The sequence below is a fragment of the Myotis yumanensis genome, unplaced genomic scaffold, assembly GCF_028538775.1.
Source record: "Myotis yumanensis isolate MYYU_CA2020_CCGP unplaced genomic scaffold, mMyoYum1.0.hap1 SCAF_13, whole genome shotgun sequence".
NCBI lineage: Eukaryota > Metazoa > Chordata > Mammalia > Chiroptera > Vespertilionidae > Myotis > Myotis yumanensis.
Window position 1 is genome coordinate 35,797,593 of NW_027223764.1, and position 144,179 is coordinate 35,941,771.

The following is a 144,179-nucleotide window of genomic DNA, read 5'->3' on the forward strand; positions in this document are numbered from 1 at the left end:
ATGCCACACTAAATTTATTCATTCCTCTGTTGATGGACATTTGGTGGTTTCTAGGTTTGGGCTATGATGAATGAAGGTAATGTAAACATTCTTGTATATAAATTGTTGAAGTTTTTGGTTAATTTTTGTCTTTTTTATATTTATTTGTAGGAGTTCTTTATATATTTTGGATTCAAATCCTTGCCTATTTGCTTTCCTGATGAAGTTATTGATAAACAAAAGTTCTTCATTTTAATCTATTCCAATATATTCCAATTTATTAACTTTTAACGACCAGTGCTTATTGTGCCCTGTTTAAAAAAATCTTTACCTATCCCAAGGTCATTAACAGGACAGAAATCACACATACTTTTTCTTCTAGAAAATTTCAGCTTTAAGTCTATATCTACACTTATTAATTTTTGTGCATAGTGTGAATAATGACTAAATTCAGATATATGCGCCAATATCATTATTGAGAAGGCTAACTTCTCTCCACTGAATTAAAAAAGGACCTTTTCCATAAATCAAATGACTGTATATGAGTGAGTCAATTTATAGCCTCTCTATTCTGTTTCTTCACTTCACTTTTATATACTTATGCCTCTCTATCACATTATCTTAATGATTGTAACTTTATAGTAATATTCCAGGAAGCGAGGGGGGGAGGAGGGAGTTTGAGATTGAGTTCAGTCATGTGACTAATGATTCAATCCTTCATGGCTATATGATGAAACTCTGATAAAAACTCTGGACACTGAGGCTTGGATGAACTGCCCTGATTGGCAATCATACATCAACTAGAGGCCCGATATATGAAATTCATGCAAGGAGCTCAGCCCTTGCAGCCCAGGCTGCCTCGAAGTCCTGGGGCCCCATGGCCCCGCCCACTGGTTGTTCCAGAAGGTCATTCCGCCATCTGGTCTAATTAGCATATTAGGTCTTTATTATACAGGACTAGAGGTGCACGACATTCGTGCGGGGGGGGGGGGGGGGGGGGGGGGACTCAGCCCAGCCTGCACCCTCTCACAGTCCAGGACCCCTCAGGGGATGTCCAATGGGGAGCATGCTTAAACCGGCAGTTGGATGTCCCCCCAGGGGTCCTTAGCACTGCCACGGAGGTGGCTTCTGACTGAGCAGTGCTCCCCCTGTGGGAACACACTGACCACCAGGGGGCAGCTCCTGTGTTGAGCATCTGCCCTCTTGTGGTTAGTGTGCATCATAGTAATCAGTTGTTCAGCCGTTTGGCCATTTAGTCGATTTGCATATTAGCCTTTTATTATATAGGATAAGCTGGGTGGGTGACATGTCCTAAGGACAAAGAAACTTCATATTTGGGACTCTCCCAGACCTCAATCTATGTCTCTTCATTTGGCTGATACTGATTTGTATCTTTTATAATAAAACTAGTAAAAAGTACAGCACTTACCTGAATGTTGTGTGTTATTCTAGGAAGTTATCAAACCTAAGGGAATAGTGGGAACCCTCGAATTTGTAGCCAGTTGATCAGAACTGTGGGTTTCCTGAGAACCTTGTAGCTTGTAGCTGCTGACTGCAGTGAGTGGAGTTTCATGGAGAACTGAGCCCTTAACCTGGGAAGTTTGCACTAACTCTGAGGAGTCAACATCAGAACTCCATGCAGGCAGATGTACATTGAGGATTGCTATGTCTTTTAAAGAATTGGCCCCTTTATCATTATGCAATGCTCCTCTTTATCCCTGATAATTTTCCTTGTTCTGGAGTTGGCTTTATCTGAAATTAATATAGCTACTCTGGATTTCTTTTGATTAGTGTTAACATGCTCTATTTTTCTCTATCCCTTTACTTTTAATCTATCTGTGTCTGTGGGTTTCTTGTTGAAAACATAGAGTGTTGCTTTTCTGCTAAATCCTCTCTGAGCTTTGATTAGGGTGCTCAGTGGTTAGAGCAGGGGTGGGCAAACTTTTTGACTCGAGGGCCACAATGGGTTCTTAAACTGGAGCGGAGGGCCAGAACAAAAGCATGGATGGAGTGTTTGTGTGAACTAATATAAATTCAAAGTAAACATCATTACATAAAAGGGTACGGTCTTTTTTTTTTTTTAGTTTTATTCATTTCAGACGGGCTGGATCCGGCCCGAGGGCCGTAGGTTGCCCATGGCTGGGTTAGAGTGTCAACCTGCATATTGTAGGGTCTAGGGTGCAATTCTTGGTCAAGGGCATGTACCTGGGTTGCAGGTTCATTCAATCTGTGACCCAGGTTGAGGTGCCTGTGGAAGGCAACCAGTCAATGTATCTCTCTTATCTCTCTCTCTCTCTCTCTCTCTCTCTCTTTCATCCTCTCTCTCTCACTCTCTCCCTCCTGCCCTCCCTTCCACCACTTTCTCTAAAAAAATCAATGAAAAAATATCCTCGGGTGAGGATTATAAAAAAATTCTCTCTGAGAATCTGTCTTTTAATTGGTGTATTTAGATCACTGACATTTAAATTGATTATTGACGTAGTTAGATTAATAGCTACCATATTTGTAACTAATTTATATCCATTTACTTTATCATGTTTATTATTTTTTGTCTTCCAATCTTCTTCTACCTTCTCTGGGTTTAATTGAGCATTTTATATTATTCCATTTTCTCCCCTGTTTTAGCATATCAATTATACTTTTTAAGACTTTTGTAGTGGTTACCCTAGAGCAGTGATGGCGAACCTTTTGAGCTTGGCATGTCAGCATTTTGAAAAACCCTAATTTAACTCTGGTGCTGTGTCACATATAGAAATTTTTTGATATTTGCAACCATAGTAAAACAAAGACTTATATTTTTTATATTTATTTTATATATTTAAATGCCATTTAACAAAGAAAAAATCAACCAAAAAAATGAGTTCACGTGTCACCTCTGACACGCGTGTCATAGGTTCGCCATTACTGCCCTAGAGTTAGCAATATGCATTTTCAGTACAGACAGATAGCAATATACCACTTCACAGGTAGTATAAGTATCTTGAAATAGCATATTCCCAATTACTTCCTCCTGTCCCTTTTAATATTGCTATCATTCACTTATCCATAGCTATAATTGCCAAATATGTTTTATGCTATTATTATTCTGAAAAAACTATTATTTGTTATGTCAATTAAGAATCAAAAAATTAAAAATTTTACTTAACTTCATTTATTTCTTTTCTAATATTCTTTCCTTGATGTAGTTCTGTGGTTTGTTTGTTTGTTTGTTTTACATATATTATTTGCTTCTGTCCGAAGGACTTCTTTTAACATCTCTTGCAACACAGATCTACTGGAAATTTTTGTTTGTCTGAGAAAGTCTTTATTTCTCCTTCACTTTTGAATGATAATTTCACTGGATACAGAATTCTAGGTTGGTGGTTCTGTTTTTTTAACACTTTAAATACAGGGTTTTCCCCAAAAAATGTATACATATTTTGAATAATTATTAATTCCAAAGGGTTAAATATGAAAAGAAAGAAACGTAAATTGAGCTATTAGCTATTAAAGTATGTATACATTTTTACTTTTATGGTTTCTGAATTATTATCCTTAGTCTTCTGTTCACAAGTTGTTTATCTTCTCTGGCTTCTTTCAAGATTTTCTCTTTGTTTTTTTATTTTCTGCAGTTTGAATAGAATATGCTTAGGTGTTGGGTTTTTGGTATTTATCCTACTTGGTATTCTCTGAGATTTCTGAATTTGTGGTTTGCTATCTGTCATTATATTAGAAAATTCTCAGCCATTATTACTTTAAATAGTTCTGTCCTTTTCCCTCTTTTTTTCTCCTAGTGTTCTCTTACATGTATGCTATACTTTTTTCAAAGTTCTATAGTTCTTAGATTCTGTTTTTTTTTATATCCTTTTTTATTCGTGCATTGCAGTTTTTGAATTTTTATGGACAAATATTCAAGTTCACTGATTCTTTTCTTGGCTGTGTCCAGTCTGCTGATAAGCCCATCAAAGGCATTCTTCATTTATTTTACAGCATTTGATTCCCAGCACTTTCTTTTGCTTGTCCTTGAATGCTGTCCACTTTTCCACTAAAACTCTTAGCATATTAATCATAGTTATTTTAATTCCAAAGTCTTTGCCATGTCTATGTCTAGTTCTGATGCTTGCTTTATCTTCATATTGTGAGTTGTGTTTTTTTTCTTTTGCCTTTAGCTTGTTATATAATTTTTTTATTGAAAGCCAGACATAAAGTATTGGGTAAAAGTTACTGAGTAAGATAGGCCTTTAATGGGAAGTTTTATATTTATCTCACTAGAAGTTAGGTGGTGTCTCCTATTTGCTGTAGCTGTGGTGTCAGAGGCTAAAATGTCTTTTAGTGTCATTGTTTTTTGTCTCCCCTGTGGTTTTGTGTTTTTCTAGAAATTTCTGAAATAGGGTCTGAGGCCTGCAGTTCTTTTAGCTGTTATCCTCTATTATATAGGAACTAGATTGATGTGGTAGTAAGGTGGGGTGGGGGGAAGTTTTCTATGGTTCTATAATTAGATTTCAGTCTTTCAGTGAACAGAGTTGGGTATTTCCCTTTCCCCAGGGTTAGGCTTTAGTAAAACCTCAGTAGGTTAGATACTTGTAAATTAGTTTCCCTTGAGGGTAGGTCTCCTTACGGAGAACAGGGAACTCTGGTTGTATTTCAAAATGATTGCTTTTCCCCTCCCCCTGCTGGGGATTTTTCTTCTGTCTTCACAGTGACAAACTGATAGGACCCCTGGAAATAAAATCACAAATGTGTGAAGTCCTCCTAAAACAGGACCATTTTAACTCTCATGCTCATCCCCACTGAGCCTTTAGCCATTTGTCAGTTTAAAATGTCCTACCAACACTGGCTGCAGTGAAGGGTTTCTGCTCCAGGGTTTCTGCTCCACGTAAGTGGTGGTCCTCTGTCGCTTCTGTTTTCAGGGCAGTCGTTTTCCCTGGGACTACAATTTTCGCAAGGAGATCAAGGAAGAGTTGTTGATTTTTAGTGGTTTAGCTTTTTCTTGTCGTGAGGACAGGAGTGACAACTTTCAAGCTATTTACATGTTGGACCAGAAACCAGAAGTTCACCAGGTCTATTTTTGAAGCTTACATTAAGATTGCGAGCCGCTATATGTCCATATTAGGAAGTAGTACATCTTTATCTTAGAAGTCCGCACTGTACTGTCCATCAATCCCGGCACTTCATCTAGGTAGTTGAGTTTACAAATAGCCTACAGGTAGGAACTGCAGAATCTGACCAGTCCACTTACAGATTTCCCTTTTTAGCCCTCGTTTTTATCACTGCAATGACTATGTTAGACTATGTCACCATTGAAATAATAGGGCTCTCTAAGCCCAATGCATCCCTGCCTACCACTGCCGTAACACTACTCACAGTCTCTAGGCAACTGTTTTGTGTGTGTTTTTTAATCTCAATGTCATGTGTATGTATATGTACTTCACCCTTGGACTCCTGAGTTTATAACCGCCCCACTCACACATTCAGCCAGTGTTCTGAGCTGAGTCTACCATGCCAGGTAGATAATGTAATAGGAGCATGTACAAACCTACATATCCCTATCCTCATGGTAGCTCACCTGAGCTTCCTTTCTTGTAAGTAGAGCTCACTCAGGACCCCCTCAGTTCATCAGATCTTCAAAAGGAAAGGGTTCAAGTCTAGATCCATTTGTTTAGCCCAACTGCTATTGGGAGAATAGTTCTCAATTCCAAGGAATGTATAGAGAGGTAGCATAGTTAAGGCACCTGTAGATTCTCAGGTGCCTCTGATGCTAGAGCCAAATGGGTTGCATGTTCACAGAGTTCGATGTGAAATTTACATCCAGCCTCCCCTCCAACAGTAGCCCGTGCAGGAAACCCAATTCCCTTGCTTTAGGTTGGACAACCCAAGACACCATCCAGAGAGGTCAAGGTGGTGAATGCCTTCTTACATTTTCATAGCCAAAACGGCCCCCTTGATTTGTTTCAAAGTGATTTGCTTTCTCCAACAAGAAGTGCTGGCACCATTTAAATGGTAGCTGCTCATACAAGCAAGTTTTTCTATTCCTGCCTAACCAAATCCTTTACTATTGGCTGTTTCCAATCATCTTTTTACTTAATATTTTTCTTGTGACTGGTCCCTTAGAGGCTGAAAAGGTCAGGGCCCATAGTAGCCAAATAATTCATTTGATTGACCACTGTATTCAAGGAAGCTTGCTTGAATATTTGCTCTGAAATCGGTAAGACTTTCTGACTCCTTTTCCAGCCTCTCCTGCTCTCTCTCAGTGCCTTCATTCAGGCAAAAATGCCATCCATCTCTCTCCCCACTTGCCCCATCCAAACCTATTCATGAGAAATAATTAAACCAGTCGGTGGCTGAAGTGCAGTTTCTTTCTTTTTTTTTTTTTTTCTCTCAGTAAGGGATGGGGAGGTTTGGGTTGGGATATTTAATATATATGCTTTTTTTACATAATGAAAAGCTTTGGATAGTGTTCAGGGTATTTCAGGTCAGACAATATACCCCAGCATCTGTCCCTGGTAATTGAAAGTTGGTTTTAGGCAATTCCTTATTTACAGAGTTTGTAGGTTACTCCCAGTGCAACGGGGAGTCGCTCTGTCTGCATGGACCTCCCTCTGCCCCCATCTCTGTATCTCACCTGGTGCTAGTAAGAGCTCAGGAACAGGTAACTTCAGCTTTGGCTCAGCAATGCTGGTGGCAGGGGAAGTCTACGTGGAGTGCCCAACAAGGCATCCGGTTCAGCAGAAGACGCCTTGGTTCAAATCCCGGCTTTGCACTTGCTGGTTGTGTGACTCTCTGTGGCTCCATTTTCCTGGAAATAAAATGAAAACAACTGTACTGACCTCCAAGAGCTGTAATAAAGCATAGAAATGAGATCAGGGTGTACAATGGCTGGTGCCAGGTAAACACCTGAGGAGTATTCATCCTTTCCCTCCCCCTATACTGTAGGAAAGGACTCGGGGTTTATCTGAGACATCATTCTGCTTCCCTGGTTCAGAAACGGATCCCCAGTGAACTTCCAGAATGAAGATCATGGAGCATCAAAATTAGAAGGCATTTTTTATCATCTTGTTCAACATATCCATTTTGCAGATGATGAAACTGAGTCCTAGAGGGTATAGGAGCCTTGTTCAAGACCCTGCTGTTCCTCCTCTATTGCTCTTTGTCCCACACCTCATTAATGATCACTTTTTTGAAGTTTGTGTTTACAAATCCAGGTTAATGTTTAGCTGTTTGCATCTCCAGTATTATTTTGGGAGGAGTTGCCGCATGGGGTTATTTCAGGCATTTAGCAATGGTCTCCCAAAAGGCTAATGCTGCGGGTCCCTCACAGCTCTCCACGGGTGCCACCGACCTGGGTCCCAGGTACTTCTTTCCGGAGAGAGGAGCATTCTCTCGGGAAGCTCTGGTAGAAAACTCATTCTTCCATGGCCACGGTGCTGAGGCTGGAGGAGAGTCTCAGGCTGAAGCCAGTTCCTTTGGCTCTCTGACCTTCCACAGGCAGCTTTGCCAGACAGCTGTGCTCCGAGAAGCCAGCCTGCCCTCTGCCCCAACCCCAGGATCTGATGGAGATCCAGAGATCCAGAGGAGTCGCTTCAGGGCCAGAGACCTCAAGCAGCCAGTCAGCTTGCCCTTTTCTGCAAAGTAGCCCCACCAGGGCGCGAGAGCTCCCCAGTGCCTCCTGTGGGACTAAAATGATGAAAACAGCCCAATCAGAATACAGTTAGAAGGGCCCAGCAGCTTCTGAAAGAGTTCCTCACAGGGTGGAACGCGGTAAGTTCTACCAGCAGAACCAGAGACACATGACTGAAACACCCTTGGACCCTTGTCACACCATAGCACCCCACACTGCACAGCACCCGGCTGCAATGCCTCCCTCACTTCCCAGCTTTTGGGAGAACCTTGGGAGGAGACTTCAGATTCTGAATGTTGGCAGGCAGGTAGGTAGCCACATCAGGATCTGGCTGGGGGTGGGGACAGAGGACCAGTTAGAATAGATGATTTTGATGAGCTGCCCCTACCCCCTGGGGTTGCCAGATGCAGCAAATAGAACCACAGGACACCCAGTGACATTTGACTTTTCAGATAAACAATGAATACTTTTTAGCAAAAGTGCTAGTATGTCCTATGTGATATTGGGGCTGTGCTTATACTAAAAATAATTGTTGTTTATCTGAAATTCAAATCTAACTGGGAATCAACTATTTTTCTGGCAACTCTCCCAACCTCTCCACCCTCAAACAGGAAAGTGACATTTTCAAATACCATTCTAAAAAAAAAAACACACACTCACTGTCAAAAAATGCAGAGGAATATGAAATTAAAATTAAAAGCAGTCATAATTCTACCATCCAGAGTTGTTAACCAATGTCAACATGTTAATATTTTGGTTTATTAAAAAATACACACACACACACCACAATAGAGTCATATATTTATAAATAAAGTCTGGATTATACCAAACATCTAAATGTTCAATTTCATATTTTCCTTTTCCCTATAACATTATATGTATGTTTATATAATATATATATAATGTGTTTATATATAATGTTATATATATATATATAATGCTTTATTTCACAGTACTTGGCATAAAAAAGGTGCTCAATAAGTGTTGGAATAGATTATCTGCTTTTTTGGTATTTATACTTCATCCAATTCCAAAAAGTTCTGAAATTGTGCACAGAGCTACATATATTATTAAAACACAAATATAAATGAGGAAACCAGAGGAAGGGAATGTGAAGGTAGGGAAATAAGATAAAATCAGGGTTAAAGTGAGTGGTTAAAAATCCTTAATGAGTAGTTTTGAATGGAGGTGAATTACAAAGTCTTCTAGCAGCCAGCGAAGAGAGAGCAAAGGTCAGCTGCTAGAAGCAGAAATAAGAACAACAATAAGCAGCCAGCGGCTCAGGAGAAGCCTAGCTCTTTCTAGCACTGAGTCTAAGACATTTTTCTGGCTCTTCAAGGAGAGATTTTCTGGGAGATAGTACATAACAACATTCCTAAAACAACACAGTTGTGAGTTTCAAATGGCTACCTCTTAAAACACCCCCAGGAGCATTATTCAGGCATATCTGAGCATAACTCCATCAGGGTGACTGGGCCAAGGAGGAAGGCAGAGCGTGCAATTCCGATCCAAGCTTGCTGGGACCACCGCTTGGACCACCGTGTAGATCAGTGGTTCTCAACCTTCCTAATGCCGCAACCCTTTAATACAGTTCCTCATGTTGTGGTGACCCCCAACCATAAAATTATTTTCGTTTCTACTTCATAACTGTAATTTTGCTACTGTTATGAATCGTAATGTAAGTATCTGATATGCAGGATGTATTTTCATTGTTACAAATTGAACATAATTAAAGCATGTGATTAATCACAAAAACAATATGTAATTATATATGTGTTTTCCGATGGTCCTAGGCGACCCCTGTGAAAGGGTCGTTCAACCCCCAAATGGATCGCGACCCACAGGTTGAGAACCGCTGGTGTAGAGGAACCCAGGTGGAGGTAGGGTAGCAGTGGTGGGTGGAGTTGGCTGAGACCCCCTAGTGTTTGAGATTGGTGGGCCTGGCACGTGCATACATTTGCACACCTTTGGAAAGGAGTAACCCCCAATGCAGGAGATACTCCCTGACAGTCTGTGTGGAGCAGTCAGTTCTGCCCTCCTGGAACAAAATGACAAAATGATGGGGAGAGAGGCCTCCACAGAGGAGGGATTGGGGGAGGGGGAATCTTCAGAGAGTGCTATTGCAAACACCTCATATTTCAACTCTGAAGAAAGCATCTCCTGGCAGACAAGCTCACAAAATGTGCGCAGTTAGTGGTGGGGTCGTCCTGGCCTCCATGAGGCTCCATCATGGCCCCCCATTTCCTGGGCCATCACAACACGCTCCTGTCTGATGACTGACATACGAGGCGACAGGCAAGGATATGGTTTCCTTTGGCTGCGTGTGTGTCCCAACTTGCAGCTCCCCTGAAATTAGCCAGGGCAGATGCCTCTACCACGATCGCCTCCAGTACAGACTCCCAGGGGCTTCTGCAGGGAGGAGAAAACTTGGTTTGGAAAAGAAAACCATGATGAATCCAAAACAGAAAAGTAACATTGCTTTCCAAAATATTGTTCCTTTTGAATGATTGTAAGCACAGTCTAAATTCACTGGATTTTCTACCCAGATCAGTGTGTGCAGACATAACTTCTGCTATGCTCTGGAGAAGAGAGAGTTTTTATTTTGCCAAATGCATTGCCTTGTTGAATCCTGATGCAGCTTTTAGAGGGGGAAATGATGGCTTGGCAAAGGTGGCTCCTAAATCCCCCTTCCCCACTCCTCACTCTTTACAGGTGATGCTGATGAAGTACCTAGCCCTGTGCTTGACACCAGCAGCAGGAACCCAGGAATTATTCATTTCCCCACCTCTTATCTTTCTCTTCTTTGCCTTTCTACTAAAGGGATATTCTACTCTCTCTCTCTTTTTGTAATCCTCACCTGAAGAGTGATATTTTTTCCATTATTTTTTAGAGAGAGTGGAAGAGAGGGGGGAAGGTGAGGGGGGAAGGTGGGGAGAGAGAGAAACATCAGTGCCACAGACACATTGATTGGTTTCCTCCCACTCATGCCCCAATGAGGGGATGGGGTACGTGCAGTTAACTGGAATCAAACCCATGACCCTGTAATACACAGGCCAATGCTCTTAACCACTGAGCCAGAAGGGCCAGGGCAAGAGATACTCTCAGATTGAGGACTAAGAGCATAGATGCTTCCTGGGGTTACCTGCTGTTTCCACTTTGCCCAGATATCTGTTTTTCCTTGAGTCCCAAGTGGAAATGCTGTAAACACACGTGTTTCGTAAAATGCTTCAGAAACTAAGGAGGGTTGTGGAAGGTTGTTGAGGCTCAACTGTACAAGATTGGTGTTAGAACCCTCTCCTAGGTTTCTGACCCAGGCTCATCATTGACTCTGTGACCCCAGACCTGTCACCATGTCCCTGTTTTCCATACAGCATTACCAACACCCCAAGGGTTTTGTGAGCACTCACATCCAAACAGAGGCACTGGGAGAAATAACAGTACCACAGGTTGTACATGCTGGTGAGGAGTATGAGGCAAGAAAAACAACCATACTTCTCAGACAATAAGATCAAGAAAATACTAAAGCCTTTGGATGACAATAAAGGGTGGGGGTGGAATCTATCTATATAAAACCTTAATATGCAAATAGACCGAACAGGGGAACAACCGACACGTGGTGGGCATCGGCCGCGGCAGGATGGTGGAGCAGGTGAGCGGGGAGCCAGACCAAGGTGGGGTGCCAGTCGCTGTCATCAGGGCGAGCACTCTGATGGTTACTGAAAATTCTTTGCTCCTGCACACTGCAGTCCCTCCCAGCGCTTGCACCTGCTGCTGGCGCTGGCCCCAATTGCTCAGTGCCATCAGTGGGTGCAAGGGGCGGCTTGCGGTCCTGATCGCCTCTCAGGGCTTCTCCACCTCCCTCTGCTCCTGAGGGGCAATCAGGGCAGCAGTCACCACTCGAACCCACTGCCGACACTGGCCCCAATGGCTCTGCACCATCAGGTGCAAATGGGGCCTCCGCCATCAGTGTGTGGGATCAGTGGTGGTGGGTGCAGGGCTGCCAGCAGACAGGGGACCAACCCAGGGCCAGGGAGGGAAGGGCCAGGAGGGCATGGAGGATGGGCCAAGACCCACCCCTGTGCCCACTGCAACCTTGCACCCACAGTTTCTTTCAAGGTGCACAAATTTGTGCACTGGGACCCTAGTTTATAATAATAGCATGATATAGTGCTGGATTTTAACAGTTTTGCTTAGATTGGAAAGTCAATAACCAGCACTGTAAGGGGTACTTTCTATGTGATAAGACTCCTTTCATTAGGCATAGAATTTAATAATTATTTCAGGCTTAAGAATACATTCTGACTTCAAATTCTGTATTTGCTTTAGGTGCTATTGTAGGTGAGGAGGAGGTGGAGGAGATAGAGGATGGGGACAGGACAACAACACAGTGCCAACCAATGCTGACCCTAAAGAGATTACTCTAAGCAAATGTCTCCAGAAGGTCCATCTTTTGAGTGAACATACCTAGTGCAAGGAGGGTTGCCTTGTGCTGTAAAGGACTATAGAAGGCATATATTTATAGCCATTTTTTAATGCAGAAGAACACAAATATCTATAGGGGACATTAGGTGAGCAGGATGGGGACATAAATGCAATTTGATCAGTGCCTCGAATACAGAAAAGGAGACTAAGGGCCTTCCAAAGGATTTCAGCATCAAGGGTTGGAACAAAGGTTGCTGTCTAGTAACCAGATTGGGTCATTCCCTGACATCTGTCTGTTTGCAGACTCTGATCCCTAAGTCTCCTTCTAGCCAGAAAACTCCCCAACCAGGATTCCCTCCAATATATGAGCTCATTTCTCTGCACTTACTCCCAAATGGTCAACATCGATTTGCAACGTTAATGAAGTAAGTACCCAACTATCCTTGTTCATGAGCTATTACCTCGGTATTGATTGTAGCCTTAATTGACAATTACTTGAATGGGTCGGGCTACACCGAGCTTTTATTAATTTTCCGTTGTGATGCTCATTACTAAACTACATTGCAATCATGTAACAATGTAAACTCCCCACTGTGGCTTTCTGAGCTGGAAAATTCCACTGGCCATTTCCCAAAGCTGTTTATCCTGGAAAATAAAGAATTTGGTGTTGTTAAATTTGATATCAGGAGTCTAGGCCTCAATTCTGAGGGAAGGGAATTGTGACTTTGGCCGAGACAATAAATAGAATTTGCTGAATTATTTTTCTTTCACTGTTATTTCAGAGGATATGTGTTATCCAGAGACTTGTTCCCCCTCCCCTTGCTGCTGCGGGAAACAGTGAATTCCATGCTGCTGTAAAATTACATTCACTCTTGTAGCTCCCTTTCTTCAATTCTTTTTTTAAATAAAGGGTGGAGAAGGTGCATCGAGGTAGAGGTTTTAGAAATTTACATTTCCTTTAGCTGAGCCCTATAAATAGATTTTTTTTGCCACTCTCGCAAACAAAATACTTGATTTCAAACTTTCTTAAAATAATAAGCAAAATATATGAACTATCAAGACCCCGTTGGAAATGAAAGTCAGAGCATCGTCATGGACTTGCTTCTCAGTGCATGTAGATATCATTTCTTCCAGAGACACATTTGAATATCATTTCCCTCTCTTAGCAGGACGTCAGAAATCAGAAACTATTCTGGCCTTTGCTTCTTAGAGAGCCTCCACTAGCCTTCCTTCATGTGCTTGACCATCTCTAAACATGTTGGGATTGGAACTGTGCGTGTTAGGCTGAATTACAACCACATTTGGAAAGTGGGAACATATAATTGTAGGGGTCATCCTTTCTGGTTTGTGGCTGAAACTAGCTGAGTTTGGGGCATCTGATGAGAGAAGATGTTGGGGAGGTAAAACATGTTTCCTTCACCCTCTTATTATATTAACTATCAGTTCAGTAAGAGGGACCTGAAAATTACACTAGCAAAGCACAGGTTAACAGAAGAAAATGAAAACATATTAAATTTAATTTGAAGTACATGGAGGCCTCACAGAAAAGAAGGGATTCACCAAGCAAGCAGTTGGACTTGGAAGCTTATATGCCATTTTAACAAAGAGCAATAGATTGTGGAGAAGTGACTAGACAAAGGAAAGAGAGATTTGGGCTCCTAAGGGGAGTACATTATGGGGACATAAATATATGAAGGAATCTAGCAGTAGATAAAGATTATTTAGTCAGGTTTGTTTATGCAGACCCTTCAATGCTCTCTGTCTCTCGTAGTACGGGCTGTTCTCCTCTTCCTGGTATGAAAGAGTGAAGGGGAAAACCTTCACAAAGGGAAATTTATGCACTGCTCTTAGGCAGATCAGGGAGGGCAGAAAGTTCCTCTTGTGTCTGCCATTTCTCAACTGCCTTTAGCTCAAATAATCTTTACACCAAAGTAGCATATTTTGGGGTGGAATATTTTGATATTCTTTAATGGTGTTTCCGAAATATGACTTATGTTATTGGATTTAGCCAGAGCAATGAACATAATGTGATACAAAATTGATTAGAGTTGGAATTCACTTTGTTATGAACTAATAAATTGAAGCCACTCCTGTGGTTTTCTGGGAGAATAACTGGTACAGCATACGAGAGGGAATTTAAGGGTTTATCCATAAAGGAAATACTGAATTCTTGGGCTTGTTGCTCTAGAAATATAGCCAGTGAATATCTACACAAATTTCAGGGAAAAAATATTGACTGGCATCCAACAAATCCATCTTTCAATTATTCAGATTGGTGCAGTATTTACTTGTTTTGTTATGTTGACCATTAACCTCATAGGAAGTCAATGATAAGAAAACTGGCTCCTCTTAGAGAGGATGTTTTGAAAGAAAAAATAATAACAGAGATACGTTTACTTTGAGTACAATCATCTCTGCCTTATATGAAAAGGCTACGAAGTGTGATGGAAAATGCCCTGCAACAGGAATCAAAATTCTTATGTCTTAACATCTCTAGACCTCATTATGAAATGAGGGGTTTGGTCCATGTAACTTCTGAAAAGATTCCTGTGCTCTTAAATATTATGATTTTGGTATTGAGACATTGAGTCACATGCAGGAAACACAGTGGGACAAGTACTACACTGGGAAGCCAGAACATTCCTTTGAGGTTTTGTTCCCTTAGCCTTGTGTGACCTTGGACAAGTCACTTCACCCTTCTAGGCCTCACTTTCCTCCTCTGTACCAGGAGGTGCTATTGAGAAAGGTAATCTGTACAATCCCTTCCACTTCTCAGGTTCTTCAATTCAACGTGGAAAGTAATGGCTCCTGCTATAGTTACTTCTATTTGTAGACTTGAAGAGGTGATAGTACCCAGTTACCTAATTAGACACTAATCCAGGTGTTGCTATGAAAGTTATTTTGCAGATGATTAATATCTACAATCAGTTGACTCTGACTAAAGGAGATTGCCCTCAATAATGTGGGAAGGCTTCGCCCAACCCATTGGAAGTTCTTAAAAGCAAAACCTGAGGTTTCCTGGAAAAGAAAAAAATTCTGCCTCGAGACTGCAGCCTTAACTCCTGCCTGAGTTTCCAGTGGTTAATGGTCAACATAACAAAACAAATAAGTACTGCACCAATCTGATTCATTGAGAGATGGATTTGTTGGATGCCAGTCAATATTTTTCCCTGCCCTGTGCATTTACAACTTGCCAGCACCCACAATCTGTTTTTTTCTGGAAAACCCTGAATGAGACAGCTCTCCAGGTAAGATGGCAAAATTATGGCCCTCAAAAGAAGATGCCCTGATGTTTCTTCTACTTTTTATGGTAGGAATCAGGGTAAAAACAGAGCACAGGTTATCTCAGTATATTCAGCTCACAAACATTTCTCCCTTGACTCTATACAGTTTGTTTCAAATTAGTTGTCAACCTTAAAAACTATGGAGCTATCACTTAAAGTGTGAATTTGTCATTCTCTTGAATAATTAGAGATCCAGCTACCTGAGGCCTATATTCCCACAAGAAAATACTCCGCTTGAACTAAATCCTCAAACTGGGTTACTCGTCACCCTGGGCGTACAAAAAGACTTTCCTAGGAGCATCAATTTCCAGATACTCAACTTCCATATGTTCCATTTCTAAAGCTGACCTGCTTGGCAACCAGCTTGTCTTCTGAGCCACAGGTTCGTCCTCTTTTTCTCACTCCCCTTACGAGCATCCTTTTCAAGCTTTACAAAATGTGGGAGATGCAAAGATACACTGCCTGGCTACCCCTTCAACAGAGGACTGGCTCTTTGTAGTGGGTTGAATAGTGACCCCCAAAAGATAGATCCATCTAGAACAGTGATGGCAAACCTATGACTCGCGTGTCAGAGGTGACACGTGAACTCATTTTTTGGTTGATTTTTCTTTGTTAAATGGCATTTAAATATATAAAATAAATATCAAAACTATAAGTCTTTGTTTTACTATGGTTGCAAATATCAAAAAATTTCTATATGTGACATGGCACCAGAGTTAAGCTAGGGTTTTTCAAAATGCTGACACGCCGAACTCAAAAGGTTCGCCATCACTAATCTAGAACCTCAGAATGTTACCTGCTGGGGCATAAAGGTCTTTGAAGATATAATTAAGGTGAAGATATAATTGAGATGAGATCATCCTGGCTTACAGTGGATCCTAAATCCAATGACCAGGGTCTTTATAAGAGACTGAAAAGTAGAAAACAGCCACAGAGACAGAGAGGAAGGCCATGTGCAGACAGAGGTGGAAACACCTCTGCAAGCCAAGGCACCAGGCAGTGCCAGGAGCCAGTGCAGCTGGGAGAGAGGCAGGAAACGGACTCTCTCTCAGAGCCTGCAGAAGGACCCAACTCCGAGGACACCTTGATTTTGGAGTTCTGGCCTTCAGAACTGAGACAATAATTTTTGTTACTTTAACTCATCAATGGCGGCCTTAGAAAACAAGTTCACTGCCCCTTGTGGGGAGTTGCTTCGGGGTCTGCCTCGGCTGCAGAGAGCCAGCCTGACTGAGGTCACACCCTTCCAAGGACAGCCCCACACCCGGTGATGGAGCCTGTGGGGCATAAAGTCCTGCCATCTCAGCCTGTCACCAAGACAACCCTAATGGGCAGGATTCGCTTCAGAGCTGCCTACTGACTTGGCTAAGGCTTCACCAGCTCCCTTCTGTCCGGGCTTGCTCTCTCTTCTTTCTTTTCTAAGGGGTTGATCCCTAATAAACATCTTGCCCCCGTTTGCTTTCAGCATCTGCTTCTAGAGAACCCAGTCTGCCATGCAAACGAAATGCACACCTTTTACCCACCTCAAGTCTTACTGTGATAGACCGCCTCAGGGTGTTACAACTTTCTGGGTAACAAAAAAACTACTTGAAATATTGTTATTGCTGTTATGAAAAAGTTCCTGTTCCCATTTACTTGTTTTTATAAACCAGTTTCTCAGCCTTTATATCTATAAACATTAAACATGGGAACAGATTCGGTGCTGAAACTTATCTCATGCTAAGATCAAGAAATATTCATTCATGCATACAGGAACTAATTGGAAAAAATAAAACCCCATCTATCTTATATAGGTATGCATTTTAAATAACATTTTAATTTTGTGGTTAATTATTATTCATAAAAAATTTACAAGTATATTGAGGTTGTTTTAACCAATATTTACAGAAGAAAAAAATGTTAATACCTATGGCCTTATGGTCACAGGAAATAAACTTTTCAATTTGTATTTTTATTTATGTTATAAAGAAGAATGAAAGTGTGATAAATAAAATACTTTAAATCAAACATTATATTTGAAGAATAAAATTTTGAGGGGGAAGAGAAAATAAAACGTGAGTCCAAGGAAAGAAAAACTTTCTGTTTGCCAAATAGGAACTTGTTTGTGTATTTTTTTATGGTTGACGGTGTTCATCAAATTGCTATAGGGCTTAAAATCTATAGGAGTGATAATTTTTTATTTTAAAATGTCACTATTTACAGTACACACTAAATAATCATTTAAAATAATTATTGAGCTTATGATTAAAAATTTTAGGTGTTTATCTAAAATCTGAGTAAGGGTACATGGGTTTCCAAAAAATTTTTTTAGGAGGTTTATGAGCAAAAAGTTTTGACTACTACTGATTTGTGTTGCCTGCTGGCACCTGTTGGCATTTCAGTCTGTGACTCTTGCTTTAGTTAAACAACTGATGATCTCTATGCTAAAGCCCATGTCAATAACCAAGTGCAGTTTCTGGGAGCATTATCTCCCCAGGTCTCTGAGGAACGAACAGACCTGCCAGGGAGGAAAGGGCTGAAATAGAGCAGGGTAGCTTTGTCTAATTCCCACATAAGGTCTTTTTTAAAAATACATTTTTACTGATTTCAGAGAGGAAGGGAGAGGGAGAGAGAGATGGAAACATCAATGATGAGGGAGAATCATTGATCAGCTGCCTCCTGCACACCCCCTACTGTGTATCAATCCTGCAACCTCGGCATGTGCAAAGATTGGGAATCGAACTGTGACCTCCTGGTTCATAGGTCAAAACTCCTCCACTGAGCTATGCCGGCTGGGCCCCATATAAGCTCTTTAATAAAATCAAGGGCCACAGGACAATGCTCTGAGGGGCAGGAGAGACTGACTTACAAATTTTTCCAAAGGAATTTAAGGTAAGTTGCTCCTTCTGTGCCCCCAACCACTCAACCTTCAGCTTTCTCTCTTCCCCTTCTCAACAAGATCCCATTACCAGTTGAGGAAAATAAGATATCTGAGGAGAATATATTAACTGAGTACCATTGCTGTTTCTTCCAAAATAATAGATATGATTATAATAACGACTACCATTTATTGTTTACTATGTGCCAGGTGGGAAAATGAATGAGCTTTAGAGCGGACATCAAAATTCCTCACAGGAAAGGAATTGTCTTTTGATAATCTATTCATAAACCCTGGAAGGGACTGATTCTAAAAATCATCCAGAAGAGGTATAGGAGAGCAAAAAAATTTTGGAAAAAAATTATGACAAATAATATCAGCCAGCACCTTTATAAATGCTCACTCTGTGCTAGGCATTGCTTTAAGTACTTGATGTACAGAAATTCATGAAATCTTCACAATCACTCTGATAATGATCCTCATTTTAAAGACGGGGGAAATCTGAGGAATAGAGATTTAGCAACTTGTCTTAGTGCTAGTAAGTGGTAGAGCGTCGCCTGGCTGCAGAGTCTGTGCTCTTATCTATGTTATATCAGGACATTTTAATAAAATGATAATAATTAAACCAACATGCTGTCACTTCATCATAGAGTAAGGACATAGAATAGAGATCAAAATCAGATCCATAGATAGAAAATTAACATATGATAATTAGGCATTTCAAATCAGTAGCAAAAATGAAAATAAATTTCTATTTCGCACCTATACCAAATTATATTCCAGATGGATAAAATGTTTAGGAATGTAAATGTATCAAAAGTTTTAAGTTTTAGGCGAAGATACTGGAATATTTTTATAATGTTGGCATTTTCTTCCAGGCATATGAAACCCACTATCTATATATTTTTTTTAAAAGATTTGTATCTTTAGCTACATATACAGTAAAAACTTCTACATGGAAAAATATACTATAAGTAGGAAGAAAAAACAATACTCTGAGAAAATATTGCAAATATATAATAAACAAAGACACAGAAACCATAATATATAAAAAGCTTCTATAAATCAACAAACAAACCCAAACAATACATTAGGATAAGAAATACAAACATGAATTCACTGAAAAACAAATGCAAATGGCCAGTAAGCATAAGAAATAGGTGCATAATCATATCAGAAGCCAAACATATGCAAAATTTACAAATATGGGATATCGTCATAAGGAAAAAATATTAGCAAATATTAAGATATTTGAAAATATGGCAGCTGGAAAATTCTAAGATCCTGTTGGCATTTTGGTATAAATGGCAAGCCTTTTGGGAGAACATTGGTAGCAGCTCTTTCAATAGAAAATGCATATTCCCTTTGTTCTAGGAATTGTAAGGAGAAATTATCATGTCTCCGATGACCAAGGACATAGAATGAGACCAAACTTCTCTCCTGGATCAAGTTCCTGAATCTCAGCCTGGTTTGCAAGGCCCTGCATAATGTGGGCCCACATACCCACTCAGTGTTATTTCCCCACATCAACCTTTCACCCCAGCCTGACAGGTCCCAAATAGCATCCCCTCCCCCTATGCCTTTCCTCAGGCCTTTTCATCTTCTTGAAGGACCCTTCCTCCTTGCTTCCATCTCTCCTCACCTTTTTCAAGGCTAAGCCCAAGTCCCATCTCCTTATGAAGACAGGTTCTTCGCACAGCACCCCAGCAAGTAAGGGCTCAATAAATTCAAGCTTTTGTTACTTTACTAGTATTGACCCTTAAACATCTACTCTCTCAGGTGACTGTCCAATTTTGGGGTGTGTGTTTACTTTACAATAAGGTCAAAAGTCTCTTGAATACAAGAAATACTTTGAGCTTCCCATGTAAAGGCAGTATAGTTTATAGGGTTTTAATATCAGACCTGGGTTGGACCTAGATCTGCCATTTTTTACCTGTATTTCAAGTTATTTCACCTGTATGCGCCCACGCATAATACATGCTAAATCAATTGTTACTATAATGATTATGGTTGCTTACCTGTTCTCTGCATCATTTTGCCCATCTATCAATGTCAAAATAGAATCACACCCATGGAAAGTGGTCAGCAAACTCTTCATGCAAGCGGATTAGCTAGAGGTCCAAATGTATTCCAGATACACGTAAAGAGATGAAATTGGACCACTTCTTACACTATATACAAAAATAAACTAAAAAGTAGATTAAAGACTTAAATGTAAGACCTGAAACCATGAAATTTCTAGAAGAAAACATAGGCAGTAACTTTTTGACATCAGTCTCACAAATATCTTTTTGGACATGTCTCCTTGGGCAAGGGCAACAAAAGCAAAAACAAACAAATGGGACTACACCAAACTAAAACGTTTTTGCACAGTGGAGGAAACCATCAAGAAAACAAAAAGACAGTCTGCTGAATGGGAGAAAATATTTGCAAATGATACATCTGATGAGAGGTTAATATCCAAAATACATAAGGAACTCATATAGCATAACACCAAAAAAATAAATAATGCAATTAAAAAATGGGCAGAGGACCTGCATAGACATTCCTCCAAAGAGAACATACATATGGCCAACAGACATATAAAACAGATGCTCAATGTCACTAATCTTCAAGGAAAGGCAAACCAAAACCACCATGATACCACCTCACATCTGTCAGAATAGCTATCATCACAAAGTCAACCAATAACAAGTGCTAGTGAGGATGTAGAGAAAGGGAACCCGTGTGCATTGTTGGTGGTATTGTAAATCGGTGCATCCACTATGGAAAACTGTATGGAGATTCCTCAAAAAATTAAAAATAGAGCTGCCATACAACACAGCAAGTCCACTTCTGGGTATCTATCTGAAGAAAACAAAAACACTAATTTGAAAAGATATATGCATTCCTATGTTCATTGTAACGATATTTACAATACCTAAAATATAGAATCAACATACATGTCCATCAATAGATGAATGGGTAAAGAAACTGGCATATAGGCATATACAGTATATATGATATAATATCTATGAATATTACTCAGCAATAAAAAAGAATAAAATCTTGCCATTTGAGACAACATGAATTGACCTACAGGGTATTATGCAAAGTGAAATAAGTCAAAGACAAACACCATATGATTTCACTTAGATGTGGAATCTGAAAAAACAAGCAAAACAGAAACAGACCTATAGATACAGAGAACACGCTGATGGGTGCCAAAGGAAAGTGGCTGGGGGCATGGGTGGAAATAAAATAAAATTTAAATAGTCATGTGTTCTATGAAATGCATTCTAAGCGACACGGTGTGTGTATATATGTGTGTATTTTCTTATTCATTCATTCACTCACTCATTTATCTAAGAAGAATTCCTTTTAGTTTGCTTTTAAATAGGCTAGTCACTATTCTCAGTTTAGATTTTAGAACTGGCCGAAGAATCAATCTTGACTCGTTGCTAGGAAACTCTGTCTTTGGAGCAGAAGTTAAGAATCAATTTCCCCATGCTTTAAAGAACATATATTTAAGTAAATGACTTCCTCAGAAATATTGATTCATTCCAAAAGCATGTCAGTAATATGGAAAACAAGAGGATTTTTATGTGGAAGCTGCATCTTGACAGCGCAGCAGACATGCACATGAGAAACACATATTTACGCATGAAATCCACATCTTGTTCACAGAGAAAATTGACTTTAATGTAGCAGTAGAACTATTTATGTAATGAACTCTCACGGGCGATTGCATAAATAATGATTCCTGAACCGTAGGAATGTTTTTATGCGAAAAGTGCCTTTGTGAACTTTCATAAGAATTTGGTTTTGTGATGACATCAAAGGCTGAATTTATATTAGCAAATGAAACTTTGTGAAGACATGAAGACATTTTCTAATGGAAGCATCATAATTAGAAGCACATTTTCTCAAAAGATGTGTTTGGAAAAGGCTTGGGCCTCCGCATGGCCCCAGTGTCTTGCCAAGGATTCTCTTGGTCAGCAACTGGTTTCACAAGCGTTCTCGGACCTCAGCAAGCCCTGCTCCAGGGAGGGGTGCCAGGCAGCCTGGGAGATGTTTCTGCAAGAACTTTTGGCTGCCGCAACTGCCTAAAGCAAATGTTTGTTTGCTGCAGTATGTGAATCAAATGCTTTTGTGTGAAAACACTTGCTAGAGAAACAAATGTTTGTTTTGGTAATCGACATTTGGACTGTTGGAACATTACCACTTAAGATATTGGTTTGAAAAATATACATTTAATTTGGAAAGCACCAGTTAGGATCAAGCATGTGACACAGATCTAGGCTGTAAGGAAATGAGGTTGAAATTGGACCCAAATTTTTCACTTCCCCTTGTCAGATCTGAGTAGAAAAATGGTGCCTTGTTTTACATGTTGCTGTATGTTACTGAGCAACCGCATAAAAGAAAAAAGTGATTTAGTTCCTTCTAGAAGTGTATGACATAAATTATCTAAGATAGCAGCAAGAGTGTATTTATCTAGTATTAATATTTAAAGCCATTTTCTGATTGAATGTACCACATGCTCCATATTAATCTTTTAGACTTTGTACAAATTGATGTCTCCTAAATGGAAGATTTCTCCTTACGGGTCACTTTTGATTATCCATGCTAACTGGCAGGAGGAGAGGTACCGACACTCCCAAACAGCAGGTGATGCAGAAATCAGCTTTGCCTTCAGAGAACATTAAATTTTTTAGCAGCAGAAAGAAACTAATTACATTTTAAGGGAGAGAGATGTTCAGAAAGAAGCTTGAGGGATAAGAGGGTTTCTTTCTTTCTTTCTTTTATTTTAAAGAGAGTTTTTTTTATTCTAAATATATCACACATGGTCACAAATAGTCCAGAAATAGAAAATCAAACTACAATATACTGAGGTTGAGGCTGAAGTTTTTAAATTAAATATTTTATTTCTTTCCTGTACATTTTAAAGCATATTTTTAGTTCTGATGAAAGCCAGACGTGTATGTAAATGCATTTGATTTTTTTTTTTTTTTTACCACTATGAGTTTTTCTCTTTTGAGAAAGTAAACTGTAGTATCCAGGTTCATCTGAAAATTTATGAGCTGAAACCTATAATCAAATCACTATGTAGTTAATAATAAAATAAAGTTATAGCCCCAATTTTTTTTTCTGCTGGCCTTAGTCCTATTTGATCGTTAGCTGGAAAAAAAAGTCATATTTTGAAGTAAAAAAGGAAGCCAGTATCAGTTCAGAATAGCCAAATGGAAGGATTATTCATTAGAATGTTGAGAAATAGGACTTTGTGTCTTGAATCCACCCATGGCTGTTTCCAGTTGTAAATTTCATTCCACTGTTGAGAAAGATAAGTGATATAATTCATGTATTTTTGAAGTACTTTGAGCTCCCCAGGACTTACTAATTCAAAGTATTACAGTAAATTCCCATTTATTCTGAATCCAAACTACTAGAAAGCTGAAATAATGAGAAATTTTTGTGCAATTTATAAAATGATAATGTCCCTGGAGCATTAAAAGATTCTAAATTTTTTGAATAGTCACAGAAAGATTAAGTTTTGTTCAGCATAATTTTGTGGTAAGAATGTTTGATAGAGTTCTAATTCTCTGAAGATAGTAATTAATCCATGTGTAGCCTATGGTAATTTCTCTTTTTAACTTCAATATAGAAGTACTATCTTTGCATTTCCAGGAAACTTTGGCTTTGTATTTCTAGTCTAATCATACCCTAAAATGTACGGAACATTAGAAACTTTACAATTTAATAACGGATCACATGTGTCCTACTTTATTAGCTATAAATGATTCATGTGCTTTCAAATTAGAAACACCCACTCAAGCTGGCTAAGGAAAAAGATATTATTTATTACTATGATACTGGGCTCTTTCATAGGACACAAGCCTGTGCTTAGGCATACACTGGATCTGAGAATTGAAGGTGTGTGGGAAACCCTGGGAATTTGTTTTCTCTCTCTCACCTCTACTTCACTTTGTATATCTGCTTCATCCTCTTTCCAGTCTGCAAACCAGTATCAGCTCTTATTCCCTCCATCAGGTGGAAAGTGGGCCCTACAGGGTAACGGACATCATGTCTATGGGATCAGGCACTGGAGAAACACAAATCCTCTTCTGGTCTCACTTGAGTTGTCAGAGGAGAATTAGACAGGCCTGCTAAAGTCAGGTATCCAATCCGTCTCTTCACCTCCAACCCTCCCATCGGTGTATCTAATGCACTGATGGGGAGGAGGGGACAGATATAGCCTAGGCACATATTCAAAGCCATGGCTAGAGGAAGGGGCACTTACTACAGAGGTGGGCTCATTGTGAGCTGGAAGATCTACACCCACATTTCTCAGACTTTTTGGCCTCAGAGTCACATTGTAGTCTTAAAAATTTTTGAGAACCTCAAAGAGTGTTTATGTGCATTGTAGCTATTAATATTTACCGTGTTAGAAATTAAAACTGAGAAATTTTAAAATATTTAATGTTTCATTCATTAAATAACAAACCCATTATATGTTAACATTGATAACATTTTTATTAAAAATAACTATATTTTCCAAAATAAAAAGAAATCAGTGAGAAAAGTAGCATTATTTTACATTTTTGGAAATCTCTGTAATGTCTCTCTGGCTTGATAACAAACAGCATAACAAACAGCCTAATTCTCATTTCTGCTTTTGCATTTAAACTGTTACGTTATTTTGGCTGAAGTATGTGAAGCTGGCCTCACACAGATATGGAATTGGGAAATGGAGGAATATTTTAGTTGCCTTTTCATATATTTGTAGATATTTTTTTAAAATATATTTTATTGATTTTTTTTACAGAGAGGAAGGGAGAGAGATAGAGAGTTAGAAACATCGATGAGGGAGAAACATCGATCAGATGCCTCCTGCACACCCCCTACTGGGGATGTGCCCACAACCAAGGTACATGCCCTTGACCAGAATTGAACCAGGGACCCTTCAGTCCGCAGGCCAACGCTCTATCCACTGAGCCAAACCGGTTACGGTCGTAGATATTTTTTGATAATATACCAAAACCTGACAAGAGATAGCTGCAGTCTAGAATCTGAAATCAGAGCACTGAACATTTTGTTCTCTGTTACAAAGGTATTCATTGGCTTATTGCGCACTTTCACCCATGTGATCATGCAATGGTCATTTGGAAAATGTTGGTGGACTGAGTTATGCACATTGTCTAAACGTCGATGCATTTCATTATACAATGTACATAAAGTCACATTTTCTAATATCACTACCAACCTCATCAGAAAAGTTATTAAGTATTGGGAAGCTGTCATGTTTATGGTGTTTTCCAAAATCTAATTTTTACTTGAAAGCTTAAATTTTAGCGTTGGCAACAAATACTGTCAACTACATGACTTGTAATGACAGGCTGACTTCATTCATTCTTGAGAAAGCGTCTGCCAAATAACCAAGTCTAAATAACCATCATTTGTCTAAGTAACCAGTTGTTCTTTTAAGTAAAAATGCTTAAACAAAACACAACCACAAAAAACAAACCCAGAGGCTAGTTGAGCTCACAACTCAAGCAACCGCAAGTGCTTTTCCTGGAGACAACCATCCTACTTTGATATGCAGTGCTTTTTTTTTTTTTTTTTACTATTGTACTTATTTATTTATTTATTAAATTTATTGGGGTGACATTAGTCAACATGATAATATAGGTTTCAGGTGTGGGTTTCTATGTTACAAGATCTGTATGTTGCACCGTGTGCCCACCACCCAAAGTGCTTTATACATACTTCTTATTTTATCAGACAGAATATTAAAAACACATGTAATCAAGGGTCAATATTTAGTAAAATTAATAATTTTTAACTGATCCATCAGGACATTAAACAAAACTTGTTTTCCCTCTACATGACAGTTAAGAATACTATAGTGACTACTAGTGTAGCCTCATGTTTCTGCTAAGATGACAGCAGTTATATCTATTATTCCTTTTGTACCATTAGTGAAAATGTCAACATAGTGAAGGCAAATTACCTTTTTAGTGTTATTGCGAAAACAGTTTTACTGCATCATATTGCTGAAAGGGCCTCAGAGATATCATACCCCCCTTCCCCACCACCACTGCCAGGGATCTGTGGACCACACTTAGATAACCGCTGTTATACACCCACCTGCTAAGCATGCATTCATAGTAGCCAAAATCACTGAGCAAGCAAATTTTATTCTTTTGGTATAATTACCTCTTGGTAACAACAACAAAAAGTGTGTATCCATATTCCATAGCAAAAATATCACATTGTAAAAATGATAAAAGAACAACTTTTCAGTAATCAGTGGTGGGGAGAATTTTAAAACTCAGACTGGCACAGTTAGTAAAGAATATCCAGTGGAAGAATATTCAAAACAATGAGTGCTGTGGTTTCTGTTAGATGGGTTACTTTGCAGGAACTGAGAGGGCCACGTGCGGAGCCATGTGGTATGCAATTTTCCAAATCACATAACATTAAACATGCAAGGAAAGTCTTACTGCTTAAGCTACCACCAAAGGTTGGTGAGTTAAAATAATAGCAATAAAAATTATAACACAAAACTAAATTTCAAAGGAGGCAGTTACCACGTGCAGTATTGATTTGAGATCACCACTGTGAATTTACTAAGGCTCAGAGATTCAGGGCTAAAGGAAAAGTGATTTAACCTCGGCTCGACAATTTTCTGGCTGTGTAACCTTAAGCAGGTGTCGCTGAACCTCTTGGGCCTATTCTCTCATGTGTAAAATGCAAGCAATAGTCCATGCCCCAGTGTTTTTGTGGTAGTACCTGAGCTAATGTATTTAAAGTGCTGAACAGTACCTGGCACATGGTAGATATTAAAAAGTGTTATTTGTATAAAAATTTTAAGAGGTAGGCAGCAGTGAGATAGCAGAGAAACCCCATTGCTTATCTAACAAGATAGTATTTACTATCCACTCTAAAAGAACCATTAAAACAACAAGAGTTATCGCTAATAAGCCAACAAAGGTAATAAAATGTAATAATAATACTCAGTTAATCTGAAAGAAGGCAAAAAAAAGGAAGAGGGGACAATAAACTGATAATGGAATAAATAGAAAACAAATAGCAAGATAATAGTCTTAAACTTTATCATATTGATAAACACATTAAATGTATATAATCTGAATAAACAGCCCAATTAAAAAGCAGAGATTGTCAGGTTAGATTAAAAAGCAAGACCTTAATTATATAATGTGTACAAGAAACTTGCTTTAAATATAAAGACCAAATAGGGTTAATGTAAAATGATGTAAAAGGCTGAAAAGAGATGTACCAAGCTAACATTAATAAAAAGAAAGCTACAGCGACTATATTAATATCAGATGAAGCTGATTTCAGAGCAAAGATAGTGACAGGCAGTAAGAAGGTCATTTCACAAAGATAAAGGGATCGGTTCATCAGAAAGACATGAAAATTCTACTTTTATGAAACTAATAACAGATTTTCAAAACACATGAGTAAACACTGATAAAACTGCAAGGAGAAATAAATAAATCCACAATCACATTAGGGATTTCAATATCTCCCTCTCAAAAACTGATTAAACATGTAGATTAAAAATTGATACATATACAGAAGACTTGAACAGCACAACTAACCAACTGACCTTAATTGACATTTATAGAACAATCTACTCAATGACAGCAGAATAGACATTCTTTTCAAGTGAACACATGTGGAACACTTTTCAAGAGAGATGTTCTGAGCCATAAAACAAATCTCAACACATCTAAAAGAATTCAAGCCATACAAAGTATGTGCTCTGACACAGTGATATTGAATTAGAAATCAATACCAGAAAGATCTGTAGAAAAATCTCCAAATATTTAGAGATTAAGTAACACTTTCCTAAATAACTATGATCCAAGAAGGAATAAAAATGGAAATTTAAAAGTAGTTTGAGCTGAATGAAATGAAAACAGCAAATCAAAATTGGTGAATAGCTGCTGACACCACACTTAAAGGGGAATTCGTGCACTACATGCCTGTCATAGGAAAGAAGAGCAGTCTCAAAATAATGATGTCAGTTTCTACCTTAAGAAACTAGAATGTAGAGCAAATAAATCCAAAGTAAGCAGAAGGAAAATAATAGTGAATTTAGTGGAAATCAATGATCTTGAAAACAAAGAAGCAATAAAGAAAATCACTAAAATAAAAGCTAATTTTTTGAGATCAATAAAATTAATAAATATCGAGCCAGACTGATAGGAAAAACTAAGGAAGAAACAAATAATCAATATCAGGAATGAGAGAGGTGATACCACCACATAGTCGACAGACATTGAAAAAGATAATAAAGGAATATTACAAACAATATTTTGTCAAAAATTTAAAACCTAGGTGAAATTAATAAATTCTTTGAAAGATACGAACCAGGAAAGCTCTCTCAAGAGGAAATAGAGCACCTGAATAGACCTATATCTATTGAGGGAAATAAATGTTTCCATGCTTCCATGTCTCTGGATCAATAGACTGAGGAATCACAGAGGGAAGGGGGAAGAGGGTTGGGAAGAGATTCACCAAAGAACTTATATGCATATATGCATAACCCATGGAGACAGATAATAGTGCTGTAGGCCTGGGGTGGGGGTGAGTGCGGGATGGAGGGAGTTAAAGGGGGGGAGGGGAGAATAAAGATTTAAAAAAATACAACAAACAAACAAACAAACAAATAAATAAATATTTCAGAGAAACTGTTAAAAAAGAAAAACCCAGGCCCAGATGGCTTTATTGGTCAATTTACAAAAGAAGTAAGGAAGATATAATACAAATTTTATGCAAGTTCTTCCAGAAAGCTTAAGAGGATGAAATACTTCCAAATCATTCTTTGAAGCCCCAAATTAATCTATAGATAAAATGTAATCCCACTCAGAATACCAATGGGAATTTTATAGAAATTGACAAGTTGGTTCTAAAATTAATATAGAAATACAAAAGCTCTCAAATAGCCAAAACAAGTTTGAAAAGGAATAAAGTTGTAGGATTAACAACCTGTGTTCAAGACTTATAAAGCTGGAGTAATCATGACAGTGTAGCATTGGTGTAAAGACAGAAAAATAGATCAATGGGACAAAATATACAAACTGACTTGCTGATTCTCTACAATGTACAAAGGCAATTCAGTGAAGAGAGAGTAGTATTTCAATGAATGCTGATGAAATAATTGGACATTCATATAGAAAAAATAAATTTTGATTGATGTATCACACCATATACAAACATAAAGTATAAAATGGATCACAGACCAAATGTAAAAACTAAAACTTTTAGAACAGAACATAGAAGAAAATTCAGTGACTCTGAGTTAGGCAAAGACTTAAATATGGCACCAAAAATATGATCCATGAAGTTAAAAAAAAAATTGATAATTTAACTGCATCAACATTAAAATCACTATTCAGAGAATGAATAGACAAACCACAGACTGAGAGAAAATTCTTTCAATCTATATATCTGATGAAGAACTTGTACCCAAAATATAAAAATAACTTTCAAAACATAATAAGAAAACAAACAATTTTTAAAGGAGCCAAAGATTTGAACAGACACATGACCAAAGAAGGTATACTGATGGCACGTAAGCACATAATAAGATATTCAGCAGCTTTCATTATTAGGAAAGTGGAAACTGAAACCTCAATAAGAGACTACTACTTATCCATTTAAGTGACTAGAATTAAAAAGAGTGTCACCACTATACATGTACAATGCAACTGAACAATTAAGTCAGTGCATGGTGGTGGTGGGAATTGGGTTTTTCACTATTCAAGATAATCAAGGGAAAGTGGCTAGACTGATGTATGTAGTCATGTTTTAAAGTTGGGAAATTAGTTTAAACTCATGTTTAGCTTAATATAAATACATGCTTACAAACAGAAATATTGATGGATATGAAAACATATATGTGTTAGTATATACACATCTCTTCTGGTTCTGTCAGCAGAGAGAGCTGGAAGCAAGGATGTCTCAGTAACAGTGCGCATGGTGATCTTGGTTTCTAACACCATTCTCCAGTAAAGGGAACCAGAGCTTTGTGGAGAAATGGCTGATTCTAGGATTTGGGCAGAAAATACATAGATAAGCCTGGAGAATTTTGTGGTCCCAGAAAGTAAGAAACTGCTCAAACAAAAACTCAGTGGTTGAGGTGTGTCAAGGCACACAGGGACCAACTAATAGCTAACTGGCTGAGGTCGGGCTTGTCAGGTCTCACCATGGTCATGTTATTCTTTTTTCCCTCCTTTTCAAACTGTACCCTTTGGAAGGTATTCACTATGTGTAGCCCTAGTTTAAGGAAAGGGGAGGTGACATTATATATATATATATATACAATATATCTTTTTATATGTGATATATATCTATAATAATAAAAGCACAATATGCTAATTAGATCAGACAACCTTCCTGACGAAGCCGCGGCTGTGGGGGGCCAAGCCCGTTGCACGAATTTCGTGCATCGGGCTTCTAGTCTCATATATAAAAAGATATATGGGAATTCTTCTTCCCTGTTATTTATTTATTCAATCATTTTTATGGCTTCATGAATAGTTATTTTATACTTTGTGTTATAATCCAACACTACTTCATTTTGTTGCTCAAGTTGTTCCAACGTTGGCTATTTGAAAGTACTTCTTTACTTTTCCGGTGCAACAAGATGTTCCAGACTCATCTTGTGCTGTCTCTATCCCAGAAATAGAATCAGCCATCTCTACAAGGAGTTTTGGTTCCTTTTAGTGGAGAGCAGTATTGAGACTCAAGGTCTGAGCACTAGATACACTTGTTGCTACTGGCATGTCATTATATCCAGGCCTTCTCAGGGGACAGAGCTAGGATATACAGGGACATGGTAATAGGCCTGTATTACTTCCATTACTAAAAATATTTCATAAAATTTGTGTGGTTGGGGAAATGAATCAAATCAACACAAATAAATCTTATGAGGAAAACCCACATTGGACCAGGGTTTTGACAATATTCTTTCACGCTCTGACACTGATTTCTACAACTGGGAATTAACGTTCATTCTTACCCTCACTTCCTCCTGAGGCTTCTGTGAAATTTGGAGTGTGTAAACAGCCTCTCTAATTCACTTGCCTCATCTTGAAAACAGTACCAAGAGCTCTCAACATTTACCTACCTCACAGGAAACTTGAGGTTGGATGAGATAAGGTGTTCAAATACTTTGAGCTACCACAAAGACAGATGCTCATGTAGGCCGGATATTATGAGTCCTGGAATATCAAAAGATAGTAAAAAGCTGTCTCTGCCTTTTGATCACACAGGAATTTTGATACTCTTGAACTATTACTCTTCACTGGTCTGCTGTAGAATGAGAGTTTCTCCCCCAACAATATTCATTTGAGCATTTTTTTCATGCCTTCTGTCAAACAAGCTTTCCCTAGCCTTTGATTTTTATCAAGATTTACTTGACTTTATTCTTCAAAGCATTTAATTCAAAGTTCACTCTATCAGTGGGTGGATTAGTTGAGTAACTGAAATAACAGTGTTAAATGCCATAATACTTTGTTATAATATTTCTCTTCACAGGAGATATGCTTACCAAAGTCATGTACTAATGAACAATGAAGTGACTGTCTAAATAGCAGACATCTTTGAAAGAAAGTTCTTGGTAAATCTGAGTGGAAATAATACATGACAGCACTCCGAAATATTTATTCAATGCCTCGTAAGTACTCTTCTAAGGCCATTATTATGTGTTGGGTACAGTATTAGGTGCTAAGAATACAAAGAGAAAACACATGTCTTTTCCCTCATGAAGCTTATATTCTGCCAGACAAATGCCACATTGTATTTTAAGTTTTGCACAACTGTTCTTCTGAAGAGGAATTTGGAGGTCACTGACAGTATCCATCCTGGGAGATTCTGTAGTTGATTGCTATTATTTTGAAAAAATTCACCTTTAGTTCCCCAAAGGTTGGGGAGAAAACTACAAAGTCACCACCAATCAGAATCACAAAGGGCAGTCAGTGGAAAAAGTTGCAAGTTTCAGGAAAGATGAGCTGCCTCAGTATTAAGAAGACCTTTCTGAGAACTTGAAGTTACAAGAAATCAGACGGAATGTTCTAAAAACAAACAACTTAAAAATAGAAAAAAACACCCAAGCAAAAATTATATCCAACAGAAGCTGGACATTCATGGCTCTCATGAATTGGGGAAGTGGCCTTGGCCTCTGGAAGGAGGTGGGAATAGAATGCCTTTGAGGTTCCTTCCTCGCCGAAGGGCCATAAAGTAAATACAGCAATTGTGAAGTTAGATTTTCTTTAAAGAAAGATTTCTCAGCAACCAAATACACCCACGATGCTAATATTCTATTTATATTTTAAAATGACTTAACAATGATCTCAAGCCAGAGATGAGTAGAGAAAACAAACAGACCTTGTTCACTACTGGAGAGAGAATAAAAATATAGTTTTTATCAGATATTTATCTTGACTAAAACTCATTAGAAAACTTCACTGGTCATATGTCTGTCAAATTTAATAGGTAAACTACTAATTGGTCAATGATCAGTCCAGCCTCCACCCCCTACACCTCCACCATCACCATTCACAACTCCCTGGAAATCTTGCTAAAATCTTTCCCATTGCTTTTGCCTTCCTGCTCTAATTAATTTGCCACCCACATTTCTGATTTCAGAGCCAACTTCAGACAACTTTTGTTTCATCTTATGATAACTTGCCACTCCTCTCATCTATAATTTATCATAAATAAGACCTCTTTGATTGGCAGCCTCTGAGTTGACTGGCACATAGGCACTGAAGCCCAAGGTAATGAGTGTATAATTGCATCAGCTCCTCTGGAGGCGAATGAAAAAATGCCTCTGACAAAGACATTGTCTGTGTTTGTGGTGAGACATCAAAGGAGGAGTTCTTAATTTGGTCCCTTCAGGAAGAATCCAAGTCAATCTACCGTCCGAATTCATGGTACAGTTACATGTGACCACCAGCTCAACTTGCAGACACCTAACTTGGGTTGTCTCCTAAAGATGTTTCTTGTGCTTAAAACAATCTCGGGGGTTGGTGACAATAATGGCCTTCCTTAGTAGCTAACATTTATGGACACACTGTTTTCTTGGAACTTTACTGATAGCTTTATGTCTAGTCTCTTACTAAATCCTTGCAATGACCCTCTTAAGAAGGTCCTATTATTACCATTTTACAGGGTCTGGGACTCAGCAGAGTTAGTGAGGGTGACACCCCTGGGAATGGAACCCACAGAGGTGTGATTGCAGGGATGGACGAAGACTGAAAGATGTGACTACGGGAGGGGGCTGGGCCATCACGGGTTTGCCTTTCTCTACTCCAAGCACTTCCCTGCCTTAGGGGATCGCTTTCACCTATTCTTAACATATAAGCACTTATTTTCTACTTTTACATTAGGAAGATGTTCCATAATTCAGCTAAAGTGTCTACTTAATGCATTCAGATATTGTGAAGTTCCAAAAAAGCTCCTCTCTCTATATCTCTGTCAAGTTTTGCTAAAGAAGGACCAGTAAGTGAGCAATTTACTTGAAAGAGGATGATGAGGGAGACGCCTCTCGATTTGAAGGGGAAAAACATGGAGAATTTGCAACAATGGGGCAGACAGAGCACAGTGAATGTCTTTTCATGCTTTCTGTTTAACTGGAATGGGTGTTGGTACAATTGGAGATGTGGCGATTAGCCTGTGAGGAGATGTGTGGTGTAAGGAGACATGTTCTTTGCTTAAGTCATGGTGCCAGGGATCAGTCAAGGGCTAATTAGTGGGGAGTTAAGCCTTTGGGAGACTCCAGACTGAAGATTTGGGTGCCTTATATAATTAAAAAATAATACCAATCCGTAAAATTAAATCCTACGTGTACTGGAATTAATGTGTTTTCTTTTTTTCTCATTGAAAAATATGGTCTCTCTTTCTAGTGCATGTGTGTATATATGTGTGTATATATTTATTGTTGGACTGAGCTTTGTTTAGTTTTGTCAACCAAGTAATCCAGTACTGAGCAGTCAAAAGGTAAGGTTGTAGAATACCAATTAATTGCAAAAAGTAAAAAGAGTTAGCTAGCCCTGGCCAGTGTGGCTAAGTTGGTTGGAGCATCATCCCATACACTGAAAGGTTGAGGGTTCAATTCCCTTTCAGGACACATACCCAGGTGGTGGGTTCAATCCCTGGTCGGGGTGCATATGGAAGGCAACCAATCATTTTTCTCTCCCACATCAATGTTTCTCTCTCTCCCTCTCCCTTACACTCTCTCTAAAAAAAATCAATTAAATAAAAGGATATAAAGATTATTAAAAAAAAAAAAAGACATTCCAAACTGAATGTCTAGCAGTACTTCACTGGGACTGAAACAATGCATTAGAGCAGTGCCGTGCTAACTGTTCTGGGAAACCCCTAACGTCCTGAGAGAGAAGGTTGTGGGACCACTAGGGAGTGGATGACTGAGGAAGCAGGAAGGGAAGGCCAGGTGCTCCTCACTCCCGCCCCCCCCCCCCCCCCCCCCACTCCAGAGTACTTCCACTTTGATCTGTTTTATGTACTCAAAGGCCTACGTAAGATTTTGTTTGGAAATGGGGTTCTGCTTCTGAAACAAAATGAAAGCTTAGTATTGTACAATTATCATTTCAATGCAGGTTACTGATCAGAAACAGACGCTGGAAATAAACCTCATGAATCAATCCAACAAATCTCTAATCTTCGTGAGAACAGAGGTTAGCCTTCATCCTATCTTCACGTGCCCAGGAAGCTAGCAGAGTCCTACCTACGATGGGGACTAAGTAACGTGTTGGCTAAATGCATGTTTTCCCCTCCAAACAGTACAAGTTATCGACTGCTTCCCAGGAAGTTCACGGCAGAAAATTAAACAACAGATTATTTTCACTGGTGTTGATAAGACTTCTGGTACATTTAGTTCAACACCCAGTTCTCTACTCCAAGCATTTTATTTTAGTAATTGATTTGGATTGAAATCAATCTACAGTGGAATCATATCTACAAATTTTTCTTGAATTTAATTTCTTGGAATGCTTTGCTGCGTGATATAGCAAAAGTGTTGAAGTATACCAGGCATGCTATTCTAATTTCCCAGAGAAACTTTGAGTGACTGATTTGGGGATTATGGCAGTTTTGCTCTCATAATTGACTGTTTAAGAAACACTTTGGGATTCACAAATTACAAGACCGAAAAAAAAAAAAATCTGAAAAAAAAAGTACAGTTGAATTTCCCAGGGTGGAGCAGGAATCATGAACTAACTTCATTCAAAGCCTTGGGATTGGATGCATGTAAATTAGGTTTGCTCTGGGCCCCTGAATGTTTCCTCCCTGCAATCTGTTCACCCTTCTGTGTCACTCATTCTTCACACCCTTTAGGCCTTTCCTTCCCTCTTGCTGACTAGAAAGAGAATTTGATAAACTCAGTCATGCCAAGATGTCCCAGGTGGAAGCAATTTAATATGCCACCTCTCCTTGCAAAAAGGCTGGCAGGTAAGAAAAATCAAGTCAGTGGTGTCATATTAGTGGCCTGGATACATGTGAGAAGTTTTTTTCTCTGCTTAAATTAAAAAAAATAAAATAAAATAAAGCCAGGGAAGCTTGATCCTCTCATCACCTTTATGTTGACAAAACATGACTTAACAATTGGCCCCTGCTCTCCATGAACTTCCTGTGTAGCTGTGGCATTTATAGGCTACTTTTTTCCTTGTTCTAGAGACAATTTAATGATGAACATGCTCCCCAATACTAATTATAACTACTCAGTCCTTACTGCACTAACAGAGACTAAGTCAAATGTGATCTGGATGTACGAAGCCCATACTGCAGATTTCTCAGCTAGCAAATAAAAGGCAGACATTTTCGCCTGACATTCAAGGCCTCCCAGGATCTGACACCGCCTGCCTATTCAATCTAGTTTCTCAACCAAATGCAGCTATACTATTTCAAGCCCTTGGCATACCCTATATTTCCATGCTTTTAAAAGGTATCTATTGCAATGGAAACAAATTGCCCCAAACTTACTGATTAAAACAATAAACATTTTCTTATTATCAGTTTCTGTGGGATAAGAATTTAGAAGACCCTTAGCTGGGTGAAATGGTAATTGTTATAATACTATCTGATGGGGTTAAAACATAAAACAGATAAATCTGGAGCTGTTCTAGCTGAATTAGGAGAGAGCCAGAGGATCACTCCGTTGACATCACTGCCACTGGTTGCCACCTCTAAGGGCATTAACTCAGGACCCTGGAGATAAACACCAGCCATTCTAGTGGTTTTACTGATCAGGAAGTTGTACAGGTGAGTAAGTATCTTACCCAAGGCAACTTGGCTAGTTAATGATAACCAGGACTAGAATCCATTTCCCTCAACTCATAAGCTTATGTTCACTGATGGTAGATATTGTTTTACAGATATATTTGTCAGATATATGGGAGGCAAGGTCAAGCAGTAATTTATCTCAATATTTTGGAATATGGTTGATCTCACCAATTAGAATGTGAATGTCTCAAGAAAAAGTATCATTTTCAATTTTATAAACTCCAGTAGTGCCTAACACAGGGATACTAAGTATTTGGACACATTTTTAGTTCTCTCTTAAACTTGTATGCATTCTAAGTCCAATATACTCACATCAAGCAAAAAAATGAAATGGGGCAGGGACTATGAGTTCTTTTAAATCTATAATAATAAAAGACTACAGGTTTAAAAGTGTAATATGCTAATTAGACTGGACAACCTTCTGGACAAAGCCAGGGCTGTGAGGGAAGCCTGGGTCCTGGGTGCCAGAGGGAAGCAGTGCAAGCAGCAGGGGGAAGGAAGCCCTATTATAGCATGAATTTCGTGCATTGGGCCTCTAGTAAATATATATTTGCATGTGCATGCATAAGCATTTACACCATGGAATACTATTTGGCTATAAAAAAGAAGGGAGTCTTATCCTTTGCAATAGTATGGATGGACCTGGAGAGTATTATGCTAAATGAAATAAACCAGTTAGAAAAAGACAAGGACCTAATGATTTCACTTATATGTGGAGTCTAATAAATAAAATAAAATAAAATAAAAAAATAACAAACTCACAGAGACAGAAAACAGATTGACAGCTGTTAGAGGGGAGGGGTTTGGGGGGTTAGGTGAAAAAGATGAAGGAATTTAGAAAAAACAAACTCAGATACAGAAAACAGTATGGTGATTACCAGAGAGAAAGGGTGGGAGACAGAGAAGAGGATAAAGGGGGAATAAATGGTGACAGAAGATTTGACTTGGGATGGCAATACACTATACAGATGATGTATTATGGAGTTGTACACTTGGAACCTACATACTTTTGCTAACCAATGTCACCCCAATAAATCCAATCTATACTAATAAAAGGGTAATATGCTAATTAGACTGGGCATCTTCCAGACATCCTTCTGGACAAAGCCACGGTGGCAGGGGCTGAGGCAGAGGCGGTTAGGGGGCAACCAGGCCAGCAGGGGAGCAGTTAGGGAGCAACCAGGCCGGCAGGGGGGCAGTTAGGGAGCAGCCAGGCTGGCAAGCAGAGGCAGTTAGGGGCGATGAGGCAGGCAGGCAGGCGAGCAGTTAGGAGCCAGCAGTCCCAGATTGTGAGGGGGATGTTCGACTGCTGGTCTAAGGCCCTGTGGGATCGGGCCTAAACCAGTAGTTGGACATCCCCCGAGGGGTCCTGGATTATGAGAGGGTGTAGGCCAGGCTGAGGGACCACTCCCCCTGCACTAATTTTGTGCACTGGGCCTCTAGTTAAAATATAAAAAAAGAGATTATCATATCTCTCAAAGCAAATGGATGTAATTTTAAACAATTTCCAGCAAGATTTGGAATGATTTTGCCTCATTTTTTAATTATCAAGTATGCCGGATTGGTATTTTTCCTATATTCAGATAAATAGAAATGTTTGTTAATATTTCTGTAATAGTTCAACTTGTTAATTAAATCTTAAGGTACTTTGTTTATCCGAGCACACTGATTAGCAGGCCTCTCTTCTTAGAGAAAGAGAAGTTTTTTCCAAAAATTAAGTTTTAAATATTTCTGGTTCCACTACAGGTTTAGAGATAAAATGTTGAAGTAATATCATTGAGCCAGGATTGTTCACTTCTCTCCCCCTCCCCTGAGGTTCTCAAGGGGAGTAAATTAAGTGCTCAAAGAAGTGCATTAAAATAAGGAGTCTCCTTGTGGCTAAGAGTGCCTGAGAATCCCATGTCCCTAATTTTTTATCAGAGTGACTTATGCCCTGGGGAACTTCTCCATCACTACAACTAAGGTTACATCAATGGATTTTTAAAAGAGTACACTGTAAGAGGGATTACATACAAACATTTTATTAAATGTTAGTTATATCAACCAAAGCTATCAAATATTAATCTCATAATAATTAGCACCAGCTACTGGATATGTCTTTGTTTAATTAAACTGACTTGACAAAACTATTTACTTCTATCAGACTAGCCCAGGGCGGGTACCTATGAAAAGAAGCTAGAAAATATCTTCATTGTTTCCTTACCAGTGTTTGGTATTTTAAATATATATATATATATATATATATATATATATATATATATATACTCCGTGATATAATATTTTTTAATCCAGAAGCTTGATCCACATTTAATTAAAAAATAAGAGATACAATGTCAATTATACAAGTATGTCACAGAAAATTACACACCTTACCATTAAAAAAAAAAATCTTATCCTTTAAAAACTCAAACATCTTTTCTAATAACTAAGACCATGTACAATTCAGTATAAACCATTTTTCATACAACTATTATTAACAATGAAGCAGTTACACATAAACATGTAAACATTTAAAAACTGAACTGTCTTTGAAATGTAAGTACAGCAAGTCAACTCCATCTGCATTATAGTTTAAGATAAATAGAACACTGAAGAAAACTACTAGGATATAAATGGTGATCAGTTTAATAACTGCTCAATAATTCACTCTTTAAAAAACAATGAGTTTTGATAAATTCTGACCCTTAGGAGCAGACATTTTTCCTGACAACACCCTTCTCTTTTTTGTTCATGGTATAGCACTTTATATGGTAAGGTTGTTCCTCACTCATGGCAACACAGGTGGTTATAGTCAAATGGCATTTGACATAAATTGATACAAACTGCCCTACAATTTCATTTTGTGTTGAATTAATTAACTTCTTGATAGGCGGCTAAGGTGCTTAACATAAGCCTAAAGAAATATCTCACACATGAAATGTCTCTAAATAAGGGGCCTCCATTCTTAATAAGTAGTGCCAGGTAAGCCCTAGCCAGTTTGGCTCAGTGGACAGAGTGTTGGCCCTTGGACTCAAGGGTCCAGGTTCGATTCTGGTCAAGGTCACATTATCTAGTTTGCAGGTTGGTCAGGGCACCTGTGGGAGGCAACCAATGAATGGCTCTCTCTCACAATGATGTTTCTCTGTCTTTCCCCCTTCCTTCCACTCTCTCTAAAATAAAAAAATATATATAGTACCAGGTAAAATACAGTTTGTAGGATCCTAAAGGGTAAAGATAAAGCATTTATAATAAATGGATTTAGTTTTCAACGTATATGCACATCTATTTAAAAGAAGTCAGGGGGCACTGCAGACAGTTGAGGAAGATTTAATAAAACCCACTAAAAGTTGGCATGCCTGACATTTTGAAAAACTGTTTACCTAAGGAGGTGTGTGTTTGTAATAAAACGTCTTTGTTGTCCTTTGCATAAAAGTTCCCACTTTGCAGCAATTAAAAATACTATCTTAATGCTGTTGTAATTTATATCCCAGAGCTTGAGATGTAAATGTAATTTTCTAAGATATTATCTTCAGATCATCAGAATTATCGTATCATAAAGTGTCTATTTCGTTTCTCCAATTATTTTATCAAGATATGACAGCTAACCCTTTGTTTCAAGTTTATAGCCTTCATATACCAAGAAACAAATTAAAAAGACAAATAAGGAAAGTGAAAAGCCACCTCATAAAAAGCTGAAATGTCTTTTATTATATGGCATATTTTTCTCTGTCATAAACTTCCAGTTTAGGAAATGAGGAAACAAGTACTTCTTTTTTTTAAATCCTTACCCGAGGATATTTTTTCCATTGATTTTTAGAGAGTAGAAGAGAGAAAGACAGAGAGAAATATCAATGTGAGAGAAACACATTGATTGGCTGCACCCTGACCAGAGGCCCAGGCCTGGGAGGAGCCTGCAAGGAAGGTATGTGCCCTTGACCAGAATCAACCCAGGATCCTTCAGTCAGCAAGGCGATGCTCTATCCACTGAGCCAAATCAGTGAGGGCACAAATACTTCTTTTGATGAACTCCTTAGCAAAGTGTTTAACTCAGTATTTTTAGAGCTGTTTTTGTTTTTGTTTTTTGCTGTGAGAGGAAGGGAGGGAGGAGAAAAGGAGGGAGAGAAGAGATCCAACTTTGTATTACACCTTTGGGGAAAACTGAACTAACATTTAATGAGAACAATGTCAAAGGAAGTGCAGCTGAAGACTTCAGCCCAATTTCAACAGCTTTCTAACATGGGCCCCTAGAAACAGCTTGAATGATTTTGGCGGGGGAGGGAGGCCTTGGTCAGGTTTCACCTAAATTGTTCTAGGAAGAAGGACTTCAGCCTTGCTTCAAAGAGCCCCACTGAGGGAACAACTGCTAGGTAATTTCTTTATGAATAAATTCTGTTTCCTGTACAACTTAAAGCCTTCTTGATATAATATGCATGAAGAGAAATGACAAGAATATAACTTGGAAGTTTTAACTCTGGTTTGTTATAAAGAAGGCTTTTTAGATACCAGTTTCAGGAACAATTTTGCCTTACAGCACCTTCTAGCTCAGTAATTTAGTGGCAATGAGTCACAAATGCTGTTAAAAACAGCAGTGAGGTTAAAAAAAAATTAAAATAATAAAATCCTTTAGATTTTTAATATGCCATTTGCTAAACTGGCAATCACAACAGAAATTTACAAGAGCCTTCTAATTAGAAAAAATAAATTAATCCTATCTTCTTAGGTGTTTATACATGTGCTTGTCTCTAAATTCCAGACAAGCATATAGGGCTTCCTTCTCATCAAATACTAGGTCTATGCTGATGTCGCCAGTCACAAGAGACCTTTTGTATCCTTGCTCCCTCGAGTCCCAATTCTTACTAGAATCCTGAGCAAACACAAAAGTAACCTGGCAGTTACATCATTCTATATAAATGAAAAAGACTTTGCTATCTAAAAATAATGAAAGGCTCCATTTAAATTAATGTTATTTTTGTCAAGTGTTCATTTTACTTTGTAATAATGTAGTGCTGATCCAAATAGAGTTCTTATGGGCTTTAAAATTATCTCTAGGGATTATACTTAGGGCAGTAATTTAATTCTTATTTCTTACAATGACATTTAGGGTTCACTGTGATTTGAGATTTTTAGTGCTACTGCTGACACCTTATGGAAACTGTTTTATTTGGAAATTCTGATTAGATTCTGTTCAGCTCTTGTTTACAAGAAGTATTAATATAAAAATGGATTTTTTTTTTGTTCCTGTAAGGTACTTAATCTCTTGCTATTTATTCTTCACTTATGAAACAGATTTCATAATTCTGTTTGGGTCACTATGATTGGTTGCTATGGAGATTACCTCCTATGGAAATGATTCTGATGTCTTTATTGTAAGAATACGACTTTTAATGAATAATATCAATAGCAGATATCAAACCTTACTAGAAGAAGGAAATCTAATTAAAAATTTTAAAAGGGGGATTAATTCTGAAAGTTATTATCATGGCCCACTTTTCTGATATTTTTTAATTGACCACCTGCTTTTTAAAGTATTAAATTTATTTTAAGATGTTAATCAGCTACTCACATCCCTAAATTCCTATGTCACAATGAAAATTAGCACCATGCATAGAAAAATGGAAGTAAAAAACATTTCATCTACCTTTTCTCTAAACTAATAAATGTGCTTCACTATGAGAGTTAATGTCTCCAGGATTTCAGGGCTCATCAAGGAGCACATTACAAATTCCCTTTAAAGATGAAGAATTTAATATCCCAAAATTTATCCCAGGAATTTAAAAGGTCAGTGAGTTAACTAGTGAGTTAAACAATAGATGAGAGCCAGTGAACCATTAGATGAGAATTCCAGAATGCTAAGAAGAAATTTTCTTGGGTGGATTCTATAATTTGTGGTTTGAATAAAACTTTTGAAAAATTCCATTAGTATTAAAATTCTCATAATGAGAATATGGTTCATATTTAACCATTTTAAATTACTAGACAGTCTCTCCCCAAAGAAAATTTAATGCTTTCTTCTGCCTAGTTCTTGTTCACTGCCTGGTATTAATTTAGGAATAAATTAACCCTTCCAACAATTAGGATATTGTCTAGAGAGTGCCTCTTGCATTCTGCTGGGGAAATCACTTATATTCTCAAAATCAGAATAAAAGAGAAGTGCATTTCTTCATTATAAAACATTTTTATACCTAATAGCTTATTCATTATTGATTTAAACCACCATCTTAATTACCTACATAATTTCCATCTACAGCGCTTCTGAATCAAACCTCACAGTTACACATTTTGTTAATGTTTTATACATTAAGGGTTTTCTATACTTGTGCCTGCAACCAGGATCTAGGGTCCAAAATGTCTTTGATAGATTTCTGCCTTGGAGTTGGCACTGGCTTTGCTTCAAAACTGGGCCTAGTGTCTGCGTTTTCACCATCAGTTAAACTATTTTTCCAGGCGGGAAGGAGTTTTCGAGGAGCAGCCATTGGTTTCTGTAGGTGATGCACTAGGGTTGACGATTTGGTATCCAAAGACGAGGTCTGAGATACACATGTTTTCCCCCCATTTTCCTTAACCAATAGATCTGTGTTGCTCTGTGTTTTTAAGCTGAATGGAGCTTTATCAGGAGGAGGAAGGGGAGCCCGTCTCTTTTTCCGTTTTCCATCAGGTAACTGCTTGCTTGCAGGAGATAATATCTCTTTCTGGATGACCACCTGATGGTTACCATCAAAGAGTGCGGCCCAAGGAGGTGGTGAGAGTTCTTCATGCTGACCAATAAGGAACTCTCCATTTGTCTCTTCAATTTTTTTTTGTATTATGTCAGTTAAACTTTCAAGTTTTATAGGTGAATCAATGCCTGTAACAATTTTAAGAAAAAATACATGGGAAAAATTCAAAACAGATACTTATAACTGATTAAGTTATTTTCCAAACCAATATGCTACCTATAACAGCCATCAAAAACAGACTAGGATAGCAAGTGGTTTTTAAAGAATCATTAACTTGTAAAAAGCCATATCAACAGAACCAAATGGGAGATCACACACTATGCACTGCACACACATGTGCATACATGTACACACGTATATGTATATGCATACATAAATACATGTATTCCTAAGTAAATGAGTAATGTTCAGCTTACAAAGGAATAGAATTACATCAGAATTTTTTTCAATTACTTTCCTGAATTTAAAATCTATTCTGACTTCTAGGTAATAGTGGTTTTCATTTTTATAAAAGCCTGATATGTAAACTGGGACAAACACAATGGAGTCTTTCCCGTAGACCAGCAGGTCTCTTTAATAGGGTAAAAATCCAAGACCAAAAACCCAGAGAAAGAGTGAAGCCCTGATACCATTTTGGTGATAAGAATAGTGGGTGAAATTTTCCCTGATTAATAAAGAAGAAAAAACAAACAAACAAAAACAAAACAATACAAAACCAAAAAAAAAACACAGAGATAAATGTGTAAACTTAAATGTATCATTTGTAATCTAACATTTTCAGGTACATGTGAGTGCAGGGACATTGGGGACAAAAAAAACTAGAATTTAATCTTGACTTGTGCTTATTCACAACACTGTTCACCGAGGCAATCCTACAAAGATAATATCCTTCAAAGTATGAGAAAATGAAATACTATTGAGTCTAAAAATTTTTAATTTTCCAAAGCATTAAACTTCACCAATTTTTTTTGCCCGACACAAAAGCTTCCATTTATTAATATTCATTTATCAACACTACTTTAAAACAAATGTAATACAAAAAATTACTAAACATTATTATATTTCACAATCTGCAATTTTACATTTTCAGAATTTTTATCAGCTACTCAGCTAACATTTATTTTAGTGCACCTTCATCCCATTTGAAACCTTAACATTTGTTTGTTAAGCATTCAAACTACAAAAAATGTGTATTCATTAATTTTGTATTAATTCATCTATTAAACATGAGTTCTTCAGTCTATAATCATAGTCTTTTTCATTCATTTTCATTGTGTCCTGAAAAATTTAGCATTTTAATATCAATAGAATAAGCTGCTTGAATATGGACAATGTTGTTTTTGTTAGCCTGCAGCTTAGAAAAGACAATCCCCACTTACTCATATCATGGTAGACTGAGGTTGCCTCTTTTGTCAAGAACAAAGGTGGTTTCCGTGGTGACATAATCTCAATTTTCATAAGTTTTTCACAACAATGCTTCCATTGGCCTAAGAAAGACAGAAAAGGCAGGCTAGTTTAAAGTATAAATGTGAAGTAGTATATTTCATTTTTAATAGATATCAACACATTTTTTGCTTTGAAAATAAAGCATTATCTTAAGAAAGCCACAAAAATACAGTATTATGTATATTTTAAAGTCCAAGTCTAGGCATAAAAGTTACCTATTTTACAAATAAAATTCTATGCACAGATATTAAGCTTAAGATCTCTAGGCTATTAAATACTGCACTACTTCACTAAATGGTCAATAACTAAAATTTCTATGTATGGCAAAAGTTTGTACAAATTCTTTTCTTTTAAAAATTAAATAAAAATGTCCAGTAATTAAGACAATTTAAAGATAAAAAATCAAATGAAATACAGTTCTAGGAGGAAGTAGGAAAAAAGGAATAGTGGTTCACAAAAATGATCTCAACTTTGAGAATTCTAATTAAATAAAAATTGGTTATTTAACAATTACCTCTTCAAGGTGATTATTGTGCTTTTAAAAAATCATGCAACTCTAGAAAAACAATGAATTTTCATTTAAGTAAAAGGTATACAAAAGCCTATTACTATAAAAACAGAACACTCAAAATTCTAACAGAATCTAATTTATTGAATAATTTAAAAAAAACCCACACACCTCTTGAATAAGTTATTTCAAATTAAATTAAACTTTAAAAGTGTGGACAACAATTTTTCTTTTATTGCATTTTACTATTTTCATTTTAAAATAAAATTCTCAGATTTATTTCTTCTGAGTGAATATAAAAACCCTTAAGCTTTATATATTTATTGTGCACCTGCAAGTTGAATAACAACTGTGTAAGAAACTATGTGTCTATATATTCGTATTATACAAGTTTAAGTTATTGAGGTTCACCATTCTTAAAATCTTACATCAGTAGAAAAGTAAATGTAATACACATGTGCCTTTTTAGACTGATTTATGATCTGTATTTCTTTTCCTTTTAATATATCCTCAATCTCCATATTCAATACCCATCTGAGTTATTTTCCATGGCTTAAAAACTAAAGACATTTCATGTTTAGTCAAATTAGATATTCATTTCTGTTGTTTTAAGTCTGTCATAGCAATATGGTAATATATGCATAAATTTTAAATCCATCACCTTAAATAGTTAAGCAACATGAAAACCTTTCAGTATGTTTTATTATAACGCTAAATACAGAATATCATAAAAATTTCAAAATAACTCACATAGCAACTCATAAAGGGAATAAAATCTTGAGTTGAGGCTTCAAAGGTTGCCCTGCAGAATTTAAATCTAGTAGGATCTGAGATCTGATAACTTATTCCTCCCCTCCACTTCCTTTTTTAGATAAATATATAAAAGCCAGCTTTCCTTCTTGAGGGCAGGAAAAAAGGCCATATCTAATGGAAAAATAATGAAACACTTTAAACTAGCAAACATTTCTCTGTCAAATCTTACACAAATTATAAAGTGCAGTATTTTCTCTATATTGATAGATGAAAGCTTTTGATGATTAAACTGGTAGCAGAATACTAATCATGCTGAAAATTGGAATATAAAGCCACATTATCCCATGTGTTACTGAAGTCTGAGGTACAAAAAGGTGGTATGTTCACTGGTCAAGACTTTACAACTGAAACATTTACCAGTGAAAAAATTAGTATGCACAGTTACACATGCTGCCAATATGCTAACACAAAAATAAAGACCCAGTATAAAATATTAAATGCATATTTTATGCACATAAAATCTGTATATTGAAGATGTTTCCCACAATATTTATTGTTATAATATTCCCAAAGTAATCTGTTATGTTAAGCTGCTTATGTAACTCAATATTCATATTATTAAATATTAAAAAAATTATTTTTGGCCCACCATTCCTAGCTCTACCCTTTTTGATCATCCAAGACAAGTAGCATTCCTCTTTTACATGTTTGTTAGCTTTCAAATATTAAAAATGAACTATTACACATAATAGCTATGCATAGTACCAGGGGGGTACTGGAAATATCTGGGGAAGCACTTTGTAAAGTGTATGGTTGTCTGACTACTGTTCTGTATACCTGAAACTAATACAAAATAATACTAAATGTAAACTATAATTTTAAAAATGATTAAAATAATTATATGGGAAAAGAATTTAAAATTAACTATTCCATCCCCTTTGCCTCCCAACCTCCACTCAAGAGTGTTCTACAGGCTAAACAGAACTAGTTCCATTAATGTTTCCTTATGATTTCTAATATCTTACTCTTCTAATTTTCTATTCTTAAATGGAGTCAAATTATTGAAAATGGCTCTAAATGTTAAATTACTCTTTATTTTGCCCTGGATATCTATTCTCTACTTTGTTCTACACATCATTATTTCTCCTACAATCACAAGAGGCTACATTTACCAGTAAGAAGGTAAAAATTTTAAAGTTCAAGTCAATCTTTAGGATAGTATAAACACTTCCATCTTTGCTTCCTTTCTCTATACACAATGAATTCTAAAGTACAAATGTAATATAATTTATACTTTAAAAATCAGATAGATTGGCAGATTTTACCCCTCAAATATTAAGTACTAAAGAAATAGCCAGACCTGAGAACCTTGCTGTCATCACTTTCTTGTTACTTTGAGAGTACAAAAACGCCAGGAGATTCTTATCCCTCTAATTTTTAGCATGATAAATTATTTTACCCTATCTGGAGAATGAAAACATGAGATCATCTAGTAGAAGTTGATATCCAAACTATATAATATCCTGGAATTTTTACTTTCTTTTTTTTTTTTTTTTTACCTTTTCTCCCTGTTTTTATGTATATAAAAATTATAAAATACCAGAATTATTTTCTAAAAATTACAGTGTTTTGTAAGACAGATTCTCTAAATTACAGCATTTAGGGAAGCAGTTAAAATTTTAGCTGTGATTAGCAAACAAAAAGAAGTTGTTGTTCTTTAGGCAATACACCTACGATAGCTGAAATTTTAAAAGAAAGAAATGTGATGCATGCTGATAAGCATGGAACAAATATTTAAACATCTACTAAATGCTGAGGGATAGTACTTAAGGAAAAACAAGTCCTAAAGAATCCAAGGCCATGAAGAAGTCCTCCCTCTGATTCCCTGTGGCAAACTAGAAACCTCTTCAGACTCAATTTTCTCATCTTTAGAGCAGAGGGAAATAATTTCTACATCACTGAGATGTTATGAGAAATAAATGAAGCCATATGGTATGTGGAAGGTAATCAAATTTAGTTCTCCTTTTGCCTCCTTCCTAGCCATTGCTACAGTACTTGACCAGGCCATGGATCACAGTAGGCTTATAAAACTTAATCTAAGGACTGCAGATATTAACTCTTTTATGGAGTTCCCCCAAAGAGCCTGGAAGAAGTCCTAAAATGTCTCTAAGTATGATTTCTAGGAAGTAACTACAATTGTTTGCAAATAGCTCTACTTTGTAATTCTACAGAAAAGCATTCTAAAGATGTAAAATACTGGTTGAATCTAACTGTAGGCTTAATTTGATTAGAAACAGCCATTATCAATAGTCTACATTTTCAATATCCAATTTCAGTATTTTCCTGCTGATAAAATTCCTCATGAAATTGAGACAATTAGAGCCTCACATATTTTATATAGTGGTACTCTATTACATTACTATAGCATTGTTTTATAATCCATGCCATTGAACTGTATTATTGAAACTGAAAAACAATATCTACGATTTAAAAAAAAAAATCTCTTTGGATGATGTCCAAGATGATATTATAAGAAATCTGGAGTTAACAGGAGGTTACAGGAAAATGAGTCTTCTAAACATTTCAATATTTTAGGATCATCACTATCTTAGAGAAGTTTTTTATTCCTCAGATGGCTTATCAACATGAATGGATCTTGAGAATATCATGCTAAGTGAAGTAAGTCAGAAAAAGTTAAGAACCATATTGATTTCACTCACATGTGGGATTAAAATTGAAAGCAAAAAATGTATCCTGGACTGGGGGAGAGGGAGGCTCAGTTGGTTGAGCGTTGTCTCATACATGAAATAGTAGAGGGTTCAATTCCAGTCAGGGCACACACATAGCCAGGTTGTGGGTTCAGGGCACACACATGATCAGGGTGTGTATAGAAGGCAACCCATCGATGTTTCTCTCTCACATCGATCTTTCCCTCTCTCGCTCTTCTCTCTCTTCTCCCCTCCTCTCAAGAATAAAGGAAAAAAATCATATTTAACCCTTTGCGGTCGTATTAAATTTGGACATGGGTGTCGTACTGGTCGGAATTAGTTTCCATTGAAAGAGCAGTGATACATAACATGCAAGATTATGAAGGATAAACAAGATTTATTAATTCTTTTTTGGAACTACGTCACTACTAGTAGAATCACTACAAACGTTATCACTTTCTACGTCAGAGTCAGTATTCAAGGTGCCAAAATAAAACTCTTCATCGTTACTTTCAGATTCGCAGTACACTTCTTTCGGTTACTTTCTTTTTGCCATTTTGGAGTATTATTTTGAAATATCTTAACAAGCGAGAATGCCTAATTACAGTTAAATGTAATTTGCAAAGCTTTATTTGAAATTCTGCGAAGTATCTCCGAAGCTTGTCGATTTCTTCCCTCTCAAAAGGCGACTGACTCGCCGGTGTTTTGCATGGCAAGTGTGGAACGACCGCGTTTGTTTATATTGAGTTTCGATATCTCCGATTTGTCGGGGCAATGTTTTGGTTCGTGACAAGGTCGCTTAGACACTTAAGAGCTTTCAGAGAAATTATGAACGGATACATGAATGAATAGCGTTAAGATTCGTACGGTTCCTTGCTGTGGTGGCTGAGAGCAGACATACGACCGGAACGGTAAAAAAGCTTTGGTGGCTGAGAGTAGACAAACGACAGCAAAGGGTTAAAATGTTAAAAAAAAAAAAAAAGGACAAACAAGAAAGACAACAACTCAGACACAAACATCAGTATGTTGGTTACCAGTGGGAAAAGAAGTGGGTGGGTAGTAAAGGGTAAAGGGAGCCATATATATGGTGATGGAAGAAGACTTGACTTTGGGTGGTGGGCACACAATGCAATATACAGATGATGTATCACTTGAAACCTATATAATTGTATTCATCAATGAAAACAAAATGTATTTGTATAGAAGTATCTCTTCAATGAAAATCATCTAGTTCCCACTTTCTAAAATATGAAATTGTCTTAACATGAAAAAAAATGTCAGAATGTCTTCAGTGCATAGTGTGACTTCATTCTTGTAAGAAACTATTTAAAATCATCATTTGTATTCATTAAGTTGAGTTTTGAATATTTTAATAATTAATATATCATAGATTTCTTTAAAAAAGTAAAAGGTAGGAATACTAGATTCAAAGGTACACTGTTACTATACTAGTCAGTCAGGCACTGGGGAAAGGTTAAGAGAAAAAAGCATCATTGTACTGGTGATATACTACCATATTATTTAAGAACATAAAAATTTCTTGATACAAACTATAAGGTTATAATATGTATAATTTCAATATTTATATTGCTGTATGTATCCTTTCAGGATATATGAATATACTACCAGAACATCCAAACATCTACTTACTAAGATCAAAGAAATGCTGCCAGAAGGCTTCCATCCACTTCTGAAGATCTTCTTTATTGTCAGCTGCAAAAATATGAGCTACAGCCTGTCCAGAAACAGGGTTGGTGACAGAGAAATTATAGACTCTTTTCTTGGTATTCTCCATTGCCCGAATTCTGGTCTCCTAAAAATTAAGAAAAAATTGGTGTTTTACAAGAGAATATTTTTGTGATGATCAAATAAATGTTTTATTGCTTAACAACTGTATTTACACCAAATGCAATTATAATCTTATTGCCAATCATTTAAAATATGTAAATTTGAGAATTTTCAATATTAAAATTCAAATATAGAGGATTTATAAAAAAGCTTTATGAGAAATACTAAGTAATGTTTCAAAGTATGCTACATATGGCACTTAGATTACATGAGATTAAAACAAATACTATTTTGCTATCTCAGTTTAAGTAGGAGTTTGCTATCTTTTATATACATCTTAAAATCTGCAATGAAATAAGTACAGTATGTCATAATGGTAATGTGAATTATATTAAATATATTTTCAACAGCAAGAGAATCAGTAAAGTATGTTTCTTATTCGACTATTCATGCATAATATATAGTGTTATCAGTCAAAGCAATAAAACCATAACTTAGTGTTTACTGTACCCAAACAGTTAGGTTTTCCCCATTAACATTGATTTCATATGTAGCATTCATTTATAAACCTCATAGTCAAAGATCCATAAAGTAATATCATTCTCATAATTATAAAAATTATTTTTCAAATGTTAAATGCAAGACTCTAGAACAAAGGCAATGATTTCATTCATTTGATAGCCTAAACTGGTTTTCTGAGTGTTACTATGTATGACATTGTGGTGATGTTTATTCTGTTTACATATAGAAGAGATAAGTCTATTCCCAAGTCATATACAGGCATTGCCATGCCACATGACAAGCTTGAAACTACATGTAGTTTCCAAGGAATCTTAGTGGGTAACGTCTGGAATAGAACAATCTATTATGCAAAGATCGGGATTTGGCTGCCTACGCATATCCATTAGAAATATATGTGCGCCACATATGTAAGGTTTTCTTCTAATCACATTTAATAAGAGAAATTTGGTGAAAACAATTATGTAATAATTATTAAATTATTTTAAAGTAGTGTATTTTATGTAACCCAGCATATCCAGAATACTAACATATAATAGATAAAATATTTTTTGAAATATTTTAGATTCATTGTTCATGCTAAGTCTCCAAACTCTAGTCTATCTTACAGAACATCTCAATTTGGACAGCCACACTTTAAGAGCCTAACAGCTACTGATGGCTGGTGGTTACTCTATCGGGTAAAGCAGTTCTACAGGAATGTGGTTAAGCCTACCGGAATGTGTGCAGAAGAATATTTGGCTGGCAGTTATAAAAGCTGGTTAAGAATGAGAAGAAATTCTTCACTTTGATAGTATAGAGTGAAGAGAGACTGTAAAGTCACACCAAAACCAACACACTCATATAATAATGTCGATGTGGAAATTATGGAAGTAGCAGAGTTAGGAAAAAAAAAATCTATCCATCCCTGAAATATGGGTATATACATGCAGTGAACACTACATACTACATAAGTTCTTTCCTGAAGGAATTCTTATTAAAAAATCACAAGAGGAAAAATGTATGCTATATAAAGTAGCAACATAACTTGAAAAATCTGGAGCATCACAAATATCATTTAAAAAATGTACGAATGTGAGTTCAGAGAATTGTAATGGAATTATGACCAGCATTTTAATTTTACCATAACAGGTATTTTTATACTCCTACGCATTGGTAATAAATGTTGAGATTTAAATCTTTTTAAGTAGTTATTTATAAATATAAAAAAAATGCTGCCCCAAATGGCATCCTTGGAGCCTGAATGCATGTACTCAGTCTTTTTAAGTATAAAGCTTATTATCATTAGAAGAGAATGACTTAGCTCTAGAAAGAATCTTTAATATGATTCTTTATCAGATTAACTGAATGCTGACTCGGCAAAGGGTAATGGAGAATGCTTTATTGGTGTTAGTATTTTTTAAAACCCCTAACAATAAAATATAAAATATTCTTGTTGCTGAAATTGTGCTTTCCTCCACCTAAATCCATCTTAAAACAAATTTCTGACTACCTTTTGTATGTAGGATTAAAACAGATTCCACTTTTAAATAAAAGTGTTGATTTCTTATAGATGAATATACACATTTTAAAATAATAGCAAGGTATCTTTTCAAATGAAAATAGCTAAGTAACAAACCTGATTAAATCATTTATATCCATCTAAGAGAATATAACATAATAATATATAAATGCTATACACACTTCATTAACCCTGGTAACAATAAATAATGCTATTTAAAAAAAAACATGAGAGGATTTTAAAAGGTGCTAATGAGCACAAATTAGATCATTTGAATTAAGTTCTATATTTTATCACCCAAATTAATTTAACTAATGGGAAAATTTTAAACCAAAAAGCTGCATGGCAAAGAAAAAGTGATTTAAAAAAGTTTCTGATGTCAGAAAGTTCATGCAAGCTATTTTTCAGTGTGGGCAAAGTATAATGTTATTCAGGACTTCACTTCTCAAACAAAGAATAGATTAGAAAACAGAAGGTGACTTTTAGAACTGTTATCATGTGCTCACACAATGTAGAGATAATGGAAGTATCTCCTGAAAGGAAGATATGAAGGGAAAGAAGTTAGGTATTTTTGCCTCCACTATTGCTGCTAAATGATTGAAAGGTATTAATGAATAAGAGAATGAGAAAAAGAACAACTAAGATAATAATAAAAAGTTTTACATTGATAGTATCAGATCCCAGAGATAGTGTCTAATTCAATTCCTTAATTTATAGATGAGGAAACTTTATGTTCTGTCCAAGGTCAGAATTTGTTGTCTTGTTTTGATAATCCCAAACCTTCTAGTTGATTTAGCACACTTTATTTGTATTGATTTGAGGATAGATTTGAGATTATTCACTGTGAAATTTTAATCCTCACTGGCTCATCTTTTGTCAACCAGCACATATTGAACTACAACCTTCCATAGCCAACTGAAGTCAATAAAAATATAATTTGAGAAACCAATTTTGTAACAAAATATAATTAACTCTGAAGTCAAAGGAAATTTTCTTCTAGGCTGTTCATTAGTTTGAATTATAAGTATGCTGCATGTTCCATATCTATGGTGATGGAAAATTACTAGATCAGGACAGATTTATGAATTTTGACTACATGACTTTTTTAAAAAATCTACTATGTACCCAGATTATGGTCTGTAAATACCCTTTCCCACTAAAAAGAATCAGAGCTCTTTAGAGAAATGGCCGATTCCCAGCCTGGGTCAGGAAATGTACAGGATGAATCTGGAATATCTTGTCCTACCAGAAATCAAAGATTATTTGGGTTTTATCTAATGGACCAACTTGATGAGGCTCCCAGTAGTCAAAGATGGGACACTCTGTATATCAATAAGAATAACAATGTTGCTGGCTAAAATAAAGATTTGTCTTTATATATATTCTAATAACAAATAAAGCATATGTTCACAACATATGACAAGAGATGTTTGAAATATGTAAAGTATAACCATAAATTAAACCAAGCATTAGGTATAATTAGTACTAGTGTGATATGATATAATTATTTTCAGTTTATGTCAATGAAATCAGACATAAACTCCTACTAAAAGAAAAGGTGGTTGAAAAAAATCATTTTTTCTATATTTATAAAGGTCAGTATGAATAGTTAATAGGGTTCAGACATTAAGAGGATTAAAATAATTCAAAGAAAATCCCATGTGCTTTATAATAATTTTGCTTGCTAGGATCTATTATAAAAATAATGGTTAAAAGCAAATTCAAGACAATTTAACAAAGGTCTATCACCCCAAGTAGTGTTATTGATTTGTTTAGTAGAGATTTTATTATTCGTTAAAATGAAGTGATGCATAATATTTCAAATCAAGAAAAGACTATTGATCTCAAAGGCCCATACTTCTTTTCCATTCCACTCCCCACCCTATTGGCAATGGGTAAAACTCTGGTTAATAAATGCTTTCTACAATGTATAGGAGATTCAGTGGCTCCAGTTAAGTACCCCTTATTGAGAATGTCTTACTCAACAACATTCAAAGGAAGTTTTTTGAAGTTGAAGCAATCACTTTGAAGTAAATCATCCTTTCAAATTTGGATTGAAAAGAAGAGGGGAATAGCTTTTAGGCTTTTCTTTCCTTAATGTGACTATTTCCACAGATGGCTCCCTATGAAAATTAATGAACTGACTTAGCCTTACAGGAAATGCCACTTTAGAAGGACAAGAATTATAGTTAAAGAACAAATCCTGTGATCAAAATAACAGAACTATTACTAATATACCTTAGCAACTGCAAAATGCATGTTTTCACATAATTTTTAAGTAGCATCAGGCAAAATTATTATTTTCTAAATCATGAGAGAAGAAAGACAATCAAAAGAAAGGAACTCTGATTTGTATTTAATATTTAACATTATTAAGCATAAAAAGATCTTAGAGCCTCAGCATTGGAAATATACTAAAAACTGAAAAAAAAAAATTATTCTTAAAAGTTTTACTTGGTGTTTACCTGTCCTACATATCAGAAAATGCCATGCTGACATTTATCAAAGTTCCTGTTTTAATAGCATGTATCCTTTAAACATTTCCAAAGTTAACAAAAGAACAATTAAGACATGGACCTTATATTTGAAAACCAAGTAATTTAAAACACGGAGTAGATAAAAAGCTGTAAGTTTACTGTAATCTTGGGGACATTCCTTTGCTATTTCTGGAGGGGTAACATCACTCCAATACATATTGCAAATATAATACCAATATGCAATACCAATTATTTACTCTGAAAACTGGCAATTTAAAGATTAAACATTTATCCTGTCTTTTCAGGAGGGACTGTAATTCATTCCTACTCGATGAGAAAACTCCTCAAAAAGAACACAAAGAATGCCAGCTAATATATGTACAAGGAAGGACAGTATGAGAAAACATATGCAATCTGCAAGGTCATGACTCATTTAGGCAAGGGCAATCACAAAGTATTACCTTTTACACTAGCACTTGCTAACTGTAAAGAGGAAAGCTTACCTATATACTGGGGGAGCTAGTGGTCACCACCTTAACCCAGCATTGTCAATAAGCAGACCACCTGATATCATGTGTCTCTGAAAAGGATGCTCTATAAAGTATCTGTCATATCCATGAAATATTCTTGTAAAAATATTTTAAAAGAATCTAATCAAGCCTCTGGACCTAATTTGCAATTCAGAAGAACAAAGGAGACACAATATTTAAATAATCCTAGATTGAAAGTAAAAGCTAAACAAACACTCTGGGGACAATTGGAAAATTTGAGCATGAAATGGATATTAGATGATATAAGAAAATTATTGTTAATTTGCCTAGCTGTGATAATGGTATTGTACATATATTTCAAATGGGTCAGAAAAAAATATAGATAAGAGGCTTTATAAACTTTCAGCTGTAAGATGAATAAGGTCTAAGGATCTATCTATATAAAAGCCTAAGCAACCATCACAACCAAACGGACAACCAAACAGGCTGCGTGGGGCGACCAGACCGACAGGGGGGTTAGTGAGGGACGATCAAACGACTGAGCAGCAGGCTGCAAAGATGGCGGTGCCCACAGCCAATAAGGAGGGAATATGCTAAATGACTGCCATGCCCTCAAAGATGGCGGCACCCACAGCCACAAGATGGCCTGCAGGGGAGGGCAGTTGGGGGCGATAGGGCTGGCAGAGGAGCAGTTAGGCGTCGATCAGGCTGGCAGGGGAATGGTTAGGGGGCAATCAGGCAGGCGAGCAGTTGGGAGCCAACAGTCCCGGATTGTGAGAGGGATGTCCGACTGCTGGTTTAGGCCCGATCCCTGTGGGGTCCCAGATTGGAGAGGGTGCAGGCTGGGCTGAGGGGCACTCCCCCCCCCCCCCCCCAGTGCACAATTTTTGTGCACCGGGTCTGTAGATTAATATAAAACAGGGTAACTATTATTAACACTATTGTATTGCTGATAACACTACTGCATAATTGAAATTTGCTGAACAGAACTTCTCACCAAAAATGATTAAAAACAAAAAAACTGTAATGCAATGATTATAGCAATGATCACACAACTGTATATTTGCCAAAATTATCAAAATGTACTTTTTAAAATTGGTGAATTTTATTTTATGTGAACTCTACCACCATAAAGTTGATTAAAAATTAGATAAATGTAAAGCAGTTAGCCCCCCTTTTAAAAAAAGGATAAAACAACTATGACAAAAGGTTAACTGTTGATTCTAGGTGGTATACAAGTGAACACAAAGGTATTTTCAACTTTTCTGTAAATCTGAATAATTCTATAAATTGAGAAAAAAATCTAAACTATTTTAAATAGGAGGTATAATTATATAACAGTTGTGTTTTCATAAGTTAACAAATAAATGTCTTGACCCAGTTAATATTTGACACAAGTAAACAAGGAGACCGGTGGAATTTACTGTTAAGAGTGAAGTTTTCAGGTGAATAGAAGAGTTCAAAGAAAACCTGAGGTGGAAGTAGGAACTGCAGAAAGAAAAGCTTCTGTAGAGAAAGGGCAGGAATTCAGCGCTGGAAAAAAATTAAGATGACAATATTGCAAAGCTAGAGAATGGAAGACTTTCCCATCTGTATAATCTTTGAGATTAGCAAGTACCAGTAAATGATATTAACCTTCCCAACCTTAATCTTATGTCATAGTTTAATATTACATTCCCTTTTGTACTTTTGACAAAAGTCACAAACAATGTAAGAGGTATCTGTCATCAGTTCTCAGGGTCAAAGATAACCTATGCTGTTCCCAAGTCTAAGGCGAGTTTATACAAATTACTAGATTCATCATTTTCCTGTGAATTTGTAATGGTCAATTGCAGAGCCACCACTGGGATTTCTAAGTATGCTGATTTCAATCATCTTAATAAAGGAGTTGATTGACTACAGAATCCTGTTAGTTGCTAGGTTATCAGCTTTATTACCACAATTGAAAAAGGTCAATTCAGTCAGGCCATGTAAACATTGTTAAGCACTTTTCAGGAATTAGACCCTTGCCATCAGACAAGAAAATAAAGATATACTGCCTACAACAATAGAGGAATTCCCTTATAACTGTCCTAAATCATTGCATTGAGAGGTAGATTGAGGTTTCAGGATCAGAACCTCATTCCAGAGCTACTTTTTTACTTTCAAAACTGACTCACGAGTGGGTATGGAGATAGGAATAAGTCAAGTTTTGGCTTCCAAATCTAGTCCAGCAATCTATGGGGAACAGGAAACACAGCCCACAACTGTTTTGTGTTTTTTGTTTTGTTTTGTTGTTAATCCTCACCTGAAAATATTTCCTCCACTGATTTTCAGAGAGTGGATGGGACGGGGAGAGACAGAGGGAGAGAAACATCAATGTGAGAGAGTCAGATCAATTGGTTGCCTCCTGATTGCTTCCCACACATGCCTCTACTGGGGCTGGGGATTGAGCCTGACTTTTTTTTTCTACCCATTACAGAGTGAGCTATATAATCTTCCTTATTAGCTAGACAAGTTCTATCTCCTCTGAGTATATTTCTTCACTTGAAAAATAGAAATAATATATCTATACAACAGGACTGACTTCAGCCTTCTCTGACTATCTTAAAGAACTGTGATAAAGTAAAATGAATACATTGAAGACTATTTTCAAATAAAACAGATGACTTTAAAAATATTTGTTTAAATTACATATTTTAATTTGGTTTATTATTATCCATATTCTACTGTACAATAGATACTTAAAAAATTCATAGAATTCCATTTTTACTACCTAGCTGGCTAGACAGGTTAGACAAAAATCATCTATGTAGAACTCTTGCCAAAAATACTGAAGCTAGCTCTGGCCAGTGTGGACCAGTAGGCTGAGCATCGTCCCATGAACTGAGAGAAATTCCCATTCAGGGCACACACTCAAATTGTGGTCTCGATCCCCAGTAGTGGGTGTGTAGAAGGCAGTTGATGGATGTTTCTATCATCAATGTTTCATTCTCTCTCTCCCTCTCCCTTCCTCTCTTTCTAGAGTCAATAAAAACATATTTTAAATAATGTAACCTAAATCTAGTGAAATAATTAGTCAAATAATTAGTCAAATGCAAATTTGGGGACTGGCCTGAATTTTTCAAAAATGTCAATGTAATGAAAGACAAAAAGAAAGAAAAAAAAGTCAGCAAGGGCACAATTTTAGATGAAAAGGAAACAAACAAAAGACATGGTGACCAGATGCAATTTGTGATCTTTGATGGGGTCTTGGATAAAACAATAAATAAAAATTAGAAAGAACATTTTGAAGATGATTGGGGCAATTTGCTCTGTATATTAGATAATAGTATTTTATCAACAATAATTGTCTTGAGTGTGCTAATAATATTATTGTTATTAAGGAAATGTCCTTGTTTTTAGGAGGAACACACTGAAATATTCTAGGGAAAAAATGTTATGCTTTTTGCTACTTACATTGAAATGGTTCAGAAAAAAATTTAAACTATTTAGAGAGAAAGCGAATGTGGCAAAATGTTAACAATAGATAAAGAATCTAAGTGAAGGGTACACAGGTGTTCATTATTCTATTCTTTTAACTTTTCTGTATATCTGAATATTTGGAATTTTCAGAAGACTAATAAGGTGGAGGAAAGTGAATGCTGTTTAAACAAAACAGAAGGTTGGCAAATAATAAAAAATTATATCAAACTTCTAATAATAAAATTGTACTTTCATAAACCTAATTTTCTAAACCAAAAATAAATTCACTATGTTGTTATATTGAGGTATATTATTTAATAGCATCACCAATCTTTCCAATACACAAAACAGACATATTAAGTGGACTTAATTATACAAGGATTTCCTTTACGTGAAAAGCAGTGTAAGTTCTAAAAGCAGGATAGAAACAGACCATATGTTATTATTGGAAAAGATCATAGAAATTAACTCAAGTCCTTATAAATTAGCAAACCAGTATCTACATGTTTTTCAGGACATACCACTTCACATTTTCCTCCAAAAGAAAATTTAAAAACAAGTAAAATATGCAGAGTTAAAAGCTGGTATGGCTCATATTTTATCATATATTTCAATTCAACCACTCCAAAGGCAAGCAAATTAAAACAACTAGAAAGAATTAAGTAGTCTTTAGAAAGAAAAGCTGACATTCTGCTCTAGAAATGCCATTATACTATTCTCTAGAAGGAATGTTAAAAAGGGGGGGCAGGAACCTCCAATAAACACTACACTAAGATGATGGATGAAGATAAATTTAAGATAAGTCTGGCTTATTGTGGAAAGTTTTCCTATAGATTTATGGATAAAAATTTTGTTAGTAAATTTTAATCATCTTTGTATCAAACCTGTGTGTGTGTGTGTGTGTGTGTGTGTGTGTATGTTTGATAGATTCTCTAGGTGGTGTAGAACTACTTCTTAAATGCAGTGTAAGCATTCATGTATTCTAAATGAACTGTCAGGCTTTCCTGTTCTGACAGAAGGCTGGACAACTGCCCATCAATCCCACTCCGAAATGTCTTTTTATGGATTCATTTAAATATTAACTAGAGAGAATATCACTGTAACATGAGCTAACAATTTATGTTTATATAATCTCTTAATTAAATAAATTCCTGGAAAAAATTTAAAATCCTATTAATGTGGAATTATATTCTCTGCTTTAAAACCTATTTACTGGTATAGATTTCCAATAACTATGTTTTTTAAGAAAATATACAGCAATTCCTTTACCGAATTAGCTCTATAATGGAAAGAAAAATAAGATTAATTCCCTTTATGAACTAACCTATTTTTAGCAGTACTTCCCTTTTCTTTATAAGATGGCAACAATGTAAACGGAATGGAAATGGACAAACTTCATTAAATGTTATATTTTTATTTTTAAAATAGCATTTTATTTACCTTGTTAATGGGCACTACCAAAGCTGGTTCCACTTTAGCTTCAATTTCTTCTGGAGTGTAAAAACAATAGAGTTTACCTCCTCTTAAAACACAATACAACCTTCTCCAACTAATCAGACCTTTTAACATTTGCTGGAAAAAAAATCAAGAAAGAATCAACCTTAAAACATAATTCATCATCTTAACTCTAAATTCAACAAAATACTTAAATTATCAAAGTTAAATTAGTTTTTTAAAATTTTTAAATGTGATAGTTACCCATTAATTTACTATATAATGAGTTAACAGCCCAGAACCAAAGAGTAGCTTAACATTAGAGAATAAAGGTCTGGAATTCTCAAAAGCATTAAAAAAGCAAAATGGAGGTAATAATTAACACATAACATTTACACACATAAAATCATAAATCAATGAAGTTTTTAAAAAGCTCGTCTATTAAAAATGAGTACTAAGAATTCCACAGCAATTCATCGACTCAGGAAAGTTATAAAAATAACTTGGTATTCAAAATATAATTTTCCCTTACTGTTCTTAGAGCACTGGAAAATGTTGACGACCCTGTAAGAATGCAAATTTTCTTTCCTCTTAATGGAATCTTTTAGAAAACGCTATTGATTCATTGGAGCCCATAATTAATTATTTACTGAATATAAATAACTATGGTTATAAATAAATCAGGAGTAGATGGCACAGAGGCCGCTTTGGAAGCTCAGAGGCCTACACTGTGCCAAAAGCTGTCTGCCAGAAAGGCCTTATGAGAAAGGTGCTGAGCAGTCCTCATCCGTTTCCACAAGGAGTCCACTGTTGCTGATTATCCTGTTACTGCAATTCATGAAGCAGAGGAACCTGGAGAGGTAGCTCCTTAGCCATCCAAATTGCATTAGACCCTCCCTGCTCACCCCCAGGTCTCCCCTCCCAATTCCCCAGACTATGTCAAATGAGAAAACTGTTGTTTTTAAAAGAAGACTCTAAAAAATACTTCTCAATATTAGGATTAAGATCTAAATTGGAGCTATAATTACTGTAGAATAGTTAAAATCCTCTAACCTGCTGATTAAGAAATCCTGCAAATGCATCCTCAGCCATACAAGCTGGCTGGGCAACTAATCGGCAGCACATGTTGCCAAATAAGGGCAGCCAAAACGAAGATTCCTCTATTTAAAAAAGGAGGAAAAAGTCAAGTTACAAATATCTGTTTAAAGTCATTACACATATTCTTCTTTTTACAATTTTTTTGGCTTAACATAAGAACATCCTACTCAAATACAAGTATCATCTTTAATGACAAAATTAAATAAGAGATGATATTAAGCTAATAGTTTATAGCATGCTATCACCTGGAATAGACTGGGAACTTTTAGTCTCTTGAGCTCTTGTTTTATCTTAAAGGAATTAATCAGCAGAGGTAGTTCAGGGCATATAAGTAAACTCATTTAATATAAAAAAATCTAATAAAGTAATTTTTGTATGTCAAATTCTATTTTTTCTGACTTTCATTATAATAATTACCAAAGTGATCTTCTGAATAAAACATTTCAGAGCACAACTTTAAGATAATAATTTAATAAACCTTTTTGCCTTTTCTCTCCCTCTCCCCCCACCCCCTGCCCGCCCGCCCTTACAATTCAGCTTTGAGCCATTAGGTGGAGTTCACCAAGTTGGGCATCTGTGCTGGGGTTGGGGGGGTGGAGCTGTGGTGTGCCACAACTGGGTGCCAGAGGACAGGGAGGCTGAGTAAGAGAGCTGCCTGGCACAAGCCTGAATGGGCTGAGGACGGATCACATGGAGCAGAGCCTAGAGGTCAAAGGAGATCTCTGTTCAGGGGATGCCCTGGTGTAGGGAGTCAGGCCTGAGTAGAGTGGGAAGGGTATCAGAATCTAAGTAGAGTAAGACAAGTGTGTATATTTGGGGGATGACCCAGCTATGGCAGTCAGAGTCTGAAGAAGCAATCCACACATTCAATGACCAGAACAGCGTGTCAGAACTCAGTAAGAAGGGCATCCAAGCAGAGGGACAGCTGGGCATGGGTGTCAGAGTACAGGTGCTGAAAAGGGTGTCCACATGGGAAGAGGGTGAGAGCAACCAGGCATAGGGAGTTAAAGCCTGAGCGGGAGAGTGTCACATGGGCAAGGGGCTGCCCCAAGAAGAAGAAGTAAAGAAGATGGGGAAATGGTTGCTTTCAGGAAGACTGATGAAAGAAGAAAAAAAACCTTAAAGATAATAGAAAACAGGTTTCTCACTGTGAGAGAAAGGACTTAAAATATGTGGAATAAACTCTCTGTGATGTTGGATTAGAATTGGATGTACTGGTGTGAAATGGTTTTCAACACATAGAGATTAAGAAATACATGGCAAAATATATATGCATGTATGTAGCTTTGTCCAGTGAGGGGAGCTAGGAAAAGCAACTCTCTAATTGTGGTGAATATACCTAGAGCCCAGGTCATGTCTTCTAAATATTATGTCCATTAAAAAGAATCAGCATTCCTTGGAGAAATGGCTGATTCCAGGGCTGGGGCAGGGAAAGTACATGATGAGTCTGAAATATCTTATTATGCCATAAAACAAGGGAGTTCTTAGTAATGATGAAGACCTGTCAAAAAACACAAAAGCCATCTTTAATGTGCTCCCATTGGCCAAACTGGAGACAATTTGAACCTGAAAATAAACAATAATATTAACAGATTATGATGCATTGAACAAAACAGAGAAACCTGAGTCCATATGGCTATAAAAACATCAATGAATAAATTGAAAGTCCAATAAGAAATAACATACAGTGTTTCACTGTACCCCCCTTCTCACACACACAATATGTATTTATTACAAAAGGGGAAACAAAAAAGTAACTTTACAATAGAAAAGCTTGGTAGACGCCACCTTAATTAAGCAATTAAAGTGAACATCATCAGTAATTGGATGAATCAAATTATATTCCACCTAATGGATGCATTGAACACAGCATCAGTTCTGTGATATTTCTGCCAAAAATGAATATCCAGAATCTTATCCCAAGAAAACATCAGACAAATACAAACTGAAGGACCTTCTACAAAATAACTATGGCGTGTAAAAGTGTTAAGGTTATAAAAGCCAAGGAAAGACTAAAGAACTGGTCCAGACTGAAAGAAACAAAGGAAGCATGATAATTAAAGGCAGTTTGTGATTCTGTACTGGATCCTTTTGTCATAAGGAACATTATTGGGACAATAAGCAACACCTGGAGTCTGAGAATTAAATGGCAGTAATATATTATTAATTTACTGATCTGGGTGGTACAGTGATATAGCCGGATGTCCTCTTAGTGGGAAATACTTATTAGCATATTTGGGGGTAATGGAGCACCATGTAAGCATCTTGCTCTCATATATTTTTTTTTCGGGGGAGGGGGGGTGTAAAAAGATCTTGACATTCAATTTGTAACTTTTCTTTAAGTTTTGCAAATGATTAAAGCTCTTTCAAAAAACATTAAGATATCTCTTTAGTGTGTGTACAGGTAGGTATAAAGCCTTCAAATCTATATGGAAGGACAGCATTGCATGATTTATTCTGTTTATCAGGATATAAATAAAAATCCAGCATATGGTGCCTTATCCACACAAAAATGATTTTTCAAGTTTTCACTGACCCCTGTTGGTAGTACCTATAAAATAGCTAGCCATTGGCTTTTACTATTATTGCCCCAAATGTCTTACTAACTCTGGAAAAAATATTTTTGATAAAAATACAATTAATATATAGATGCAACGTAGCCAAAGTTTCATACATCAGTTAAATGAAAAAGACAAGCCTAAAATGATGAGTACAAAGTAAAACAAGAGGTTTTTTTTATTAACTTACCTACTCAACATTCTATTATAGAATAGCACACAACGAATTGTCTGAGACTATTCAAATCTTTTTTATTAATACCTCATTAAAGATGCTATTTTTCAGAAATAAAGGGTTTAACCTGGGAGAAATAAATGCATAAATACAATACAGGAAATGGTCCCCAAATGAATAAATAAATAAGAATCTTTTTTTCTAAAATAGGCAGGAAATGAAATAAAAATTCTATAATTATATCTGAGTAACACATCTGAAATTAACTTCGTGATTTATGAATTTAAAGTTTAAAAGGAAATTTCTTTATATAAGTAATCCAAGATTCATTAATAATTAAACTTATAAATATCTGTAAGCTACTTGTTTTTAAATAGGATGCACTTCCTTAAAAAGTAGAATCATAAATGATTATTAGGTTTTCAGACCAGTTCATAAAGTTTGTTCAATCAGTAATGTACTGGACCCTAAATACCACATGTAACAATGTGTTTCTCTGATAGAATAAGTTCAGATTTCATGGGCCACCAAGAAGAAGAATTTCTTCCTGACTACATTCCTTAAAAAGAGAGATTGGATGTAGAATCGTTGTGACATACCCTGCAATCGGGTTTCTTTTCAGCTCAGGAGCACTGTGGAATAAAATGTAGTCACAGCTTCTTTCTACATCAGACAAGAAATATGGCATCTTGCTAATCATTTAATCTATCTCAGTATCAATTTCTCATTAAAGAAATACTACCAATCTTAAGTAGGAAGGTGGTGAAAATCAAATAAGATAATGTGTTAATGACATCTATCACTGTGTCTCGCACATAATAGACGCTTCTCATAATTTCATATCTAGGGTAGTCTCACTCCCCAAACCATATCCTTTCCATTTCTCAATGCTGTCTCTCAGTCCTTACGCAACCATTTAATCAAAATACTTAATTCTTGTTTTCTAGCCAAGGGAGGTATTAGGACACAATATAATGAAACAGGAAGTGAGAGCAGTTTGACTTTTCATTACTAAAAGATTTTATCTAATTCATCTGTACTTTCAAATGGGGAACAAAATGGAGTTTAAAAATGACAGCAACAACAAAAACAATACACAGGCAAGAAAAAGAATCCAGATAACATCTCAGTTCTATGTGAGTCAATCTGCACAATGTGGTTTCACAGTTTCACAAAAAGTATAAAAATTTCTTGATGACAAATATAAACCTCAAGATATCATTTTGGCTTTTCCCTTCAACTAGCAAGAACAAAGTTGAGTTATAAATTTCAAAAATCTTGTATTTCCTTTTAATTTTATAGTTTTGGAAGATATTAACATAACTTTAGGAAAACCCCACTATATTAACATACTTATATTCATGAAAAAAATAGGTGGCTTTTTTTTTTCATTTTAATTATAAAATTTAATTTCAAGGTTTTAATTTAAACACAGTTCTAGGAATATACCTATTACATAAAGAGCTAGGCATAGAGGTTATTGTTTCTTAAATTGTTTTCCAGGGGAACCCACAAGTTCCAAAGTCAGTAGTTTGGGGTGTTAGTGTTTTAAGCATAGGTCTTCTCACAGTCTTTAACATGCTAATCTATTGTGTACCCACACAGTTCCCATGCTTATTTGCACATGAGCATTTTATTACAGGAGAATCTAGTAGTATCTTATAGAACATTGAAGACAATTGGGGAATTATTGCTAAAAGCGGTGCCTCCTTTATGAATTTTATTCCTTCTCACAACTTTTCAGATGATTTGGTTGAAAGAATGGGGCCTTTCAACATCAAGTCCATTATTCACATATTGGTAGTATTTTGAGTCTATAGTTGCTTTAGCAGGAATCATGCCTGATCAGAAAGCATAGCAGAAAGAGCACAGCTTGTCCGGGGTTATTTAAAGTCTAGCTCAACCACTTGCTAGCTGTATGATTTAGTATGTTACGGTCTCTAAACTGTACTTTACTAATCTGTAAACTGTAAACGATAACAAAATAAGGAACTTGCGAAGGTCACAGAACTAGCCAGTGGTGGAAATAGAGTATGAATCCAAGGCTGACAGCCACATTATTAACCACTTTATTGCAATGTTTCTTTATAAGACAGCTCACAGTGACTAAGAATAAAAACTGCTTTAAAAGTGCTTGTTTGCTTATTTATTTATTTCTGTTTATTGTGGTAAGAACACGTAACAGGAGATCAACCCTCTTAGATTTTTAAGTGTACAATGCAGTCCTGTTCACAGTAGGCACTGTGTTGTACAGCAGGTCTCTAGAACGTATTCATCTTGTGTAACTGAAACTTCATACCCCTTGACTAGCAACGCCCCATTTCTCCTCCCCCAGCCTCTAGTAACTGCCATGCTACCTCTTCTTCTATGAGTTTGACTATTTTTAGATACCATATTCAGTGTAGTCATACAGTATTTGTCCTTCTATGACTGGCTATTTCAGTTATTACTAGAGGCCTGGTGCACAAAATTTGTGCACAGGTAGGGTCCCTAAGCCTGGCCAGTGATCAGGGTAGATCGGGGCCTTCCGGCTGCCAGCTGGAGCCTCCCTTCCCCGGCTGCCGGACAGGGCCTTCCTCCATTCCGCACCGCCCCCTGATGGTCAGCACACATCATAGCAAGTAATCAAACTCAGTTTCCCGGTAGAATTCCCAAGGGGACACTTTGCATATTAGGCTTTTATATATAGAGATGTACTCAAAGTTCACTCATGTTGTCACATACTGTAGAATCCCCTTCTTTTTGAAGGCTGAATAGTATACCATAGAGCAGTGTCTGGTACAACAAATTTCATTTGTCAAATTTTCTGATTAACACTCCAGTGTGGGTGAATTTCCCGCCAAAATATAAGCTGGCGCGGGCAATTATTTAGGTTTCCCGCGCAAAATCAGGGATTTTTATGATACCTATTACCCCAATGGGTATGAAACGGTTCGCATACGCAGGTAGGTATCTTTGTGAACGGCAAACAAACAAATATTTGGTAATACGCAGTTACAATCGGCCCGAGTTTACACGTTTCCCGCACTCCACCGCAAATCTATGAACCGAGTTAAGACGGCTCCCGCGGAGTACGCGCAATTCACGCGAGCCGACTTAACTCGTTTCCCCCACTCCAAGTGTTAAGCTGATAATTCTAATACTATTGCAGACTTCAGGTTTTGAGTGACAGAAGGCTAGACAGTTCAGACCAATACTCATACTGAAAACTACTGAAAATGCTGAATTAACTATAGTTTAAAAATGTTTTCCCATAAGAATATAAGAAATTACCAGTACAAATCAAATAAGTAAGAACCAGTGAGGTGAGTACAGAAGCTGTTTGTCCTGATAGCATTTGCCAATCCCAGCAAATCTGAAATTATGATTTAATGATTCTGCATGATGAGGGAATCAAAACAAATCTGCTTCCTGATTTCTGAACACTGAAACAGTTTAATGCGAGATTTTCCTCATACTAAGCTAATGTCCATAAGGAATCACCAATAGAATACTAGTAAGCCAGAAGCAAACCAACCTTGCTGCCTAGAGGTGGGGATGGGAGGGCACAGAGAAACTCAGACATGGTCTTTCCAAAAGCAGCATATATAGATTCTATACTATGTCGTAGTGAAACTTAGAAAAACCAAGACTAAGAGAAAATAGAAAGTTAGCTTCACAGAAGTGACTCACTGACAAATGATTTTCAACAGCTAATAAAAGAAGCCATAAGATAGTGGAATTATGTCTATAACACAAAAAACAAAACAAAACAAAAAAACCCTTCACGTAAAAACAAAGAACCAAGAAATATGACACAAGCAGAACATACTAAAAGAAATTCTAAATTATCTTTCAAGCAGAAGGAAAATTATCCCAGATGTAAGGTTTAAAAGTAGTCCACAGAAACATGTAGTAGGCAAATCTAAATAAACATTAAGTGCATAAAACATCTCGTGAAATTTAAAAATCAAACAGAATTAAAATATATAACAACAGCACACAAGTCAGAGAAATGGAGTTTAACTCTTCTAGAGTCCTTGCATTGTCCGAGGGAAAAGTAAAACTATCTTTTAATTTTACACTTTATAAGTCTTCTATATAATAAAGAGCTAATATGCAAATGGTTGTCATGCTGTCATGCCAAAATGGCTCAGACACTCAACACTGGGGAGAGAGAAATGTGGACCAGCCAGGCTGCGGCCTAGGAGAGGGACAAGTCACACGCCCCGTGGTCCCATGTGCCAGCGGCTGCGCCTGTGGCCTGGGAGAGAGACAAGCCACGCGCCCCACAGTCCTGGGTGCCAGCAGCTGGGGCTGCGGCCCGGGAGAGGGACAAGCCACATGCCCTGCGGTCCTGGGAGCCAGCGCCTGCAGCTGAGGCTGGCCCAGGCGAAGCCAGCCTAGGACCTGGGTTCCTGCGGCCGGCCAGAGGGAGGGAAGCCTGGGTCCTGAGTGCCTGCGCCCAGCCGGAGGAGGGAATCCTGGGTCCTGGTTGTGTGGTGAGGCAGAGGCGGTTAGGGGCGATCAGGCAGGCAAGCAGTTAGGAGCCAGTGGTCCTGGATTGCGAGAGGTAGTCTGACATCTCCCGAGGGGTCCCGGATTGGAGAAGGTGCAGGCCGGGCTGAGGGACCCCAATTCGTGCAAGGGCCTCTAGTTATTAATAATATTTCTAGAAGTAATTTCTAAAAGATGAGAAAAAAGAATTATAGCTTCGCCCTAACCGGTTTGGCTCAGTGGATAGAGCGTCAGCCTGTGGACTGAAGGTCCCGAGTTCGATTCCGGTCAAGGGCATGTACGTTGGTTGCGGGCACATCCCCAGTAGGAGGTGTGCAGGAGGCAGCTGATCGATGTTTCTCTCTCATCGATGTTTCTAACTCTCTATCCCTCTCCCTTCCTCTCTGTAAAAAAATCAATAAAATATATTTTAAAAAAAAGAATTATAGCTTCAATTAGACAAGGAAAAACTGAAATGATGAAACTATTGGTCCTTTAGAAGGCAAGACAGAACAGAAAAAACACAGGATATGATGGCAGATTTAAACCCAAATATTTAATACTAGAGGCCCGGTGCACGAGATTAGTGCACTGAGCGGGTGGGTGTGTGGGTGTGTGTGTGTGTGTGTGTGTGTGTGTGTGTGTGTGTGTCCTTCAGCCCGGCCTATGCCCTCTCACAATCGGGGACCCCTCGGGGAAACAGGGAGCAGGCCTAAGCCAGCAGCCAGACATCTCTCTTGCAGTCTGGGGCTCTCGCAGTCCAGGACCCCTTGCTCATTACCGCCCACCTGCAGCAGAGGCAGGAGAGGCTCCCGCCACTGCCGCTGTGCTCGCCAGCTGTGAACCCAGCTTCTGGCTGAGCGGCACTCCCTCTGTGGGAGCAGACTGACCACCATGGGGCAGCTTCTGCATTGAGTGTCTGCCCCCTGGTGGTCAGTGCACGTCATAGTGACTGGTCATTCCACCATTCAGCCTATTAGCATATTAGCCTTTTATTATATAGGATAATGTGGATTATAGACTATTTAGTATTAGAAGCAAAATGACTAAATGCTCCAGTAAAAAAATACCCATAAATATTGTCAAATTGGATAAAAATTAAAATCTAATATATAATCCTGCTAGAAGAAGCATTCCAAAACATAATAGGTACAGTTTGAGGTAAAAGAGTGGAATAAAATACACAATTAAAAATTGTGTGAATCAAATATCAAAGGCTCAAATTATATAAAGCAAAAATAGACATTCTAAGAGAACTAGAAAAATCCACAATCATAGTAGATTTTATTATACCTCTCACAATAGTATATAACATGTAAACTACAATAATTACTTCTACATATTGCTACATATTTCTTTTGGATAAACTACAACTACCAATATCATCCAGAGAGAAAAGGGTTAAGATTAATTTAGCCCTACCTTTTCTTATATCCTCTGCTATCAACAGAAGGGTTGGCTTCCTCAATTTCAAATTTAAAAATAAGATAGGTCTCTTATTGCCAACTAGAAGGTGGTGAAGTCATCAATTTCAAGTCAAAGACAAGGATTCAGAATATACAAAATCTTTCCGTTCTTACTAAGCTAGCCTCACAAACAAATCTCTGGCAAATAGCATGGAGAGAGGAAAATAAACTGTTCACTTTTGGGGAAAAGGGATGGACATATTTGGAAAACCCACAGAATCACTCATGCCTACATTATTTAAGCCAATATCCACTCCAGGAGAACATCTTAAAATTAGAAGTTATTACTCTCACCACATATATATCAACATAACATATGTAATAAGTAAAATATAGACTGTACTTACCATTTCCATTAATAGACAGATTATGGGTCTTGAAATTGTCCTCAGCATTTTCCAAGGTCAGTGTAGCATGAGCTAGCAAATTATACTTTGCACCACTGAAAGCGAGGAGGAGACATGTTTTCAGTACTCTAGTATAATTCCTACTGCATAAAATATTTAGATGTTCAAAAACAACAAAAAATAAACCTGACTAAAAAATGGGCAAAGGACTTGAATAGACATTTCTCTAAAAAGAGATATGATGGCCAATAAAGACATGAAAAGATGCTCAAGACCACTAGTGATCAGGAAAATGCAAACCAAAACTTCAATGAGATAACACTTCAAAGCCACTAGGATAGCTATTGCAAAAAAAAAAAAAAAAAAAAAAAATAACAACAAAGAAAAATAGAAAATAACAAATGTTGGCCAGAATGTAGACAAATTGGAACCTTTGTACAGTGGTGATGGTAATATAAAATGGTGTAACCATTATGGAAGACAGTATCATGGTTCCTCAAGAGATATAGAATTACCATATAATTCAACAATTCTACTTATGGTATATACCCCAAAGAACTGAAAGTAGAGACTCCAATAGAAAGATGTAAACCCATGAAAAAGCAGCCAAATAGTGGAAGAAGCCCAAGTGTCCATTCAAGGGTGAATGGATAAACAAAATGTATATACATGCAATAGAAAATTATTCGGCCTTAAAAAGGAAGACAATTCTAAGACAGACTACAGCATGGATGAAATGCAAAGACATTATGTTAAGTGAAATAAATCAGTCACGAAGGACAAATACTGTATGATTCCACTTATATGAGGTAGCTAGAAAAGTTAAATTCAGAGGCAGAAAGTAGATTTCCAGGGGCTGAGTGGAGGGAGAAGCAGGGTGCTACTGTTTAATGGTACAGAGTTTTAGTTTAGGAAAATAAAGTAGTTCTGGAGATGAATGGTGGTGATGGTGTATATACTTAATGCCATTGATTTTTATACTTAAAAGTGGTTAAAATTGTACATTTTATGTATTTTTACCAAAATGAAAAAAACACACATTTAGATGTTATGAATGACAGGCTAAAGTTAACATAAATGATTAATCCTCTTTACCTCTTTATGCTATTTTATCATAAGAAAACCTGAAAATTATTTGGTTTACTTTACAAATGTTTCTTCAGAAGGATCTCTATTCATTCAAAAATATTAACTGAACACTGAATATTTGCCAACTCTTATGTAAGGTGACGATAAACAAGACTCAATATTATATTCTGATGCAGAAGGGGGGGAAGTAAAGGGGTAAATCAAATATTGGCATTTGAAAGCTATAATGCAACTCTTTTTTGTTTTTTTGAAAGAAACAAAAGGTATGAGAATACTGAGGAGCTATGCTAGATAGGGGAATTTGGAAAAGATTCTCTGAAGAGCTAACAGTTATGAATAAAAGGATGGAGACAAGCAAAGAATGCAGAAAAGCATTCTAAGCAGAGAGGACAGCGTGTGCAAAGAGAGGCTGAAAAAACATGAGTGTGACTGAAGCATAGCGAGCAGGTGGCAAACACGGTACAACATGGGGTTAGAACTACAGGCAGGGGTTAGCTCACCTAAGGCTGTGAGCCTTGGAAGAAGGGTGGGTTTAATTCTAAGTGTAATGGGAAGTCATTGGAGAAGGTTAATAAGAAGGGTAGTGATGGAATCTGACTCATATTTATTTCTTGGGGAAGGAATAAATCTCCTTCTGGCTTATCAACTTTAAATATTTGGAATTTTTATCTATAGTATCAGGAAATGGGGGATTTCATTACTGATCCTATTTTTTCATTATGTTAAAGTAGCGCTATTGCCAAGGCATCTGAAATTTTTGATGATACATTTCATATCCTGACACTCTGTGATGATAAGAAATGAATTTTTGTTTCAAATAATTATATTTTCTGTGCTACTAATTTAAATTTAAGACTTTTCATGACTTTTTAATTTTCCAAAATAAAACATTCAAAACATTAAGGAGCATGTTGTTAAAAAGAAAAAGAGGACAGGTAGATGGATAGACAGAAATATAGATGAACTTTGGAGAAAAAGAGAGAAGTCTGAAGGAAATTTTTATTAATTATGCCAGGTTATATGTTCCAGAAACCTTCTTTGTCTCTTACTAAATCTTTAATAAAATCTCTATTACAAAGAAAAATTTGTATACATGTAGTAAGTATGCAATGCATGTGCTTCGTTAGTAAATAATGCTATACCCCACAGAATGTTACTCACTTTGAGAACACCTCGTTTTTTGTTTTTCCAGTTATATTGAGAAATAACTGACATACATTGCTGTATAAAGCATACAGCATGATAAGTTAGTTTATCTTGATCTTAATATGCAAACATCATAAACCAGAGATATCTGTTTCCTGTGTCCAAAACTTTTTTTTAACAAAACAATGCATGAGTAAAGTTCAAGTTACATTCTGAATATAGTAACTGGTATAATGTCAGACTCATATGCACAATTTTGGAAAAGTTCATTAAGTATCAACAAATCTCCACTGTTGCTAGAGCTAAGAGGCACCAGCCGTATACTCAAAGAGTGGCCATTCTCTCCTTATTTTACCCTGAACAAATATCTACAGTGCCTTTCATAATTAGCTCTTATTTTTCCCTAGTGTTAGACAATGAGTCCCCCGGCCCCCCTAGCCCCATTCGAAAAAAAAAAAAAAAAGGTTTAAGGAAGTATTAAAGAAAACTGTGGATAAAACAATAAAGCAATTGAGAATGGCAATTACAATGAAAAAGCAAATATTACTACACACAAACTGACTATTAACAATCATATTAGCTGTTTGGTGATCAGGGTGCATGTAATATTTTAAGAATTATTTCAACATGATAATGTCATTGATATATAGATATTATGGAACTACATTATCATTTTTCCCACTTAAAACAATGGGAAATAGACTCCCCGTTAGCATAGTACAGAATATGCTATTTTCAGGAAAGAGGTTATTGACAATAGGTGGATAACTGCTGCAAGAGAGTGATGCCAGGTGTGTGTGACAAGAGGCCTGTGTGTGGAGTACAGTGAGGGAGAGGGAGGAGATGTCCAAAGGTAAGTGGGAGACAGACACTGTACACTACAGTGCCTTGTCGGGCATGACGAGAACACTGGATTTTATTCTGAGTGAAATGGGAAGCAAATGGTAGGTTTTGAGCTATGTGCTATCATCTGACTTGTATATTTGATCCCTCTGGTTGCAGTATGGAGAACAGACCACAAAGGCCAAGAGAGTGAAAATAGAGATGCCAAGTAGAAAGCTACTGCAATTGACCAGTCAAGAGCTGATGCAGGTCTGGAGTAGGGAGGTGAGAAATGGTAAGATTCTTGATATATTCTTAAAGTTCATGCAATGTGGACATCTGGTGAATGCAAAAGAAAGTAAATAGTCAAGGACAACTCCAAGGCTTTTGGCCTGAGCAACTAGAAAAATGGAAATGAGGCTGACTATGAGAAGAACAGACATGGAAAGTACGAATTTAGTTTTGTATAAGCCAAGTTTGAGATTTTTTTTTTTTTTAGATACCTATTTGGTATAAAGGGTAGGCAGCTGGATATGTGACTCTGAAGTTAGGAAAGGGAAACATATTGGAGAATTAAATTGGGAAGTTACCAGTATATAGATAAAATTTAATGAAAATAAGTTAAATATTTAAGTCCAAGGTTTGGTGGTATTTTTTTTAAGTTTTTTTTTTTTAAGTCAGTGCATCTTTTTTTCAAGTAAATAATTATTCTCAATTTTACCAGTTTTCACAAAATGATTGTTTAAAATGATGTATATTTATTTGCACATTGAAAAAGAATGTACTAAATACTTCTTAAGGAGCATAAAGTAAGTTAATTCAGCTATTAGAGGCACTGGGAAAATCTAGCTCAAGGAATTTCAATGAGCTAAATTTCACAAATAAAATGAATAAATGAAATCACATGAGGGAGCAAGCTAAAAATTACCAAAAATGTTCAATGTCTTCTTTTAGATCAAACAATACTTTCTGATGATATTTCAAGTTACTTCATTTTTAAACCATGACTAATTACAATGGTAATGCTTCCAAAACCAACAATGATCTCACTTTTAAAACATTCTTGTCAGGATAACATTTTCTTACTAAAACATTACACTCATTCATTTTAGCCAATCCTAATATTGAGTTCCCCAAAGTTTAATCAGCTATATTTTTAAATCAAATAGGCCAATTGTTATAAGATTGAGGGGGTATCCAAAAATGTTATAAAAAAATAAATCACGACTTTAAACGGTAGTTTGAAAAAAAATGCACTTTTTTCAGGAAGAACAGCTATATTTGATCAATGTCATATTTCCAGAGAAAATATATATTGCCCAAATTTGATCTTTTGTGCTCATTTTGGCTGAAAACTAAAAGCTATACTAGGAATGTTTGCAGTGATCTTGAACTAGATCACTTTTGGTGTGGCTCATTGATTAGAGTGTCAGCCCACGCACTGAAGGGTCTTGGGTTTGATTCCTGATCAAGGGCACGTACCTGGGTTGCAGGTGCGCTCCCCACCCCCTGGTTGATGTGTCTCTCTTTCTCCCTCCCTCCATCCCTTTGACTCTTTATGAAAAGCAATGGAAAAAATATCCTCTGGTGAGGATTAACAAAAAAATTAAAATAAAGTGAAATTGATTTCCTATGCATTCTGATTACTAACGAGATTCTCAACCTCTTATGGTGTTGAAGTGGTCAGCTGAGGAAGTATCAGGTGGGTGCAGCCCTGGGCCATGAGTTTAACCTCGTGCACTCTGGATTCACACCAGAAGTGCAATAGGATGCTGAAATTAGAAGAATATGATTTGGTGAAATGTTGTAAAAGGTTTTATTCTATCTTTTGACCAACTTTGATGGTGTAAATAAACATATGGCATGCAAGTTTCATAAAGACAATTACTGTTTGGATTCAGGTATAAATCAATTGGAATGACAAATCTAAGTAGAAGGAACACTTCAAAACAAATATGACAATCCCAACTAAAAAGCACTTTTACCAAATAATTTTATTTTCAAAAATTCCTCTAGGCTTAGAAGAGGAATATAGTTTAAATACAAGTTCTAACATTACTGAGATTATCTTCTATGAAATTGTAAACAATGATTTTAAATTTTAAAATATCTGTCTATATTTTTTATTCCTATGTCAAGTTTCTAACTGCAATGCTTCAGCATGAGTTTGAAAAAATAGTTCAGAAAAAGCACTGCTCTCAGAACAGTAAAAGGAGTAACAATAATGGTAAGAGCTACATTTATTAAATGCTTACTAAGTACCAAGTTCATGATTTATCTTTTGGAATCTCATAATGATCCTGTGGAGTTAGTTATAATTACATTATTATCTTTATTCCCATTTACAAAGGGATTACAGATGGGTAAATTAAAGCACCTTTCAGCAAATACCAGTACTTGACATAATCTTAACCTAGAAGACTTTTCAAATGGCCTTAATTCTAAAGGAAGAAAATTCAAGGGCTCCTTTCTTCTTTTTTAATGATATTTATAATAGGAAAGACTTACATCTTCTATGACTATTTTTGTGTGGATGGGACCTAGTTATGGATTATGAAATCAATTTAATAATTCATACACAGCATTTTTTTAAAAATGAAAATAACTAGAATTAAAAAGTCTGATCATTATAATATAAATAGCATTTATATATAACATATATAATATATAATATAAATAGCATTTATAAGTATTGCTTCATGAAATCTGCTTATGTAGCTGTGTATGTACTCAGTCATAATGTAAAGTGTAGTTCTTACCATGGGTCTCAAACAAAACTGACTGGAAGCCACAATACTAGATAGAGTCCCAAGGCATTTTTCACATGAAATATAGCTGACATGAAAAGTTATCTAATTACATTCTGATGATTGATATTTACAGGATCTATACTTAAAATATTTGGTTTTTGTTTTTTTGTAATTATAGTAAAATTATTGGCATGCTGAAGAGCCAACTCTACTAAAATATGCAAAGAAATTCTAGGAATGTAGCCCGATCAACAGTTTTCCCAAGAAACATAAACACAAAGTGATTTGTGAAGCAACAAACACAATGTTTAAAGAAAGTATCTGAAAGAAACCAGGGCTCCTTGAAGAAATGGTAATTCCAGGTCTGGGCAGAAAAATACAAGATGAACGTGGAACATCTTGTGTCATAAGGCAAAGAAGCTATTAGAAATTAGGTTGGGTCAAAACGATGCAGAAATCAGCTTAAAAGCTTCCCATAGATCACATATGGGACAATTAGGCTTCAAAGAGAGTAAAACCTATAATAGACTGACACACAAATATATGAAAATTCAAGAGTTCAAATAAAAGATAACATTGATCACCTCCATATCAACTTACTATTCTAAAATTAGGTAAATAAAAGAAACAAGTATTTTTCCTGCCTTTCCTTCATCAGTTTTTTGCATTTATAACCAGAGAGTTCATGAAGGGAAGTTCTTTGAAAGAATTCCAGGTTAAAAAAAAATAAAATAGGACAAATGTAGAAAGTCACCAAATTATAATCCCTAGTGAAATAATGAATGATCAATAATGGCTGCTAAAACTATTAGATAAAAAATTGATAGGGAACTTTATAATAGATAAATCAGGCTGGCAACATCTGAACCCACTGATCAATTTTAACATGACTAAAAGTGGGACAAGGCTTCCTAATGGGAGATAGTAGGAAGTACATATAATCAATATGAAGTATTATTGCCCTAAAAGAGAACCCGAACCTAATCAGTTCTCTAGATCTACTACTTACTAGTTGTAGGAAATGCAGGGGATAGAAAAAGATGTTTTAAAAAAATCCACAAATGTGTAATTAACTAAATTCAAAATATGGGAAATTCTATAAGATCTGGTTTCTTCAATAAATAATAGCAAGAAAAAAATAGATGGGAAATTGTTAAAGATTAAAAGAAACTAAAAGACTCACTGTAATGCAGCATTATAAACTTTGTTAGGATTCTGATTTGCACAAACAAATCATAAAAGGACTTTTATAGAATTGCGGCAATTTGAATACAGACTAGATATCAGATGGCATTAAGGACTTATTTTTTATTTTGTTAAGTGTGATAATGGTAATGTGGCTTTGTGATAAAGATAATATATTTTTTAAAATCTCTAAGAATAAAGCATGACATAAAAAACTAATTAGCAGACTGATATGTAACAAATACTTTGACGTATAGTCCCTTTTCAAGAAAAACATTTCAGCCCTGGCTGCTGGTGTGGCTCACTTGGTTGGGGCACCAAAAGGTTGCTGGCTCCATCCCTGATAGGGGCTATGCAGGGGGCCACCCATGATGTTTCTCCCCCCCTTCCTTTGCTTTCTTCTAAAAATCAATTAAATGTATATATATAAAACCCTACTATGCAAATAGACCAAATGACAGAATAACCGAACAACTGGTCACTATGTCATGTGCTGACCACTGGGGGCGCATGCAGAACATGGTGGGCATCGGAAGCAGGCGGCAGAGTGCGGAACATGGCGGGTACCAGCCATGGCGGGATGGTGGAGCAGGTGAGCAGGGGCACCAGACCAAAGCAGGGCACCAGTCACTGTCATAGGGGCGAGCCCCTGGTGGTTACTGAAAATTCTTTGCTCCTGCATGCCACGGTCCCGCCAGGTGCTGGCCCTGCTCACACCTGCTGCTGGCACCCAATCGCCCCTCAGGGCTTCTCCACCTCCCCCTGCTCCTGAGGGGCAATCGGGGCAGCAGCCACCGCTTGCACCTGCTGACAGTGCCGGCCCCGCTTGTACCCGCTGCTGGCACCGGCCCCAATTGCTCTGCACCGTCAATGGGTGAGAGCAGGGCCAGCGCTGTCAGCATGTGGGAGCGGCGGCAGGGGGAATGGGGCTGCCGGCAGACAGGGGATGGGGGTAAGGGGGGACGGCAGCTGGAGGGGCTGGGTGGGGGCACGGAGGATGGGCCGAGACCCTCCCCTGTGCCCACCATAGCCTTGCAGCCCACAATTCCTTTCAAAGGTGCACTGGACCCCTAATACTAGTATATATATAAAATGTTTGTTGTTGTTAATCCTCACCCAAGGATATTTTCCCATTGATTTTTAGAGAGAGTGGAAGGGAAGGGGAGACACAGAGAGAGAGAAACATTGATGTGAGAGAGACACACAGATTGGTTGCCTCCCACATGCCCGACCAGGACCTGGGATGGAGCCTGCAACTAAGGTACATGTGCCCTTGTCTGGAACCGGACCTGGGACCCTTCAGTCTGTGGGCTGATGCTCTATCCACTGAGCAAAACCGGCTAGGGCAATAAAAATATATTTGTTTGTTTGTTTTTACAGAAAAACATTTTATCTTTCTGGTAGATACTGGAATTCCAAATCACTAAAAATACAGTCACCCAAATTCCTACTTTCAAAGTAAGATATTAAGGCTATCCCAGCGGGGTATATGTCTGACAGCTAAATTTTGTTCTGCTTCAGGATGTTTTTCCCATTTAAAATGTAAACATACACTCCACACACAATACTTTAAAATGTCACTAATATATAAATATACTATGTCACTATAAATATTGTATTAGAAACTTACGAAATAGCAGAACCGAAGGACAAACACGTTTCATGATCTTCTTGAAGCACTGAATGCATTTTCTTCCCTGTAGCTTTACTTATAGATGTCTTCAGTTTCTTAGCTAATTTTCTGGGTGTGTTAGTTATAGAAGATTCTTCTGTACAGCAACTATATACTTCCACCTTTATCTGAAAGTCTGGCCTTGCTTCATTACTAAAAGCAATAGCATTCATGTTAGGAATTTAACTCAGAAAATAAAATTATAACATCCTTTGATGTTTTCATACATTTAAAATCAGCATATAGGTTTATGTTCACATATGTTAATGACTCAGAATCTCCCAGTGTATATTTAGTATCTAAATGACCTGAAAGAGTCACTGAAACTTCTAGAGCTACCAGCTTCTAAAGTAGGTCAACCTTAACTCAATTTAACTGGTATGTCCATACATATTACTTAAAGAAAAAGAATAAAATGTTCTGGTCATTTTGTTGCCAATGCTATCTCTTCTTATCATTCCTTTTAACAGCTATTTTTAAGGTATTTACATTATACATGTGATTTCCTGAAATGACTATTCCCCCAGAAGAAAAAATGTTTGAAAACAAAAAAGGAGAAACAAAGGTTTCTTCTGCTAAAACCTTTAGTTTTCATTTCTTTTTTCATAGTACAGTCCACTCACCACATGCTGCTACCTCCCCCCTGAAACCCATTCTGCCTTTGTGCCTAATAACTCTAAAATAATATTTCAATATTTGATTATATAGGGGAAAACAAACAAAAAATGATGTAAAGAGATAGACCCAAGGCATAAATTCCCTGAGGGCAAGTGCTGTCTTAATTTCTGTATTCTTAACCTAGCATGAAAGGTACTCAAATATTTATTATACCAATATGCAGAAATTCTGCAATTTTAGCAAACACTAAGATTGGCTTTGCCTTTTGTCAGACACAAATCAACTACCTTTCCCATAAAAGACTGAGGTGGTACTAACAATAAAACATGCTTAAAATTGCAAAGGAGGTCCATCAAGTACATGTTGCCTGTAGATGATCCATCAGCCTCAGAGATTTTTAAAATGCAGCCTTTTTAAGATTTAAATGGCCAATTTAGAGTTTGCATAAATCCAAAGAATAATTTCCAGATATTTTTAAAGTTTATTATTTGGCAACTGTTAAACATACAGTATTCCTGGTAATGACTAACAAATGTCAATATTTAGAGGAAAACCAGAGATTCATAAATATTGAACACTTATTAAAAACAATCATAACAAAAAGCACATTTTTAAACAACATTTAGAACATTTGACTGCTATTATTTTTAGAACAATTTAAAATATTTACAGAATTTTTAAAAAAGTATAAATCATATGTTGTCTTCCCAAGTAACTTAGATTGTTCTTTCCCAGAAAAAAATATGATTTTTGTCTTTGTGGTAAAACAAACAATAGCAAAGTGATGTGAAGAAAAGAGCCCATAACAGGATGACCTTGACAGAAAAAAATGCAATAATTGATAATGGAAATAAATGTATTTAGGTAACTAAGAAAAATTATTTTTTTAGTCTCAATTATGAAAGCACTTGGTGATATTTTGGAGATCCTAAATAAATTGTTTGGTTCAATAAAGCTTGTAAAAAAGCCTGTGCTGCTGCTAATAACTCAGAACAATGCATTTTATTCTTCTGTGCTACACAATTATGGGACATTGGACAGAAGCCACAAAACATGGTTTGCAATAGTTTTTTTTTTTTTATGTTATGTTATGTGAGTGGCAAAACTTGTACTCTCAAATCTCAACTGTATACCTCCATAGCTGAAAGTGGCAAAAGCTATGTATGCTGATTTTATTTTAAGAGTTAAATAGCTACTAATATTTACATATTAAGATAGTATCTTTTAAACCCTGAGAGAAATACAAATCACATGCTGATTTAGGCCCACAGAACCTCAGAAAGGGTCCAGGAAAGACTTATGTTAGTTAAAAATGGTATCTATGGCTACCTAAGGAGTTCTTCCTGGTGCTGTATTATGACCACAATAAAATGAGCCTATAAAAGAGCAGAAGCAATAAAAACAGCCCTGAGGATCACCCATTTTTTACTGTTTTGGAGTACATGAAAGAAGTCCACCATAAGAAAAAGAACATCTCAAATTTTACTAAAGTGCTTTTCCTCTGGTACATATTTCAGGACCATTTCATAAAGAAAATTGTAATACTATTTTAGTATTTTTATAACTAAATCTCCTATATGAGACATAAGAACCTGTTTTATGCCCAAATTCATTTTAAATAAAGAATTGTTATGAGATTCCCTTGTATTCATAACTTAGTTAATAATTAAACTATAAACATTTGTAAAAATTAATAAAAATTAATAATATTCAATGTCAAAATATTTCTACTAATATTACATGATTTCCATTTTATTTTAAATTGGAAAATTTCAAATGCAGAAATGGGCTTCTTTTGAATAAAGTAATTTTTAAAATAAATTTAAACATTTAAAGATCTAATGCTACAAAAATAACCCAAAGACCCAATATTATACCCTCCTTTAAAAAAAGCAGAATTTTAGATTACTTTTATTCTCCAAAGATAAAAAAGTACTTACAATATGGTTACATTTTCAAAACATATATCTGTGATTGTTTTATCGACAATTACCATGTCAGTATCAAAAACTTCAGCTCCCATTTTGAATAAACAAAAAATGGCATAGCGCTGTGATTCTAGACAGAAAAAACAAAACCATTTAAAGCCATGATCCATGTGACAAGTCATGCCTATATTATGTTCAAACCTACTTGAAAACAAAAAATATTAGCTTAAATATTTGTTAATAGATTCTTATTTCTGTATATTGTAATCCTTAACTTTTTTATAGTGACTGTTCTGTCAGTATATATTAATATTTTATTCAATTAAGACAATTAAACTACGGAATGTAAAAAATAAAGTTAAAAATATAAGCCTTGCCGGAACCGGTTTGGCTCAGTGGATAGAGCGTCGGCCTGCGGACTGAAAGGTTCCAGGTTCGATTCTGGTCAAGGGCATATACCTGGGTTGCGGGCACATCCCCAGTAGGAGATGTGCAGGAGGCAGCTGGTCGATGTTTCTCTCTCATCGATGTTTCTAACTCTCTATCTCTCTCCCTTCCTCTCTGTAAAAAATCAATAAAATATAATTAAAAAAAAAAAATAACCACTTTAAAAAAAAAAAAATATATAAGCCTTTTGACAGCCTAAAACAATCACCAAACTCATAAATTTTATCCCTGGAAAACCATTTAAGCTTTAATTAATAGCAACTTTATTATTATGTATATGTTATTATTACCTTTGTCATTTTGGTTTCCAACTCTATTTAAAAAAAAATGTTTTCTATTATAGAGGGTTAAGAGCAGGCACGTTAACAACAGCAAAACATTTTCCACCAAACAGCAAGGGAGGAAACCACAAAAACAATAAAAAGTAGACATGTGAACACAAAAAACATTGCTGCTGGGCCTTTTAATTTGGTGATGTTTTTAAAAAGTATTAGGTGATTAAAGGGCTTAGTCCTCATTATTGAGAAAATGTAGCTCTTCAGAAAAACTTATTTTCTGTAGTAATCAGAAAGATGTACTTAATCCCCACATGTATTCTTTTGGAAAGTAAATTACATTTCCTAATTGAATAACAAATATACTAACCTGATTTTGGATTCTTCATATAAAACTAATTATACTCAATATGGTTCAGTTTTTAAAATATGAGAAACAAAGAAAGCTATCACAATAGACAAGAAAGATAAAGGATTATCATATCTTTTTTGCTTTGCCTCTAACAGCTAGAAATCATTTGAGGTTAATTTCCATGACCTCAGCATCACATGAATTTGTGAAGACTATATAAAGCTGTAAAATGCTGAAGGGGAAAAAAGAAAATCAGATCAAGCTAAAAATCTTTCTCTCTTACATCCTGTTAAATAATCTGAAGAACAAAACAAGGCAGAAAACATGTCCTAGTTTCTGGTGAAATACAAGAAATGTTGCCTTTACCTTCACTCCTTAAACATTTTCTTTTGTTCCATACTTCCCTTCCCTTACAACTGATTACACACTGTCTTTGCACAGGCTCCTATCAACAACTAAAAGTACATTTGATCTGCATTATTTTAATTAGTATCAAGTAATTACAGCATGTTTATACTAAAATTCCAAAAAACACAGTTCAGCAACATTTTGCTTGTTCTGTCAAATGTCATCAATTTATTTCAGTGTGGAAGCAGCCTTTTCTCCCAATCACATAAATTTGTCTATACACTAAACATAATTTTTAATTACAAATTTAAATTATACATACGTTCTTTATTGCTGAAGTGATCAGAGTCTTTCCACATTAGTGGTATTCGAATATCTGTAAAGAGGGGAAAAATAAATGACAGGTAATAATTTTGGTAAATTTCTTAGAGTGAAATGAACCTGTGAATTCCATAATGGATTCTGACCATTGAAGCCATTAAAATTTGTAATTTAAATATTCTAACACAGGTAATATTTTTTTAAAGAAACAGCTTAGATTAGATATATAAAATGTTGTATGTATTTACATAATTTACTAAAAACTGTAACTCAGATATAAATTTATTAAGTGAGGTCTATAATAAGCTTATGCTGTAACATTTTCATTCTGAGATCTATGGTTTTTTGAAGCAAGAGAATTATAGTTTACTAATTGTAAATTCAGGCTAGTGTTGAATTTCTACTGGGGGTAGCAGCAAAAGTAGTGAGATACACCTCAAAATGTATAGCATAGTAGAGGCAGAAAAGACTTCAGAACTTTACCCACTATGCAAACTTTAAAGATAAGGAAAATTTAGTGACTTGTCTAAGGTCATTGGTTTTCAATGGGCAACCCAACTCTTGACAAACGGATCCAAACTCTCCATTAAGATTTAACTTGTCTACAAAAGAATTTGCAGGTCTTTGTATATTCATGTTACAAACTGCAGCATTTCTCTCAAGAAATAAAACTAAAGAGAGGAATGCATTACTTCTTTCAGTTCAAGAAAAAAGTCTTATGTTCTAAAAGAGATCTAAACATACATTCTGTCATTCACTTCAAACTCTAAAGTAATTGTGTTACTGATCTTTATTCTAGAAGTTAATCTAGAACTGTGATGTAGTCAAATTTTTTCCTTCCTAGTTCCCTCCATTCTTCCCTTTACTTCCAATACTAGATTAATAGTAGTATCATTTTTTCTGACATTCCTATGCGCTTCTATATTTTCAAAGAGGATTAAGGTTCTATCAAGTAGATTAAGATGTGTGAACTACAGTGTTAGGTAGTACAGTTAAGATCTCAATGGTAAAGTGTAGTTAGTTTTAATTACTCAGAGTACAAAAACTATATAAATACCTCAAGTCTTTATGGAAAACTTGTTTAAGACACTTCCCTAGTACATTTAAGAAGTTTATGTGCATATTTTAATACCTATTAATTATGCCACTTTCAAATAATTAAAAATCTTTATGAAATAAGCTGTTTGGCTTGTGCTTCACTTTTAGATTCCATTATCCTTTCCTTAGATTTTTATTTGCTTAGAATTCAATTTTTAAGGTTCTTAATGCCTATTTCTAATTTTCTTTCTATAAAAGTTTTATGTAACTCCTTTATCTTTAACCTACCTAACCAGGCAGGTATGTATGAGTGCCCTTCCCATTGCTGCCCTAGCAGTTTCCATAAAAATATTACTAATTGAGCTCTCTTTATGTGTCAAGCTAAACACTTTACATGCAGCTCATTGAATAATAATTTTTTAAATGTTTACCAATTTAATAGTCAAGTGATAGGATTTAATTGCTTAGATTTGTATTTTCTTGATTAACAAGAAAAATGTTAATAAATTTTATTGGCCAGCTCAGTGAATCTCTTTGTAACTGTGGCCCATTTCTCTCTCTCTCTTTTTTAACATTATTTATAGTATGTACTTTTTAAAAGTTAATTATTAAATCTATGTGAGAATTTAAGTATGTGAAGTAAAAATGTAAAAATAATTATCCTTCTTATAAAAATAATTGTTGCACCTCCATTTATATCTAATAATATTCTTTTCTTTACTGATTTAATGATGCTATCTCTATCATATGTCATTCTAAGTGTCTGTTCCTTGGCTATATACTTTATGGATCTACTTGAATAGTTTATTAATGACAAACCGACTATCAGTACCATACTATTATAATCACTGAACCTTTATAAGATACTTTCCTGTTACAAATAAATCTTCAAGCAACATCTTACTCTTATTTGCTAATTCCTTTGTATGAATTTTAGAATATTTTGTCAAATTTCCCCCTCAAAAATGTTTTACTACAATTCTACCTTCCAAATTAATTTGGGAACTGATAACGTTATAATATTCTGTCTTTACAGAGTAACACTATACAGTTACCCTCACATTTTTATTAAGGTTATTCTTGAGGGTAGTCGATGTTTTTTTGTGTTTTTATTGTAAAGGAGATTTTTTTTTTTTTTTTTTGCCATCATATTTCCTAACAAGGTATTGCTGGTTTTGAGAGCAGCTATACCACTTTTTGCATATTTATCTTGAATCAGCCATTTTTACTGAATTCTTTATTAATTCAAATAATATTTCAGTAAATTTCCTTAGATTTTCTAGGTCTGCAATCTATTAACTTCAAATAGTATTGAATATGTCTATCTCTTTTCAGTAATTTCATATTTCATTCTTACTATTTTAGCTAGAATTTCTAAAAGTGTTAAATTATACTGATACAATAGACATTGTTCTTTTGTTCTTGATTTTAATGGGATTGCCTTTATTGTTTTATAATTTTGACTTGGCTAATGTCCTGTCAAAGAGCCTGCTTCTTTTTGACCACAATTGCTGACTCATTTCATTTCACAACTGTTCTTGTTCACAGCTGTTCTTATTCTAGTAGGGTGGTATTAACTATTTACACTATCCTGGGAGGAACATGGACCCTGACTTCCTTTGCTATATAGCCACAGCCTGTGGGTCAGTCTTGCCCTTTCCCATGCCTCGCTATGTTAGATTCTCAAGAGGAGAAGATGGACACTTCTTATCTATTTCCCAGGTGGTCAAGTATAGTCAGATGACAAAAAATGAATAAGCCACCACCTAGGTTTCTAAATTCAGGTTCAAATGCTAGAAATTCCTTTTTGATTCTTGCAAATGATTGACTCAATCTTAATTTACATTGCTCTTAACCTATGTCTTTTTTTTCATGTCTTCATTGACATTTTAATGGTAAAATGAAGGAGTCATAATAGGATGGCTAACTTGATGTTACCAGGCCCTAGAAGTCTACCCACCATACTTTTCAAAAGTAAAAACTGAGGCACTTTGTGAACTGATTTGGCTTTAGTCACTGGATTAGTAGCCAGTGAGTGAGCTCAGACAACTTTACTACAATGCAATTAATTCATGTTTAGCAGAAATAATCAGAATAAACCTCAATTATTCCTTTTACTTTTATAAATATCTGCTTAGTGAGTGGTGAAGCTGGAAATGAAAAACCCAGGTATCTCCTGGCAATCAATCTCAGAAACATTATAAAAAAGGTGAATTAGTTTTTAATTTTCTTTGTTTTTACAAATATACAGATGAGATATAATTAAGTCTAAGCAAGGAAGAAAAGTAATTACACATGTATCCCATTTTCGGATACTTTCGGTTCCTTAATTTAATTTAAAATTATCTTTTGGAAAAAAGGAACACATGAAGAAATAAGTTTAATTTTGACACTTGAGTATTTGTGGTCAGGAAACTAGTTTTTCTCTTACATTATATGCTTTTACTTAGGCATTTTTCTAAATGTACAGTTAATGCTAATTTCATGAATTGCTGCAGTTAATAAACCATTATCAAATGACAACAGATATTAACTCTGTCGTGTCACCTGAGTATTCAAAAGCAATTTAATATGTCTCATTTGTGTACTGAGTAGCACTGTATCGGAAGCAAGAAATGAAGGATTATGTTTAAGTATTTTTAGAAAATCCCCTTTAGAGATCTAAAATATTTTATCTATCACATTAAAATCTTTTAAATATAGTGAACACTCCTATGTAAAAGTACTATGTTTGGCATCAAAAGGATACAGGAGCTATAAGACATGTTTTATTCTAGTCTTATAATTGGAAAGATGAAAATACGAATATATATAACTATAAAACAAGCAACAGATTTTTATATAGTTCAGTTTTTTTCTGACAAATTTTTTGCTGAAGGCAATTCCTCTGATTTACGACAATTACATCTCTGTAAAATTCAGGTCTATCCTTCCTATACGAGAATTTTCGTTTATCCATAGAACATTTCTTAAAAAAAAAAAAAAAATCCCTTGGGTGAGAAGGCCTGAAATGCAGCAGCAAGGTCCCTGGAGCTAAGAGAACAAGGCTTTTACCCAGTTATTACTTAAGGACTGGTGGAGGTCTGTTGTTTCCAGTATTTGTATACGGTGCATTATCTAACTAGCGTACACACGAGTCAGCCATGTATTCACTTCAATCTGTGGCATCTCCAAGCCATTGTCTTTAGCTTCCTTAACAGTTTGGAGAAACTGAGACAATACAGCATAAGTGCCATCTAGTGGTAAAGGGTCTGCATTAGGAATTCAGACAAGAGGAAACATCATTTCTAGCTGGAGTAACAGAGAAGACTTTACAGATCAGCAAACAGATCCCGAAGACAATATCATTATTTCGAGAGCTGAGTGTCAGAAGCATGGGGTATGCAGGCAGTATAGGGAGAGATATTCTTGCTAAAGCAGACAGCTTATGGACAGGAATAGTAGAAAATATGGCTAGAAAAATAGTTGAGTCAGAATAAAAAACTCAGGGAGAAAAATTTGGTCTTTATTCTATGGGCCATGAAGACCAGTCATCCATCCAATCAATATTCACTGAGCAATTACTATGTGCAAAAACTATGTTAGCTTCTGGGTATGCAGAGATGAACAAAGCAACCATAGTGCCAACCCTCATGGAACTTCTAGCCTAGACAAACATTAAAAACACTGAAACTTCTGAGCAGAAGAGGAATGGAGAGTCAAAAGACTTGAGTCTGCAGCCAAGTTAACCACCAACAGGAAATCATTTAACCTTTGAGTCTAAAGAAAAAGAGAACTACCTACGTATTTCACAAAGCTGCACTGAGAAGAAAACTACATAATATATGTAATCAATATGAAACAGTTTGTAAAATTCTATAATGTGGAGCATAATGGTGAAAAATGTTTTAGAACAAATATTCAGATAGAGGTATGCAAAATAAAATGAAGAGAATGGACACAGGAAATTAAAAATCCCACCAACTCTAGAAAGTTACTTTACAGAATTTATTCAACAATATAAAACTCATCTAAAGCATACCTGATATGGCAAGCTTTCCTTTACATGCTGTTCGTTCTTTACTTTCAAAATTCACATCACTGTCAAAAGGAAAAAACCTAATGAAAGAAAGATCTTTTCTAATAAGCAATTGTTTGAACAATCTTTCACAAATGTCTAAATATTAAAAGCAAATATGCATCCATGGATAATAATGACTTCCAGTTAATATGAACTACCTGACTTAAATTTTAAGATGTTTAGTCTTAAAAGCAAGCTGGCTTTAAGGTAAATATATAGAACTATTTCCTTTGATTTTTCACATAAGCTTTTCCTTCCCTGATGACTATATACTGGCTTATGCTACAATGAAAGCCTTTTGTGATTACTTACATTTATAAACAATATGTACAAGATTTGTCCAGGTCCCAGAAAGTAAAATACTTTGGATCACCATTCCAGGAATTATATTTCTAGCTTACCAGATTACAGTTGCCTGACAAAGTTAATGACATCCGACCAATGAACTTGCTGCCAAGGAGCATCTTAACCTTATAAAATATAACAATTTCTAAAATTACTCTGTTCTATATTTATATCCAGTAAGATACTATTTCATTTCTTTGAAATTCCAAAAAACTAAGCATATACTAAAATAATAAATAATCTAAGGTGGAAAAAGGAAGGGATGGCTCTGTAGAGAGAACAAAATGTGGAAAGGAAAATATCATCATGACAATAGAAAAAAGTCTCAAAGGAAATTCTTGGGATAACAAAATACTTCCAGGTTTGTCTTTACAATATACTATTACCATTAAAAAACAATCTTTTAAAATAGTTATCTTCTATTAGAGCAAATCAATTCCATCCTTAAATATTTCTCTAATATTCCTATTTCCTAATATCCTGCATTTAGAGATCAGCATTCCATTTCTAGAGCAGTATTTCCAAGAGTATTCTTCTCTGCACTTTTTCTTGGTCTGTATTTAAATTGGTTAGCTAATTAACTGCTGGCTAACTTAGGTACTTCCAATATTTATAAGATAGAAACTTTTCAGTTGAATACTGTTTGATTTTCTTTTTCTTTTTTGTTTTTGTAATTTATTGGTTTTAGAGTGACCAGAGGGAGGGAGAGAGGTAGGGAGGGAGGGGGAAGATTATATATATATATATATATATATATAGAGAGAGAGAGAGAGAGAGAGAGAGAAACATAAATTTGTTGTCCCACTTATTTATGTATTCACTGGTTTATTCTTGTATGTACCGAACCTGCAACATTGGTGTAGCAGGATGACACTCTAACCTACTGAGCTACCCAGCCAGGGCCTGTTTGATTTTCTAAGAGGGCTTTTAGAGAAAGTGTGGGTGGGAGCTTGAAGTATATCTAACTAATTTTCAGAAGAGTATGACAACATCTCATTGCATTTCATTCAGGACACTTGTTTAAAAAGATTGCATATATTCATTGTCATGTGCCCGAATTTGAAAATAAAATATATCAGCCTACTTTTTTTATTAATTAAAATAAACTTCAAATAAGCTAAAATGATTTACTAATGTACTTAAGTTTATAAGCTTATATGGGACATTTACATGGTGCTTATAGAGTCACAAATTAGGTATAACTAGAGTAATGTAGTATACTTAAAGACACACATTCTCAGAATCCTATCTAATTACTTTATGGTCACACCAGTATTTATAGTAAAACTAGAGGCCCGATGCATGAAATTCATGCATGGCAGGGGGGTGGTGTCCCTCGGCCCGACCTGCGCCTTCTAGCAATCTGGGACCCCTCGTTCCTAACCACCTGCCTGATCGCTTGTAACTGCCCGCCTGCTCACTCCTTACTGCCCTCCTGCTCACTCCTAACCACTTGCCTGCTTGCTCCTTACCGCCCGCCTGCTTGCTCCTTACCGCCCACCTGCTTGCTCCTTACTGCTTGGCTCACCACTCCTTAGCCCTGCCGCGGAGGCGGGAGAGGCTCCCGCCACCGCCACTGTGCTCGCCAGCCATGAGCCTGGTTTCTGCACTGACCCCCAGGGGGCAGCTCCTTCATTGTGTCTGCCCCCTGGTGGTCAGTGCACATCATAGCTATGGGTTGTTCTGGTCATTGCGGTCGTTCCACCATAACGGTCACGAGGCTTTTATAGATAGATAGATAGATAGATAGATAGATAAATAGAAAATTCACTCAGTGGAAAATAGAAGTACTCACTGATTAATTCATAATAATGTTTCAGTAAATCACAAATTTAAGAAAGAGTCAAGTTCTACATTTTACACTTGAGTTTAGTTTGTCATGTTGAAGAATATTAATTTGTTTTTTACTTCATCACAGAGTGAAAAATTCAATTGAATAGTCTACTATTTTGATGAAAATAATATACTGACAGGCCCAAAAACAAATCTCAATTTTCTCAAATTGGAAAAAGAAATACAATATACATATAATTGGTTGGCATTTGTAAGTAATATTTCTGAAAACACCTTCTATATAAGCAATGAATAATATAAATTCTTAAAATATTTATTTCAATGAAAAATATAAGGAAGTTTTAATATGGTAAGTAACTTGAGTTTTATGGAATAGGCCATAGATTATGCTCAAGTTGAGATCCATTAGCTATTATTAAATTGGATTAAACTTGAGGCTTTGGCAGGCAAGTAATATTCTGAAATACTAGAACCACCAAAAGCAAACTTGTTGAATATTTACCAAAAAAAAATTTCCCTTCCCAACTATTCAGCCACCTGGCATAGTATAGCTTTCTTCCCTATAATTATAAATTACTTACATAGGTATTACCAGGACTAGTCAACAAACTTATTATGTACAAATATTATCAAACTATAATGTAAATCCAATTAACTATGTAATCTTACAAAATAATTAAGTCTGTTGTAATAAAAAAATTAGAAAGGAACTAAAGTAATTTAGACTCATTTTTCTAAAGCTTGAATTATTTTCAATTCAAATAACTCCTCAAACTGTTATTTAGGGTGCTAAAATGTAATATTTTCTAATTATCCAAATTGACAATGAAATTGTTAAACATTATCTGTTTAATAATGTGCTACTGTAGCTAATAGTTTGCTACAGTTAAATAAATACTTGTTTGGAAAATCTGCAATGTTAATGCCAATTCTAAATGCTATAATTAGAGAGCCAGCCTGAGGAAAAAGCAAATAACCACAAAATTATTCAAACAAAAGTACAGCTAAATAATAGTGAACCTTATTCTTAGAAACTCAGTTTAGAGTATTATTTTGCTGAGACTTGTGCTAATTTAAAAGATAGATAAGAATATAAAAGACAAACTTTTAAACTTTATATTACTGCCTGTAGGTAAATAAAATGACCAACAGAGGGTGCCAATCAGCCACTTTGTTGCTCAAAAATCTATATTAAAATTGCCTAACTGTATTACCCTATATTGTAAGAATGTAAAATAGCATTTCTTTGCCAAATTAACAAGCTATGATGAGAGATAGCACAATGATGAAAGTATTTTATATTATCTTAATGAAGTATTAAAAGAATTCTAAGTGGGATTCTATTATTTGAAAGCAGGTTATAATATCCTTCACCTCCAATGCAAATCAGTGAAAACTGAAATGCTTAACATGGAATTTCAAACCATTCTAAAACTATCTGATATAAAATCCATACCTCCAAAATATCTTAAGTTGAGAAGATGAGTTTTCTATATCAAACCTTGACATAAATGCTTTTCAACAGACACTAAATGATATAAAGTTTAAAAAATAAAACCAGTAATGTATTTAATATATACCATGTTTCATTGCAGAACTACCAGCAGTATACAATTTTCACTTGCAACCTATACTTGTTCTTATTTTTAAGTTATAGTATATAAGCAACTATAAGAAACTAGTTATTGAGGCATTATTAAAATCACAATAATGTTAAATGATACACATAATTAGGTCCTATAAGTGACTAGTATTATTTTTACAAAGCCAAATAAAGTATTTCAGTATTTAAAACAAAGATAGATTGCGGGTTGGGGCCATGCTAAAATGTAAGCTCTGTAAGCATAGGGCTTTTTGTCTATTTTGTTCACTGCTGAACCACTAGTGCCTAGTATATACAGTACATTCTAAGGCACTCAATAAATGTTTAGTAAATATTGAATGAAGTTAAATAGGATGTGGTCATTTTCATGGAGCAGGCAGATTTAGTAGATTTAGACTATAAAGTCTCAGGGTTGAATCTTACCCACCAATAACTAGTTACATTAATGAGTTGTTATTAACCTCTTACCTTCAGCATCTTCATCTGTAAAATGGGGGAAATATCTATCCACCTTATACTACTAAATGAAATAATATTTTATATGTATTCTATGTCATTCTTTTAAAAAATCCTTACCCAAGGATATGTTTATTGATTTAGGGAGGGAGAGGAACATCGATTGGTGACTGCCTTATGTGCCCTGACTGGAAATTTGAACCCAAAACCTTTTGGTGGATGGGACAATGCTCCAACCGACTCACCCAGCCAGGGTTGTATTCTATATCATTCTTTAAAATGTTACATAAATACAAGGATTACTTTGTAAGTATTTATATTTTTGGCCTCAGTATTTAACTTGGAGTTTATGTGAAAGTGGAACTAAAACATCTGTTAAAGTGATCAGAGTATGACTTCTAGTTCCTGAAAAATAATGGTAGTCATCTAAATCAGAATCTCTTCAGGCATCCTACAAAAGCTTTCAGATCAATAAGAAAAGCAAATAAAATTACCTGTAGCCCACTTGTGTAGCAAAACTAGAAAACTGAGACCATTACAATCTGTAATTTATATATAAATGGGAAAATTAACAACTGCAACCATCAAAGCCAGCTTCTGAAGGCCTTGCCCAAGTAAAGAGTCAGGTACACATTGCAAAACACAGGATCAACTTGTGATATGCCCAAGAAAAATAAATGGACAGAAGACCTGGTAAACACAACAACACTGGTTCCTGGGGAGTTAAAGGAAGGAGATCCAAAGGCTTCTGGTTCAGAAGTTGTTAGTCTAACAAAGAGAGACACACAATGGGGGAGGTATCCTTTGAAGGTTTGGTCATGACAAAAAAAGAGGGAAGTAATTGAAGTTAAAAACCCCAAGATACAAAATCTATAAAATCAGAAAACCAACCACACAACCAACCTCCCAAAAGGCATCATTTATTAAAGAAATTTCTCTTCACAGTTCAAAAAATAGAAAATGCTCTTGAACTAAGAAACCAAGTAAGACCTTCTCTACCCTTCCTCCCCCTAATCACTTGGTCATGGAAAATCCTGCATCCTACATATTTCATTAGGGACACACACACAAGGACCCAAATATCCACAGAAAGAATTAAAATGCTTCAGCTGATAGAAATATTCCACCAACCACTCTTCAAAAAAATAAGGAACAAAAACTATAACACAAGCTTGGCTGGCATGGCTCAGTGGTTAAGTGTCAACCTATGAACCAGGAGGTCAAGGTTCAATTCCCAGGCAGAGCACACCCCTGGATTGGGGTCTTGATCCCGTGTGGGGCATGTAGGAGGCAGCCAATCAATGATTCTCTCTCATCATTGATGTTTCTTTCTCTCCCTTTCCCTTCCTCTCTGAAATATTTAAAAAAAAAAAAACAAAAACCTATAACACTATACTCCAAAATAAATTAATACAGTTATATAAACTATTATAAATATTATAGCAATCAGGAATCTCAAATTTAAAACAGATTAGTACAGACAAGTAAATATGTAAAAAGAAGTGGGGGGGGGTGAAAAGTTGGGGAAAAAATCATTTCTGAAATGAAAATACAAAGGATGAAGAGATGAAACTTTAAAAAAATTATAAAAAGTTTAAAACCATTAAAGAGAAAGTTATAGACATAAAAGACAGGCAAAGGAAATCCAACTTTGGTACAACTAGAGTTCTTAAATAAGAAAAACAAAATAAGGAGATAAAATTAATACTTTTATTCTGGAGGCTTTAACTCCAGGAAAACTTTCTAAAAATAAAAGAACTGAACTACCTAACCCTGGCCAGTGTCCTCAGTGGTTAGAGTGTTGGCCCAAACACTGAAGGGTTGGGGGTTCAATTCCCAGGTAAAGGGCATGTACCTGGGTTGCAGGTTCCATCCCCCCACTGGGGTCAGGGCGAATTTGGGAGGTAATCTATGTTTCTCTCTCTCTCTGCCCCCTTCCACACTCTAAAACTCAATGGTAAAAATGTCCTCTGATGAAGATTAACAAAACAAACAAACAAAAAAAGAATTTAACTGTCTATACTTTAAGGGTCCTAAGTGAACAAAAATACTCAGCCTTAGACATTTCCCAGAAAAATTATCTGACTTTAAGATAATCTATTTTTAGCCTCTGTACAAAAAAGAAAAATTAAGTCATTTACAAAGAAAAAGTAATTAGTCATCACATTTGTTGATAACAAGACAACAATGGAGCAAGGTTTTCAAGAAACCCAAGGAATGAAAGTGATTGCCAAGGATTTTATATCTAGCCGAGCTGACCTTTGAGTACCAAAATTAAACATGCAAGAATGTGAAGAAAACTGTACTCATGTTGAGGAATCTACTAGCTAGCTCATGAGCTTCCTCCAAGTAAGAGATGATTTTGGGAAGTACAACAAAAGGATGGATAGCAAACATTATACATATTTAATTGCAGATCAAAGACTAAAACAAAGATGGAGACACAAGTACAAGGTTGGTATGTATTATCCACTCCACCAAAGGAATAAGAAATGATCATCTTTTGAATAGAATCACCAAGGAAACTGATGATGCAAAACAAAAGAGATCTTGTTAAGTGGAAATGAAAGACAGGGCACTTCAGTATAAGCAAAGGCCTGGAAACAAGAAAATTCAAGGACTGTTTTGGGAATATAGATCTAGCATTTGGCTGAAATAAATTTGTAACGTAGAAATTTGAGGGATAAGACTATGAAAGTAGTTTGAAATCAGACCATAAAGATCCTGGAATGGAATGCAATGCTTATCTAAGGAATTTTAGTAAAAGGAAACCATTAGCTGTTTTTTTAAGAGGAGGACTGACTAATACAAGCAGTCTTGTAAGTGGATATATCTGGCTATAACAAGCATGGAAAAGGTAAGGACAGCCTAGTTTACCAGTCAAAAGACTAATAAATTGACAGACTGTCATAACTAAACAATCCTGTCACCTAGACTGAGGCAGTAAACTGTGCTCCATCCTTACCCTAATGATGTACTATTTACTCAACCTAGAAAGCTTTCCATGTCCCACTTTTTCGACTCACCCTGAATGTACTGTGAATTATACACAAACCTGGGTATCTCTGCATATTTAGGCATAAAAAATAGGTAGTGTTTCCAAAAAGTGTTTCATAACTACACACAATTTATGAGAACAAAACTTTATTGTATAATTAGAACATTATGGTAATAGGATATTTGACCAGCTACTGATATTCTCAGATATGTTCTAAAAAAACAAACAAAATGACTATATAACTGACTTCTCATCTAAACAAAAGAAAATTTTCTCAATTTTCCTAAGAAAGGTACAAAACTAGGAACTATTCTAGGTACACAGAAGTTAGGTTACTGTATACAGCCCATGACTTGGGGCATTAAGGCCTAATTCTTTCCTAGAACCCTGACTTAAAAAAGCTCTAAGCCCTGGCTGGTTTGGCTCAGTGGGTAGTGTTGGCCTGGGAACTGAAGGGTACCGGGTTCAATTCTGGTCAAGGGCACATGCCTGGGTTGCAGGCTCAATCCCTGGTAGGGGACGTTTAGGAGGCAGCCAATCCATGATTCTCTCTCCCTCTCTCCCTTCCTCTCTGAAATCAGTAAAAATATATATATATTTTTAAAGGCTGTAAAATTAAGTAAAATATTTGCTTACTTTAATAAATTGAGAGAACTGAGTGAAGATCTATTAGAAAAACCCAAACCTCATGTACTACTTTTGATATCCTGAATTCTGTCATCAAATACTATTTAATCACTTCTACGTGTGCCTATTCTTAAATGTTTTTCCTAAAAATTGGTTATTTCAATTATTTTGTCTCACCATCCTTTTCAATACCCTATTGCAAGATAACCTTCCCAAACATCCATTTTATGAAATCTCTGCAGAAAACAGAATAATAAACAATGAAATAAATGTAAAGTCCTGTAATAACACACTAGGGCAGCTTAGAGTTGTACAAAGCACATCGGCTTCTTTTTGGCAGCTGAGAGGTACTCAGGATTTAAGTCATCTGGGTTCACATCCTGGCCACAGAGTCACTGTGTGCCCTGTGAACCAGTTACCTAATATTTCTAAGTCCCAGTGTCTATTTAATAAGGAGGTTTATACTGCTCTCAGTTTGTAAAGTGATATGTGTGAACATCTCAGCATAATATCTGGCACTGAGAAAGGCTGTCAATACCAATGAACTTCCCAGCATTCCAAATTTTCTTAAATCTTGCTATTCTCCCATCCTTTACTTTTCAACTTCGGCCTGATCTTTAGCCTCAACCAAACGTATCTCTTCATTGCTCTAAATAATTCATGCTCATCTTCCACCCTCAGTTTTTTATTATTTTCCTTTCTTGGAATACTGATTTCTCCTACTCACCTAACCAAACTCTATCCAACCTCCATATGATCTAGAAGATTCAGATCCAATTCTTCCATTAAACTTTTTCAATTATACCATTTCATACGGATTTGATTCTCCTTTGAAAAAAATCTAGATGTATTCTGTAATAATTTTTTTTACATTTTATCATACAATTTTAGAAAATTAGACTAGTATTAGAAGACTCGTGAAAATGCTATTTTAATTCTGATAGCAATGTAAAAACAGAGCATTTTTCTACCTTACAGACTATTAAAACCAACTTAAGGAACATACTGCTAAGTCTTTAAAGAGAAAATATCTGACTGTGGAATATTCATATATTCTTATATTTTGACAAATCCTGTTTTTTGAATTTGGATATACTAGCACAGTACTTAATAAGTGTTCCATAAGTAGTAGCTATTTGGTAAATATTTGACTGACTAATCACATGGCATAATTTACATAATTTTCTTCAAGGAACAAAAGAGCCTACCATTACACGCTCATTAATTTTTAGATCATTTTTATATAGTAAGAAGGCAAGCACTATACTTTCCAATTATATTTGATCAGTGAACTTAGGTTATATCTGTACATAAAGTTAAGTTATACACAAAAGAATTAATACAGAATACTCAGATTTTTTTTTAAATAGAAATAATTCAATTAAGGGGGCTTTTATATGAATGATGAAGAATATAAATGTGTATAGCATCAAAGCTATTTTCATCTATCAAAGATAATCAGTAAAAAAAATGAAAATCATATACATCCTTCAATAGAGAGTCCAAGATATTTTTTTCTACCTTTGATATATAAATCCAACAGGGATTCAACTTATTTAACATTTTTCTAAATCAGCAGCATTAGAAAAGTCATACGGCCATATTAGGAAAACTCACAATTCATTTTACAGTAGTTTCCCCTTATCCGAGGTTTCCCTTTCCAGAGTTTCAGTTACCCACCACCAATTGCAGTCCAAATATATTAAATGAAAAATTCCAGAATAAAAATGCATACGTTTTAAACTGCATGCATTTCTTAGTAGTATGATGAAATCTGACACCATCCCGCTCTGTCCCCCCTGGTATACTAATCATCCCTTGTCCAGCATATCCACACTGTATATCCTACCTGTCTGTTAGTCATTTAGGGGCCATCTGGGTTATCAGATTGACTGTGCTTGTGTTCAAGTAACCTTTACTTTACTTAATGGTCCCAAAGCACAAGAGTAGTGATCTGGCAATCCTACTATGTGAAGAGAAGCCGCAAAATGCTTCCTTTTAGTGAAAAAGTGAAAGTTCTCAATTTTATAGGCAAGAAAAAAAATCATATGCTGAGGTTACCAAGATGTGCAGTAAGAACAAATCTAGCCATGAAATTATGAAGAAAGAAAAAGAAATTTGTGCTAATTTTGCTGTCACAAAAGTTACAGTCACAATACAGTGCCTGGTAAGTGCTTAGTTAAGATGGACAAGGCATTACATTTGTGGGTAGAAGAAATGAACAGAAAATGTGTTCCAATTAATGGCTACATTTTATGCCAGAGAGCACTGAGCCGATAGGGGGATTTAAGCAAGGGATCCGCTGAAACGAGTGACACAAAGCCATTTACTGTAAATAGGGATGGTTATATAGATTCAAGAACAGTTTTGGACTGAAAATTTATAAAAATTACTGAAGAGGCTGTGAAAAAGTTGCTGTCACATTTTCAGCAGAGTTGAAGAAGTTGAATAGGGTTTGGTACTATCCGCAGTTTCAGGCATCCACTGGGGATTTTGGAATATATCCCCCCCTGGCCTACTGTAAATATTTAAAGAACATAAATATGGAGGACAGGTATAATTCCTAGACGAATATTCCATATAACTTTGAGAGATGATATACTTTTAGTCCTGCACTGTACTTAAGCCAGCGCTTCTTAAACTTTTCCATGAACTAGCCCCCCTTGATAAAATACCCTTAAAAAGGCTGAGAGAAGGAACATATATCCCCCTGAATAGAATAAACCTAAATTTCTCATGCTTTATCTTAAAAATTCATGCTATAACAAGATATGCCATATATATTCTATGGCTTTGCATATCTCCTGACACATAATCCTGTGACCTAGTTTGAGAAGCACTGACTTAAACCAATGTATGTCTATTTGAAAATTTTCCTAGATTATTATACTGGGATAATTTCATTTATAATGCCAGGGATAAATAATAATAAAAATTATTTGACATTTGTTGAGTACTTAATTATGTAAAAGGTATTACAATAGGTTTTTTGTAATCTTAAATTTTCAAATGTAAACAGTACTATGCCCACTGTAATGAAGAAAATGAGACACAAAGAGATTAAATAACTATCCCAAGGAAATACAGCTAACAAATATTAGCTAATTTATACACAAGTTGTATTGTGTCAATCCCATCAACATTTATTTTTACTGAAACCTCTTTCTCTGACCTGTGTTTTTACCTTACTTTTCAAGAATTTAATGGCACTATGAATAGCCCAAAGGCAACTAATGTCTAAAAGAAATTTTTTACCAGTGCTGGAGCTTTAAGAATGATAAAAAATGGGTGATGTAGGACTATCTATAATAAAAGCATAATATGCTATTAGACCAGACAGCCGAACAACCTTCTAGATGTCATTCCAGATGTCCTTCCAGATGAAGCCGCTGTGGCGGGGGCTGAGGCAGAGGTGGTTAGGGGTGATCAGGCAGGCAAGTGAGTGATTAGGGGCAATCAGGAAGGCAGGCAGGTGAGCAGTTAGGGGCGGTCAGGCAGGCAGAGGGGTTAGGGGCGATCACGCAGGCAGGCAAGTGGTTAGGGGTGATCAGGCAGGCAAGCAAGCAGTTAGGGGCATCAGGCAGGCAGGTGAGCAGTTAGGAGTGATCAGGCAGGCAGGCAAGTGGTTAGGGGCGATCAGGCAGGCGAGTGGTTAGAGGCGATCAGGCAGGCAGGCAGAGTGGTTAGGAGTGATCAGGCAGGCAGGCAGGCAGGCCAGCGGTTAGGAGCCAGTGGTCCCAGATTGCGAGAGGGATGCCCGACTGCCGGTTTAGGCCTGATCCTACAGTCGGACATCCCCGAGGGGATCCCAGATTGCAAGAGGGTGTGGGTCTGGCTGAGGAACCCCCTCCCTGTATATGAATTTCATGCACTGGGCCTCTAGTTTATATTAAAAAATAAATCAACATCTAGCCACTAAATTGAGTCAAATCTTAGGTCCAAATAAGACTTGGCATTGCAAATAGGATGTGATGTAAATTTCATACACAAATCCTAGACCAGATCCAAAAGGGCAGCATGGAGTGACAGAGAGAACAAGAAACAGAAGTTACTTAGCAAATTCTAAATAACCTCTCATTAGCTTCTGTCACTAGCCAATTACATGTCCTTGAGTAAGTTATTTGCCTAAGACTTACTACTATGTTCACCTAATGAAGATGATGTGCTAGCAGATTTTAAGTTCCCTTCCATTTATAAGGCTTTATAGCTTTTAACTTTTGCTATCTACTCATTTCAATTTATACACCTAAGTTTTCATTACTCTTAGCTAGTACCTTTTTATTAGCATACTTTTAAACAATTAGTTTTTCCTTTAATTTACATTTCTTTAAACTCAACTATCAGTCTTGGTTCTTCTTAAAATACTGTCAGTTCTTACTTTTAAACCACTTAATTTTACAATCTGAAAGTACTGAACACAATAAAACTGCCCACTGAAAATTGATGCCTTAACAGTAAGTTTACTCAGAGCTCTACTATAAAAATATTTATGAATTCAGAGGCTACTTCAGTGTATTTATTCTTTTTAAATCATTTGAGGATATGTTTTTTTAATTGATTTTAGAAAGTGAGGAAAGGAGTCAGAGAGAAATATCTAAGAACATCTATCAGTTGTCTCCTGTAAATACCCCGACCAGGGATTGATTGAATCTATAACCCAAGTAATGTGTCTTGACCAGGAATTGAACTCACAATCTTTTGGCGCACAGGATGGCGCTTGAACCAACTGAGCCACCTGGCCAGGGCCAGTATACTTACTTTTTAAAGGCTTTGATGATTTGACACTTGGCCTTAAGACTAAATTATATCATGTTTTGAATTCAAATTCAAATTAGGAGTACATTAGGAGCCATAAACTGTGCTACTAACCATCTTCCACTTTGATTTGCAATCTGCTCTTCTAATTTCTGTAGTTCCGATGTGTAAGCCATTATTCGAGCATTGCACACCATGAGATTTTTTACTGCATGTAAAATCTGGTCTTTCTGAGTGCTCAGAGAAAGGAGTTTCCATATTCCTTGTCGCATTCGAATTTCTAAATCTATTTTTTCTTGAATACTGCAGTCCTTAAAAAAAAAAAGAGAGAGAAAGGTCCTTTTAAAAGACAGCAAAAATCCAAATTATAACATTTCTTTTTCCCTTAATACCTGGAAAATGTACCAGATATCATTATAATTTTATACCATATTAGAAAAGTAACAACATTTTAATGTATAATAATATAAAAATATAGCTATTTAATTGATTTGAGAGAGAGAAATGTTGATTTGTTGTACCACTTATTTATGCATCCATTGGGTGATTCCTGTATATGCCCTGACTGGGGATTGAACCTGCAACCTTGGAATATCAGAACGATGTTCTAACCAACTGAACTACCCAGCCAGGGCAAAAATATAGCTATTTTAAAAAGCTCCTCACAAAACCTTAATTTATTGCTGTATTAGGAAGTCTTTACAATTCTACTGGATAAAGAGAACAGAAAAAAAGGTGAAAACCTTACATATTCTTACCATGACTGTACGAGGTTGAATAATGTTTCCCAAAGATTCCTGTCCTCCTGGAACCTCAGAATATGACCCTATTTGGCTATAGAGTTCTACGTATGTAATTTCTTAAAATGAAGTCATAATGAATTAGTGTGAGCCCTAAATTCAATGACTGGCACCCTCTAGGAATGCCATGTGAAGACACAGAAAGACATACAAAGAGAATTCCATGTGAACACGGAGGCAAAGATTGAAGTAATGAGACTAAACCAAGGATCACCAAAGACTGCTAGCGACTACCAGAAGCTGGAAAAGGCAAGGCAGGATTCTCCCCTAGGGCTTTCAGAGGAAGCATGGCCCTGCGGATACCTTGATTTCAGAACTTTGGCCTCCAGAACTAAGAGAATAAATTTCTGTTGTGTTTAGCCACACAATTCTGGCAATTCATTATGGTAGCCTCAGGAAACTAACACAATAATATAACAACTAATGTGAACAATATAGCGCACATATATCTTATATAAGTTGTATTGTGGGATGGCCAGATGTGGTTGACGACACTGACTTAACCAAGGAAACATTTTCTAAAATAGCGGATGCTGAATAAAGAAACTAAGGGTTAGCATCACGGAGGTAACAGGCTACCTGTTATAGTAAGCAATGTAAATAAAATCTCAGAAGCAAGCGAGCAAAAGCACTGTACTTAGAAAATGTCAGAAGTGTTAGCTACCTGGAACAGAGATTTAGAGTATAGTTTTGGATATATTTTAGTTTTAAGAGCCACCATAAAACTACTAATCATTTTAGTTCTGAAAGTCTTTTATTCCATACAATGATCTTATAATGGTCTGACTCTATATACTAGTTCAAATGTAACATTAAAATTCTGTAAACTGAAATGTACTGCTCTGATTTAATTTACAGTGGCTTTTTAAAAATTATAAATCATCAGATACTTTATTATACTAAAAACATGTAATAATGCTCCAATATGTCTAGTTTTAAATTAAATTGACCATCCTGGCTTATGTGGTAAAAAATTAATACTATAGTTTACCTTTTAACTAGATCAAAATCTAAATTTTAAAAAGTGAATAGAATCTAGTAACAATAAAGTTCAGTCTTTTCAAAAAGAAAAGCTGAAGTTAGGAGAGCAATAGTCTATGAAGATTACCCAAAAAGAAACTGAAGTAAATGACTACTCGGATCAGTCAAATATATTAGTCACATGCAGAAAACAGATCTGTTTAATTACCTCCTGTAATTACATCATGTAATGACCACATAAATATCTTCTTTTGTAGTATAACTCAAAACTGGTATACTATATAAATGCAGTCATTCGCTGGTGCTCCTTCTTTACACATAACCGAACTTCAACAACTCCATTTCATCTTTTTATGACTTATCGGCCACAAAGTAAATTCTTCTTTACCATAATCAGTAATTATTTATGAGGACTATCTATGTGGCCCATATGTCTATAGAAATAAACTCTGGCAGGCTGGGTAGTACTGGAAAGTGCACATAGGTAGCCACTTGAAGCTGGGATGAATAGCTTCAGCCCACAACTCAAATATAAACAAATACCATCTGGTACCATTAAATTCAATTTTGCTTTTTAAATACTACAGTGAGGCAGCCGTTGAACTAGCACAAGTAGTTCATAAAACTGGCTGCACATTAGAATTACCTCAGTCAAAGAGGAAAGCCTTATAAAAAGTACCTAATCTTCTTATGGCCTACCCCAAAACAATTAGTGTTTCTGAAGGAGAAGCCTGAGCAACCCGCCCCCCCCCCCCCCCCCCCCCCCTTGCCCACCAAGTTCCTCTGGTGACTCACTATACAGCCAGAATGAAAATGACTGCTGGACTACTTGAAATTCCACAGCCACCTTTTGCAACAACCTTAAGGAACCAGTAGATGGCCACAGCCACATTAAAGAATCAGTTCAGGCTTCCAGGGTTTCCATCTTGTAAATGAAGACTGTTTTATCTTCATCACTTATTGATAAAGGCTACAAAATTATAGAGGCTTTGGAAATAGTGGAGGAAAAACAGTAAAGTCAGGTGTGTGTTTTTTAAAGTTCTTATTTGTAAGATTAAATATTCATTAAGGAAATGAAATATATTATTATTAGAACTTTATCCTTTAGGTGTCAGCAAAATATGGCCAGGCTGCTGCCTGTTTTTAAAAAGTTGTATTGGAGCTCGGTCACACCCTCCCATTTGTAGGGTCTATGGCTTTCAAGCTGTAACAAAAGAGTTGAGTAATTTCAACAAACAGTCTGGTCCACAAAGCTGAAAATATTTTCTAGCCATCCTTTTACAGAAATAATTTGTTGATCCTGAACGGAGACAAATTAACATACTTAGTAAACTGTGAGTCTACCTCCCCTTCTCTAGGATGCTTGAATATGAATCTGGGAGGGCTATTGGCCAGTTTTATTCTCCATGCAACTTCTTTCAGTACACATCTATACTATATCTCTCTGGTCAAACTAGTATACTACTCTAGCCAAGAGAGGCTTTATGGAGTTGAAGGACCTGCCTTTAGCTAATAAGGGGTGCAAAGTATTCCTGGAGTAAGAGTTGATGTCTAGTGCTATCCACAATGAAAACAATGATCAAGTAATGAGGGCACCCACTGAGCATTCAATGGTGACGCTTAATGACCTCAAAGAGGAAGAACAAGGACCTAAAAACAATACCGCTGCTTCCTGGACCATAATGGCAGAATCAAGGCTGAGTAGGACCCATGACAGAAGCACGGTTCCCTATATCCGTCCCTCTTTGAAGTGTCTAAATGCAAGTCTCCAGGAAGAAAAGAGAATGGGGTGGGGGACAGGGGAAGTCTTTAATTTTCTGAATAAAGGCTCGCTTGCAATCAAGTCAAACAGAAGCCTATGAAAGTGTCCTGTTCTTGTAAATATTTAGTCAGGCTGATAAAATGAAAAAGGCAATACTAAAAATGAAATAGAGAGATGACTTAAAAGTGAAAATCTAGATTTCGTAGAAAACAGAAACATACTAAGATTTAAGAGCTAGAATGGCACAACGGAAGTGCAAAGAAAATGGTCTTAGTGTTGGAATTAAGTACTGACTAAAAAAAAAAAAAAATTAAGTTGGGCTGGTGTACTAATCCAGATAGTAACTATCAGTAACCTAATGGATATACTAGGTAAGCCATATTAGCTAAGAAACCAAGATGACAAAGATTGCAGAAGAATATATACAGTATACATTCCTTCTAAAAGAAATTGTATGTATTTTAAGAATTTTTTATATATGGAATGTAATCTGGAAATTGTCAATAGTGATCATTCTGGATAATGGAACTGGAGAAAGAATTCTTAAATTCATGTTTGTATATACGTTCACTTTTCTGCAATGACTGTATTACTTCTCAAATTTTACTTTTATTAAGATTTTAAAAGCTTAAATATTTGTAAGAAAAGGTGACTGCCCCAATTGCCCAAATAGAACAAAAGATAATAATAATAAAGAGTCACCCCTCAAACACATCCCGACTGCCAGGTACTATGCTAAGTACTTTAAAGAAGTTCTCAAATTGCAACAACTTTCTGGGACTGGCATATTACCCATTCTACAACTGTGGAAACTGAGCTTTAGAAAAGACAGGTAACTTATTCAAGACTGCACAACAAGCAAACTTCATTTTTACCTCAATCTGACTCAATAAGTCAATATTCTTTGCCAGTGATTTTCAACAGATGTGCTGCAAGAATTTTTACATGGACTTTATTTATCTTTAAATATATTTTTATTGGTTTCAGAGAGGAAGAGAGAGAAAGAGAGAGAGAGAAAGAGAGAGAGAGAGAGAGAGAAACATCAATGATGAGAGAGAATCATTGATCGGCTGCCTCCTATACACCCCACACTGGGGATTGAGCCTACAACCAGGGCATGCGCCCTGACCTCCTGGTTCAGAGGTCGATGCTCAACCATTAAGTAAAAAAAGACAACAGCCAACACAATAGTCACCTGGTATGAATGAATCAAAATGATAACTATTTTTTTTGTCAGATGGGCTAAAATTATACTTTTGGGTATGCTGCAGGATTTTAGCAATTAGTTTACGTGTGTCATGGGATGAAAAAGGTTAAAAATCACTGTTCTATGCTGTGAGTAGTCATGGATGACTTCAAGGTTTGAGTAGAGGTGTTTCACTACTGGACCAAAAATGTTGGTCCTAGCCCTTCCTATTACGCGGCAAGTTCATTAATATCAAGGGAAGTACACCAAATAAAAAGTCAGTGTTAGTCAAGTATAAATTTTTTTTATATTCCTGCCAGGTTGAATCCTATTACTATTTTGCAATTTTTCTCCAAAATCTTGACAGAAGGAATTCTACAGCTCAATTAATTTCTTGTTGCCTAAGACATCATTAAGTATTATACCTTCCCACATGTAAGTAATCCATGTAGCTAAACTTCTTTCATGACCTTATCCTCTTGTCTGTTTTGTATTATTCCTAAATATTACTGCTGCACGCAGCTAAATAAATGCACTTTAATGGCTACACAACACCTATATAGTCAGTGCAAGAACCTCCATAAATCGCCAATTCACTAGAAATCAAGATTTTTGTTAACAATTAGGATAAATTATATAATAGGATAGAACAGAAATATTTTACATCAAAATCTTCGAAATACTTGAAAATGCTGGTACAAATTACTGACAAAGGCATTGGACTTTTTTGCATAACGATTCTTAATGTTTTTGCTTTCTTTTTCCCAGTACTGTACTACTGAAGCCTTCCTACCAATTTTGTACCTGCTGAGGATTTTAAGATTCTAGAAAAGATAACAGGTTTCTAAGCAAAGGTTTTGCCAGCTTTCTAAGCAAAGATAACATGTTGGACCATACAAAATTGCTACTATCCTACCAGTTTTGACCTGCAAAACTGGCAATTTTATATGGTTTGACCTACTTCAGAAATAGGTAAAAGAAGGTGGAGATTAAAATGGAAGTAAAGATCCTCCTTTTTTAAAGACCCAAAAGTTGTGGTTTAAGAGTGTTGAAAGGATATCATTTTAATAACTGATTCTGCCAAGAAATAATGTTGGTCTATATTAAGTAAAAAGGTTTCTAACAACACGTTCACATGGCAAACTAGGAAGCAGATTTCTATCCGATTCAAAAAGAATCGACTCTCAAACCAAGAAAATTGCGAGGCTGCAGGGGGCTCCTCCGCCCCGCCCCCCAAGTTTATGTTGTGTGTAGACAGACATTGCTCCAGTCACTGTGCTTCCACCGAACCCCGTGCAATAAGCAGCCTGTGCTCTCCTGGCCTCGGGGGGCTCCTCGGAAATCCAGGGGCTCCCCTTCCCCTGCGTCACCTACACCTGCGAAGAAACAAGTGTCTGCAACTTGGGGGCGTGGGGGCAGCGGACAGGTGCGCCCGGGAGCGCGCGGCGGGCCCGGCATCGCGTCCCCATTCCGAGCCACTTTCCTCCCCCGAGAAACCGGGGGGGGGGGGGGGGGGGGGCGGGGGGGGCGGGAGTGTGTGCAGATTCCCACGCTCCCTCAGACCCTCCAAAGCCCGGTCTCCGAAGCCCTCCCCTTTGTTTCTGGCCGCGGCTGAATGGGAGGCGCGGGGTGCGGGCTTCCCCGACGACCGGACACAACGACGGCGCGAGGACCTGAAGCTGGGCCCCCTCCTCACTCACCTGCTGAGCGGGGAGCCCCGCCGGGCCGAGCTCGGGACCCCTCTGGGTCAGCCCCTCCATCTCCAGCGCCACAGCCGGGGCCGCCGCCGCTCCGCCGAAGATCAGATTTGAAAAGCCCGCCGCGGGCTGGAGCCGCGGGGGACGCCAACCGCCCGGCCGTACCAAGTCCCCGCCGCAGGGGGAGGGGGCGCAGGGACCTCGGAGCCGGCGCGCACGCGCAGTGGACGCGCCCGCGCCCCTCACCTTCCGCGCCGGAAGTTTGCCGAGACCCGAATTCTGAGTGCAGGGAGGCGGCCGGCCCAGTTAAGGCACTGATTGGGGGTGTGGGCGGGGCCGAGAGAGGGGTGGGCGGGGCCGTAGGGAAAGTGTCCGCCCCTGAGCGCACCTGACCTAGCTCAAGGTATAGGGCCTATAGCAGTGATGGCGAACCTATGACACGCGTGTCAGAGGTGACACGCGAACTCATTTTTTTGGTTGATTTTTCTTTGTTAAATGGCATTTAAATATATAAAATAAATATCAGAAATATAAGTTCTTTGTTTTACTATGGTTGCAAATATAAAAAAATTTCTATATGTGACACGGCACCAGAGTTAAGTTAGGGTTTTTCAAAATGCTGACACACCGAGCTCAAAAGATTCGCCATCACTGGGGCTGATGGTTTTGAGGCACCAGCTGTGCACGGGGAGACCTTCTGCCTGCATCCCACCCATGGCCTTCCAAAGCGAGGGGGCCGCTGACTCAAGCCTGCAGTCGCCGAGCTCCTACACACACAGCTCAGGGACACATGGTGTCCCTAGGAACCCATGGTCTTGCTCCCCAAGAACTAAGCGACCAGCTCTTGCACTCACTCACACAGGGGCACTCAAATCACCGCCTTATGGATCAGGCTGGTGAGACACCATGTCGGGCATTTCACAGGGACTGTTCTTTTGCCCCAGTGTTTCTTTATAATTCCAGATCCCCCTCACCAGAGGAGTCTGTTCTTTCTTGCAGAAGACCTCTTTCTTTACTCCTTCCCTCCAACATCCAAGGTGACAGAAAAATGGGGGATTTTCCCAGAGCCCCATTTCTTGCTGTTTCTAAAGACCAACACAAAGACACTTTTCTTTTTTTTATTTTTTATTTTTTTTTATTTTTCGCTTAAAATATTACAAAGGGTATTACATAAGTGTCCTTTTTTCCCCCCCACCCTTGACAAACCCCTACCCTCCCTTACCCCCCAGTGTCTTATGTCCATTAGTTATGCTTATATGCATGCATACAAGTCCTTCGGTTGATCTCTTACTCCCCTCCCTCCTGCCCCCCAACTCTCTCTGGCCTTCCCACTGCAGTTTGACAATCAGTTGACAAAGACACTTTTCAATTAAAGCGCTGCTGTCCCTAAAGGCCCACACAAAGACCCTTTGTAATTAAAGAGTTCTATTATTAATCATAATGGGAAAGTATGGTATCTTTAAAAACACACACACAAAATTAGAGTGCCAAAGATTTAAGGCCCTTGTGAGAGGTCCTTACAATTCATTGTCTCAGGCCTATCCTGACTTCTCCTCCAAAAGGCAACAGGAAGCCTCTTTGGCTTGTCCTTTTTTATCCTGAGTGAAATCTCCCAAATCAGCCCCTCACCCCCTGTCCCCGTCACCCTACACTCGTAGAAGGCCTTGGGCATTTTTCCTTTCATAAGTAGGACAACCATATTATTTATTAGCCTGAAATAGTCCCTGTTTGGATATGTTGTTTCAATGTCCCAACAATCTCAATGTCCTACCAGTCTAATATCCACTTGTCCCAAAGTGGGTATTAGATTATATGGTCACAATATCCACGAGGCCCTTTAAAAAGCAGTTGGCTTGAAGATGTACTTCTAAAAATATGAGTGACTTTCCTCTCAAATGGGTAATTTGCCTCCTTGAACTAACTAGGTGATATTAGAAGCTGCCCAACTAGGAATGACCCTCTCTTTACATTAGAGGTGTATGGGTCTTTAGGAATGGCCCATATCCTTACGCTCAGCTATAAAATATTCAAAGCTCAAGATCACCAACACAGGGTTCATCTCCTTCTCTCCAAACACTGATCTGAATTCCAGAGTCATTAGGTGCTCTTCCCCCAGTGCACACCTCTTAGGCTTTCCACTTTGTGGTATAATTATCCCCTACTCAAAGTGAGCTGCATGAGACTGGTATAGTACCTGACTCATAAAAGTACACACAGGAAGACATGTATTATTTCTCAGATAACACACACAGCTCTCAGGTTCAGTTCAAAATACTTAATGAAACCATCATTTTATGGAAACAGGAGCAAGCCAAGCAATTTTAAATTGGATGTGGATGTAGGAATATTTGATGAGTAAATACTAGATACATAACTGGAGATCATTTATTTATAATACTCAAAGAAAGAGATCCAGGGAAGGTCATACTTAGTAATTATCTGTGGAATAGACAGTTGTTATTGAAGACCTTTCTCATTGGAGAAGATATGATGTGGCCCTATCTCATTATTATCCATCTAGGGATGTACCCAGGAAGTGCTTAAGATATAACTATTATATGGCGATTAAAATACCTCAGATTAGGAATGTTGTTTCCTTATTTATCGCCAGGTCCTTTCTTGCTACTGCCAGTTTAATCAAACATGGTTTTCTCTGGTGTATGAAATGTACATAAAAATAGAATGATCCAAAGAAACTACCAAAAGGTTAGAGATTTCACCTGCAGTAGGTTTGATAAGCTTGACATTGAATGAATGAATGAATGAATGAATGAAACAACTCCCAGAAAGTAAGAAGTACAGTACAGTACTATCTTTGTCCAGCTCAAATTTCTGAGAGATAACATTTGGGCATCACTCATTTGAGAGACAACATCCCATCCTCCTTGTGTTCCTACAGTAGGTGGGTGCCCATCCAACTGCTCAGGTGGAGGTTGAGTGATTAAATTACTGTCCAACCAATATTACTTCCCATTATAAGTTCAACATTTAATGCTACTTATAACATAAATATTAGTTATATCTAAGATAAATAGATAATATTTAATAATTAAATAGAAAATCAATATTTGACATAGGTAGGTCAGCCAATTTAGATAATACTAATAAATGTTAAAGTATATTTTTCTTTTCTTTATTTCCTATAAACTTCCTTTTAGCTTTCTAAATGGCCAAAAGAAAAGAAAATGCTGAACTTGAAATCAGCTCTTTTACATAATAGACCCATTATTTTTTAAAGTGTGATTTGCCTCAGAATAGGTAACTTATGATTTCAAATATCCTCCTTGAGTCTCTTTAATAAAAAATATATATACTCTACTAAAAGTTATCTTGGTACTTCATTTACTCATCTGTTATATTGTAGGTAATGAATCTAAAATGAACTTCATAGACTAGAACTATATTTTGAATTATATACCAAAAATAAAAGAAGGAACTGCAGTAAAGATGCTATGCAGAGACACTGCATTTGCTTAAATGAATAGGCCATAATCCAGAAAGAGCTGAAGCATCATATAATCATAAGAAGGATATGGAATACAGAGTACATGTGAGGACTTATTAGCCCTATGACCTTGGGCAAGCCATTCATTGGCCTTATCTATAAAACAAGTATAATAATACCCAGCTTGTTTTTTAAAAGTTGATGTGAGACTCAAATGAGATAAGATTTGTGCTAGTGCTTTGTAAATTGTTTATCCCACACAAACACGAGGCATTGCTACCGAAGGCAGAAAGTATCAGTACCTATGCGCAAATGCACAGGACCCACAAATCACTGAGAACTGAATGAGACAAGCTTATATTTAAAAGGATATATTCAAGATATATCACCAACCACTGAAAAATAATTAATACCTAGATTATGTATAAAGAACTCCCACAAGTTAATAAAAATCTAACTGGAAAATGGTCAAAGGTAATGATATGCATATTGTAGGACTGACCCTAAATAGCAGATAAAATGTGAAATTTGCAATTTACAGATTAACACCCCAAAGATGTAATATTTTATAATCACTAGATTGGTAAATATTAAGAAGTTTGATAAGGGTTGGTGAGATACAAGTCAAAAGGATATTATACACTGGTAGATGGGATGTGAATTTGTTCAATAAGCTTAAAAAAAATCAGAATTACCTTGAAAAGTTGAAAATGTATATACCCAGTAATTTTACTCTTAGGAATATATATCCTAGGGAAATTTTTGCAAGTGCGTACCAGCAACATTGCTTATAATAGTAAAAGTATTAAAGCAACTCAAATGCACATTTCAGGAGAATGAATAAAAATTATTGTGATTTACCAATGAAATATTCTATATCAGTAATAACAAGTAAACCATAGAGATATGCAACATCGTAGCTAAATCTTAAAAAAAAAGTATGCATTTTAATCCTCACCCGAGGATATTTTTTCCATTGATTTTCTTTAGAGAGAGTGGAAAGGAGGGAAGGGGGGGAGGGGGAGAGAGAGAAACATTGATATGAGAGAGACACATCTATTGGTTGCCTCCCACTCAAGCCCTAACTGGGCCAGGGATAGAACCTGTAACTGAAATACATGCTCTTGACCAGGAACTGAACCCAAGATCCTTTGGTCCAAGGGCCAGTGCCCTAATCACTGAGCAAAACCAGCCAGGGCAAATCTTAGAAATAGTGAATGAAGAAACCAAGTTGCAGAGGAGTACATAGAATATATAATTTTTATAAAGCTGAATAATAACAAAGAAATTAAACAACATGTTGTTTAGGAATACCTACATGTGATAAAAGTGTATATTAAAAAAGGAAGATAGTCCTGAATACAAAACCCAGGATAGTGATTATCTCTGAAAGGCAGGGAATGGGATAGAGACAGATCATGAAGCTAAAAAGCTACTGGTAATGTTTTAGTTCTTAAGTTGGGTGATGGATTCATGAGTACTCATTTTAATGTTTACCTGATAACTTTTATATATATACTATATATACAGATTAACACCTCAAAGATATAATATTTTATAATCACTAGATTGGTAAATAGTAAGAAGTTTGCACAGATTCATGCACCAGTGGGGTCCCTTGGCCTTGCCTGTACCCTCTCACAATCTGGGACCCCTTGGGGGGATGTCAGACTGCCGGTTTTGGCCCGATTCCCCGCAGGCCAGGCCGAGGGCCTCTAGTATGCATATAAGATCTTTGGTTAATCTCTTCCTGCCCTTTCCCCTCCCCGCTTCCTTCTGAGATTCATCAGTCTGTTCCATGTTTCCATGCCTGTGCGTTAAGCATCTTCCTCTTGGTGGTCAGTGCGTGTCATAGCCACCTGTCGAACGGTCAAATGGTCGCTTGGGCTTTTATATATGTAGATATAACATATATTCATTTGTGTGCCTCAAACATTTCATAATAAGAAATAATTCTAAAATATTTAAAATATTCTTGTACAAGCTGAACAAAGGGGATAACGTATGGTATTTTAAAAGATTCTCACTTGGCAACATAACAATATATTTTTTGGCTTACAAAATTTGACTTACATTTGATTGGTTCCCAATAAATTTTACTATGCGAAAGTGTGGAAAGCACAGCTGTAATGCAGCAACACCTATCCCAGGGAGAGAGGACATTAGGCCATGTGGATTTATCTGTGAACACTTCAGAGCCACTGCTTAGGAGTTCCGGTGGGGGGATGGGGTGGGTGGAATTTGCAATGGATGGGAGGTTTTGTCAGCAGGTGGGGATGAAATTAAGTGCAATTTGAGTTATTACTGTTAATGTGACCTGCATATTACTCACAGGCATACGGGTATTCGAATGACATTAAGATCAGAGAGCACTTTACTGAGTAAGCAAATCAGCCAGAGGAATTAGTTACATGACTTGAATAAATGATCCTCAAACTGTGGCACACAAAGACTTCCCAAGGTTTATATAGGCCTGGGCAGTTTAAAAGGAATCGTTGTCAAGATCTTCAACTTATGGTCCCTATCCTAAAATTGATCTACCTAACAACTTGCCTGCTGTCTAGGCCTCATATTAGTTTCCCTTTAACAATTTCCTTTTTCTACTGGACAAAGAAAGGCATCATTTACCCATTCAGACTGGTTGCCCCAGGGTATAAAACCATCTGGGGCCCTAAGGGACAATAAAATTTATTGGTGTTGATGTTGCTGTAAGTGATGAACCAGGGCCTCAGTGCTTACATTTAAAATGAAAACCAGATGTGGGCTGGAGGTTGAAACTGTGTCATTTTAGTATTATTTTATATTCACCCCATGTACACATAAAATAACTGGAGGGGGAAAAGGATTCATTCATCTCATTATGTGATTGATTTCCAGGAAAAATTTGCATTTGATGTATAACATTGGTCCATTATACTTTGTTATATACTTATTTTGTTCTTATCAGTTGTGTTCTACCAAGAATTTTAATAACACAGTCCAAAAAAAACCACAAAAAACCCCAACAACTCTAGAATTAAATCTTATAGCTAAATGAAATATAAAAAATGTATAAAATTCCAATTTGCATACATATGTTTGTTGCAGAGAAACATGGTAGGATCACAAAAATAATTTATATGAGCATAATATTCTGTGGAGGAATTAGAATAAAACTACAAGTTCAAATAGTAAAAGAAACAATGTAAAGTTTCCAACTTACAGATAAAGTTGTTCATACATATTTGGAAATGAATGATGGTGTCTAGGTACCAAATCTTTAACATTTTGGAATCCACTGGATATACTTAATAAGTATAATGCTTTAAATTTTAAATTGTAATTATTTTCAATACACCAGGATTATATCCTGGGAAACTATTTGAACATATGCTAAACATAACAGATGCTACCTTAAATATAAATAAGGAATAAAAAGTTATTTAAACTTCATATAGGTGCTTTGCAAAAAATTTTGTTTGAAAATTGCTGACTTAAATCTCGAATAGCATCACCCTACAATACCAGGATGCATCCATGTCCAACAGAAGGGCACTCTTGCAGACTCACTTCCTCAAATTTTTCTGTTTCTGTTTACTCCACTTCCCATACCCTTCACAATCTCTCATATGCACCTCTGGTTTCCCAGGCAGACTCAGCTCCTTCTCTAGGTAATTATATTCTTTAGGTGTATTAATGTCATCAATTAAGCTAAGGACAAATTCTTCTCTTCCTGCTTTGGTTCTGTAATGTTCTCTAGAGATATTCACCTACATTTTCTCTATCTCAAGACTATCTTGGCTATCATTGGGTCTTTGCATCAAGCTTCTTAAGTTCTGAAGAAACAAAAAAGAAATGTCTGGAAATTTTTATTGGGATTGCATTGAATTTGGAAGGAAATAATATACTTAAGATATTGGCATTCCTATCCATGAACATCACATGTTGCAAACAAACATCTCCTTTAATGTCCTTCGATAAAGTTTTACAGTTTTTTTTCACATAGGTATTGCATATCTTGTTTCATATACAGGGTGGGGCAAAAGTAGGTTCATAGTTGTTCATATGGAAAATGACACAACAATTAATACATAATAATACAAGAATAAACTCTGTGTTTTGCATACTCATATCTACTTTAGCCCCACCCAGTATTTTTTGGATTCCTTATATATCTTCTTACTATTTTAAATACTTATTTAAAAATATGTCTTCTGTGTGTTACATCCAGATACCTTGCTAAATTCTCTTAATATTTATAATAAACTGTAGGTTTTGGCGGGTATTCTATGTAGACAACTATATGTGAATAATACGTAATTTTGGTTTTAAGAAAAACTCACCATATTATCTTTGTTTTCTCCTGCAAATGTAGCCACCTTGCTCAGTGTCTCAACAAGGTCATATTCCCAGATGTTCACACTGAATATGTCCAAAGGGGAAAATGGAAAAGACGGGATTTTGCAGAGGGTAGAACAAAGAGCCATGGAGAACAATGGACTGGAAAGGCCCTTCCAGGTCTTCCCAGGGAACATCCCTCTCCCCGGGGAGAGGATCCTTACAGTATCTGCCCTGGGCTTTCACACTTGCTACAGACCAGCCCTGGGTGCCTCCCATTTTTCTTTCTAAGTGGGAATTGTTATGGCGGTTACCCGAATGTGCTCCACCAGTGTCGTGTATATTGGATGTTTGGGGATCAGATGATTTGCTTACATAATTCATAGGTTTTTGGTTCAAGAGGAGCCACACGCAGACATGAAGCACACTTCTCCCTGATGTGGGGACTACAGTATAACCCTCACAACTCCTCCTAGTTGAGCTTGATGTCCTCACGACATGACACTTTTGTTTTTCCTCCGTCAGGGAGGGGTGAGTACATGCTGCCTATAGAAAGGAGAGTAGATTGAATATTTAGTGCTTAGAGGGACTATTGTAATCAGTGACATTCACCAAATATTTCCGGTTCGGTTCACTGCCTCAAAGGTTTGCCCATTTGCAGTTAGCCATGACCATGAAGTATGCTTTGGCTGATGAACCATGCGCAGAAGTGTCTGTGGATCAGCTTTAAGAGCAGGGTGATTTGCTATAATTTGCTTTTCCTTTATGCCATTGACAGGCAACTTTTCAGATAGTGGGTGGTACAGTATCTGAGGTTTCAGACAGAGAGAACTAAAGAGAGGTCCCAGACGTCTTGTGGTGGACATGTATTCAAAGCAAGGAATGCATTCTTATTTTGAGCCACTGGATCTGGGGATTGCTTGTCGCTACAGCATTACCTAGCCCATCCTGAGTGATACAAGTACCAAACTGAGAGATAGGATTTAAAGTGTAATCTGAGCCTGATCACTTAATATCTATGTTCCAAGTGACTTGCCATCTCTAAACCTAACTTTCTTTACCTAGGAATGTAGGAATAATAATGCTTGCCCTCTCTGCTTCACGGGTTTGTTTTTGGTAGCCAGTATTTGTGAACATGTTTGAAAAATGTAAAGCATGTGCAAAAATATGCTAGCAGTATCATTAACAAGGTTGAATTGGTTTATTTCCATCTATATAATGCCAATCCCAGGAAGAAAACATTAGGGAAGTTATGAAAACTCGAGATGCAAATCAGATAACAGTGGAATGAATGACTTGATAATTTCAGCACAAGTAGTGCTAGCTTCATCTAACATAGCTAAGAAACTATGCATACCTCATCTTATAACCATAAACTCCTTTAAAGCGTCTTTAATGCTTTGGAGTTTTATTGTGAGTTGAAGAGTTGTAACTAACAAAAACAAAACCAAAGAGAATGTTAGAAGAAAAATGTTTATTTTTGCCTTATAAAATATTATATTTTTATTTTATGTGATGTCAAGTTGAATTTGCTTACCACAAATTCCAGTCAGGCTTATTTGAACTATCTTATTTTCAAACTCCATCTGCTTATTTTTCAACCCAAAATTCCGAGTTACCAGTTGACCTTTGTCTTCCTTTGAGATCACCATTATCAGAAAGAATAAATCATAAAGCCTTGTAAAAATGCAATTGCTATTGTTTTCTGAAAACCCAAAGGCAAGAGAACATCCTATGACCTTTTAGAGTGTGTGATCCTGTTTAGAAGTTCTGGTCTTAGGGAATTGTTGTTTTTGGCTTGCCATTTGCTGTGTTATGAATGTCCAGGCAGGTTGAGCAGGGCTCTATAAAGTGCTATGTTGACTGGTGCTATCACAGTAATGATGATGATGTGTGATGAATAATTATACATGAAACACTTAGCTCCTTCTCTTACACATAAAATACCTGAAATGGATTACTTATCTCTGTCTCTTCTGGTCTTGCATTTGAAATCTAAAATTTTGGAATTCATTTTCCTGATTACTTGTGCTCAGATTAGGTGTTAAATAATAGCTAATGCTAAGCAAAAGCTTACTTTTTGCTGATCATTGTTCTAATTTCTTTCTACCTATTAACTCTGCCATGAGTATAATTTCATTTCTTTAAACTCTTTCGGTTACTTACAGAAAGAAAATCATTCATTTACAAAGCATGGACTAAATTCTTTAGTTGAAATAAGTAAACAAATCGTTAAATAGTATATAGTGTCAACAAGAAACTTTTTTATCACTTGTAACTCAAATAAGATCGCTGTGATTCCATGAAGGACATTTGTGCATGCTAGTGAATGAATCATCACATATACATCTTTATTTTTTATGTCCTGACAATTCATCCTTTGGAGTTTTATTTCTTTGCTTTGTGGATGTTGGTACAACAATGACACTTTCTCTCTAGCACAGTATAAATAAAATCTGATATTTTGCCTGTAGGTTTAATATATCTTCCTTAATGTGTAGCTCTAAATATACTGAAGAATGATGTAGCATATACTTTCTTCATATTTGAAAAGTGTCTAAGCAAAATATTCTTTAAAAATATTGCTATGCTCAGGAAAAAGATCTCATATTAAATAGAAAAGACCAGGTAATCTCCCTGCTGAAAGAATTTTCTGCCCAATGCCTAGATCTTAGTTTTCTGCATAGTTTTTACTTAATTGAATTCTACTTTGCTTCTTTGCTTAGTAGTTTTTATGTTCAAGCTAATTATAGACATTACATATGAAATAATATGTATTTTATTATTTAAGATAGAATCAGTTTCTACTTCTGGACATTATTTACTGAAACTAAATTTGCTTCTATTAACTATGTTTAAAATTCATAAAATTAATAAAATAAAAAGAATGGTTAAAGAAATTAGGATTATCATAAATTACTTTTTAACATAATGCAGTTTTAACAAAAATTAATTTTATAAGCTTTGAAAATGGCTGTAGAAAAATTTATAGAATTCTTAAAAACTATTTGTGTATCTTATTGATTTTTTATATCTTAAGTCATTAATAGGGGAAACAACTAATTATTGATTATGTATGTTAATGACCTTTGGTTATTCAAAAAATATCTCTCCCTGAAAAAATTTAGGCTGTACCAGACAAATTCAATTTAATAGAATAACTGGTTAAATTTGTTAAATAAATAGATTTTACCACATGTACTTTGAATATGAAAATAGTTTGGTAATTGTCACCAAATGTACAAGGTAGATGCTATACTATATGTTTCTAAGATACAGAATAAAATCTATTATGTAACAAGTTAGCTATGAAAGATCTAGGCTGATGTCAATTCCTCATGGCTTAATAAGGTCAGAATTTTTATGACTATTGGCAAACTGTATTGCAGGACTTTAAGAGGGAAGAAGATTCTATCATAGAATTGTAGAAATTAGAACAAGCCTTAGAGAGTATCTATCTGATTCTAATCCATAACTTTATAGAAGAGGTAAGAAACAACGTAATCATTATACAATATTATAAAAATAACAAGGTAATTTATTAATTATCAAGTACTTTTTAATACACTACTGGGGCACATTGGCAATCTGTTCTGAAAGAACTTTAGTAATATGATAAATTGCTAATTTTCATGCATTTACTAAACATGAGTTGGTTGTCCATGGTGGGCTACCACAATATTTTCCATCATTTAAAAATGAATGCTTCCCTGGCCAGTGTGGCTCAGTGGGTTGGAGCATTGTCCTCTGCACTGAAAGGTCACGGGTTCCATTCCTGGTCAGGTCACATACTCTGATTGCTGTTTGATCCCCTATTAGGGCGCATACGGGTGGCAACTGATTGATGTTTCTCTCCCACATCAATGTCTCTCTCTCTCTTTCTCTCTCTCAGAATCAAAAAAAGCATATCTTCCAGTGAGGAAAAAAGAAAGGAAGGAAGAAAGAACCATATATTGTGCTTATTTTCAATTTTATATTATTTTTAAAAATGACTGTTTATAGTATTGGTAAAGTTTTCACCCAGGCAGCAATACATGATTTTTCCAAGGGCTATCTTCTTATGTTTATTTCTCAAGTATAACAGCAATATATGAAAAGCTATTGCTATGATTTGTCTCTCCAGCTATACATGCTGGACCTGTGGATAGTTAAATGGAAAGAAAAGAGAGAGTGAGAAAGAAAAGGTGCCCATTACTGAACATTCTTCTGTGCTACTTGTTTTCCTGCCTGCCATATCCAACTGTCATAGTTCATGTGAGATTCATTGACCAACCAGGAGCTCAGTGATGGTAACAGCTGCAATACCTTTTAAATAAAATGCTTCCTTGACTGCACTATGGTACAGCTGCATCCACGACAGAACAAATATATTGATTCATCCACTGAGAAAGACATTTGTTCTTCCTTATAGTAGCAGCAATTTTTCCCTTCCAAAATAAAGCAAAATCTAACTTTTAAGATAGAATTCTTGAACAATAGCATCTTTCTCTCTCTCTCTAAAGCCAAGAGAATTTATTTTCAGGTTTTATTAGAGAAAGTTTACCATTAGAAGTGTAACCACACATAGCATTTTATGTGCTAAATTTTTAAATTTTTAATTTTTCAGCTGAAAAGTATAACAAGCCCTAGCAGATCTGGCTCAGTGGACCGAGCGTCAGCCTACAGACTAAAGGGTCATGGGTTTGATTCAGGTCAAGAGAACATACCTCGGTTGTAGGCTTAATCCCCAACCCTGGTCTGGACAAGTGCAGGAAGCAGCTAATTGATGTGTCTCTCTCACATGGATGTTTCTCTTCTCTCTGTCTCTCCCCTTCCCTTCTACTCTCTCTAAAAATCAATGGGAAAATATCCTCAGGTAAGAATTAACGACAACAACAACAACAACAAAAGGGAAAGAAAAGTATAACAAAAAGACTTGATGCCTCCACCCCTAGGCTCAATACTCCCATATACTTTGCAAAATTCTGTGTCTAATCAATTTCTCAGGATCATTATTATTTATTTCTGTGACTACATTTCAAATCTCAAATTAAAAAGATTAATATCAGAAGGTTATACAACACTAGGTAAAATGTCAATCTGATTCCATAGTAATCAACTTAAAAAATGAAACCACAAATTATTATGATCATCATATTTATGACTATGAATGAAGTTATTTATACCAGAATGTGAATAAGTATCATTCATGTATCATTAAAATAACTTATGTCAAGTAGTTGGCTAAATTATTGAAGTACTTTCAATATTAATTATTTCATACAAATATCTAGCAAGAATAGCCAGTCAAAATTAATTAATGATCAATTGGGATAGATTATTTCTCTTGGCTCTCATTTGCTTTTCTAATAATCAACTTGCTTTCTTCTAAAATAGATCAATATAAAATGAGTCCTAGTCATTTACACTTCCATTTTTTAATAAACCAAACTGTTTAAAGAAATGAATGATTATCTTGTAAGTTATTAATTCTTAGAGATATTATAAATCAAGTTTTCATCCTCTAAATCTGATATGCTCATTTTCTCTTTAATTATTGTGCACTAATATGATAATACCACAGTAATTTCATTAGTTCTACTTCTAATAAATTTTGTAAAAATTGATTTGTTCTAAAATTAATCACATTTGATTTCATAACTCAAACATTCCTCTCATTATTACACTATTGATTAGGGGGAACATTTTCAAGATGTTTAGCTAAACATATAAAAGGGACATTAATGTCTTTAATTTTTAAATTATTTTGTTCTCTGATTTGAATTTTTGTGACTCAATGTTTGGTACACAAATGTCGAATGAATTTTGGTTAGAATCCAAGAGATTACGAATCAAACTCTTCGGCTTTATTTTTGTAGAAAATCATATTATCTAGTAAGTCTTAGTGAAGAATACAGATCTGAAATGTCAAGTGAGGATTAAACCTTTGAATCTTAGGAATTTTGAAGAGATGCTGGGATTCTGACAAAGGGTTAAGCTCTTCCATGGTTACTATACTATTTGCGAAAGGTCATTCCCTTTATGTATTTGTAGACTTTACCATTTAATTTAGCAATTTTTCCAAGTTATGCATGAAGGAAAAAAATGTGAAAATAACTGCAGAATAAAGATAAGCAGGATAATTATTTCAAAAACACATTTTTAAAAATTCTACCAGCCAATTATTCTTAATGTTAAGTTTATCATTTAACTTAATTGGGGTCAATGCCTTTCTCACATAGATCACTAAAAAGTCATATATGTTTTCCTAATGGCTTTGATTTTATAGCTTATGTACCTACTCAAATGATTTCTATGCTAAATAAATGGTATGCTTAGAAAAGCAGGCCACTTTTCTCGGTGTTTTCTACACCTTCTAAACATTCTCCCCATATGAAAATGGAATTGGAGCCTGTTTGCTTAGATAACATCGTAATCTTTGCAGTATCCCTATGATAGAAAGTATAAATTAGAGGCTTTGCATATAAGAACAGCAGCTAATACTTACTTGGTGTCCTTGTTTGCAGTCATGATGCTTAGTGCTTTATATGTTCTATCTTATTTAATTCTCACAACCTGAGGCAGGTAAATACAGAAGAGGAAAGGAAGAAGATTCACAAGTTAAATAACGCTTGATTCACGTAGCTAATAAGTGGGCACCTGGCTGGGACTTAAACCAGGTCTGTTTGATTCTAGAGCTTACTTAGTATACGACCTTTCCAATTGCAATGAAATGAAACAGAATAGATTAGAATGGAATCAACATAACACAACACAATACAATGGGATAGACTGTGCCTGATAGGGTTTAGAACCAAATGTTTATTGCAATTAAGAAGAAATGTCAAAACTCTGATCTCTACCAAATAAACCTGAATAAACCTGAATTGACTGATCACCACAAAATGAAATCTTAAAAGGTACTAGAAATATGTAGACCCATTCACATACATGGAATCTTTAAGTAGAAGCTAAAATGAGGATTGTTTTTCCTTCCTACTGGTCACCCAAGTATTCCCACCCTAGATTGAATGATTTGCTTGATTTTGTTCTTTTGTTATTCAACTAGAGGCCAAGTGCATGAAATTCATGCACTGGTAGGGTTCATAGCGGCTGCCGGCTACCGGTCGGGGCCTCCTTCCCTTCCCTTGGCTGGCCCTGCCCCCTGGTCAAACTCCCAGATGATCTCCTGGTTGAGGGGACAATTTGCATACTACCCTTTTATTATATAGGATTCTTGATATTATCAGCCTGAGGATTTTAAATATTATTTTGCCAATTTTGTGGGGAAATGAGAAGGTTTCTTATTATTCTGTTTGCCCACCCCCATCATCCAGTCACTGTCTTTGCTCTGTGCTATGGAGGCAGAGCCTTGTGACCTGCATCTCCCATGGTCCTTTCCTGCTGGCTTCTGGTTGGTTCAACCAGTGGGAATCACTGGCAGCAGTTGGAGGATGGGGGCCAGTGTTTCTTCCTCATTCCCTCCTGCTTTGAGCAGTGATTGTACTTCTTCCTAGGTTCAGCTTCTACTCCAAGGCTCCAACTGTCATTGGACAGCAGTAATATCATTAACTCTTAATCCCTTCAGGCATAAGGGCTCCAACAGTTCCTTTGTTGCTAGACCCTAGGTGCCTCACCATACCCTATTGTTTTCCTTCACTCTGCTCACAGATCACGGAAGAGACCCTGAATCTTCTGAGTTGGATTCTCTTTCCTGCAGGAATCCTGACTGATACAGTTATTTATTATTATTATTTAAAATAAATTTGAGTTTAGAGTGTCTTGGTGGTCGCTAAATGATTCAGATGGGAACTAAAGTTACCATAAGCCACTCCTTGGTAATGGTCTGGGCATACAGTTGTGAATAAATGAGACGTGATTCCTGACCTGATAGGACTTCTAACTAGATTGAAATTTCTAACATGCAAGGCCACATTTGTCGAACTGTGTTTCTGCTGCAGATGCACCTCGTATGTTTGTTCAAAGCTGATGCCCAGGCCTCACCAGGTCTCCTGATTTTCTTTCCACATGGACATTGATACGCAAACATTTTGCTATAGCACAACCATGCTTTCAAATGTATAAAGTAAATAATTCAGCATTTGATTAGCATAAAATTATTTAAGTACTTTAAAAACACATTCCCATAGTATTACATTAACACTAACAATAAACAAAAAATTAATATTTGGGTATTATAATTGCAAGTTGCAGTCATAAAGTACTTTAAACATTCACGTTTTGGGGGCATTACAAAATGTGGAGGAAAATTTAGATTTACACAAAATATGATTTGAAATATACCATAGCTTAAAAATATTTAAATGATTTTAGAGAGTTAAAAACTGCAGTTAAGATTAGCATTCAGCTTGGTTCCCTGAACAGATTATATTTTTATTCATTAAAATATCATTATAATCAGGAGAGTTTGATATCTCAAATAATTGTGCTTGGTACAAGGCTCATTTCTCTATACTACTCATTCCAAATTAGTCCAGCTGCCCTGCTGATGTCTATTTTCTGAACCTATTATGAAAGCTGAGAAAATTTAGTGTTTATAAAATTGTCTCCAAAATTTGGAGGAAATTCATGCAAAAGGCAGTAACAAGCTTGCTTCTCATATGTACAGCTATAATTAAATTGGAAAATATAAAAGCCATCTGTCCTGGCTTTTGAAAAAATAAAGCAACATCATTTAGAAACAATTGGAAAGAATATTTAATTTACAAATGGTTCAGTCTTTAAAAGTGACTGAATCTGTACTAAAAAGTACATTTTTTTTTTTTACTGAAGAAGCTTACTTTTATTCTGAAGAAAACTTCTGAGTCCCAATTCTGCCAGTCAACTGAGTGCAGCTTTTATGTCTTTATGCTCTATGCTATTTTACTGTTAAATTTTTTTTTAAACAGTGAGCAACGGAATGACATGCATTTGTAGTATGTGCAGTGAATAAAAGCACATTAATCTTAAATTCTAAAAATATTTTTATCTCAAAGATTGAAAACAAAAGTAAAGATAAAGAACCCTATAAAATAAATCTGGTTTTATGTTGATTCTAGAGGCCCGGTGCACAAAAATTTGTGCACTCAGTGGGGGGGTCCCTCAGCCGGGCCTGTGCCCTTTCACAGTCTGGGACCCCTCGGGGGATGACCACCTGCTGGCTTAGGCCCACTCCCTGGGGATTGGGCCTAAGCTGGCAGTCAGATATCCCTCTGGCAGCCCGGGAGCCCTTGGGGGATGTCCACTTGCCAGCGGGGAGCAGGCCTAAGCTGCAGTCTGACATCCTTAGTGCTGCTGAGGAGGCAGGAGAGGCTCACACCACCACTGCTGTACTGGCAGCCGTCAGCCTGGCTTGTGACTGAGCAGAGCTCCCCCTGTGGGAGCACGCTGACCACCAGGGGGAAGCTCCTGCATTGAGCGTCTTCCCCCTGGTGGTCAGTGTGTGTCATAGTGACCAGTCATTCCCAGTCCTTCTGCTGTTAGGGTCAGTTTGCATATTACCCTTTTATTATATAGGATAGAGGCCTGATGCATGGGTGGGGGCTGGCTGGTTTGCCCTGAAGGGTGTCCCGGATCAGGGTGGGGGTCCCGCTGGGGTGCCTGGCCAGCCTGCGTGAGGGGCTGATGGGTGTTTGCAGGCTGGTCACACCCCCTTCAGGGTGGGGGTCCCCACTGGGGTGCTTGGCCAGCCTCGGTGAGGGCCTGATGGCTGTTTGCAGCTGGTCACACCCCCTTCAGGGTGGGGGTCCCCACTGGGGTGCCTGGCCAGCTTGGGTGAGGGGCTGATGGCTGTTTGCAAGCTGGTCAAGCCCCCCTCCAGTGGGGACCCTCACCCCATGGAGGTTTGGCCTGCCTGGGTGAGGGGCTGATGGCTGTTTCAGGCTTGCAACACCACCTTTAGGGTGTGTGGGGGGGTCTCCACTGGGATGCCTGGTCAGTCTGAGTGAGGGGCTGAGGGCCGTTTTCAGGCTGGCCAAGCTCCCCCCTCGACGCCCCCCCCCCCCCGCCCCCAGTGACGGAAGCTCCCAGCCTCTCCTTTTTTTCTTTTTTTCTTTTTTATTCTGAGATTTATTTACCTTCTATAATTGAAACTTTGTAGCCTTGAAAGGAGCTCAGAGCCGAAACCGGCTTGGCTCAGTGGATAGAGCGTCGGCCTGCGGACTGAAAGGTCCCGGGTTCGATTCCGGTCAAGGGCATGTACCTGGGTTGCGGGCACATCCCCAGTGGGAGATGTGCAGGAGGCAGCTAATCGATGTTTCTCTCTCATCGATGTTTCTAACTCTCTATCTCTCTCCCTTCCTCTCTGTAAAAAATCAATAAAATATATTTAAAAAAAAAAAAAAAAAAGAAAGGAGCTCAGAGCTGGCCAGGGCGGGCAGGAGGGAAAGCCTCCTGCTTGCTCCAGCTCCGTGGCCACGGCTAGCTGAAAGCAGGTATCTGGGGTTTATTTATCTTCTATAATTGAAACTTTGTTGCTTTGAGTGGAGCTCAGAGCCGGCCACAGCAGGCGGGAAGTTGGCTTCCTCCATCATTGGGGCAACCAAGCCTCTTGCTTGCTCCAGCTCCGTGGCTGCCAGCTGCCATCTTGGTTGGGTTAATTTGCATATAGTTGCTCTGATTGGCTGGTGGGCGTGGCTTAAGGCATAGCGAAGGTACAGTCAATTTGCATGTTTATCTTTTATTAGTGTAGATTAGACCAAAGCCCTGAGTAAGTACATGAATACTGAGCACACATGAATATTTGGGTGAATCTATAATGAAAATATGGATAGAAAACACATTTTCTAAAATGAATAACCTTTATAATTTTTATTTATTTGGTAATAGTACACTAAATTATAAGGGATTGCTCTTAAATATTTTAAAATGTATAATAAAAAGAAAATTTTAAATGAGACATCTTATTATATATGATTGGTTGCAAAAGACGGTAACTGCCTCAAAGTAGCTTAAATAAATGAACTATTTTTCCTCACATACCTGAAAAATCCATGGAAAATCAGTGTGGTAGACTCTGGTAGTGGTTTACCTCCTCATACGACCTTTTTTTTCTTTCTTGCTGGAAGCACCTATCTCTCCTTGTGGAGGTAAAAAATGACAGATCTACACTTGCCCAGTCTCCCTTGCAGCTGGGGTATGGCCATGTGACCAATCTGGTCAATGAGACATAAGGAGAAGTCAACTTGGGATCCTTGGGAAAGACTATCATTCCTGATAAAAAGAGAGAGGAGAGTCCACTTTTTCTTCTTTTTCTGCCTTGGTCATGGTTGTGTAAGGATGTGTTCCTGCAGTGGTTGAACAAGAGGTGTGGGCCAAGAGCTCTGATTTTGTTTACTGAATCCATGCTAGAATAGTCTACCCCTAAACTCTTCATTATATGAGGAAATTAAATGCACACTTTTAAAAGAATATTTTGCTATTTGTAGCCAACGGCACTCTAGTTGATATTGCTGATTTCAGGCTTGGCTGCATTCAGAAGTTTAAGGGATATTATGAAATCTTCATCTGCTTTTCTCACAGCTCTGTTTTTCCTCAATATTGGCTTCATGTTCAGGCCTCAGGTAGTGGCCTCAGGCAGGTTCAAACTAACATCAAATTTACTGATAGCAGTTTTAGCCTAAGGAGAATTTCTTCCCAAAAAGTACAGAGACAGTCTTGGGATTTAGTCAGATTCCTCTGATTTGATTTCTGAACCCTTCCCTGGAAAAATTTCTCCAGCCAAGGACGTGAAATCTAGCAAGCAGGTCTCCTGAACACCCCAAAGCTAGGGGTGGGGTTTATCCTACTCAAACTACTCAGAGATTTGAGCAATTTCCAATGTTAACTGAAAAATAAAGTTATGCTACATAGACAAACAAAACAAATAAGCAACAACAACAAAAAGCCAGATGTTCAGTAAAATAATAAAAATAAATAAATAGAATGTATAGTGAAAAAATGTAGCCTTGGAAATACTTCTTGCCAAGAGTGGGTAAGATGACAATGAGTTTTAGAAAGTTGAGATAGTGAGAGAGTACCATGAGCAAAATCAAGAGGCAGGTGAGCTCTTGGAGCATTTGGCTAATTCCAGGCTACTGCCAACTCTGCTGGGGCCTTGGACAAGTTTTCTAGTTTCTGTTTTTTTTCTTCAGTAAGCAAACAATGGGTTGGAAAGTAGGGAAAGGATGCATAGAGCAGGAACCTTCCCAAGATTCTTCAGGGATTTAAAATTTGACTATTCTAGTGTAACTTCTTATTACAATATCTCTAATGGCTACGGCTGTGGAAAGTATGAAGTTGAAAACCTACCCCGTTTTCTAATTATTGCCAGGGGAGAAAAAGACTTTAGTTTAACACTGAATAACAGATAATCAAAGTCATCATATTTGGGAAATGGTCCTCTAAAGTTAACAGCCTTATAATTAACCACCCATTTTCTAAAGGTACATTTTACTATTTTTGTCTCAGTGAATTCACCAAGAAGCTATGTTGTTAAAGTGAAAAGGTCATTTGGTGTCTTCCTGAGTTGTTTTGTTTTGATAATGCAACTTTTTAAAGCTAAAATTTTCTTGGCCTTCCTTGAGGCTTCAAATATCCATTCACACTCATTTACCCATATTCTAGACCATGTACACTGTGAAAACATAAATTACTAAGCTTCTCTGCACCCACCACTGGATAATACAGAAAAGTTCAAAAATTGTACAAAAAGTTCAGAAAGTGAAGAGGAGAAAGTAAGAGAACAGAAATTATCTAGGGGGATTAAAATTAATAAAAGAAGATTTCTAGGGGTTTATGATGAGAGGGTAAGAACACCTGAGTCATATTACTGATCATCCTGAACTTGGGACCTATTTGTTCTAAAACAAAAACAAACAAAACAGCCCAACCTGCGTGGCTCAGTGTTGAGCATTGATCTATGAACCAGGAGGTCATGGTTTGATTCTCAGTCAGGGCACATGCCTGGGTTACAGGCTTGATTCCCAGTAGTAGGGGGCATGCAGGAAGCAGCGGATCAATGATTTTCTCTCATCATTGGTATTTCTATCTCTGTCTCCCTCTCCCTTCCTCTCTGAAATAACTAAAAATATTTTTAAAAAACAAGCAAAACACATCACTTTTTCTCTGAATATCATTTGTCTAATAAATACAGATTTATTTTTCTTTACTTTGGCTATACTATCAAAGTAGTTTTGCAAAATAATTCCCCTTTTAAATTTATGATATTCTAAAATGTGTCCTAATATTCATATTAACTTGGAGTAGACCAATATTTATAGACATCTTGAACTTCATTTTAGAAAACAACTTCCTCTGTAGAAATATAGAATTTTCTCATTTCTTTCCCACACTCTTTTCACTACTTTAACAATCAACACCAACGGAAAATTATAATGTCTATTAAAGTCAACATCTGAACATGAGAGCGAAGTTATTATTTGTTGGACAGATAGTGAAAGATTTCAGTTTTAAGGCTTAGCTTTTTACTATCCATATTTCTTATTAGATTCAAGAAATTATATTCAAGAAAGGAGGCATTTATTATGCTTCTGTTACTCTTTCAGAACTTAGAATGATATGAATAGAAATGAGCTTTGAAAATATTTGAAACTGTCTAGATCTATTCTGCTACCGTGAGCCTGTTTATTTCAAAGTTTGACAGCAAACTTATAAGAAAACAACAATGTCATACATATTAACTGCGTGATACATTAATTTGAAAATATTCATTATGACAAGTAATGAGAGGAACGGAATGCTCTATTTGTTTAAGTGATCAGAAAACTCATTTGGAGGAATAATGGGCTTTCTCTGGGAATCTGACACAGGAAACTAGGAGAGGACACACACAGCTTATTTAATGCGTGTGTTTGTATTTGATTTTATTGGAAAGTTGTTTGTAGATGAATCAGGTAATTATTTTGGAAGACAGACTGTTCTTACAGTGTACCAAGCTAACTGGATGTTCAACTTGCTGCAGTCCATGAAGTAAAACACCCAGGACAGGAAAAAGAGAATTACTGTCATATTGGGACAAAAGAGCTCACCTTAATTTACTACTCTGAACCAAGGGATCTCCCCTCCTCTGAATCCCACCTTGTTAAGGAAGTTCTGTTAAGATTTGTCACACCATAAACCCAAGACAGTACTGTTCCAATCTGCCTCCACTCACCGTCTCGGCTGTGCTACTTGCTGTTCACGTGCTCAGGCTGCACTTGGAGGGCAAGACCTTTCGGGTGACCACTTGAGATCACAAGCCCCCTCCTAACCTACCCCTACAACCATTCCCACAGGCATCCCTGGCACCTCAATACCCTGAGGTGGTCAGGGGCTTTGCCGTGACCATTGCACAAGCCATCACTGGCAGCACCACTTGCATTCAGTATATGTCAAGAAGCTTTAAAACTCAAGAATGAGAAAATAAACTCCCCAAATAAAAAAAAAAAAAAGGAGCAAAAGACTTGAATAGACACTTTGCCATAGAGAATATATACAAGGAAAATATATGCATACAAAGATGTTCAACATGATTAATCACTAGGGACATGCCAACTAAAACCACAGTGAGATACCACTTCAAACTATTAGAATGGCTTCAAAAAAGGATAGTAAGTGCTCCCTGCCACTGGAACGCTCAAACATTGCTGATGGAAATGCAAAACGGTACAAGCATTCTGGAAAACAGTTTGGCAGTTTCTCGTAAAGTTTAACATACACTAATTATAAGTTAATCCCTCCCCTACGTATTTACCTAATGGAAATGAAAACCTGTGTTCACACAAAACCGATACACACATGATTATAGTAGCTTTCTTCATAATTACTAAAAACAGGAAACAATCCAGTTGTCCTCCACAGGGTGAATATGTGAACTAATTTAGGCACATCCCCACAATGGAATTCTTTCTGCTCAGTCATAAAAAGAACGCACTGCCGACACTCCTCCTGGAGTGAAGGTCTCCCTGCCCTCTGCCAGGCTGGCTCTAATTGTCACTTAGATCGCATCTTATGTGACACCTCTCTAGAGAGGGCTTCCTAACACCCAATCTAAAGTAGCTCTCAAATCAACCCGTTTTAATTCTCTAATACAGTCCATGGCATTCATTCCTGATTTTTTTTTTTTGGTTATTTATTTGTTCGATGATGGTTATTTATTGTCACATCCCACCAGAATGCACGCTTCCTGAAAGCAGGCACATTGTTGCTCTTGAACATGATCATTTCCACCTACAGTGCCCGGGTCATCATAAGGGCTCAGTCCTGTGATTTTAATGAATATATGTCCACCACATTTGGCCATAAATACATATGTGTACCCAGAGACAGAGTAAGGGGAGGGAGTAGAGAAGAGAGGACCATTACCTTTATTTATTATCTTCAGACCAAAGAAGTACAAAACACTGTTAGGTCTATTTTGAAATCCAGTTTGAAATGGTGATAAGAGATCATTTAATCTTATACAAAATTTCAAAAGAGAAGTCCCACTTGCCAGGAGAAAATGGTTTGTTTTTTCAGAGCATACTATTTCTTCTGAACATTAACTACTCAATTATACCGCGGAAGTTGATTTATCATGTGGTGGTGAGTCTGACTTTCCATTTAATATAAAGGAACAGATGTTCCGGGCACACCAGGGACAGGGGAATCTGTCCTCCTTTCCCGAACTCCCACCCACTATCCCACTGACTGTTCTCTGAACTGTGGGCACATCCACTCCCCAAATTGTGCAACACAGGATCACACAGAATGCTGCTAATTTCCTGACATCTGATCATCCTTTTGCTAAACAACAATTTTAGGCTAATAATAGAGGCGAACTCCTCATACATTTGTCACAACCCAGGGAGAAGCGAAATCTGAGGATGAAGTTTTGAGGCAGAAAACAATTTGTGAGAGTTAAAAGACCAATTTAGAAGGTGTCATTTATAATCTAATTACATTTCCAATGGTGATGACAGACCAAGGACTAAAATCTTGATTCAAATCAGTCATAGAGCAAGAATTTATCTCTTACGAGTTCCACTTAAATACTTTGGAAATTATTTCATGACTAAACACTTTATGCACATGCCATCTAAAATATTTTGTTTCTGTTTTGACTAGTAGAGTCATTAGGATTTATTGATAGCTTGCTTCATAGAAATTTACATTTAAGATATATAGAAGGTTGTTTTATATGTTTGGGTCCCTACTTTGCACAAAAGGGGGAATTGGAATACGGAGAAGGAGCTGCCTACCGGGTAGTGCTTGGAAGTGGCAGATGTCAGGGGTCACACAGAGAAGGCCGACAGCTTAGAAGTGATGGTGCATCTGGAAGTCCTGACCAACTCAGAAGGGGAGAGGACCAAGGTCATTAGCCCTGTTGAAGGGGTAGGGCAAAGATGGAAAGGTAGGAAGGTAAAAATGTTGGTGTCCAAAGAGGTTTCTAAATACTATAATTTGGGTTTTTATTTTTTTTAATTGGGTAGAACCAACAGACAGTTTTCAATTTTTCAGTTTCCCAAGTAAGAACATTGTGGCAAACACTGCCTTTTACCTACTCAGCAGCCTTTTCCACTCCACTAGGAGTCAGACTTGTTCAGTCAGAGAAGGCAGATCCCTTGATTTTAGGAAAGATAGGCTTCTACTTCAGGCCTCAGGGTGAAGCATGAGACCCTAGACCAGTATGGTCATTCATTCATTCATTCATTCAGTTTTAATCCAGCACCTGCCATGAGCCAGGCACAGTTCTAAGCATTAAGGATACAGCAGTGAACAAAACAGACAAAGCTCCTGCCCTCAAGAAGCCTGTATTCTGGTGGGAGGAGATAAGCAATAACTAAATACATAAGCAAAGGGAGTATTGCAGATGGTGTGCTAGGAAGAAAAATTAAGCAAGATGAGATAGTGAGTGATGGTTTGAGGTTGGGGATGGTTGTTACTCCACTTTATCTTGATGGTCAGAGATGGCCTCAATGAGAAGGGTGAGTCATACTGGTATCTGGAGGCAGAGGACACTGGGAGCACAGAGGCCTTGAGGAGGAGGCATGCTGAGGATGCTCAAACCACAGCAAAGAGGCTGGGTGTGTGGAATGAGTGAGGAGAATAGGGGAGGATCACAGGGAATGCAGCAGGGAGGTCAGATGGTGTGGGGCTTTGGTGTACACTTTGGTTTTTACTCTGACCCTTGGGAGACCATTGGAAGTGTGAGCAGAGGCATGACATGATCTGAAATTTGTTTTTTGTGTGTTTTTTTTTTAAAAAGGTCTGTAGCTGTCTTGATCAGGTCAGTGATTGTTCTATGGGCTGTTACGTATCCCATTAATTCTATTGAAATATAAAAGGACATCTACTGGGAAGGACTTCTTTGGCCCAGTTTTTTAAAAACTAAGCATTATGAATAGAAGGCTTTTCCCTTTTTCCTTTCTGCCTAGAACTTGAATGTGATGCCTGGAATTCCAGCAGCTATCTTGCTGCCACGTATTGAGGAGGAATCATGCTAAGAACAGTGGAGTTAAAATAAAGAAGGGGCTTGAGTTTTAATGATATGACTGCCCTTGACTCCCTACTTCCAAATTTTTGGTTAAACCCTTGTTCCTTGCAATTGAATTTGAAACAGCAACTGATATTGAGAAATAAAAAAAAATGGCCAGTACACATTTGATATGACATTTAATTACCAAAACAGAATGTGAAGGGCATAACCTCAGAATACAATACAATTTTTGAATTGGATCAGTGTAGCTTTATAAAAATCATATAATTGAGAATTACTTCTTCTTATTTCCCTGGGGACCAGTAGAAGCTTCATCACAGACTAGTTCTAAAGCATAAGGATAGAATAGCTGGAGCGTTCACCAAACGAGGTGCTCTACAGGGGTCATGATCTTGATGCACTCTACTGCAGTTAAGACTTCAAGGTTGGGTGACTGTATATGGTTTGATGAAGACATGCCTGGTTTATGCTTGCTATCCCTACAAATTATTATTATTATTATTATTATCATTATTATTATTATTTATTCTCAGCCCAGGATATGTGTTTGTTGTTTTTTTGTAAAATTGATTTGAGAGAGAGAGAGGAAGAGAGAGGGAGAGAGAAACATTGATGTGGGAGAGAAACATTGATGGTTGCCTCCTGCACACACACCAATTTGGGATTGAACCCACAACTCAGGCATGTGTCCTGACTAGGAATCTAACCACGACCCTTTGGTGCACAAGAAGATCCTGCAACCTACTGAACCACACAGGTCAGGGCCCTACATCATTTTTAATAGTACCTTCTTTCACCTTCAAAGTATCTTGGCTGGGATAATAAATTACATCATACATGCACCCACACACAGGAGTAAATGAATAAAACTTTCCTGAAAAGATTTGTAAGAAACTGAAACAAGGTTTTCTCTGGAAATGGGACCAGGTTTGGGGAAGAGTTATATTTTGTTTGTTTGAATTTCGTGCCAAATGTATGTTTCACTTTCAAAATTTAAAAAAAGTTTTAAACAATTAAAGGAAGCACCTACCAAGGAATGAGGGTTCTAAACTTTTTCTTCCCTGTGTAATATGTCAATCATGGATGAAAATGTCAGATTCTATTGCAGACAACATCTAAATGAGTCAAAAAGCTAATGTTTGAGAATAAATGTCAGTTACTTAGCTCTGAGAGTGTGGTCAACACACAAGGGGTCGGATCCTGGTTCCAGGGCCATTGACTCAGTGTCACCTACCCCGGAGTCAGCATGCTTTCTACCACTGCTGAAGCTCAAAGATTTGAGACAGAAGGAAACATTTTCTGAAACACTCAATAAACATTTAACACATGATTTTTGAATGCCTGCTATGCATGAGGCACTGTGCTGGGCTCTGGGTGATTAAACTGACCTGTTCCCTGCCCATGTGGGACTTACAGTCTTGTAGGTAAGACAGACAACAAAGAAACAAATAAACACATATATAGGAAATTACAAATTGTTATAACTATTGTGAAACAAATGAAAAAGCCACAGTGCTAGAAAATAAATAAATGAATCAACTAACACACTATGACACACATTTATTCTGCTGGAGTAACAACAACAAAAAGTGAAAGCTTTTATTTTCTCCTTCTATGATGGGAGATAGGGTCCAGGAGTGGAAGTGAGACAGGATTTGGTCAGAAAAGTCTAGTTCTGCTTCCACCACATAATAATATTATGGCCGTAAAAGTGACAAATATGCTAAGCCTTATTTTTGTAGCCAACCTTCTTGAGTCATAAGGCTGTTGTAAAAAACAAATAAAAATTAATCAACGTAAGTGAAATGCTATAAAGCATGATTTATCATCTGTTCTCTCAACAAACATTTGCTGAGTAGTGTCTTTGAGCTGGGCGTCTATGCTAGGAGATCGGTAATATAAAGCTTCAAGATACCGGCTGTAATCACAGAGTTCACCTCTGATTTAGGGAGATAGATAAAATATATGGAACTAGTATGAATGTAACATACTACTGCATGATGTCAATGTCAAATAAATGAGCTTTCTCTATTAATAAAGAACAACACTTTGGGGTTTAAATTATGGAACATGCAAAGTAAAGGATTTGTGGATGAGTTTAAGATGATTTTTGCCCTAACTGGAGTCTTTTGAAGAAGAGCATGAGCTGGAGATATTATTGATACAGCTGGCCTTTCTCAAGTGTTCAAGCAGAGGCTTTACATAGTCAAATTTCAATTAAAACACAGTTTAATATCTATTTTGCACCTTTAAAAGGGAATATTTCACAATATTAACCTAGTCATTAAGAGTTATTTAGTTCACAAGATCTACAATTGGTTTTGCCTGAACAGATGGAATTTTTTTTTTGCTGAAATGATGAGATACTTTGATTTGTTATCTCTATACCCGTAGACACTCAGAAATCACTCATGTCCAACATACCTTCTCAAGTAGCCTATTACTTTTTCAAAACTATCTCACATTCCTACCTATGTTTAGTTTGATCTTTATAAAGCATGTTATGTAAATGCTTCCTGAAATGTGGGGTACTTAAAAAAAATTCTTGGAATAATTAAGGAGATGCTCTGAAACAAAACTAAATAAACAACATGAATAAGCGGATAAAACTTCTTGAAAATTCATTTGGGCAATTTTATAACAATTTTAAAAGTCTATATTGCCTTGTGCTCTTATGCACATAGCCGTGCTCTGCTTAATTGAGACCTAATTATTCCTGTTTCTGGATTATTATAGTTCCCCGCTTCCTTACTTTTCCCCTGTTACAATTTAGCATTTGTCCTCAGCAAGAGACTGAATGATATGTTCTTTTAATGTTTTCTCCATTAATAGTTCTTGTTATGAATAAGATGGAGACCGAAGCAGAACCATTTGTAGAAAGGAAACCCATGGATTACTGGTTGATAATTATTTCTTGCTGAATGGTAACCCTGACAAGAGTAATGCCCATGCCCATCATGTTCAATACCACATCGCCAGGACCTGGCATGGGAACTGGTACCTGACAAGTGCTCAGAAAATATTGACTGCATAAATTAAGTCCTCTCCATCTTGAGTCTTGCTGGTAATGCATGACACTGGCTAATTGTATAAACATGGTAAAATCACTGTAACAGAAACCATGGAATTTGATTGGCCAATAAGTAGCTATAACGCCCGGAAGGCTGCTTTGTTTCTCAAGGCATGGCTTTTTTAATTTTTAAAATGAAGACTTTGGCTAAGATCACTACTTTGAGAACATTTTTGTTAGTTTTGTTTTGGTAATGAAACATTTTTTTTCCAAAAGATATTTTTAGGTGAAATATCAACACACTTCATACAGTTACTAAAAGCAGAACAAGGCCACACAGCCTGCTTTGCTTGGCAGTCCTACCCTCATTTCTTGCTCTCCCAGGAAGAGCCTTTAGTCACCTTTTATGAAACCCTATGTATGAAAGAACACAATTCATAAGCCAATGAACTTAGTTATTTTGATATTCTAGTTTGCAATTTTTATGACCAATATGAAAAGATGTCATAGTGAAGAAAGAACACACAGTTCTTATTAACAGCTGGAGTCAAGCTCTAGCTCTACATTACTGTGTGACTTTGTTTCTTGTCCATCCAATAGAACTATGCTGCTTATGTTGTCATTGATCAGTAGGGCACTGATCAATGACAACATAACTAAGGAGGTAATTGTTCTGATTACCTATTGCTTTAATAGTAACTCCCCCCAAATTGGTGGTTAAAATAGCATCTCATGGTTTTGTGGGTCAGGGTCATGCGGAGTTTGCTTGGGGAATTGTTCTGTTTACTTAACGGTATTCAGCTAGAAAATGGGCTGATCGAGAGCATCCAAGTCAGTTTCATTCACATATCTGTCTCCTTGGCAGGAGTCGGAGGCTGGAAGCCTGGACTTTCCCGCATAGCAGACTGAAGGCAGTCGGATGCTTAAATAGTGGCTCAAGGCTTTGAGAAGTATATCCAAGCGAGCAAGGCAAAAGCTGTGTGGTCTTCTCTAACCCAGCCTTGGAAATCACAGAGCATCCCTTCTGCCATCCTCTGCTAGTGGAAGTTGTCACAAGCTTGTCAAGATTCAAGGGGAGGGGCTGGCACCCACCTCTCAAAGGGAGGAGTGTCAAAGAATTGGCAGCCATGTTTTATTTATTTATATTATTTAAAATATTTTTCAGTGACAGTTGACATTCAATAGTATATTCGCTTCAGGTGCACAGCGTCGTGGTTCGACAATTGTATAGCTTATGAGTGATCCCCTCAAGAAGTATAGGACCCACCTTGCACCCATGTTTTACAACGACCACTTCAGGATCTGGTTTATTACTGCAGAAGGTTTGTAATACATTTCTGTCCACTGTCAGAGGAGGAGACTATTGCAAGCGATTTCACATTTTCTTAAACATTTGATGTTGGGATTAAATAAGAGAAATGAGTACTGAGTTTCTTGAGTTCTGTGCTTAAGGCAAGTCCCATACCTGTGTTACAGATTATTGTTGGCAGAATTCTTTGCCATCAGTATCACTCAGTATACACAAGGCTTCTCAGGTTAGGATGTGCTAAGCCACTCAAGCATTGTGTGGTAATGGAGACAGGACTGCACATTTGGAGGGCTGTTTTGGACTGGTGACTCTGAGAGTTCCTGGCACGCAGGGTGTGTTACGCAACTAGAATCATTTGGCTATTCTTTCCTGCCTTCCAGTAATATTAGACTAGAAACAAATAAGTTGAAACTATAGAAAGTATGCAGGGTAGGGAAACATATTGAATACAATTTTGGACACAGTTCTTTTTGAAAAATGTATTACAACATGCAAAGAGAATGGGAAAGTGTTTAGGAGGCTAAATTACTTATTGTCCTTGATAATGACAAATGGAGTTGGCTCGGCTTTTTCTACACAAATGAAAGGTAACACAGTCTTGTTCCACCACTAAAAATGATTCTCTCTTTTTTTTTTTACCTCTGTTAATGTCACATGTTGCCTGAAGAATTTCTCTCCTATGTGGAATATATAACTCAGAATTTTTAAAGACACATAAGGGAAAACAATTTCAGGAATCAAATTACTTTGGTGGAGAATTGCCACAGAGTTTTTTGACAAAACTAAATATGAGACTTTTTTAGGGTCTTGCACAAGACCACTTTCTACCAAACGGTTCTGCAGTGAATAAGGACAAAATCACCAAAATGTCTCTTTTAATCATCACAGCAGTCTCCAAAACTACCTGAACAGGGTAAGCCCTTTGTTTAAATTAAGGCAATGGGTCAACTAGAGTTCTTGCCTCCCCTCAGAGAGGTAATAATTAAAATTTATCAGTAACTGCTGTAGATCTCAGTATTATTCCCTAGGTATCATGCCATCACTGAAGGGAAGGGAGAGAAGTGATCTGAGAGCTTATGGCACAAGGGGGATAGGAAAGGAGGTATTTCCCTGAGTGCATTTTTACCTTTAAGAAAATCTGCTATTGCAAAGAAAGAAGGTCGGCATTCTCTTGACCAAATAGGATGGACATCTAAGACTGAATTTTGAGACCTGAGAAAAAGTAGTTATGGGAGAGCTACACAAGTCATCTCCCCTTATCTGTTTCTTAGCCAGGGTCTGAATAGACAAACTGTGATCTGAGACAATTATCTGTTTAGTTGGCGGGGGAGAGGGGGAAGGAATGTCTGAGGTAGTGGGAAGGGGGCTTTATCCCCATCTCTGGGCCAAAACCAAGCGCGTAAGATGTGTGTGTGTGTGTGTGTGTGTGTGTGTGTGTGTGTGTAAGGGGTAATGCTAAGGGTAGGGGTTTTTGCCCAGGTTCACCTCTGGGTCTCCGGCAAAGATAGCTGTGTAAGTTTCTTAATTACCAACCCGGGGGGTGGGGGAAAGGGGGAGTGGCCACATCAGTGTGAATTTGAGAGTTCTTTCCATGGTAGATATAGGGAGGACTGACGGTTAGCTTTCCAGGGCTCTTGTAATTCCTATATGCCATGGATCAGACCAATGGGTACCTGAAAGCCAAGGTGGGAATAGAGTAGGGGAGGGGGACCAACTCATAAGATTGCTCCGTGGAAGTCAGTAGGCCTGGACACAATGATCTCATAGCAAAGGCAAGACTCAGAGCAGAACCAGGAGGAAGACCGTGAGAGACCCAGGCTGTCTTGAGCATCAGCAACCACTAAGAGAAGACTGAGTCAGCCTGGTAGCCCTGCTTTGCCTGACCACATTAAAAACAACCAGATAGTAAGAAGCACACCAGCTCCTAACTTCAGCCGCAGATGCCTCAGGGGAAGCACGACGAGGCAGAAAAGAGAGATCGCCAACCTGAACCCTAGTTCTCCTCACTCCACCACCATGAGATGACTTAAGATACCCCTAACCAAATACGGTTTAGTGAGAACTGAAGTACATCTGACAGACCAATATTTTACTCTGAGTCACACGGAAGGTGCTATTTAAATCACTCTCATAGGTGGTTAATATTATTGCTTTTAAAAAATATGCTTCATTTTTATATTAATATATACATGTGGTCGACAAATTGAGACAATACAGAGATTTACAGGAAAGTCGTACTTCCCATCTACCCCATTCTTGGTCTCACAATAGCACTATTTCCAAAGGACACCATTCTAAAATTGACTTCTTTGTGTATCTTTCCAGAGTTTCTTTATGCTATTGCTAGCAAATGTGAGCATATATTCTTAACTTTATTTTTCCTTTTCTTAAGTCTAAGGTAGCATGACTATTTTTGACCCTTACTTTCCTATTGAAAATATATCACTGGGATTCTCTTTTTCTTTTCTTTTCTAAATCTATTTTTATTGATTTCAGAGAGGGAGAGAGAGAGATAGAAATATCAATGATGAAAGAGAATCATTTATCAGCTGCCTCCTGCACACTGCCTTCTGGGATGGAGCCAGCAACCCAGGCATATGCTCTGAAAACTGTGATATCCAGGTTCATAGGTCAACGCTCAACCACTGGGTCCCATTGGCTGGGTGAGATTTTCATAGCAGTAGGTATATAGTGTACTCATCCTTTTTTTTTTTTTTGAGGGTATTTCATTGTAAGAATGCTTTATAATGTATCTAATTCTTTTCTTATTGATGTACATAAAATTTTGTTGTTACAAACTGCAAATAAATACTGCAACGAGTAGCCTTATTAAAATGTTATTTTGTCTACATGTAGCTATATCTTTAACAAAAATCCGAAGGGGGTGAACTTTAAAAGAAGGTGTAAACTGGATAGAGAGATTTATGCCAAAGAAAACTGGAATATTGCCAAGTCTAATTGTCCCAGGCACTCAGTAAAAAGTATCTTTTAGTTAATCAGATCAATTAAGAAAGAAGCCATATAATCTTGGTACATATAAGAATACTGCCAGTAAGTTTGTGACTACTTTATATCCATCCATCCATAATTAAAAATATAAAATTGGGCTCATAGTCTACATACTCTTTTTATAGTTGGAAGATAGAGACCCACTAAAGGGAGTACTGAAAGGATTTACAAAGAATGACAAGGAAATTATCTTGGGATCTCAGAGCGGAGGCTGAGTGAAGGCGGGCCCCTTGTGGAACATGCTGGAGTGTGGGTCTGGGTCCCAAGCAGATGCCAAGACCTGGACATCAGGAGCTGGACTCCTCACTGCAGAGCTTTGCAGTCATTGTGGCTGGCTGCCCTCCACCTGTCTTTTTGCCCTGCTTCCAACAGCTTTTTCTACCGATTTTTAATTTCTGTTCTCCCAATTTTTCAATTTACTACTGGTTACAGCAGCTCCTCTAGCTTCAGCTCTACCTTATAACCTTTTAACTGTACACTTATTCTTATTGTATCATACTTTCTAGGTTTTTAGCACAGACTTAAACTTTGGCCTGCTCGTTTCCATCCAATTCATGCAGATAATGGGTTACTGGCAAGTCTACTGATTGGTGACTCTTGGAACTGTTACTTACCTCTGAACCAATCAGTTTGTGGAGAGAGAAGCCACGTGGTAAAACAAGGTTTAACTAATTCCCTGTCATAAAGGGTGGCATGGGGCTGTTTCCTTTACCACCAGGAGTGGTCAGGACAAGCACATTAACTTTTCTAATAGACCAAATCATGATAACATTTTTCCATGTTTAAGATCCCCACATAATTATAAATAACTGCAGAGTTGTCTATCATATGGAAATTCTGTCATTTATATTATGAATTCCTATTGTGAGACATTTAGATTTTCTTAAATTATTTTCATAATCCTGTTAACATACAATGGAAACCAGACTTGAAGATCCCCCAAGCAGGCAAAGCAATTTAAGCCATGTAAGCAAGACTAAATCTAGCTTATTTCATGGACATAAGTGAAATTTAGATTAGTTCTTGTCAATGCCTCTCGTACTCATAAACAAAACTGAAGTCATCTTCCTAAAATAGTATAAGATAATCATTTTTACCAGTTTCCTGTCACCTGGAAACCCCCGCTGTAATAACCACTCATTACAAATTAGGCTAAACAACCTCATTTTACTTTAAAGGCCCTCCTGCAATGTCATGCCTTGAACTTCATGCAAGTTTTGGACTTGAAGACTCCCTGTTCTCAAACAGCTTGTTTCTCACTCTAAAAATATTCATATCATGTAAAGCTATCTCAAATTTCTTTTGACAACATAAACAACATTCCAGTAAAAGTCAAGGAAAGAGATTCTTTAAAGGTTAGGAACAGAGCCAGCTTCATGAGTGTGACCTATGCGACTGCTCTGGTCACTGTGTTCAGATGAGCCCTGTGCTTGATTTAATGTTCTGCTGTATTACTTCTTGAAATGAGTAATACTTTTAGGACAAGGGGCCTTGCATATTTATTTCGTGCCAAGTCCCTCAAATTGTGTAGCTGACCTGGTTAGAGAATATATACAAGAAGGAGAAAGGGTTGAAACAGTGATGACTGTTGAAGGGAAGTCAAGAAATTGATCAGAGCCCTAACCTGTTGGCTCAGTGGATAGAGTGTCGGCCTGCGGATTGAAGGGTCCCAGGTTCGATTCCCATCAAGGGCATGTACCTTGGTTGCGGGCACATCCCCAGTAGGGAGTGTGCAGGAGGCAGCTGATCGATGTTTCTCTCTCATCGATGTTTCTGGATCTCTATCTCCCTTCCTCTCTGTAAAAAAAATCAATAAAATATATTTTTAAAAAAGTAATTGATCAGAGCCTGATAGATATTTCCCTCATATGCATGTGTAGAAAGAGATGCTATTGATGTATTAACTGATGTGTTCTTCCCCTTCCTTCCTTTGTCTCCCGAGGCTCTCCTCAACTCCACCGAGACAGCTTCTTGGGAGAGATGACACAAGAGAAAGGAAGAACAAGGAAGGCAATTCTTTGAGTTTTAAAACAGGCCTTTGGAATCATAGGAGAAACAATTATTTTGCTCTGATTTGCAAGAGCCTGGATTCTGAAGGCTTCAGAAGAGAATAATGGCTTGGAAAGAACATGTTCTCAGTTCAAGACAGTTTACCCACTGTGTCCACTACAATATCAGTAAGAAAGAAGAACCGGAGGATATAACCACTGATGTTTTCTGGGGAGGGGTCCTGTGCCTTGGTCCCCACTGCTGGGGCTGGTCCTGGAGAAAACTTTGGGAGGGGATCTGTGGCAGTGTGGAGCTAGGAGAGGTATCAAGCTTTATGGGCCAACTCTTGGCAGCATGATGGGGAAGCAGTAGAGTAGATATGGTGGAGGGATGTCTGCATAGGGGAACATGGTACACCCTCACATGGTCTTCCAAGCCCAGGAGGGCTGGAGGAGCTGCAGAATGCTTTCCTGAGAGACCAAGCAATGGGCAAAGGTCATTGACAGAGAGGTGGACCTAGGAGACTTCATGGTCAGGAGTAAAGAGGATCCTCATGTGCCCCTGACCTGAGGCTAGGCAGGAAAGAGGGTATTTCAGAGGATGCCATGAAAGACAGATGAGGACCAGGGACCAGAGTCCTTACCCGGTGCCTTGGAATTGCCCAAATCTTGGGATTAGACATAACCATGAACAGGGGCAGGGTATGTTAGATATCAGGGTAATATGATGTAACAATAGAAATTAGTAAGTCAGTTGAAGAAAAATGAAATACATTCTAAAAACTTGCACTTGTGGCCTGAGATTCACACCTCCTTCACATATTTCTCATGGGCACAAATATTTGAGCTTAGGTCCCTTAGAGCTCATCAAACACCTGAGAAAAAATGTGACTTAAGAATAAACACTCCTGTTCTTTTAAGTGTTTTGATGTTTCATGAATGGTTGAACTCATGTCTGGCTCCTCAGCTACTTTGATAAACATCTCAGAAATGGACACACGATGTTCACATTTCCAGAGAAGTGGTTTTTCAGACTTGGCATACCTGAGCACTGGAGCCTCCTCTTCAAACAAAATAGGAGGTGGGAAAAAAGGAGGTTTACAGTTGTTTGTATGAAAAAAGACACATATTATGATGATCACGATAGCTTGATTAGCTCAAAAGAATGTCACAATGGCACAATGCACTTCAGTACAATCTCGCAATTGCTCAAATTGCTGGCCTTCATTTATTTACACATTCTTGCAGCCTACTTGCTGTACTCAAGCACACCTTGTCACAGAGTTCTTTAACCTACTTGTCCCTACCCCTCTATGAAGAACCTCAAAATACAAATAGCTAGGAGAGGAGTGTTCTGGTGGGAGATCAGTCTCCCCTCCCTCACTGTCCCCGTTCTCCCCAGGGGTGGCCCTGGAAACAACCCCTGTCACTCTGACTCATGAGCAAGCTGGAGAAAATCACCACTAGTTCAGACTGCCCCAGTCCTCATGGCCCCATCAGTAAGAAATGAAATGGCGACACTGTTCTTACTCGCTGGCCTCAGTTGCCATGTCTGTTACAGGAATAGGGTGTAATAGTCACTAGAATCTCCCAAGTGGCTTTAAGGATATCTATGCCTGCTCCTCCTGCCTCCACTGAGATTCGTCTGGAGTGGGGCTCAGGACTCTGTATTTTTAACCACCCTCTTGCACTCCCCATAATTCTAATATGCAGCTTCTATGAGAACCGTAGAGGAAGAAGATCTTTGAGGACTACTATCAACAATAAAATTTCATGAATAAGAATTTGGGGAGAAGAGACATCACATTTTAACCAAATCTTTAAGTGATTGGCATCATTGGCTGGTTTACTTTGATTTGACAATCCATATGGAACAAACTCTAGAACAGTGGTTCTCAACCTGTGGGTCGTGACCCCTTTGGGGGTCTAATGACCCTTTCACAGGGTCGCCTAAGACCATCGGAAAACACATATATAATTACATATTGTTTTTGTGATTAATCACTATGCTTTAATTATGTTCAATTTGTAACAGTGAAATTGGGGGGTCACCACAACATGAGGAACTGTATTAAAGGGTCGAAGCATTAGGAAGGTTGAGAACCACTGCTCTAGAAGGTAGGAGAGTCCTCTGGGGACTCATAGGAAGTAGACATAATACATTTTCAGTTTCATTGGTGTTAAATCAGACAGTGAAGCAAAACAAATTCTATTCTCCTAAGAAAGCAAGAATTTCTCTCTAGCAAAAAGTCCTTGAAATAATTATTTGTCCTTGGCACC

The 144,179-nt window shown here is 36.8% G+C and overlaps 1 protein-coding gene across 2 annotated transcripts; it reads right to left on the reverse strand.

Annotated features, from left to right (window-relative positions):
* Nucleotides 1-38,467: 38,467 nt before the first annotated feature.
* Nucleotides 38,468-107,649, reverse strand: RTKN2 (rhotekin 2). Of its 2 annotated transcripts, XM_070432817.1 has the most exons (12): nt 107,391-107,649; nt 101,076-101,272; nt 88,345-88,403; nt 83,287-83,340; nt 81,555-81,672; nt 78,955-79,149; nt 70,333-70,427; nt 61,266-61,372; nt 60,219-60,350; nt 50,209-50,371; nt 44,523-44,630; nt 38,468-43,271 (listed from the first exon to the last, which is right to left on the reverse strand). In XM_070432817.1, the coding sequence occupies exons 1-12, from the start codon at nt 107,448-107,450 to the stop codon at nt 42,736-42,738; spliced, it is 1,824 nt and encodes a 607-aa protein (XP_070288918.1). In that variant the 5' UTR covers nt 107,451-107,649; the 3' UTR covers nt 38,468-42,735. The 2 variants fall into 2 exon arrangements, with proteins under 2 accessions (XP_070288918.1, XP_070288919.1); XM_070432818.1 differs by lacking the exons at nt 88,345-88,403; nt 107,391-107,649 and having other exon boundaries at nt 101,076-101,165.
* Between the last annotated feature and the right edge of the window lie 36,530 nt (nt 107,650-144,179).

Bases quoted from the DNA above. Each gene is read 5' to 3' on its own strand.
- RTKN2 (XM_070432817.1), bottom strand. From the start codon at position 107,450: ATGGAGGGGCTGACCCAGAGGGGTCCCGAGCTCGGCCCGGCGGGGCTC. The intron at 81,673-83,286 runs GTATGTATAATT...TTTTCTGTCTAG, and splicing joins TCACTTCAGCAATAAAGAAC to AATCACAGCGCTATGCCATT. The intron at 79,150-81,554 runs GTAAGTACTTTT...TATTGCTTTTAG, and splicing joins TTTGAAAATGTAACCATATT to TAATGAAGCAAGGCCAGACT.